At 37.5% G+C, this 143,348-nt stretch overlaps 14 protein-coding genes and 1 pseudogene across 14 annotated transcripts in view; 4 read left to right on the top strand and 11 right to left on the bottom strand.

Annotated features, from left to right (window-relative positions):
• Window positions 1–27,227: 27,227 nt before the first annotated feature.
• On the bottom strand, window positions 27,228–31,382 carry LOC140945540 (uncharacterized). The gene is made up of 6 exons (XM_073394553.1): window positions 31,289–31,382; window positions 30,758–30,842; window positions 29,771–30,139; window positions 29,048–29,234; window positions 28,398–28,489; window positions 27,228–27,542 (listed from the first exon to the last, which is right to left on the bottom strand). The coding sequence occupies exons 1-6, from the start codon at window positions 31,378–31,380 to the stop codon at window positions 27,228–27,230; spliced, it is 1,140 nt and encodes a 379-aa protein (XP_073250654.1). The 5' UTR covers window positions 31,381–31,382.
• A 288-nt stretch (window positions 31,383–31,670) lies between these two features.
• On the top strand, window positions 31,671–34,021 carry LOC140946943 (uncharacterized). Its single transcript, XM_073396031.1, has 4 exons — window positions 31,671–32,031; window positions 32,532–32,722; window positions 33,233–33,326; window positions 33,605–34,021. The coding sequence occupies exons 1-4, from the start codon at window positions 31,955–31,957 to the stop codon at window positions 33,930–33,932; spliced, it is 690 nt and encodes a 229-aa protein (XP_073252132.1). The 5' UTR covers window positions 31,671–31,954; the 3' UTR covers window positions 33,933–34,021.
• Window positions 34,022–40,787: 6,766 nt separating this feature from the next.
• LOC140946321 (adhesion G-protein coupled receptor D1-like) lies at window positions 40,788–52,474 on the bottom strand. The gene is made up of 12 exons (XM_073395422.1): window positions 52,348–52,474; window positions 51,315–51,390; window positions 50,705–50,816; window positions 49,778–49,830; window positions 48,146–48,294; window positions 47,360–47,453; window positions 46,840–46,942; window positions 46,259–46,409; window positions 44,552–44,636; window positions 43,216–43,282; window positions 42,586–42,795; window positions 40,788–41,788 (listed from the first exon to the last, which is right to left on the bottom strand). The coding sequence occupies exons 1-12, from the start codon at window positions 52,472–52,474 to the stop codon at window positions 41,501–41,503; spliced, it is 1,515 nt and encodes a 504-aa protein (XP_073251523.1). The 3' UTR covers window positions 40,788–41,500.
• Window positions 52,475–52,877: 403 nt separating this feature from the next.
• On the bottom strand, window positions 52,878–55,037 carry LOC140945539 (uncharacterized). The gene is made up of 4 exons (XM_073394552.1): window positions 55,010–55,037; window positions 53,662–54,116; window positions 53,460–53,519; window positions 52,878–53,122 (listed from the first exon to the last, which is right to left on the bottom strand). The coding sequence occupies exons 1-4, from the start codon at window positions 55,035–55,037 to the stop codon at window positions 52,943–52,945; spliced, it is 723 nt and encodes a 240-aa protein (XP_073250653.1). The 3' UTR covers window positions 52,878–52,942.
• A 488-nt stretch (window positions 55,038–55,525) lies between these two features.
• Window positions 55,526–57,642, bottom strand: LOC140945538 (uncharacterized). Its single transcript, XM_073394551.1, has 3 exons — window positions 57,555–57,642; window positions 56,617–56,824; window positions 55,526–55,745 (listed from the first exon to the last, which is right to left on the bottom strand). The coding sequence occupies exons 1-3, from the start codon at window positions 57,640–57,642 to the stop codon at window positions 55,526–55,528; spliced, it is 516 nt and encodes a 171-aa protein (XP_073250652.1).
• A 2,666-nt stretch (window positions 57,643–60,308) lies between these two features.
• On the bottom strand, window positions 60,309–80,135 carry LOC140946848 (adhesion G-protein coupled receptor D1-like). The gene is made up of 20 exons (XM_073395954.1): window positions 80,000–80,135; window positions 79,822–79,901; window positions 77,106–77,298; window positions 76,183–76,367; window positions 73,397–73,593; window positions 73,074–73,133; window positions 70,219–70,402; window positions 69,759–69,869; window positions 68,360–68,435; window positions 67,938–68,046; window positions 66,980–67,032; window positions 66,289–66,424; window positions 65,476–65,579; window positions 64,750–64,852; window positions 64,210–64,360; window positions 63,185–63,269; window positions 63,019–63,085; window positions 62,071–62,147; window positions 61,595–61,721; window positions 60,309–61,041 (listed from the first exon to the last, which is right to left on the bottom strand). The coding sequence occupies exons 1-20, from the start codon at window positions 80,014–80,016 to the stop codon at window positions 60,763–60,765; spliced, it is 2,394 nt and encodes a 797-aa protein (XP_073252055.1). The 5' UTR covers window positions 80,017–80,135; the 3' UTR covers window positions 60,309–60,762.
• A 1,650-nt stretch (window positions 80,136–81,785) lies between these two features.
• LOC140945537 (melatonin receptor type 1A-like) lies at window positions 81,786–82,727 on the bottom strand. Its single transcript, XM_073394550.1, has one exon. It carries the CDS (start codon window positions 82,725–82,727, stop codon window positions 81,786–81,788), a length of 942 nt encoding a protein of 313 aa, XP_073250651.1.
• Window positions 82,728–85,575: 2,848 nt separating this feature from the next.
• On the bottom strand, window positions 85,576–87,151 carry LOC140946802 (melatonin receptor type 1B-B-like). The gene has a single exon (XM_073395912.1). It carries the CDS (start codon window positions 86,938–86,940, stop codon window positions 85,783–85,785), a length of 1,158 nt encoding a protein of 385 aa, XP_073252013.1. The 5' UTR covers window positions 86,941–87,151; the 3' UTR covers window positions 85,576–85,782.
• Window positions 87,152–93,458: 6,307 nt separating this feature from the next.
• On the top strand, window positions 93,459–94,706 carry LOC140945536 (melatonin receptor type 1A-like). The gene has a single exon (XM_073394549.1). The coding sequence runs from the start codon at window positions 93,459–93,461 to the stop codon at window positions 94,704–94,706; it is 1,248 nt and encodes a 415-aa protein (XP_073250650.1).
• A 2,354-nt stretch (window positions 94,707–97,060) lies between these two features.
• LOC140946509 (melatonin receptor type 1A-like) lies at window positions 97,061–98,682 on the bottom strand. Its single transcript, XM_073395637.1, has one exon. It carries the CDS (start codon window positions 98,392–98,394, stop codon window positions 97,432–97,434), a length of 963 nt encoding a protein of 320 aa, XP_073251738.1. The 5' UTR covers window positions 98,395–98,682; the 3' UTR covers window positions 97,061–97,431.
• Window positions 98,683–107,190: 8,508 nt separating this feature from the next.
• On the top strand, window positions 107,191–108,319 carry LOC140945535 (adenosine receptor A2b-like; annotated as a pseudogene).
• A 1,409-nt stretch (window positions 108,320–109,728) lies between these two features.
• LOC140945534 (D(5)-like dopamine receptor) lies at window positions 109,729–110,919 on the bottom strand. The gene has a single exon (XM_073394547.1). The coding sequence runs from the start codon at window positions 110,761–110,763 to the stop codon at window positions 109,729–109,731; it is 1,035 nt and encodes a 344-aa protein (XP_073250648.1). The 5' UTR covers window positions 110,764–110,919.
• Window positions 110,920–120,706: 9,787 nt separating this feature from the next.
• LOC140946156 (melatonin receptor type 1B-B-like) lies at window positions 120,707–122,744 on the bottom strand. Its single transcript, XM_073395239.1, has one exon. The coding sequence runs from the start codon at window positions 122,669–122,671 to the stop codon at window positions 121,634–121,636; it is 1,038 nt and encodes a 345-aa protein (XP_073251340.1). The 5' UTR covers window positions 122,672–122,744; the 3' UTR covers window positions 120,707–121,633.
• A 9,573-nt stretch (window positions 122,745–132,317) lies between these two features.
• LOC140945533 (uncharacterized) lies at window positions 132,318–138,965 on the bottom strand. Its single transcript, XM_073394546.1, has 7 exons — window positions 138,623–138,965; window positions 138,317–138,364; window positions 136,511–136,722; window positions 136,302–136,391; window positions 135,125–135,458; window positions 133,219–133,515; window positions 132,318–132,664 (listed from the first exon to the last, which is right to left on the bottom strand). The coding sequence occupies exons 1-7, from the start codon at window positions 138,963–138,965 to the stop codon at window positions 132,318–132,320; spliced, it is 1,671 nt and encodes a 556-aa protein (XP_073250647.1).
• Window positions 138,966–142,816: 3,851 nt separating this feature from the next.
• The window catches only part of LOC140945531 (uncharacterized), a 4,660-nt gene continuing 4,128 nt past the window's right edge, over window positions 142,817–143,348 (top strand). Inside the window, exon 1 of the mRNA XM_073394545.1 lies at window positions 142,817–143,189. Coding sequence (XP_073250646.1) covers window positions 142,817–143,189 — 373 coding nt within the window. The remainder of the gene's footprint in view (window positions 143,190–143,348) is intronic.

The raw sequence follows: 143,348 nt of genomic DNA, 5'->3' as shown, positions 1-143,348 counted from the left end.
CCCATATACTGGGTCTTTCAGTTTAAGAACCGATGTCAGTAAGTATCGACCGGAGGCGCACAAAAATGAAAAATTGAAAAATCCCCCCAAAATTCACCTAGTACCCCTAGTTGAACTGTTATCGGAATCCGATTCGATGATTATTATTGACCTAGGAAAATAATATTGGTTTCGGGGCCTCCTGGCCGAGTTTTCCGCGTCAGAACAGTGAGGTACAAAAAACCGTTTTCAAAATTAAAACAACTTAAGAAGACAAGTTATGATGGATGGCTCTAATAAAGTACAATATTGTACACTTTATAAGTGGTAATTTCTTTAGTTAGAAAGGAGAACAGAATTTTTTAGAGATTTTCTTTATTTTAATTTTTTTCAACGTTTCCTTCAACTGAAAAAATGGCAAAATTTAGTGTCAAAAATTACCGACTTGTACCTGGATTTCAGCACAAAGTTTTATATCAAGTTAAAAAGCATCATTTCTTATTTCAAAATCGGTTTTCAAAACCATGGACAAGTGAAAAAATAAATAAATAAATAAAATAAAATAAAAATAAAAATAAAATACAAGTTGTACTTTAGTCTAATTTGAGCTTCCCCGTTACGGGCAATTGATGCTGAAGATTCAAGTACATACAATACAGCTCCAAAACATTTGTGAGCAAAGGTAGTTTAATAATACTTGCTATCAGTAACCTTTATATGTTAAAATCAACAGAACCATTTTTAAAGGTTTGCTATCTTTCTTTGCGAAAAATAAGCGATTTTTTGGTGCCACTGTTAAAATCAAACTTGTTCGATCAAAGGTCAACCTAAAACCTTATCCTTGTAGAACTTACTTCTCGTATAATAGCCAAAACAATAGGCTTTTGTACATTATGCTAGCATTTTTTCGAGCATTTTAGTGAGGCAAAACCATTGAGCATTATTCGAGCATTTTAGTGGCATTTTCCCCGGAAAATTAATTTTTCCGAGAAAATAAAATAGAAATTAACTTTATGCCGAGAGCGGCTCAGTTATACCAACTATATAGACAATAGACTGAAATATTTATAATTGCGTTCGTGCACGCAGCCAGGATTCACTGAATGAAGGAGACACGTATTTGGAATAATTTGGCCACTCAAGTGGCGTTTATTACAAACCGATTACAAGTGCTTAAGTGTCACGTTAACCGAGAATCATCGCTTAGTGTAACATGACAGTTATTTGATTCAGTGAATTAAGTTGGGGCGAAAATTAGCCCCTGTGAAAAAGAACCGAGACCAAGAGCAGAGGAGGAGCCAAGGGGGTGGAGGAGGGTCGGAGAAAGAAATAAGTTCACTATTGAAAAGCTAAACAGCTCACGATCGGCGTTGGCAGAAAAAGGGGCGAGCGATAGCGAAGCTCACGAATTTATAGCCCGCTCTGTGTGTGGTGCCTAGCCAACTATCGTTATCTTGACTATCCACCTCTGCAGCTTGCACTTAAAGATAAGATAATGCCCCGCCTCATCATAAAACCCATTATCGCGCCGAGTCAATAATGGGTCATTTATGCCGAGAGCGGCTCAGTTATACCAACTATATAGACAATAGACTGAAATATTTATAATTGCGTTCGTGCACGCAGCCAGGATTCACTGAATGAAGGAGACACGTATTTGGAATAATTTGGCCACTCAAGTGGCGTTTATTACAAACCGATTACAAGTGCTTAAGTGTCACGTTAACCGAGAATCATCGCTTAGTGTAACATGACAGTTATTTGATTCAGTGAATTAAGTTGGGGCGAAAATTAGCCACAAGCCACATTCTGTGGCGAGCCCCAACCAAAGCCGCGGGCACGCACGCAAGACAAGATCCCAACACGAAAAGGCAAAAAAGGAGAACACCAGGCCGATTTCTGACATGTTCCTGGAGACCTTACGAGTTAAAATAAGAGGTACCTGAACAACTGCTCTGTTTGAAATGGGAGAATTGCCGCCCCAGCCCAAGTCTGACAGGCGAGCTTCGAAGCCCCCAAGCTAGTTATAATAATATGTCAAAGTTGGAATGTAACAGAAAAAACCGGAAATAAACATAAGTCATTGCTGCCCCAGCCCCTGACTGTAAGGCGAGCTTACGTGCAGTAAGACACAACCAGCCCATGTCTGAGCTGTGTCAGAGTCACCAAGACAAACTAAAAATTAAAATAAAATAAAAAATAAATAAATAAAAAATAGGCAAAATCTAGAAATATGCGTTGCCTCAGCCCATGACTGAAAGGCGAGCTTAATCCTTAGATACTCCTGTAGGTTGACGAATGTATAGTTTAAATGCGTCGGATTTCCAACGGCCAAGGTGACGAATTTGAGCATCCGATAAGCCTTTTTCAGCTGCTAGAGAGGCGGCGCCGATCCGGAAAGAGTGAGATTTGTATTTAGTTGAATCAAGGCCACAAAAATTCAAGGCTTGTTGCAGCTGCTGCGTAAACTGGCTAGTTTTAACTGGAGATCCGTCAGCAAAGCAAAACAAGGGACCCGGGGTTGCACCCCTTGTAGAGAAATAGCGTTGTAAATAAGCCACTGGGCAAAGCGTAGATCCCTCAGCGCGTTCCAAAAACACTGAAAAGGGGCGCCTGGTGTTGTTGTGTTTAAAGTCTTTTATGACAATGGTCGCCGAGGTCACGACATGGTTCGAAAATTGAAAATGGAGGTCTTGCACGTGTACTAGGGATTTCAAATTCGCGCCCTTGACCGTGAGTTCACCCACACGAAAAAAGCCGTAGAAGGCTACTAAAAACATGGTTTGATATAACAATCTTTGAAATGCCGATGAATTGGTGTGATTTAAGGCGAGCACTAAGTGCTGCAACACGCTGCGTGTGATGGGAAGCCGAACATCCGGTGAGGAGTGAAGCTTACTGTGAGCCGTTAAAAGCTTCTGCACTAAAAAATTTTTGGTGGGATCCGGGAAATTACCAAGTTTGTGGACGTAACTTAACGCGGAGACGTATGTCGAGATTGTGGAGGATGCAAACTTCTTCGCTGAAAGATAAGATATAAACAACGCTAAATTGTTGACGGAGACTGGAAGCAACGAGCGGCGAGAATCGCAAAATTCAGAGGAAAACTCGACATATGTCTTCCACGCTCGTTCGTAAGTCCTACGCGATCCCTTCGTAATGGCTGAGTGCAGAAGCTCGGTCAAGTGATGTGCCAGTTGTTAGGTAGTAGGCCCCCCGGAACCGGCGTCGGTTGTGGGTCTGCGGAAGGTGCTAGTAATCTGAATTTCTCTACCTGTAGGCGAGATAAAGCATCGCTTTCGCGGTTAATGCAACCAGCGATATGCTTAGCATGAAACAAAATATTGTATTTGAGTGTGGAAAGAACAAAGTGCCTGAGAAGAACCATGACTGAACGGTCCTTAGAAGTTTGCTTATTGATTATTTCAACCACTGCTTGGTTATCCGAAAAGAAAACAATACATTTGTTGCGCATAAGCGGTCCCCAAATTCCGATTGCCAGGACAATAGGAAAGAACTCTAAGATAGTGATGTTAAATGTTTTCCAAACGGTAGGTCATTCCCCGAAAAACCAGTGCTTTCCAAATATCGCGGCATAACCAAGGGAACCCGCCGCGTCCGTAAATAATTTGAGGGTTTTGGAAGTGTACCAGCGTGAGCCGAGGAAAAAGGATTTGCCGTTATACGATCGCAAAAAATTGAGCCAAACTTGTAGATCATATTTACTTTCCCTTGTTAATCTAACGTGATGGGTAGGTTTCCGGACGCCTCTTGTCAAGTCAATTAAACGGCGGAGAAAAGCGCGTCCGGGCACCACAACACAGCAGGCAAAATTGAGAAGCCCTATTAATGACTGCAGCTCTTTTAAAGTAACGCTTTTACGCGAACAAAAGTAGCTCAACTGGGATAGGCATTTGTCAAGTTTTTCCTCAGGAAGGCGAGCCTCCATCAATTCGGTATCTAAAGTGATGCCTGCAAATTGTAAAGCTCTGTCAGGCCCCATAGTCTTTTCGTTGGCGATCGGAATGCCTATACGTTGGCAAACAGTAAGAAAATTATTGAGGTCTCCTTGACATTTTTCGTTAGAGGGCGCAATAAATAAAAAGTCGTCTAAAATGTGTATGACCGCCGACGCGTTTAGTTTGTTCATAGCGATCCATTCTAACGCAGTGCTGAAGGTTTTAAATATATTACACGACGAGGAGCACCCCATGGGAAGGCATTTGTCAAAATAGAACTTTCCCTGCCATTCCATGCCGAGCAACGGAAAATCGTGGGGGGATACGGGAATAATTCGGAAAGCTGATTTAATGTCTGTTTTCGCCAGAAAACAGCCCTTCCCTAACGATTTAATAAGACGAATGGCATCATCAATGGTTGCATATCTCACGGTGGCTAGCTCTTTAGGGATACCATCATTAACCGATGACCCAGCCGGGTAGGAGAGATGGTGAATTAACCTGAATTCGCCCGGAGACTTTTTGGGAATAATGCCCAGGGGGGATACCCTAAAGGGGTCGAAAGGTGGTACGTCGAATGGACCTACAATTCTGCCTGCTGTGAGCTCCTTAGACAACTTCTCAGTCACGCTAGTCGGATTGTCCTTGGCACTTTTAAGATTTTGGGATCGCATTGCAATTAAAGAACCTAAATATCGTATGGAAAAACCGTGAACAAAGCCTTGTATAAGATAGTCGGAAATGGGGTTATTATAACCCCTAAGGTAAAACGCGAGTTGGACGGGCTTTACCGGGGTTGGCCCGCGGCTCAACAGAAGCTCGTCCCTGACTGTCACTCCCGGAGGGCAGGTTTGGTGCTGGACGGTTGTTTGTGTTCGATCTGGTAGCGGTACATTGGGACGCTGGGTGGACAGATCCGCATTTGAAGCAGGAGTGTTTGAAATTGCATCCCCTGCAGAATTGACCGGCATGAAACCGCCAACACACTCCCTTGGGAAAAGACTGAAAGGGACGCTGGTTGGGCCGACGGGTTCGAAAATCATTGTTAGAGTTTGGCCGAGAGGTGGTAAGGGAGCTATGTAAGGCCTGATGCCACAATTCCCAAGCTACGTTGTCCCAAGGGTATCTGTCCGGTTTTGATTGACGAAGAAAGCGGAATTGTTCGTCATAATAACGCCAATTACCTTGCTTTGCTGCGATGTCCCGAACCACCTCACAATACTTCATTAGGGAGCTTATCGCACTAGGAGTCTTAATTGTATAAACAGCTACGAATACATTAAACGCGGTCAGCCATTGGTCGATAGTTAAGCTACGCCGCTTTGTTTTAACGTGCTCAAGGCAAAGACTAGGGTGATCGTGATCATCCGTGACAGATATACGATACTTTGACTCGTCAGGGGACACTGTGAGGAGTGACCCAAAATCTACATATTCGTTCGCCCAAATCTTTGCCTTGACACGATCTGAGACCCGAGATTCGAGGTCGAAAGTGACGCTCGAAAACGTTTCTTCTGGTTTCTCAGTCGGAAAGGTTAGCCTACCAGCAGCCACGGTGTTCGTCAATGCCTCGATTTCCTTTGATGTGGCGTCCTCAACCACGGTGGGCTGGGGCGTGGGCTGGGTGTTCGTTCTTGAATTCCTTTCCGCGGGAGCAAGGTTTGTTTGGACGATGCCGACTGACTGCAACGCGCCCGAGATAGCTTGGGAAATTATTGCCCCAAGCTCGGTGGGGTTTAATTGCGAGGAGGACTCCGGTGGCTGTGCTGAGCTCTCCGGCAGGGCCGTGGAATTAGGGCGACTTTCTGCCCGGTGTTGTTTTGGTGCGACTGCAGGGGCTGGTCTTTTTGCTGCCTGGCGCTTTGATGCTCGTTTAGGAGGCATTCTTATGAAAAATGTACACTATATTACTCCAACAAAAATTAAAAATCTTGTGATACCCTCAAACTTAGTGGGTGTGTTCCTTGGTTTTTGGCGGGCTTTCATTGAGCCCATGGCGATTGTAAATTGAAACGGAAACGCGTCTAAGTGACGAAAAAAGACATCCGAGACATTCCACAATGGCGTACGAGAGTTGGGCTAAACACGCTCCAACGAGGCTCCAAGTAAAAAACGGAAGCCAAAGAATGTCAAGTGCAAATCAAGAGCAGGCAACATAATGACAAAAAATAATCCGAGACATTGTAAAAAGGACATTTGTCCTATAATGGCTTTAGTGAGTTGGGCACACTAATGTAGTAAACAATAGCCGCCAGGAGAGTAACACACCAAAATAGCCATAAATGTCAAGTACAAAACATGCCACAAGAATGCATTTAAAATGCCTGATGACATATGATATAGCCTGCAAAGTTGTAAATGTACATGTGACACAGCATCTCATAAATGTATTATAACATCGCCATTTAAATATCGAACTGGCCACTACAGGGCACAGCATTGACTAAACTATGGACGCACCCACTAACTTTAAGGCCTGCAAAACCGCCCCTCGAATGCTGCGCATAAATTTATAGTTACCTAAATTGTTAAGATGGACTCCATCGGGTAAGAAGAGTTCGCTTTTGGATTTCCAGAAACCTCTATGCCGCCAGTAATAACAAAAAGGCAACGGCTCTAGGACAACCTTAAGATATTGGTGAAGCTTGCCTACCTTACAATTATACTCGACCGAGTTCGGTGTATGCCTACGGAGAACTTGCCCCACGACAACAAATTGAACAGAGTCAATCTCGTACAGTCCCCGAACTAAACTTTCCAGTTCTGAACCCACTGTCTGCGGCGAGAGCTCCACCAAATCGTTGGAGCCGAGCTCCAAAATAATCACATCTGGGACCAGTTGGCGCACCACATTAAAGTCGAATTTACGAAATTTTGCTATCGTGCGGCCGCCAACTCCATGAAAATAAATATCTGCCATACCCCTAAGGCTGCTAAAAGCCTGCATGTGCCTCTTTTTCTGCACAAACGCCTTAAGACGATGAACAAAGGAGTGCCATATTATTAATACGCGCTGTTTAGCCATTAGGTTAAAGAAAATATTTGGAAAATTAGCGGGCGCTAAGGAAAAACAAACAGAGTCCTCAGCTAGGGCACCCCAACAAGAAAAAGGAAAAAAAAATAAATAAATAAAATAAAATGAAAAGCTACCTGAATACAAAAAACCAACAGGGGTGGGGGAAAAATTGCACTTGCCTGATTGTTTGTTGGCTTGTTCCTTCGGAGAAAGAAATAAGTTCACTATTGAAAAGCTAAACAGCTCACGATCGGCGTTGGCAGAAAAAGGGGCGAGCGATAGCGAAGCTCACGAATTTATAGCCCGCTCTGTGTGTGGTGCCTAGCCAACTATCGTTATCTTGACTATCCACCTCTGCAGCTTGCACTTAAAGATAAGATAATGTCCCGCCTCATCATAAAACCCATTATCGCGCCGAGTCAATAATGGGTCATTTTTTCAGGAGCCCATGCCTCATGATCGCCTGCTTTTTTAAACAACATGAAGACTAAAATTCAAAATTCACAAAAAACCTAATACAGCTGGTTTTTTTTGGCTGTTTTTAAAAACTTGTACACGTTGTCGTTGTTACTTGCAACACTTGCACGTTTAAGAAAGCGTAAACTTTGAAATTAATTAAAAAAACCGTTTGTGTAATGAGCATTATCCGAGCATTTTAGTGACTTTTTTGGCGAGACCGAGCATTTTAGTGGGAAAAATGGAGCATTAAGGTGGAGCATTTTAGTAGGGAAGCAAAAGCATAATGTACGAAAGCCTACAAAACAATAGCTGACATTGAATGTCAATCGTACCTCAACGTCACGGACCCTCTAATTTTCCAGAAGAATCTGCTGTCTTTTACGGTTCAGTCGAGATTCTACCTGACAGACTGCATGGTTGAAGAGATTTTGCAATAATAAAAGATTACGTTACAATACTTTAAACTTGGCAACCGGTGACAAGTTGTTCGAACAAACACCGCAATGACGTTTTCTGACTTCACTGTTTTTTATAGTTCAACGTAATTAAAGGAACTGAACAAGAGAGAGAATTCTTAATTACTTAATAAGTAACGAAAACACTCAAAGTCAATTTGCAAAAATATGTTTTCAAAAGCACCGCGAGCATCAAACTAAAACTTTGGTCAACTTTCTTCAATGTTCACGGGAGCCATGGGAGGGGAGCCCCTTGTGGAAAATTCAAATACACTGCTTGTAAACAGAACTGTAAAGCAGCACGCTAATGAAGGTACAATTTGATATTAACCAGTCCAATTTTTGTTTAGAAAAACTGCCGAATCAAACGCCAACCGACAAACATGAAGAAGTCTGACTTCTAGTCTCCTTTTATATATATACATTGTGTAAAAAAACGGTACCGTAAGAAAGCTGATTTTTAAAACTGATATTCTCGGCTTGCACTGTCACGCAATGAAAAATAAAAATGCAAACCATTCAATAATGAAGGACTAAAATTCTGGGAAATGAAAAAAGATAAATATACAAAAACCCTTGCCAAGAATCAGGTCTGTGAAATATTTCAAATGCGAGATATTGGGGAAAACGGTTTACCTAAATTTATAAAGCTTTGTATGGAAACGCCATGTTGGTGTCCTTTTCAGGAACACCAATATGGCCGCCGTATACCAACAGAAACATCTGTTTTCGAGTTTTCCTACTAATGCGTGAATTCTTCGCTTGAGGAACTCATAAAGATTACAGTAATATTTATTCTGAGACAAGGAATGTTTAGATTGCAAAATCTCCAAAAATCGGTAATGTTTTTAACCCACATAAGAGCTTTCCCGGCCGCCAGCTAAATGCCGCGTCACGCAAATGCCTGGAAATTCAAGCGTCCTCTCTCGCAAAACGAAGAACCCTTTCGAACCAAAAATTTGTTTATGTAAAGGTGTTTAGGTATTGTAATACCTTGTGAAAGTAGAAACTCAGAAGAATCGATAGTTTCTTAGTTTGATTTTTGGTGACGTCACGTGCAACCCAAGAATATATTTGTAAAAGGACAGCTTTTTTGCAAAAATATATTTTGTAAAAAAAACGGTCATACACTAAATGTTGCTGGCGAATTCAGCTTGTATTCATATTAAAGTTTTTCAACCTTTACAAGTGTTTTCTTGCTTTTTTCTCGATCTCTAAAATAAAACACGCATTGGCGTAGGTTACAGACCGCCTTTATAGTCCCTAATTATTATAAACAAATCGGCTGCTATTTTATGGCCTTACAAGTTGCTCTGTGTATTGCAAAAATTAGACTAACAAGCGAGTGTATGTACGCTTGTAGCTATAGGCTAGCGTTTTATATGTGTAAAATAGCAGGATTTTTACATAAAAAGGGAGCTTTCTTACAAAAATATCTTTTGTAAAAAAAAAAACAGATTATTTCCATAAAAAAACAGCTTTTTTTACACAAAATATATTTTGTAAAAAAGCAGCTTTTTTACAAAAATATATTTTTGTAAAAAAGCAGGGGAGGGAGGGGCGGTCATCCAGACCCCAAGATAAAGGGGATGCCCGGTCTCAATTTTTTTTTTTCGCCCAGTTTGGTCTAAAAATAAGGGGGGGGGGGGGCGGATCCCCCGGGCCCCTCCACTAGATCCGCCACTGAAATTATTAACCCAATTTGGTATAAAAAGATACATAACACTCTTTTTCTTACCTGTTCTTGATAAGAGAAGTTCTGCCTCATTTTTTACAGACGAGTCAGCAAAGCCTGCACCAAACGACCTTAAGCGACCCTTAATGTTTTTATCGCAATGTGCTATCGTCACACATTGCAAATCTGCAGGATTACATCCACAATATCTCCGACTAACGCAGCATAACCGCACGATGCCATATAAAGTATGATTGTCTTAAACGATCACATTGTTACCGATTACGAGCTACTAATGCCGCTGTTCAAGCGCAGCAACAAGACGATTTTCCCCGCGTGTCAACAATAAAAATGTCTTCCCAGCTGGAGGTGCATACCCACGTGGAGCGCGCTCTTCGTAAGCGATCTCTCTTCGAAATGTACGCAATCGCTACCTTGTTTGACTGTCTAGTTGTTCTGAATATCTGTTGTGTAGATAGCGGAAAAGCAACTTAACCACAATAACATCATGCAAGATGGTCTTCTAAACATAGAATGGTGTCTGGAAGCCAATATCATCAAAGTCATTATTCCATTTTTTTCCAAAATGTGGTATTCTTCTGACTTTCGCATCGGGAGTGTCGAGTCCGGTTAAGCTCAAATTTCACGAAAGTACAACTTGTATTTTATGACCTAAAAACTTTCTAGTTCTCTTGTCCATGGTTTTGAAAACGGATTTTGAAAGAAGAAATGATACTTTTTAACGTGATATAAAACTTTGTGCTGGAATCCATGTACCAGTCGGTGTTTTTCTGGCACCTAATTTTGTCAATTTTTCAGTTGAAGAAAACGTTGAAAAAATGTAAATAAAGAAAAATCCCTAAAATATTATGTTCTGCGTTCTGACTAAAGAAATTACCACTTATAAAGTGTACAATATTGTACTTTATTAGAGCCATCATTACTTGTCTTCTTTAAGTTGTTTTAATTTTGTAAACGATTTTTTTTAACTCACTGTTCTGACGCAGAAAACGCGGCCAGGAGGCCCCCAAACCAATGTTATTTTCCTGGGTCAATAATAATGATCATCGAATCGAGAAAAAAAAAATAGTTCCGATAACAGTTCAACTATGGCTACTCGGTGAATTTTTGGGGGATTTTTCAATTTTTCACTTTTGTACGCCTCCGGTCGATATTTACTGACATCCGCTCTTAAGCTATTTTTAATATCAGAAGGAGGGGTTTGCTGAATCTTCACTGGAATATCGCTGGAGTGATAATCAATAAATTTACAACAGCAATAAGCTTACCGTATTTAGTAATTTTACAAGGGAGTTTAAATATGGTGAGGCATGGAAGGCAGTTAATGAGATTACTGGAAGGAAAAGAGCTAAAGAAGGTCAAGTAGAGGGATCAAGCCCTGAGGAACGAGTGATCACATGGTTCACCCACTTTAAGAAACTCCTGGGTAATCCCCCAGAGGTAGAAGATCTGGACGAAGAAATACCAAACATCTTTGAGGACCTTGATATCAATGACAGCCTGTTCACTATAGAAGAGCTCAAGAAAGTGAAATCTTTATTAAAAATCGGGAAAGCAGCTGGCCCGGATGCAATACCACCTGAAGTATTCAAGTTATGTGACTTTGACAACATATGTCTAGACTTCTGCAATCAAGCTCTGATAAAAAATGACAAACCTGATCTGTGGTCCTATATGAACATCATCCCTGTACCTAAATCTGGGGACTTGTCAAAGACCGATAATTACAGGGGTATCAGCCTGATTTGCATCATAGCCAAGATGTATAATCGCCTGATTTTAAACCGAATCAGGAGTGTAATTGACATCCGACTCAGAGTGAACCAGAACGGTTTCCGGCCCAAAAGATCTACAGTGGCCCAAATATTAACACTCAGAAGAATAATCGAGGGAGGTAAAGCAAATAACATTGAAGCTGTCATGACTTTTATTGACTTCAAGAAGGCATTCGACTCAATTCATCGGGGTAAAATGATGCGTATTCTTAAAGCCTATGGGATTCCACCTAACCTATTGCAAGCTATTGAGATGATGTATACGAATACAAAGGCCAAAGTGTTTTCTCCAGATGGAGAAACAGAGTTGTTCGACATCACAACTGGTGTACTGCAGGGCGACACATTAGCTCCTTTCCTGTTTATAATCGTGCTTGACTATGCTATGAGTAAAGCTATGGCTGGGAAAGAAGAAGAGTTGGGATTTACCCTCACCCCTCGAAGATCAAGAAGACACCCCAAAGTAGTTCTTGCTGACTTAGACTTCGCAAACGACATAGCACTACTGTCGGATGAAATAGCTCAAGCTCAGGAATTACTGCTAACAGTTGAAAAAGAGTGCAAGAAAGTTGGCCTTGTACTGAATGCTAAGAAAACAAAATCAGTTGCTTATAACATTGATGATCCAACACCATAACATACATTTAATGGTACTTATCTGGAATGGAAGGATGACTTCAAATATTTAGGGGCATGGGTTGATAACTCAGAAAAAGACATCAGCATAAGGAAAGCGCAGGCTTGGAGAGCTTTGAATGGTATAACGAAAATATGGAAGTCCAATATGAGTAAAGATTTGAAAATCAGATTCTTCATAGCCACCATCGAATCAATCTTACTTTATGGGTGCGAGAGCTGGGCTCTGTCAAAAGCACAAGAAAAGTCGTTGGATGGAACATACACTAGGATGCTGCGAAAAGCTTTAAACATCCACTGGAGCAGCCACATACCAAACCAGCAACTGTACGGAGATCTACCAGCAGTCAGCAACAAAATCGCCTCTCGTAGGCTACAACTTGCGGGACACTGTTATCGCCATCCAGAGCTAAGTACCCAGAAATTAGTCCTATGGGAGCCCACACATGGCCATCGCGGGAGAGGAAGACCGAATACTACCTACCTAGTAGTAGTAGTTTAAGCAAATCGCTACGGCGACCTCTACAGCGCCGGAATTAAAAAAACCCCGAAATGACGCAGTGCGCATGCTTGGAAATGACCTTTCGCCGTAGCGCCAAATCCTGTGACATGAAGAGCTGTCTTCTGGCGTAGTCGCTACTACGTGAGTATAAAAGTCGACTCCTCTCCTATTTTTAACGATCACTGGTTTTAAGAGCTATCATAGATTGTTTTTCACTTCATCAAGAAAGTATTCGAGGCTTCTGGTTTTCCAGTAGGTAGTGACTTCGGTTTCAATTATTTCCTTGAAACTGTTGGAAAAAAATTACCCTACAGTTTTTAAATTATACTTGAAATGATTATAATGCGTTAATGTGGGAACAAGAGGCTAATCCAGTTGCTAATAAGAATGAGTACATCACAGAGGGCCACACGTATACGTTCAGAAAATCCCTCAAAGGACTAAAGTACAAGAAACAGAACGAATAAAGTGTTTAATGTGTTGCAAAATTTCTAAAGAGAATCAGAAAGAGCTTGAAAAATGTGCAACTTCAATTGTTTCGTAGTTATGAATCTGATGCAACTCCCTTGAGCCCAATCTCCTCAGCAGTTCTTTCTACAGTACTATCCTTGGCTAATTTGGCCTAGATGGGTATGTGCGGCTGATTTAGGGTGGTCAGGGACCATTCCAAGCTATTCCACCCTTTAGAGTTTTGAACAGGATGTCTGTTTGGGTTGTGAAGGTTGGGGGTTAGAGTTAGGGTTAGGTCAAGGTCTATAGTGGGAAGGTCTACAGTGACATTTTTAAGGTACCAACATTTTTTGCCAAATTCTTTCCATGTTTCTAAGTTTAAAAGCTAACTTAAGCCTATATGCTAAGTGAAATGAACCAGGATTATAAAATAAGGTCTCTGACTTAAAAGAGTAGGGAAATGAACAATGTGTCCTGCTGTACTACCCATACTTAATTTTCTTTCAGTGCAAGCCCAGGGAGATGATCTCACATTTTAAGTCCTTTTTACCACTTGTTGTAACAGCAAAGTCAGAAAAATGTTTTCGCCTGCCTCAACACAAGTTTCTAACTGTTATTTTTGGCTTGAAATAATATTATCTATTATAATTTTACACTTTTTTTTTCCTATGGTGTTTTTCATATCCGGCTACGACAAGGTATTTAAGTTGAGAGGGTTTGATTCTTTAACTACATTTTTATTCAGGGGCGAACTAACTTGTTGTTCAGTTGTTCAATCATGTGGCAGGTTGAAGTTTGAAGTTTGAAGTTTTGTTATTTTATATTAAATACATGGCAGTTTGAAAACTGAATTGCGTATTTACGTCATAAAAATTAAATTATAGGTCAAAAACATTAACTAATCTATCTTAATTGGAAGGAATAAAAAAACAGACAAGAGATGAGATGCTAAAAAGGTTATCGAAATACGAAATTCAAGAACTCTAACCTATAAGTTACTTGCTTTAAGACATGAAAAGAAAATAAAGCTATTCTTAAAACGGTCGGTTTTAAAACGTGGCATGTTAAAAGGTCGCGCGCGCCTGAATGAATAAATTGATATGTGCGTGTAGGTAATACCTTATAAAGGCGGTGATTGTTGTCATTTACAATTGTGTGAAAAAGTGACTCACATATTTCGTCATGGTGGGTTGCTAATTCCTAAAAGTTCATGATAACAAGAGCCTTTATGATAGCTAACACCGGGGCAGATGATGGACATTGCTCTCATCTGTATCCGTTACAATTCTTGCATTAAATATTTAGGCAAACTGAATTGAAAGGCCGGTACTGTATAGTTTATAATTGATCTAATACAACCAGAGTAGAAGAGCCCTAAATCACTGCGAGTAACCTTAGCTCTCTTAAGTTGCACCGAAAAAATATAATCTCTTAGAGGCTTTAAGAATTTCATTAATATGAATATCCCAGTTCAAATCACTGGAAATAGTGAGACCCAATAACTTTACAATGTCTACAACTTCTAAAGCATCGCCGTTAATGAGAATGAGCTCAAATTTTTCCTGGGATTTTGTAAAGGATATTTGCATTTCTTTACACTTATCAGTGTTCAGCTGGACTCTGTTTTCTAGTGACCATTGTACCACTCTATCTGTAGTACGTTGGGCGTTTCTAAGTTCCTCTTTCGCGACTGTTTCGGAGATAGTGTTATCATCTACATATGTCCATAAACGTGCATTTTCGACAACAAGGTCGTTAATCATAGTGAAAAAAAAGCCAAGGCCCTAATTTGGTTCCCTGGGGGACGCCTGAGGGGACAGATTCCCACTCAGATACATATCCTTCACCAAGTTTCATTCGCTGAGATCTGTTTGACAAAAATTCAATTATCCAATTAACTATAATACTATTTGGCACGTCTAACACGCATAATTTCCTTGTAAGAATGCTGTGGTCAATTAAATCAAAAGCTTTACGGTAATCGAACAAGATGGTTCTTATAGTAGCACTGTTCTCGTCGGTGCCCTTAATTAGACCAGTCATAAAGCATGTTCAATAAACGGAAGCGTCGTTGACGACTTTGGTACGGCGCCATACTGGTTCGTATCGAGATCTTTAAGTACAGCAGGTTTGATGTAATCAGCTACAATGAACTCTTCAGCTACTTTGGAGAGACATGGCGTGAATGAGATGGGTCTAAGATCTTTCTTTAAGATCCCGACAGGTCTTTTCTTTGCAAAGGGTGTTTACGTCAGCAAATTTGCATGATCGAGGTAATTGTTGCCCCCTAAACGATGCATTAAGAATTCTGCATACCAGAAATGCAATAACGTCAGCGAATTCTCGCAGAAGCCAATTAGGAATCCTGTCTGGGCCAACCGATTTAGAGGGATTGAGATTTGATAGGTCTTTCCATACACGTTACACGTCCGATTCTTCCAGAAACTCGGGGGAGTCTTTTTCCAGGGCAAGGTAAGTGATGGGGCAAGACAAACGATACTCTTCAAGAGGTTCAAGGAATGCTTTATTTTTAAGGTTCGCCAGATCTTGTGTAGATAAATTCTCAACTTCTTTGACGTTAATGTGATTAAGGAGATCACCTGGGCAAGCTTTCTCACCACATAATCGTTTCATCTCTCTCTACCAGGCTTTAGGGTCTTCCTTCTTTATATGAGCTACTTGTGATTCATCAAACTTTGCTCTGCAAAGCTTTCTTTCTCGGTTAACCTGAATTCTATAAAATTTGTATTGAACTGAGTGCGCGCCATTATTGTGGAAAGCCTGTTGCCTTTTCCGGATTTGATCCTTCAAGTGTTGCGTCATCCAAGGAGCATCGCGTGTGTTCATACGGACGTTTCTAACTGGCATTAAAACATCAAGGCCTGTGTGTATAATTTGCTCGAAAATACAGAGTAACTCGTCGCAGGTTTCAAGGGAGCTGAGTAACAAAGGCCAATCCGATGAGCATAGGTATCTACCCATCTCTGCTTTGCGGCTGGATTGTAGATCGCGTTTAGGAATGAACTTGTCAGAGGCGGTACCCTGTTTTCACGCCAGAGGTGAGACAGATATAGTATTGTGACCAGATAGGCCAAAGGGTGGTAAGGTCTGCAGTTTGTCGTAGTGATCGTGCAAGTTAGTTAACACTAGGTCCAAAATAGCGTCCTTCTGGGTTGGCTCTTTCACGATTTGCTTAAGATGAAAATGCAAATGAACATGGTGATGCAAATGTCCAAATCATAGTCGCCAAAGAAAAGGCAAAAATAGAAATGTCACCATTTTCCTGATTTTATAAATTCCCTTTGAAGCCTATTTAGCCAGATGTGGTCCTTGTCAAAAAATGCAAACTTGAACATTTATTTTCTGAACTTAGCTAATCTTTTTAAAACCATAATCTTGTTCCAAGGTTAAGTGTAGTTTTTGGAATTTATAATTTTCCATCTTTCGTTATTGCAACAATACACACTTGAATGAGAACTCAAACTGAAGGCAGTTTCTTGGGGGAAATTAATATCAGAGGAATAACTGCTGTCATGAAAAGAGAATTCCAAACTCAAAAAATAATTACCCTTTCATTTACCTAAGCTTCATTTGTTAGAAACTACGGGAAAGTATACATTAAATCACACAAACTATAAGCTTATCAACATGTGCAAATTAAGAGATTATGATCTCTTGGCAAAATTTATTTAGCTCCTGGCCTAGAACTATATAAAAGAAATACAGGAACTAGGACATTTGACTGTACCATTCGATCATCCAACGCAACTCTGCCACAGTAATTTCACAATCAAGGATGAAGAGTTTAAGAAACTCAATCATCATTTCTTGCTGTCTTAGAGGTGTAGTAAAACTGTAAACACTGACAACTCTTCTACTCGACTCACAGCCACCATACTTTAATATCACGAAGAAAATATTTTGGCCCTTTCACTTGAAATGTAAACTCTTCTACATATACGCCGATTGGAGGATTGGCCCTTCTTTTACTTTTGATTTTTACAGCCGGGGCCAGTGACATTCCACAGCTTGAATGCCTGCGTTAAGAGAGTCAGAGGTGAAGTAGGTCAAAAAGTCGAGCATCGAAGAACAATCAATGTCTACGATCAATGTTCACTGGTCCCGTTCTTAGCGCTGTAACCGCATGTAGTGACAAACGCAAGACTAGAAGAAAGGGAAACTTGAGCTCCACATTACCGCGGAAACAAGTTGGTCTTTTAATTACAGCAAAGAAAGCAACGACCGACAGGACCAAAAGCGAATTCATTTCACACTGTCGTAAAAACTACTTCTTGTTCCCAGCCCGTTTCGCGCATGCTCGCTACAGTCCCCGAATGATTGACAGATTTCTTAACTGGGGCGATGATGGAAAACCGAAAAGCTGCAAGATCAAAGGCCGTTGCCAGCTCCCCGACCCCCCCCCCCCCCCCCCGCCCCCTTGATTTTCACTAAAATTATGGCTAAATAAAGTCACACATGAATACCTTTTGAAATGAATTATAATGATGCAATCGTCTCCTGGTAACTTTTATATCCTGCGAGCAGACTGTCTATTTGGGGGCTATGCTGGACGAAAAAACGGATTTGCCTCTAAATTTGGAGCAAACCATCGGCAAATGCTACATTTGCTCAATTTTGCCAAGAGACGTACTTAGCGTCAAATTTACCACAATTTTGCATTGATGGCAAAGATGGTAACCGAGAGAATTCATTTCGCAAAAGAAGACTAAACAACGAGGGGAAAAAGAAAGGCACAACTCTCTCCTTTTCCTCGCCCCTCGCTCATTCGTTCTTTCGCTGCTTGCCCAGCTCGCTTCGCCAATCAAAATGAAGAACTTGTTTGCAGGCTATAACATTTCTTAGTATTCGTCCGTTAATTCTAAGTTTATGTTAGGAATTCCGAGAAAAAAGTGCGAGTCGTCCCTTCGCTATAACTTTGGCTGATTTAATATTCATTCTAGGTGGCCCAAGCTCGAATTATGATCGTCGGCACTGTTGCGTAAACCTCGAAATTTAAGGATTTTGTGGAAACAGCGATTGCTTCTGTGATTTACGTATATGACTTGACGAGATTTAATCAAAAACGGCTTCTGTTACGTCAGTTATGTGCTTTTTCTTGTTTGTTTGGTCTCCGAGCCGATTTATCCCATCCAGTGTTTTCTTATTTTAATATGGAAGTCTACCCAATAATCCCGCTTAGACGCATATATTTTCTTTGCCAGAGCTGCCTGTGACGTAATTTGCGTGTCTTAAGTAACCTTCAGGTAAAGCAAAGAGAAGTGAATCAGTAGTGTATTTTTACGAGGATGGAATCATTTGTGCCCCCAATTATACTCTTCCTCAGCGTCTTGTCAGTCTTATTGTATGGAGGGAGAATTTGAGTATATTATTACAACGGAACTTTGCGTGGGCATTAAGGGCAACAAAAACTAACTGCCAAGTAGTTAGACAAGTACTAAGTATTAGTATTTTCTAACAATTTTGGGATCGTAACCCATACAGACACCCTTAGCTAATTTTAAAGGATTTTCACTGTGGTACTATCACAGAGCCTGGGGTACCTGTGGGAGCACACGGCATCCCCCTCTTCCCTCGTTCTCTTTGTTGAATAATACAAACAGAAACAGAAAGAAAAAGGACATCACAATCTTGTGGGGAATGCCGACACAGATGGATCGCAGGGTCAGGGCAAAAAGATCAGACATCGTCGCTAAGCGAAAAACAGAAAATAGTAGCCTACTTATAGACACATATATCTCAACTGAAACTATAAAAATATATACAACGACCTTGAAATAAAATGGAATGAAAGGACTTTGGGGAAATTAAAACAGAAACAATACCAGGGGTAACTGGAGCTCTAGGACCATAAACAAAGAGATTAAGAAATACGAGCTCCGTTAATATCGCAAGTAATTGCATCAAAATTCAAGAAATTTAGAAGACCACGCTGCTTGGGATCTCATATCCTAAGAAAGGCACAAACTATCAAAATGGTAGATTTCTACATTATTGCCATTATTTCTAACCCTAGTCCCAAGGAAATTTGAGTTCGGTTGTTTTGTTGTATTATGGAACAAATTTAAAGAAATAAAAAATAATAACAACAATGATAATATAACGTATTACTATGTATACTCACATTTTTCGCAGAAGTAATATTTGTGACAAGAGCAGCGGTCTGCTTTTAATCGATTCTTTTGCAGCAAAATACAACACCATTCCCATGCCCATAGATTATTGCAGAAACTTAATAACCCATCGTTCAAAAAGCTTGTATTTATTTTTACGACGCGTCCTTCATAGTCCTTATTCTGATCTGATGATTTCTGCCTGTAAAAAAGAAAAAAAACAAAACCAAACCAAACCAAACATAAACGAAACAAAACAAAAACAAAAAAAAAACAACGACAACAACAAAAAAGGATAGTGAGGCTCAAGAAAAAAGGGGAACCAAGCAAATTCGGTATTTTATTATGCTGTTTTTACATAGCATTAAATACTTTAAAGTACTATTTATACTACAAGTACTAATACTTCAAGTAAATACTACAAGTACTAATTGTATTTTTAATTGACCAAGCGTGAAGTCAAGATGGCTGGGTATTGGCCAAGTTCTTTTTTGCGTTTTTATTCAACGAGACGCCAAGTAAAAAACAAGACGACCCAGAAACAGCGACAACCCACAAGAACAAAAATCGCATCGGGTAGATTAATAGTAAACTGAAAAAAAAAAAAAAAAAAAAATCAATGTGATATTAAGTATATTCATCTAAATATTTCGCCGCCTACCATATTTGGAATATGCGAGCAATATACGTTTATCGATTCGATGTTATATTTGATTGGAAAGCAGGTTAATCGATGGTATATTTGCCAGGAAACGAGGCTGCTTGGACAAAGGTAAACCAAAAAATGGGGTTCTCGGCTATCCGAAGACGAAACAGCTAAATTTTCAACTTTGACTGAAAGGAAGAATAAATAAAAGAATACGCCAATCATATTGCTTGAAAGAATCTACTTTTAATTTAAGTCTACGAGTGGGTAAGCTTTGTTAAGAACTATAGAAATATTTTGAATCAATAATAAACGAATCATTGAATCCGGCTTTGGTATGATGTGAAGAATTATGCAGATCCTGGAGGCTTTTATCCACCTCGGTCTTCGGCCTTGGCCCAAGGCTTTGATAGATTTTGCTAGCATAATTTTTGTTATAATTCGTCGTACAATCATAATTTGTGTGACCCAGGTCTCTTTCCACTGGACTCAATGCGTGTCCATAACTACCTCGGTTACCCATAATAGCGTCCGCGTGCTGTTTCATTTCAGTGGTTTACCATTCCACATTCATCTATCCCCCCGGGGGGGGGGGGGGAGGGGGTACTTAACAAAGTCTTATACAGGGCCGAGCTCCATCCCCAGGTCCAACGTCTTACCAGCCTTTAATATACTGTATACTATTTTTAACAGAAACGGTACCCCTTTCGTACACCTTCTATTGACAAATGCTCAGTACCCCTTTTCAGTCACATATACGGTTTTATTAGTAGTTTAGAACTTTGCTTCCCCTTTAGATGCTGTCAATTCACTGCCTGTTAAATAAGAATTAATCACAAGAGCGGAACGTTTCCTCGACCTGTTCACGGTCAGAAAATGCATACGTTAACCCTTTTGGGCCTTTTTACCGACCGAAATGACAGATCGATTCCCCTACTATTTCATACACCTCGATTAATTAAACCCTACCCTTCATATTTAGCTGAAGTCAGTAAGAGGTACCCCTTTTGGGCGTGGGAGCCTTCTCGTAAAGGCCCGATAGATAATGAAGGGTAGGGTTTCACCATTACCGCCTGGTCAGGGTCTTTATTTGCGTAGTAAAACTGATAGTCGTCTGCATATGCTGATAAATGGCTGTCACTGATAGATAAAACAGATCATTCTGGTAGATATTCCATAGGCCCAAGTGAGGATCCCTGAGGACAACCCCTCTTTATTTCCCTCCAACTACTAGTCGCCATTCCTACTAATAATCTGTTCTCTCTTTTGCCGAAATAGGATTTCATTAAATTTAATGCGCTTTCGGAAAAGCTATAAGCTTTCAGTTTCGGGTGAATGGAGTTGAAGACTTTACTCATGTTAGTTGACAGAATGGCTACAGTCTCGTCTATATCCCTCTCACATTTCCAGCCCTCAACCGTATCAAAATTTTTTCGCAACTGTAATGCTTCCGATATGCTGACAACGAATTGTTGAAGATATTTTCGAACTTATCCCTCAGTTGGTTGCAAAGCAATTGCTCAAAGATCATGTCTATTGCCGGTAGTAAAGTTACTGGTCTGTGATTGGCTACATTTTGCGAATCCTCCTTTTCTTGTACACTAATACTGTAATAACCAATCCCCCGCCTAGTCCCAGTCCGCGTGTTTACGTATAAGTAATTCGACTTTCGCGCGGGTTATGCAAGTCGTAAAATATCTTGCTCGAGTTCGCTAGCTGTTACAACTACGTTACGTTCTTTATCTTACTTCGTTCGCCGTATTCCCAAATCGTCAGGTAATGTCCTCTGTCTTCGTTTATCTCCTGTTTCCTATGTTACCTATATTTCCTACGTTATTTCCATTGTTGTAATTAGTCGTTCCGCTCTTAATGTATTATGTTTGTTACTTTATCCTAGAAACCACTGACAACATCATGTAAATAAGGTTAAGAGTTCGAGTTGTTCCAGTTGAATTAAAACTCTTTACGACTTTTATTATTGCTGGTGCGTTGGCTACAGGTACCCATACCGATTTTTTTCCACTCCTTATAGGAAATTCTCCCTCCGGAATCACTTAGTTAAATATCATCGTTAGAGATGCTACTATAACATCTGCTACTAGTTTATTTTAAGCATTCTAGGGGACAACCCGTCAAACCCTGTTGCTTTATAAGGTTTAATACGACGAAGGGCGTCCATGACGTTTTCTCTACTAATGCTCCTGAAGTTAAACGTATTTAGCATTTGTCTGGTTCTGATCGTACTCATCCCAGGGTGTGTAACAGTTTTCTTCAGTCAAACAAGCCACCTCCATTCGCCCAATATTGTGTGCGACTGTTGAAAAGTAGCAAGTGAAGTCCTATGCAACAATCTGTTTGTTCTGTTGAAGCTGTCCTTAGAGGTTTAAGGAAATATGAGCCGAATCCCTTTCTTTAGCACACTTTGAGTTGCTAAAGGGCATAAAAGTTCAAAAGAATTTGTTGCTTCGGATTCACACCATTCCAGTGACCTTTGATCGCCTTCCTTCTCAGTCGTTTGGCCCGGTTTCTCCATGTTTTTATAAGTTTCCATGACTCTGTAGTTCGATCGTTGCTGAATCTCTTCCCTAACTTTCTTTTCTTTCTTATCGCTGCTTTCCATTCTCATTCATATTAGAGGATATCATTCTTTCTTACTCTTATCTTTTTCACAGGGAGGTATTTGTCTATTACGGCAGGTTTGACAAGGTGTCTCTAGTCTGTTTTGAGAGTGTTAATTTCAGAAAAAAAAGAGATGATTGAGATCCGAATAGACGAGACTCTCCGTAATACACGGGTGTCCATATTAATTATATATGCGGGTATCAGAGCGGGTTCCGCTGTACTTCAATTGCTGGACAGCCCAAAAGTAAGCATCGGCAAGTAGCCGCTTATTGCCGCTAAAGAGATCATTATTTAGTATTTATCTGACGCAAAAACATCAATTCATTTTGAAACACTCGCGCGCCGGTTGCGGCGTTACTGGTCCACAATTAGCCTTCACGTTCTATCTCGGACTGTTTTTTCATTCATCGTACTTTTTAGAAATTACTGACCCAAAATAAATACATGAAGGGCCTCATGGCAGCTTATTAGAGGTGACAATAAATTACGGGTCAGAGAACTCTCGTCGGGATGACCAAAGGTAGCCACGCCGGGCTGCTTGATGGAGTTGGCTGTTACAATTATTAATTGGGGACTTTGATTACTTCCTGGACACATAATAGAGGTTGGCCGCTTATGGGGGTAATCAACTTAGTTCATTCGGATTGGAATCTTTAATAAATTATGAAAACATATTTGTTCAATTAGGCATGATATATTTTACTTACCTCATGACTCCAATCCAAAAAGCTTCATTACTCAAAGTGGATAGGCTATTAATTTTGCTTTTTACCAAGCCCAGTTTCTCTGTATCGTTGATTATGGCCATTTGACCATCGGTACAGCTGCAACCGTCTAAGTTAGTTTCTAAACGCCGTCCTCTGCATTTACGACAGCTTGGAGTGTAGATCAAAGACGTGCACAGCGAAACCTCTAAAGGGTGGGTTAAAACATATGAAGGTAATTAATAAATAATTGTAAGAATCGAACTCAAAATATTTGTTAAAATCTTTAATACATACATTCAAATAGGATACTAGGTTGTGGCGAGAAGATATGGATTTTATGTTCGAAATGTAAATTATAAAACTACCCTGATCTCACAAGGGTGAGCAGTAGTCTACTATGCTGAAACTTAACCCCGTTGGTGCCTCCCTCTGCCTTCCGTATGCCTTCCCTTCACTAGTACATATAACGGTCGAGTCCGTGACGTCACCCATTGTTATAACCTAGGGAAAAAGTGCCTTCCTCCATACTAATGAGGGTCTTCCTGCATACTAATTCGGTATAGGTTTACTAATGAGCGTCTCTCTACTTCAATAGAAACAATAGCCTTGCCTGGGCTCGCCCGGTAAGTAACTTGAGCTCGGTTTTCAGACCGTCTATTAAAAGAGAAATAGGAATAAGAGAAGCGATCATCTAGCAACGCGAGAAACGGCTTCCTATATCTTATTTAGCGCTAAAACTCAGACGTATAAACAAAACACATACACAAAGTAGAGTTGAAAAGTCTTTATTTCAATTTAGTTTATTTAGCTCTAAAACTCGGATATATATAAACAAAACACATTTACACAAAGCGGAACCAGGAGCCGTAATCGGCTCCTGGTGGAGCTGAGAACTCTATTTTCTGAGGGACAAATCGAGACAAACGGGCCATTTCTAGTCATCCGCCTGTCTTTATTTTTTCTCAGACACACGCGTGGGTGGCGCGGGTCGCTAATCACGCAAAAGCTTAGAAATTCAAGCGTACTCTAACACAGAAAACCAAGAATAGTAATTGGTATTTCAAATTTCAGATTTTTCTATTTATTGTACAAGTTTACTATTATCGTTATTATTTTCAAGTCAGCAATAAAACACTCTTAAAGTTTGGTTGTTTACAGCTTTTATTGAAACGCAATAATACAAAGGTCCTAGCCCCAGTTGTTCAAAGGTTGGATAGCGCTATCCACCGGATAAATCGCTATCCACAGGATAAGTATTACGAAAACCAATAGCGCTATCCGTTGGATAGTAATTTATCCAGTGGATAGCGCTATCCACCCTTTGAACAATTGGGGCTAGGAAAAAAAAAAAAAATTCTATAACATTCATAGTTGGACTAGTCTTCATCTTGTGGAATGGGCTGCTTTTGATACAGTCGATTGAGTAAGAATTTTCGCTTATCGATCGCTAGTTCTGTCGATTTCAACCAATCGAATCCTTCTGTGTCTATTAGTTCTTTTTGGGTTTCAGTCACTTTTTATTAAGGTGGGGTCTTTTTTCATTGCACGCATCCACTGTAGATTCTCTAAGAGTACTTTTCTTAGCTCTTTTCTGTAAACAGGAAGAAGAGCGTTCTCGGCTTTCACGCGGGCCACACTTTCTGAATCTCCGTCCCCTTCGTACTCATTAATCAATGCGTTGAGCTGGATTTCATGGCGTTTCTCGGCTTCATCAAGAATGCGTAACCAAGGCGCTAAGTTTTCTGTTTCTTCTTGGGAAGACTCTGTTTCTTGGCTAGAGACTTCGCTTTCTAGGAAAAAAATCGCTTTCTTCGCTGTCTTCACATTTTCCAGCACCTTGTTGAAGGTATAAGGTATAGCCTGTGCTCGTCATCTTTTGTTTGAACCGCAGGCGTTCTGATAGGAGACAAAACTTCAAAGAGCAACGCGCCTCTTTTATAGAAAATTGGTGAGGGCGGGTTTATTAAGCGTTCTCCTTCGTTTATAATTATCGATTTTACATCGACCCCTTATCGACCCCACATCGACCCTACATCGATCTCACATCGACCCCACATCTACCCCACATCGACCCCACATCGACGCTACATCGACCCCACATTGACCCCACATGGACCTTCAAAAAAGTGATTGAAACCTGAAGGATTCGAATTGGAATCGACGGAACTAGCGATCGATAAGCAAAAATTCTTACTCAATCGACTGTATCAAGAGCAGCCCATTCCACAAGATGAAGACTAGTCCAACTATGAATGTTGTGGTGGTGGTGGTAGTGGTGGAGGGAAAACAATAGAAATGTGGTGGCGGTGGTGGTGGTGGAGGGAAAAAAATTGAACTGTGGTGGTAATGGTCTTGGGGGAGGAAAACAATTGAATTTTATGGCCTGAAAAGCTATATAAATGCGAGACATTCTACCTCTTTCTCAGTCTACATTTTGCTCCTGAGGAGTTGACATGAGTTGGTTCTGTTCTGTCTGCTAAAAATCCTTTAGTAGAAAAGATAGTATGCAAAGGCACGTGATGTCTAAACACCGCAATGCTGGTCTCACCCTATTTCAAACAGCTCCGATGTTTTCACAGCAATGTTAGCGGTTTCGCTTCGAGCATCCTTTCACCTCCATGATTGCCGGAATGACCGGGTCCGGAAAAACGGCCTGGGTTCGATCTCTATTGCAACAAGCTTCAGAGACCATTTACCCTCCCCCGGAGAGGATCGTTTGGTGTTATTCACAATGGCAGCCTGGGTATACACAAATGTTAATCGCCATGCCACACATTGAATTCGTCAAGGGAATTCCTACGGCTTTGGAGCAGGATTCCTATTTTGATGTGAACAAACGGAATTTGATCGTGTTTGATGATCAGATGATTGACGCCGGTAAAGACAAGCGAATTGTGAACCTTTTTACTGGCGTGGCTCTCATCATCGCAATCTGATATCGTGCAGAATCTATTTCATCAGGGGAAAGGCAAGGCAAGCCTATTGTTTCTATTGAAGTAGAGAGACGCTCATTAGTAAACCTATACCGAATTAGTATACAGGAAGACCCTCATTAGTATGGAGGAAAGCACTTTTTCCCTAAGTTATAACAATGGGCACGTCACAGCAAAATCGAGGTGTCATGGTAACACTAAAAAAGTGTAAATTCTTGCAGCTGTGTGGACACCAAATAGGTGTTCAGTTAACATTACCGTCGTGTATATTTACACCAAAATGGTGTAAATATGACCTACATACGATCCTGAATGCGTTTAAAAACACCTTTCCAGTGTTACAGCAACACTGATTTGGTGTATATTTTCTCTATATTGGTGTTGAATAACACCAAAATTGGGTTAACGTAACCTAATTTTGGTGTTAAAATACACCAAAAATATGTCTCTTTTACACTGTTCTGGTGTTTTTGTTACACTAAAAAAGGGTAATGATGACACTGAATATGTGTAAAACCCATTGCAGCTGTGTGCACACCAAAGTCACGTAAATTTACACTACTGGGAATTTTACACTGTATTAGTGTAGATCAACACTTCTAGTTGTGTTATAACACACTGTTTGAGTGCTGAGCCAACACTATTTGTAACTCATGGAGAAGTCCCAAAAGTAGACAAAGTAACAACTACGACAACAACCTGTAAATTTACTCCCATTTAATAGCTTATATTACCCTGACAGTAAAAACTTTGTCGTCTTCAGAATTCAGTAAAACAGAATTAAAAGGAGTGTTTAACTAATAGGGCTGTACACGGTGTGTCTTTCTTTTCCAAGACTTTTTTATAGGGAGCTCAATACTCACGACGACGACGGCGACGAAAATGTTACGAAAAAAACACAATAGATTTAGATTAGCAAAACAACATCTTTGCACGTGCATAACGCATTTTTGCTTATTTTCTTGCCGTTGGTGCACGACTACGACATTTTAACTACCTAATTTCACCAGTTTTGGGGTGGACGAGAACAAACTGCATGAGACAACGATTTTCTCAACCTTGTTAAAAAATTCAAATAGTCCTTTATAGAACTGATTTGAACTCTGAGCAGGAGTGATGAAATTTGAAACAACGTGGATTTACTTTTTAAGAGACATTTTTTCTACCGTCGCTGTCGTCGTTCGGCTTAGCTATATTGATGTGAGAGGCAGATTACACAACAAGTCGCGCAGTTTAATATATTTTAGTTTGCTTTAAGAGCTTAGAACTGAGTCAGTTCATTCATGAGTTGTAAAACTTTCGTCGGTAGTTTAACACTGTCGTAAACATTCAAAACCTCTCTCTGGAGAAATAAATATGTGTTTCTACATTCTTTTGGATATTCTATGTTGCAAACAAAATATATCAGCAGAAGTGTGACCAAAGCGCTGGTATGTCCTCCATTAACCTTCAGGAGGAGATTCCTTTCCCCACTAAGGTATATGTCATCTGAGGCTTGCAGTTGCCCCTCAAAGATGATAAAGGGCGTCATTCCCTCCTTGGCGTTATGGGCAATTTGCTTTGCATCATCACCATTCTAAGAGGAAAAATAAGCCAAAAGAACACTTTCACTAAATGTGTTTTATCAACTACTGCAGCATGATAAATGGCAATAAATATCGAAATGGAAAGTTCTGTATGTTCATGCAATTCTTCAGGTAGCCCAAACCCTATTTGTGTTTTTTACGATTGCTACGATTTAACCGATTTCTATGAATTTTGCCATCTTAACAAAGAATAGTCAAAATTTAAGAAACAGTTATTTATTTTCGTGTAGGTAAAAAACTTTTTGAGATATCAGATTATGTCTAAAACCGAATTTTCACAAAAACTGTAAAAAAAAATCATAGAAATCGTTTGAATCGTTCCTGCCACAAAACGCGATTAAAAAATATAACCAAAGCGCTTAAAAAAATAATAGTTCCGTGCCACCTTAAACGACCCCTCCACTGGTCACAGTAGAAACCGCTGACACTTTTGCCTGAGTAAAGTGTCGAGTAAAGCACGCTGGCAAATTCTACGTTGATCTTCATACTTTATTGCAAGCTGATTTTGAACCCTCTAATATTCTTTATAATGCGGTAAGTGACGAAAAGTATGTCTCTGATACTAGGCATGTTGTAGTGGTAAGCAAACAACCTTTACCTATATTGACTGATGCATTATTATACGTAATCTGAAGGTAAGCTTATTTATTTTAATTTTTGGCAAGTGTCACTCAACTGGAACATTCATGGTTGTTAACATGAAGGTAAAAACTATGAAAAATTCAAACATCAGAGAGATGCAGAGATCGAGCTTTATGTAATATCTTACAACTATGATTTGTAATGGCATTTATATGAACAAGAAAGATAGGGTATTGACTCTAACTGTATTGTTGTTTTCTTACCTGGTAAAGAAAGTCACATTGGCTCTGGCCATTTTTCGGTGCCCTTTCAAGTATCATCGGCAAAAGACACAGAGCAATGAGTGCTTGGTCCTCTATATAAATTGGACATAAAAGTAACTGATCGGCTTTTGTTTCACAAGAGACAGAAATGTGTTAACTTAATGGGGAACACCCATTCACTGTTTTGTTTTCCTCTGCCCCAACCATAGTAATGGGTCAGAGTAAGAAAGAAAGGAGAAGGGGTTATTAAAAGTGATATAAAAATTTATTATATAAACACCAGTGAAATACCAGGTGAGCTTTTGTGCGAAAAACATGATATCTTCACACATGAAAATGCATATTATTTTCACCTAATTATGAAAAGATCACTAGTGCTATCGCTACATAACAAATCCTGCCTTTTGCAGCCAAAAAATATTTAATTGAAATGGTTTGGCATTTCATTGGTGTTTATTTTAATCATAATGGTGTTTGAAAATATTTCACTCGTTCGCTGCGCTTACTTGTGAAACATTTTTCAACACTCAAAGAGAAATTTGGTATATCTCCGCGCGGCCAGGTAATATCCTATATTTGTAAACACTAACAAAAAGAAAGGATGTTGTGGCAAATTAATGTACAGTAGTGTCCTTTAAAAAGTTATTTACCTGACGTGGGCGGAGTATCCTCTTCATCATCAGAGTCACACTTTAGTAGATCGAGAAGTGGCTCCGATCCTTTTAGATTTTTTTTTTTGCTGTATTCAATAATTTTGGAACCCAGTTTTAAGAATTTTTCTTCAATGCCAGTCGCTGCATCTTCATCAGCCATTAGCCTGCAGTATTCATTTCGTACCTGAAATTTTGTAATCAAAACAATTATCCATAAGAATTTAACATATTTATATCACCATTACATATTTTTTTATTTTTAGTTCTTTCCAACCTAACGAAAACAGTAAAATCCTGGGGTGGGTAATAACCAACATGTATACCGAAATGCGCCTCTAGACAGGATATGGTTTTCGCCACTCTCTCCTAAACAGGGTACTCTGTGCATCACTTAACAGTTTTGCGCAATTCTGCATGTCCTAAACAGTGTATGTGTCCTTTTTCCTAAACAGGGTAATAAAATTAAGAGTTTTGCATTTTTCTAGGGATTTTTTTGTTCTAAATAGGGACTGGGTCTCAAACTCTCAACAACCCTGCACCCCTTCCCAATTGGTCAAGTACCCCCCTGGGTTTCAATCCATGTCCATCCTTGTGATCCTTGTGATCAAAGCAAAACTGGACCAGTGTTTTTAGAATTCAATTGATAAGAATTAACACACATTTTAGCTTTTAAAAAATGTAGCGTGACGAACGTGTGACTAAACTGTAGTCTAAGCTTACCTCTTTTTCATCAAATAGAAATGGATATTTTTCTTTGATGTCCAGTAGAGGTACCATCTCCTTTGTTAAGTACTCCCTTCGGAAGGAATATGTGAGGTCCATTTTTCTTGTTACAAGGCTGTGTCTTTTTTCTTTCTTCTTCCATTCTGAGTGCATCCACGTGACATGCCTGGCATGGGATGCTTCGTCCTCTCCTTCAATATGTGGGGGAGCCCATTTTACAATCCCCCTTCGTAGTCCTTTTGCGGGATTTGGCTGTTTTATGCTACCATCTGGGTTTTTCCTTTTTCGTGCCATCACCATTGGGTCTGGCACATAACCACGACATTCATTCTTGCATTTATCAGTGAGGATTCTATACCAGCTTTCCTGTTAAGTGTTCAAATCATAAAAGTGTCAAGTACAGTTCATCTATAATTTTGTTTTATATAAATAATATTGTTGCTCTTAAAATTTATGTGCAACAATATTATTCATTTGTAATAATAGTATTGATTGTCATGTTGGATACTGCACCTTAAGTTCATAAACAGTATAGTAAATACAATTGAACTACAACACAACCACCTGTCATATAGAAGCTGCCACCTATCCAAAACACCAAACTTTTTCCAGTCAAGTCACTACAGTTTAATCCTCTCACGAGACCACTTTTTTCAATTAAGATGTTTGAATTTTCATTGTTCTTACCATCATGTTAACAACCATTTGGCACATGGTTTGATCACCATGTGCACTGAATGTTCCAGTTTAGTGACACTTCAATACCAAACCTCTAATCTTTGCACCGTGGGTAGTCACTTATGGGAGGCCCCGTTGCATAGTTAAACAGAACATACACATAGCCTGTTATTGATCAGTGTAAAGCTCTGGTTAAATTTTATTTTCTTTCATCCAGATACCAAATTTGCAGTTTTTGTTGTGTTAAGTCTTTTGCCCTTTCATTCAAATTCAATTAATAGTCATATTAATAATATATCTACTTACACAACCACCATCTACATCAGCTTGAAAAGGATAATCTGTTATGATTTGTCTGCAAACTTGTCTTCTTTGATCTGCTGTAGGAGACCTGTCATTTTCAAAGTTAAATAGAATGATATAAGTGATTTCTGACAAAATGGTTTTAATGCATACATTCATTTTCAGCAGTGTTTTTCTCTCTCTGCATAATACCAGAACCGGTTTTCCCAAAAAATGCAGGGATAAAATTATTAGAAATACTTTTGTGCAGGCACCCTACAGCATTACTAAGTCTGTTCTTTCTGTCTTTTTTGTTTTAAATTTGTAAATAACCAAGCCTAAGACAGGCTAGAGCATATTGTGTCCACTTATAATACATATTAGACACAAATGTTAGCTACATTTGTGTCTAATATGTATTATAAGTGGACACAATATGCTCCCATTGACTTTAGAGAAGCTTGTCCCAAGCCACCTGCATATGCAATTATTTAAACCTTCTGGTAAATTGCAGGCATTGAAATCTACATGAATCAATATTTACTGTTTACTCACATTGTGTATTGACAAATTGCATCATATATGGCTTGTATAAACTTGCTTCGTGCCTTTTTCTCCATGTAAGATCGTTTCCCCAATGCCTCCATTACAACTGGTCAGGTCAGTGAACACCAGTCTACTGTATGGTTAAATAATATGATTATTTGATAAACATTGAAGACAACAGGAATTGAATAGTAAATAATGCATTGAGGCTTCCAGTACCTGGTAGTCTTTCACTGTGAAGTCTAGCTCTTCAATAGCTATAGGCATTCTTCGACTGGTTTATTAAATCTGTTGTTGGAAAAGTTGGTAATTTTTGATATTATTTTATTATCAGTTTTGATTTACATTGACAGTGGTTAACCTCAGTATAACAAACCTCTAATGAAATAATGAAATGTCATATTTATAGCAGACATATTTTGCCAGTCCCTTGACCCTTAACATTTCCTTAAATGCTGAAGACTCTTTTATTTTGCTTGGTTTTATATAGCTGCTCAAATGTGGTGCTTAGCACGCTACTTTCCTCTGATGATAACTGAATGGAATCCTCCAGATAATGACCATTTAATCCTTTTTTGCGATTTGCTTCGAATTGTGGATCTATGCTGTGCCCCTGTAACAAGTGCCACCGCTGCAGCCTATTTAAGAATTCTTATCAAAGATTATTTGTAAGAAATGCTGTTGCTATATCCAAGCAAAAATATATCACCTAAGCAGCACTTTTTGATCCACTATCCTAGACAGCTTGTTCAGTGAGTACCACATAATGATTTACATTATTGCAATTTTCTTTTTTCCTTTACTATATTAAAATTGTTGACTCAATATAGGTGTTGTGATAAACAGTTTAATCTTGTCTGCAAGGTCGTCAGGTCTGGAAGCCACTGGATTTTTCACAGCTGCCATGAACATAATCCCTAGCTTCTTTTGTAGGAAAGGAAAAGAAACAGAAATGAATTAACTTCTTAGCTGTTAAATTCCCCACCATAACTAAATCATAAGGATTCCATGTGTCCCTGTTAGTGAATCCCTGTTGTTTGTGTGCATATTAGCATAATTTGTGAAAAAAAAGGTGAATTCCCTTAAGCACAACTTACAACTCAATATTAAAAAAAGTCTTTTACAAAATACCTGGATTGGGCTTTTACATGTAGTATAGATATCGTCAACTTCAAAGTTTTGTATTGGTTGGATTGGTAATAACTATTCTCTCATATAATATAAAATGTTCATTTTACAACTTTTATTACAGAGTTGGTCCTCTTATCAGACTGTGGTGTATGCGATTTGAGGCTAAAAACCACTATTTCAAGAAGCTGGCAAGGAGCTCAAAGGGTTTCCAGAATTTATGTAAAACACTGGCCATCCACCATCAAAGGCTACAGTCTTATTGGCTTTCTGTTGAAGGAGGATATCTACGTTCAGCTCAGGAAAATGGACCAGGTTTGTTCCCCTAGCACCTGAGACATGAATTCACTCACTGCATATTTTGAATGTTTTTTTTTTCTGTTAAACCTGATTGGCAAATTTTTGTATAATTTATTGCTGGTTATAGTACTTAAACTTTAGAAGAACGAAAATTAAATATCCTTTTAAATGTTTTATGTCTGACAACGAATTTGAGTATGAACACTTCTTCAAAAAAGTGATGTTGGTAGCTTAATAATGGTGTTTGTATGTGTATGAGTGTATGTGTGGAGGGTTGTGGGGTGGTAAGGGGTGTACAAGCCTTCTCATCCAGAATAACCTGTAAAAACGGTGGGGTAGGGTACCTTTTTTTCTCTTTTCTACATTTTGCAGTTCTTTTCACCCACTCAATGCCATGTATAAGCTAAATGTAGGTCCCCACTCAGCTGGATTTGTCATACAAAAAAAAAGGGTCAGTGGAATGGAGGCTTGCTTTAACTTATTTACTCAGTTTATGTTCCCCATTTTATATTGCATCATTTTAAGGGAGAAGCATTGCTGTTAATGAAATGACAAGAGTGCGTCAGAATGCTCTATATGGCCACTTTCCTTATATCTTACCAGATACTATACTCTACAGGTACATGAATGGGTAAAGGTATTATTATTCTGATGAATAAATGAAAAATAAGAAAGTGTCTCATTCATATTATTATTTTATACATTCCTGACTGTTTCATTTGTATCCCATGCATTTAAGCTTTTTTAAAATATGAGACGTCTGCACGTAGGTAATTTTATAATGGGAAACTTAATAATGTTGACTATTATTTAATTGCCTCCTTAATTCATAATATTGCATTTACATTCAACCAGGTAATATCTGTAAACTAAAATACTCTTCTTTACATTTTGCAGGCCAAATTGGGTTCAGTGCTTTGGGACAAAGTACCAGGCAAGGCAAATTCTTGTGATTGGCCATGATGGCCTCTTGCCCCAGTTTCTTCAAATTGCTGAAATTCTAATTTTACCAAATGGAAGTATAGTTTTTGTTGGAAACAAGTTAGGCACAGTCAGGCACATTGAACATCTTTGTTCGTATGAGATTTTAGTACGTAACGAAGAGCTGATAAGTAGCTATGAAGCCCTTATCGATCACCACCCTTTATTACTCCACAGAGTTAAGGTTGGAGGTATTGAGACACTTGTTGTGAGGATGAGATATGACCTGGCAGATGCTGTATAAATGAATCAACCGCAGTTATTTAAAACATATGTCTAGACAGTGCTTAACTAAAATGCTATGTATTAAAATTTATGATATTTTGATACAAATGAAGTGAGAGTTCATTCTTTTAACAATGGGTAATGGCTTTCTTTAAGGTTCTTGCCCCCCTCAAGATGACACACACTGTATTGGGGCAGGGGGGTGGGGGCAGGGGTGGGGTCCCGGTAGTAGATGCCCATGTGTGTTTGTGTATGAGTGTTTTTTTAGGGCTATCTGCCCTTAATAAAGTATGTGAGGTTAATTGTCCTTATTAGATCCGTCAATTTTTCAAGAAGAGGAAATAACATCATCTGTAATAAAAGATTCATATATTAAGAAAGTTCTTGTGATCAGAGTAAGGGCTTTTAACCTGTAGCACCAAGTAGTATAACTACATTCATGCTGGGGCACTGCCACACATCTCATATTTTTTGAAAAGCAATAGACCTATTCAGCTAACTCATTGTTGTACAATCTTGTACCCAATTCAAATCTCAGTGGGTTAGAATTCTTTGTGTATTGTATTTACGTTATAATGTGGCATTCACATTTTAACGATATGAAAATTCCTCAAACAAAGCGTTTTATTCCCAAAGGGTTTGAATCGGGTTCAACATTGAGTTAGCCGAATTCACGTGAGCAGGGTGTTTAGGGCTTTTAGGGCTTTTCCTTAGATTCTCAAGGTATTTTTCCAGTGATCATACCAAAACGACCTATATAAGTTTCAACATTTTTGACCAGGAATCTGCAATTGATAATTTCAGATTAACTCCTTGTTAGTGTTTTGATACACGATTTAGTGTAAAATTACACATCAGTTGTGTTAAGTACTTGCAAGAGTTTTGAAACACAGATGTAGTGTAACTTTACACCGCCAAAGTGTGGCACATTTCTTGATTACACCATTTTAGTGTTTTCATACACTGAATTGGTGTATCTTTTAAGAAACACTCGGCAGGTGTTATGATAACACTAATTCATTCAATGTTAATGTATATCACCCTTGGTGTTAATTTATAACCTCGAATTTGCTGTGTGACGTCATGGACTCGACCGCTATACGTACTAATGAAGGGAAGGCATACGGAAGGCAAGGGAAGGCACCAACGGGGTTAAGTTTCAACATAGTAATGGACTACTGTGAGCGCAGGCCAAACGGCGAGTAGGACCTAAAATTCAAATCTTCGAGCTTACTTGTAATCATTTCTTTATCATATGGACAATATAGATGGTAGAAATTTGAAAATCTGTGTTTATTACTGGCTTACCGCCATCGTAGCAAATGCTTATAAATAAGAAATAATTACAAACTACCTTTAGTTGAGTTCTATTTTGATTCGTGGAATCAGTCAAGGACACTAGTATTGCGGGTCCATACCTTTCTTTTTAGGAAAATAGCGCCTTCAATACTTTGAACCAAATCCCTGACAGACAAGAGCTCATAAATTCTTTCTCACGTTGGTTTTGTTACTAAAGTAATAGCGGCTACTTTTTTGCCTTTCACGCAACTCTCAAAAGAAAAAATATTTCGAAACTTTCTTGGGTCGTATAAATTACCCAAAGCAATAAACAAACGAAGTTCAATTTTAGCTAAGTTTGAAAAGGCGGGAATAGTGACATCTTAGACTAGCCATAAGTCAACCTCACGAGTTTATAAGCGAGCGGAGCGAGCTAAATCGGACGAAGGACATTTATGGGTGACATCGCTTCTCGCGATATTGTGACTACATAAAAAATACCCTTTTCCAGTTCCCGAATGTATAGTGGTCATTTCAATTCTACAAGTGGATGTTTCAGTTTTCAGTAAAACTCTCCTGTCTGTACAGTGGCTGGAGTTAAAGGCGGAATGTAAATTTGTCAGTTTGTGGCTAATGATCATGAACTAGTGTGTTTCACTATGGCTAGTGAAACTGTTTTATTTATAAACACTTTCAATTCTCATGGTTAAATAAACGGGTCCAAACGACAGGTGAAAATAAACCCATCTCAGTTTTGTTTATAAACTAAAAATCTGTTTACAAATTTTAAATGGACAGAAATTCGCCTAACTGGAAAAGTTAGAATATTACAACGAACTATAGAACAAATACTAGCTCAAAATTGGAGGAGTCAGGTATAAGAGAAAAAAAGTGGAAAGGAAGATGCTTTTGAGTACAATGTCGCACCTGAATGTGCCGTTTGTCACCTAGCCTATAGCCCATTGAGTTAAAGCATGATTAACTTAGAACTACCATTGAGAAGCTATTTGTCAGTGTATTAGTAAAAGATGAATAAAAGCGAAACATCACACAATTGAGACATGGGCTTGATACTTTGACTTGAGCTCTGACTCGTTTTTTTATGGCTCACGTTTTGCAACATTTAAAGATTTGACTTTTTTCCAGTATGGGTGAATTTGGTACCAACAGCTTATCTCTTATACGTGAAGGTGTCACGAGTCCTGCTTCATAAATTCAGGATATTTCTCACCGAAAGCGTTAAAAATTTACGAGGAATGCGTTATGGTGAAGGAAACTCTTTTTTAGTTTAATTAAACTGTATAAATAAATATTGTTTTACAAGTCAGTTCACAAGTTAAAAGATGTTCATTAGACTTAGAACGACGGAACTGAAGATTTTTAACGAAAATTATTTTATTAACAATGTGTATATATAGTGTGTAGTAGCTCAGTTGCCAATTTGCTTAATTCTAAATGTCTCGTTTTACTGAGGAAAAAAACTGCGAAGGCGCCATGTATTATTGCTCTAAAAATCAGTTTAAAACGTTTAAGTTCTAACCTATACAAATGTCAAATACCATTTACAAAAAAAACATACCCTCACAATGCATTCGATGTGTCTTGGTATCGAAAGAACGACGGATATTCAAATACATTATAGTTCAATATGTCACTGCTAACTCACCACTAAGGAGGATCAAGAATATACACGTCAAAAGGAAGTTACCGCCAGCCATTCGACTTCTTTAAAGCGAGTTAGCTCCTTTATAAAAAGGCGTTAAGCAATTCCTCAAATAACAACAAAGTATAACAGAGATCTGCAGCTGGAGCCTGAAGAGTAGTTAAGCTATTCCTCGTTTATTTACAATGTGTTAATATTGCTGACGCAAATGAGTTAATTTTCTACGCATCATACAATAATTTTTTTTTTTTATTTTAAATTTTCCGTTTTGGGTTCTAAAAGTTGAAAAAGAGTGAGGTAGTAATAGAACTGTTTATAAAGTCTGAATTTAAAAATTTGCCGGCGAAAAAAGTGTTTATTGCAATTTGCCGCGATAATGAGAGACTACCACACCAACATTTTGGTTGTCACGGACGCTGACGAAGTGTATAAAATATTTATGAATCATTAACGAGTTAAACTTAGCGAATTCGCAATAGAGAAAGTTTCGTAGAACTTTTCCGAAACTGAAAAGTTTTCTGAATTATGTCAAGAAAACATAGTCCTGTAATTTCGGTTATATGCATCAATCTTTTTTAGCACCTTAGCCAAATTAGATTGAAGTTTTCCATGCACCATTAGGCACAAAAATTCAAGTTATTAATGTTGTTAATTAAAGGCGGTCTCTCGTCGCCAACAGGCGATTATAGAAAGAAAATTACAGCCAACCATTACTCTAAGCAGCGGTTTTCGAAGTGTCCACATGGAAATAAGGATGAATTTGTTTAACTATGCTATGATTGAACAAATTTAGTGAATATGAGGGGACGTAAATAAACAATATCTTTAAAAATACGTTCAATTAGTAATCTTCAATAATAGTAATAATAATAATAATAATAATAATAATAATAATAATAATAATGCTTATATTAAATGTGAACGAATATGACGATTAGGTAAATAAACGTTGACTTTACAAAAAAAAAAAAACAAATAAAGAAAACGACAAAGAGATAAAAAAAAAAAAAAAACGCGGACAACAAGGAAGCCTTTACCTTTGCAAACTGACCCGTGAAGCTTATAATTTGCAACTAACCAGCAGGTGCTTAAAATCGAGGCTGGAGCAACTTAAAATTCATTTTCAAGGGAAACCTTCCTCTAATTAAATATTCTATAAAACGTAAAATGTAGGTATGTTTTTAAACCGAGAACAACAACAACAACAACAACAACAAAAAACAAATTCGAAATCGAAAAACATGAATCCACTTTTTTAGCGTACGTTTGGGCTAATAACTTGACAGTACAGTTGATTTCCATAGTGCCTGAGTGTCATCGACAAAGAAACTACTAAAAAAGTAATGAAGCGGATTTTCATTCTTAGCCGTTACCTAAAAAAGGCAATTATACTCAATTCCGTTATATAGGTGGCAGTTTTATTATTAATTGTATGTACTGAATTTTTCGCACTTTCTTCCTTTCCTCGTTATCATCTACGTTTAAAAATGCAGATGGAAAGTTTGACATGTTTTTTAAAACCAATGTTTTATCCAAGATATATGCAGGTGTTCTTGAAATAAATATTAATCGTGATAATAATATTTAAACCGATAGAAGGAGACAGAAAATTTGTTGTGATGCATGGGAATACTTCTATGTCCAAATCACTTACGAGTAACAAACAAAATTAGAAACAAAACAGGAAAATGAAATGGAACTCAAGAAAGTATCTTTTTTGGCTTTGTCATCCAGTATTAAAAAGGAGCATAATTAATAGGCTTATTCAAATGCATTTAGCACATGGATTAAGGTTGTACCTCTTGTCGCGCCAGTTTCTGACTTTCTATTTTGAATCCGGCTATTCTTTTTTCACTCATTTATTGAAAAATTCCTATTTATGTCAAGTGTTCTACAGCTACGTACTTCACAACTTAACTAACGGAGGAAATGACATGAAATGACTTCAGCAGGTTGGCGTATTGTCCTTTAAATTGCGCACATCTGCGCCTGTGGATATGGTAGAGACAGTTAAGACAAATATTTTAAATTAAGTAGTTGGTGCTTATAAAGACTCTTTGTCACTTCCGGTGAGGCATTGCGCACTTATTGTTTACGTTGATTTCAACGAACGAGCGGCGATCTCTCGTCAGGATAAATTATTGCATCTCATCTCGAGGAAGAACTTAAATGAACGCTGTGTTTGAGATTTCGGCAATAGTAGTTCTTATTTAAACCCTAAAAGCGGTCCTTTTGGAAAATTCAAAGATTTTAAAATCCAGTGGCTTAGTCCAGGCCGCTCAGACTGCATTTTGCGTTGATTATGCAGTCTCAGTTTTCGAAAGCAGTATAATTTTCGCGTGACAAGCATACAGCCTTTTACAATGCTTTTTGCAGCTGTTTCAATGGATACAGCCGACACGGATACTAGGAGAATTATGGTTTAAGGTTTTCTTTGAACAGTAGGGTCCTTTTAAGCGCTAATTTCTCAAGAAATATTTACCATCAATGAAATCGGAAAATTTCGTATTATTGCCGAATGATACCTGTTGTTCTTTGCAAAGTTTCGCAGCCATCGCTTTAAAATCGAAAAAGTTATGACGGAAAATTTGTCACAGCTAAATGCTCTTGTATTAATTACAGAGCCACCTTAATAATGAAGCTTTAGTTGCTAAAAGAAATGGCACACTGGCGATGTATGTGAATGGAATCATTTCATTATTCATTGACGGGTAAACACTAGCAAGCTCTCTCTCAGTGATCTTGTTGTTTTAAACAATCTAATTGGTTCTCTATCTAGGACTATAGCGTTTCAATTCACCACATTTAAAGCGCTAAATATGGATTTGTATGTTGGTTTTTTGATAAAGTTTTGATAATAAAAAGTTGATGAATAAAAAGCTGGAATTGATATTATTGAAGCGTTGGAGGTAAGAAAAGACAAAGATAGTGTTTGAAACAGTGTTTGGTGTTTCATCATTTATTGTTGTTGCATCATTTAACCGATCGAAGCAGTGTTTACAACTCTACATGTACAGTTTATTTGAGAAAAACGACGGAGGCTAGGCGCTTTGTGGACTCGGGGTTTCCTCACAGGACAAAATCGAACTTATTGGAACACCAACATGGCCACCGACGTTGACGTCATATGAAAACGCTTTAAATTGAAACTATGATTTGCCATGTTTAACTTCTGCACAAGATACAAACATGAACTGACCAGACGAAATAAATACACATATATCTTTTGATGTAATGGTTTGCTTTCTGATTCTGTTAAAATCACTTCATGAGTATACTAGAATACTAAAACAATAATTAACAATTATTAACAATTAACAGTTATTCTTTGAAATCGAGGTGAATAATGGCTGAATGTTCGTAAAGCCACCATTCACCAAAGTTAAAAGAACAATTGTTTTATTATATAAGAAACTATTAAAAAGTACGATTTGATTGACGGATCAAATCACGCGAAAGTTTAAAAATAGATCTCTTCAGAATTCACCCCCCTGGGGCGGACTCCCATATGAAAGGGGCGGAGATACTCGTCGAAAATATTGAATTAAACCCCTAAAAGGAGAACAATCTGGGCGTGGCCCAACCTGTTCTTGCCCCCTAAAAGCGATCATTATAAACTTTGATTACATGAATAGGGTAAATAAAACGAATTGAATATATATATATATATATATGTATTTTAATATTTCTTCGAGTGCAACCATAAAAGAGACCTTTACGGCTAAATATAATGGCGTTTTTCCCAGAACACCCTAAGCGAGACCAAAATCTGAAATTTACACACCTAAGCGAGACGACGAGCATTTCCGCCCCTTTCATGTGGGAGTCCCCCCCCCCCCCCCCGTTTTTTTTTAAACATGGCAATTTACAAGTTTATCAAGTTTATCACTTCGCAAACAACAGCGTGATGGCTTACTGAAATGGAACCGTTAAAAGTTTGAATTGTTTCCTTACCTGGGAAGAAAAGTAGAGCTTTGTTGTTTTCTGTTGACTGGCCAAGTTTGTAGCCAGAAAAAGTTTGTTGTGTCGTTCTTCGCATGAAGTGCTTACAAAAATGGCGGCTGGTTGCTCGAGGTAAGAAGTCGTATTCCTGTAGCATTCTTTTTCCTATTTACTTGAAACGAATGATTTCTGCATACATTTGTTTTCAAATTTGTTTGTCATAAATAAACTTCGATTTTTGGGCCAAAAGTTTCTTGTTAGGAAACGCTGAGTTCACGAAACGGCCTCTTCTACGCGAATAAACGGGAGTTTGTAAACAATCCACCGAGCACAAAACTCAGCTATAATAGTAAATTGTAAAACGCCGATCTGTATCCTTCGAGGTCTTTGCTTGCTTTAAAAAATGTCAACCCTAGGATTTTGTCGATTTTTAATGGATCATATGCATTCTCTACAGAAACGGGATAAAAACCGAGCTCACACATTATCCACTCGCTAGGAGGTGAATACTGTTGAATAGTCCGAGATAGCGAACCAATTAGATTGCTTAAATCACTAAAATCACTGAGCGTGTATATACTAAAATATTTTATTCTTTTGAATCTCTGTGAAGGGTGGCGTCAGGAATATTAACGTCGAGTTCGAATTAATAGTTAAATGTCATTAATCTCTCAGTGTATTAAGAGGTGTTCCTGCCATGATATTTATGTGTCTATAGGGGTCATTGTCCTTTGTTCATGCACGGCAAATGTACTTCCACCAACACTACTCAGTGATCTAGGTGTAGGATTGCTGCGTTTCCTGGTTTCCTGCTTTTCTTGTGCATCTGTTTCACCTATTACTTTGGTTGACAACATATCGATTGAACCCTGCGGCTGAGCTGTGTAGGAAGTTCCGACGCTTCTTAATTCTTTCCACTTCTGCTTCTTTCTTAAATATGCTGACCGTACATCACCATTCCTCAGGACGTGAAGAATAAAAATGAACAAACCCTGAAATTATACAACAAGACAGTAAATATGCGTTATTGACCAAGTGCGAAGTCAAGATGGCTAGATTAAATTCATGGTCAAGTTCTTTTTTGCGTTTCTTTATGGACCAAGACGTCGTCGAGTAAATATATGAATAAATAAATACAAGAAAAAAATAAGATAGTTGTTACTGTTGTGTTGCCAATAAACAAGGAGCAGGAGGTTCCGTAAAAGATTATTCAATCCCAATATCCCAAAGACTCGGGACAAAATTTTCCATGAAAGTGCTGGTGAAACGCAGCTTTTCTGGCAGATTCATCGCTTAAAATATCTCAGTATAATAACCGCATAAACTGTTCCAGTCAAGAAACGAAGATGTCACATTTTTTTCTTAGTCAATTTTAGCAAGACTAAAAACGCAATCTTGGCCAACGTTTCTGGACTCTACCACTGGTTTCCCCGCGAAATAACGTCTGGGGACTACAGAATTCCCATGCTGATGACGTGTCACTACCCAGATCTTGGTAGTGCTTCTGATTGGTCGTGTTGAAATGGAAATTTGTTTCAACCAACAATAAGCACGACCAGTGTCGGTAATGACACGTCATCAGTATGGGACCTCAGAGCTCCGTTTGCTGGAAAAAAGGGGTGATGTCTCAAAGTGTCAGCTATTTTCTCAGGCTACTAAAAATTATCATCTAAATTGACAGTGACAGGAAGCTTGACAAGTGTTTATGTACGGTTGGAAAGTAAATCATCGAGGATGCAAAGTTATCACCGCCGCAGTTTTCCTTGATGACAAACCCAATGATGAATACCTGTAATGAATTGACGATGGTAAAGATGTACTGAAATACGAGTCCAGCATCTGTGACGCTTAAAACACCAAACACCCAGGTCATTCCCAAGAGTGGAAACAAAACTACGCATGCTTTGACTCCTTGACGAATTCTTTCCAGCTCAGACGTTCGGTCAGCCTGCATTCTCAGTATTTCATGAACCACTCGACCAAGTATAATTGAATTTATCTAAGAAAAGAAAAAGTCATAATACTGAACAAAAATATTAAATATTAATTAATCATTTATTATTATTATTAGCATTATTATTATTAATGGTAGTAGTAGTAGTAGTAGTACGAGCAAAACCGTACGCGTGTAAAAAAGCTGACGACCTGTGATTGGCTCTTATTTAACGCGTTTTTTTCCAGAGACTTGCAACACCTCTTACTTACATCTTTTAAAGACATATCCATGGGTAATAAACAACAGTATTAGTTTCGTTTTCTTATCTATAATTTCTTGTAAGAGATGATTTCAGATTGTGAGTTTTCTTCACTTCATACAGCCTTTGAGGAACGTGACAACCAATCTAAATGTCGTTCTCTGTTTGTAGGCAGATTATATTGTGCGGTATATAATCTTTAAGTTTTACTTAAGTTAACGTACCAAACATACGACTAAAACGGGTGCAGCGAAGGTCCAGATAAGATTATTGGTGAAGGAAATCCAGCAGCTAGGCAAAAGGGGGAGAAAAAAAAAACGTTAATTGTGAAATTGATTGAACGGGTTATTCGTTGCTTAAATGGGCAATAAAGTCATTAGGATTTGATATAAAGATGCATGAAACGATACCAAATAAGGTGGAACTAAAAGTAAACACAACTGACAAAAAGTAGGTGGAGTATGATCTAGCTTGTTTCAGACGTTCAGATCATTGGAGCGGGCGGAAAATTACTTGAGCGCGGTCTCCTCTCTTGGACTCGACGCCTACGATTAATCTCACTCCCCACCATCTGAACGCCTGGAACAGGCTAAGTATGATTGTCCGGGAGAACGTAGTCCTGAATAGGACTGTTGTTGACAGTGACTGACGTTTGGACAACCTGCCATCTTCAGAGACAAAGTGAGTTGTATAACGTCAGTTGATGGTATTAAACTCAGGTTAATGATCTCATTGGTCAATTGAAGTCGTGATATTATTGGTCGTCTGCATGTCAGTTAAGCCGTAATGTTATTGGCTACGAAGACTCGTAATGTCATCGTTGCCTTTCAATCCGTCGATTGCCACAATTAAGCAGTCGTTTATTGTTATCAAATTGTCGTTTGTCCACTTTCATTCTCTTGTAGTTAGCTTTGCTTGAGTCCGTCAATAAGTCGTTTGTACGATGCCGATAACTGTTGACTACGATTTAGTGGCGTTTATTCTGAGTAAGTAAGTCTGTAGAATACGTAATACATGTCGCAGAGTCCGAGTCGATTTGATGTTTCTTCTGTAAATAGTGTGCAAGGGACACTTGAACGAACAAACTTTCCACTGGTCCAAAATTCCTCCACCAGTTCCGTATGAAACAAAAACAAAATAAAATATAATAATAGTAAAAATAATAATGAGGACAGAGACTGTGCCGGTTGTTGTTGGTGTGCTGGGACTTATTAGAGAGCGAATGGACCAGAATTGAGGAAAGATCCGTGGAACCAGTAACATAGATGAGCTTCAACAGATCACCCTCCCAGGAACGGCGCACATACTGAGAAGGTTTCTGTCCAGCGAATAAAAAACTCCCGTGGTACCTCATCAGGACCAAGGATTGGCCCCGGTTCTAGGAGAGTGTAGGAGGCAATTAATAGCACTGAAAACGATGATGATGATAATAATAATAATAATAATAATAATAATAATAATAATAATAATAATAATAATAATAATAATCTCTCGGTGCTTAAGCTATTTTACAATTGTCATTGCTCTTGAAGGTTAATAAAACGAGCCTTTTGCACTTACAAGTCACCGTGAACATAGCTGTGCACTCCGCTATCTTGAGTGGAGGCAATCACTATGGATAGCACCACAACCAAAAGAGCTAAACCTGCAAAAAAAGAAAAAACACACACACACTCTGTTACAGTGAATTCCGTCTTAAACGAGTAATAAATGTTCTAATAATAACTTACGTGGTTGTGATGTGGTTATCAGTCATACTTTATGTCTCTCGGTTATTTTTATTTATATATTTCTACCAGGATTTATGAAAACCGGGTAAGCCAACTTCTCCTGTCTTAGCATGTTTACTGTGTTGTTTGCTTATGTCGCATCGTTTATTAGTTGTTGCCTGGTTAGGGATTTGTGTAGTATTTCGCGCCGATTTTGCGTTCTTTCAAACCCCCCTCTCCCTCCCTCCCTAGCTAGAGGGTGTTTTATCGTTCCTGTCTGGAACCTTCTGTCCTGAACAAAAGTGACAGTTATTTGAAATCAGAAACCTAAAGCTGGTTTCGGTGCAGTTCCGCAGTTTAAACTTCGTTATTGGTCACCTTGAGAAAATTTTCCCGGGGAGCACCATGTAAAGCTCTGAGATGGAACAAAGTTAATATCCTATTCTCGTTTCATTTGGCTAAGCGGATCAATCACCCTTATCCGGGCTGACACAAAAAGGCTTCTAAAAATCAAATCTATTAGGCAAGAGCTATCTCTGTTGACTATTAAAAAGTCAAACTTTGTAAATTTTCGTCCATACCAAAAAACTCAACTATGGCATGATCCCCAGATTAATTTTTTTTGACAGTGAAAGCTAAATATCTTGGACTGTTAATTGACGAATATCTATCATATTCACTACGTTGCAGATAAGATAAGTAAAACAATCGGACTAATTGCGAGGTTAAGACATATTGTTCCCACTTGTACCCTCCTAAATATTTATCAGACACTAATCGCATCGTATCTTCTCTAACTTATGGTCCTGTCTCTTGGGGTAACGAGTGTAAATCCTTCTTTGACCAAATTCTTGCCCTTCAAAAACGAGCACTGCGTTTAATATATTTTGCTGAAACAAACGACCACGCGATACCTTTTTTGTTAGTGCAAAAAAATTCTACCTTTACAAGCTCAGTATATTGTGAATCCGCTCAATTGTAATATTATGTATGATGTGAAAAAAACACTGTTCGTGATATATTTTAAAACTTTTCTCTAGAATTTCTAGTGTTCCTGACTTACAATGCACGTGCCTCAGCCTCTGAACATATATAGTTTATATAACGTTTAATTGTGTTTTTGTATTTATTCAGTTTATTGTACCGCAATCAATGTAGCCTGGCCTGCCTCGAATAGCCTCGCTGACTGCAGGCCAGTCTCAATATATTTTGTAATTTATTTACGAATTTAAACGAAAGTTGGAAGTTAGAAAGTTGGAAGTTGGAAGTTGTGAAAGCTGAATCGAAGTTTACGCTGATCTTAGGTTAAGTACTGTTAAATCTGCCTAGGTATATAAATAGAGTAAGGTACCATGATGTTGAGGTATCAGTTTAAAGGACTACATACTGATGGCTGAAGAAATTATTACTTCCCATCGCTAGGATAACATACTGGCAATGGGCTAGCTGTGAATTTTGTACACTTTTGACAATTACATTCTAGGAATTTTTTTTCTGCAAAGTACGTGCTAGATATCGATGAGAGTTATGTCTACCAGAGATAAAATCAAGCACCCACCCCATGATATTATGTAGAAAAGGCGCATCCTGACGACTGTATTAAACACCTTGACCACCATCATATACAGGTAAACACCTTCAAACAACATCCAAGCAAATGCCACCGTATAGAAATAATGAATCATGGCTGCTACAAACACACACACTCCCTGAGGAAGATGGAAAATCAGGTAATTAATATCCTATTGAATTGTGGCAATAGTCCAGTTTCTAATTTGCAATTGTCGCTACTGCTGAAATAGAGGCAATTTTAATGAAGTACTTTTTTAGCGTTTTTTTTACAGGTTTAGCCTTGACCTAAAGAAAAATATTCACAAATATTGCCTCGAAGGTGCCTGAATTTGAGTTTAAAATTGAACAATAGTAACAGTTGTACACAGGTGTTGTTATGACTGGAATTTGTAAATATATTTACCTTAGGTCGAGGCTAACTCTGTATAAATGACTCTTCAGTGCTTTAATTCAGTGGCCGCAACGAATTCGAAACTGGACTATTCAAAATTAGTGAAATTTTGCGTGTCCATGAAACTTGACGTAAGGCACGATGAGTAAATGATAACCTGTTATTATTTGACCCACCTTCGGTTTTGTTGCATTAATCCCAGCAAGGAATGTTATTTGCGCGATTGCTATAGCAACCACGAGGTTAAGACGTATTTGAATTTGTTCTTGTTTTAAACTCCTGTAAGGGAAAAATAGAAAAGCTTAATAAACAAATAAGCACTGAACAACACCACGTAATAACGCATAAAATCCAACTACTGGTCTATTATCAATGCTGCGTTCTGATTGGTTGAGTTACTACTAGGCTGTATGCTATAGCCCACCAGCAGTAGCGAAAAGGGCCGGCTTTGAAAACCAAAACAATGGCGGCTGAATCGCGTTTTGCTAGTTTAAGTTGTTTTTCTCGATATTTTTTACTAACTAGTTGAATTTTACCAAAACAATTATTCCTCTCCCTCTCACGGCCTCTGAGGCAGTAACCCATTCGGCCTTCTCATGGGCTATTGCCTCAAAGCCCATTCTGGCTCGAGGAATAATTGTTAAATAACACTCGGATGAAGAAGAAGGGGGAGGAACTGTTCTCGATGCAACTTACATGAGTAGGCAATATGCAGCAACGGTGAGTGCTTCTCCAACAAGTGACAGGGCACACCCAACGTAAGTTATGACTTCCAAGGCTACTTTATGGTCTCTTGAAATTTGCTGGGAAAGAAAAAAAAAATGTTTGTTGTTATTTTCTTACTGAAGTATTTTTGTTTTAATATTGTTCGTATTCAGCCGGAAGAAGAATACGCGAAAGTTTTTTGACAACTCTCCACTACCATGATTTTTGGATCAATTGAATGCTACACTCATCGAAATATTTTATTTTAAGCAGATTTCTAGATGTTGTCATTTGTTTCTATTTCGAAATACAATTAATCGAACACACCCCGAGTGTAGAAAGAGGTAAAATCTTGTTGGGCTGTTAATAGGGAAAACCGGCTCATAAATTCTTATAAAATTTTTGGGCATTAAAAGATAAAAATATTGTTCAATTGAGGCCTTAAATAAACTGCTGTTTTAAACAATAAACTTGGCATCCAAGCTTTCGCCGATCAACGGCATCGTCAGGGAATCATCCCTGATGATGCCATTGATCGGCGAAAGCTTGGGTGCAAGTTTCAGCACTTCTACTCAAAATAACGCGAGATAAATAAAAATCATCAGTCATCACCGTCCTATTGGTCGTCGTGTTCGTGACCATCCGCAGCAGCGAAAACAAGCTGAAACATCGGCATAAGAAGCATTCCCACCATCTAACGCTTTCCGGATTTATTTTGTCCACAAACCGTCCTTTCTAATTTTTAAAGTAACATTTTGAACTGTCAAAGGTCAAAACAGCCGGATACCTTCTCACTGGCTTTGTTTTCTCCTACTTGCATGAGAACAGCAAAGTTTGTGAGATGATTGCAAGTGCAGGTGACTTGCCTATTGAATTTTTTGACCAATCTACATCCTACAGTGGACCAAGAACCGTTGTTCTTCGATCTGAGATAAAAACAAAGGAAAAGTTGTTATAGTTTAAAAAACGACATCGTCAAAAAAGGGAAAGAAAGATGCAGTGCTTGGTGTACTGACTGGTGACAATAAGCAAAAATGGGAACTTGTTACACCAAAAAAACTAAGATTCAAAGCAGAAGGATACAAGAAAATATATCATTAAAAGAAAACGGCGTTTTGACATCGCCAGCTTTGTTGAATAAAGCATGGCCCAAAGGTATCACAGCTGTTAACCATGCCGTTATAAATCTACTTGAGGCCGCGTTTTATAAACTGCTTGTCCAAAGTACTAGTGCAGTGTTGAAGCAATAGAAAATGTTTTCCGTATTTGCATAGCGTGATATAAACACGAGAGGGAATGGGAGAATTCTTGACAGTTATGCAAACCCGAGACGAAGTCTATATCAGACTAAGCAAATACAGGGAAAAAGTTTTCTATTGCTTTTATAAATTAACTTCCCGGAGAAAAAACGCTTTGTTATGGCACTGATTATAAAATAAATTATTATCAGTCGCGAAGTCCTGTACACGAAGTCTTGCACGCGTAATCAGTACTTGTTTTGCAAAACAGATGCCCTCCAAAATACGGATTTTTCTCCCTTAAAATGTCAGCTTAAGTGAAAAAAAAATTGCGAGGGAATCATGGGTAAATAAAGTAAACTTGTCGAGTTTTCAACTCAAAAACTAAGAAAGAAAGAAAGTAAGAAAATTTGGTTATCCACGCATCAGAGAAATTTTGGTAGCCACGTGTCTGTACGCCCGTCCGTCCGCACCACAGGGTAAACAATTTAAAATGTGGATCGTCACCTTTTTTACTTTGTGTGGAGGCGACACCTGCGTTTAACTCGATGATAAACGTGCATACTGTGGTCATCTTGGCCACCCGGACTTTTAGGGAGAAAAAACAACAACAAAGCCAAGTCTTCTTTCGACTACGTTTTAATGTCTACGCGGACGTGGATAATAGAGAAAGAACTAGCATAGAGCGAGAGATAAAACAGAGAAATAGCTAAAGCCAGAGATAAAAATAAATCAGACGAGCTTCGTCATGAACACAACATGAAAATTTGAAAGCGTTGGTGAGAAAATGAAAAAATTTAGCGGGAAGTAAGGTGAAAATGAGCGGCAGTGAAATAAAAAGCGAAAAGGGACACAAGCAACATTTTTTTTCTATGAGAACATGCGACATCAGTTTCCTCGGTCATAAAACGTAACTAGAGCGTTTCACGGTGTAGCCGTTCAAAACAACGACAAAGAAATGAACAAAACAAGTGTGCTGCACGTGCAAAGGTGTTGTTGCTTTTGCCGAAGTAGACCTTTTTTGTTTTACCGTTTTCGTTGCTTTGGCCGTTTAGCGTTACACAATGCATTGTACGATGCTACTTTGGTTTGAGTAAACTATAAGTATTTATTTAATAGTAATGAATGAGAGCTTCACTTTTAACCCTGGCTAAATCTAGATATTACTTACTTGAGTGTGAAGTCCCAAAATACACAGTAAGGATTGTGCTCATCTTGCAGTTTCTGAGGGGAATAAAGAGACGTCTGAAATTAATAATAATAAAAACAAATCGGATTATTTGATACTATAGACCTATTCGGCTAACTTAATGTTGTACCCAATTCAAACCCTTTGGGAATAAAACGTTTTGTTTCAGGAATTTCCACATCATTTAAATGTGAATGCCACATTATAATGCAAATACAATACACAAAGAATCTTAACCCCGGGAGATTTGAATTAGGTGCAACATTGAGTTAAGGGCCTGTTTACATGGAGTGGGGCACCCCGTTCTAGTGGGGTAAGTTTCTTTTGTTTTGTGTCCCCCAGAGCGTGAAAACAAAAGAAACCAACCCCACTTGACCGGGGTCCCCCACTCCATGTAACCAGGCCCTTAGCCGAATAGGTCTATTATTTATACTATTTAAAACCAAGATGGTCACCCGTAATGATAAGCGCTCGTCCAACTTGGTACTCATGATTAATTTGAAACCGTAAGCTCTCGATGTCGACGATTTAACGGAAAAATATAAGGCTGTAAACATTAGGGCCATTTATACGAGGAAAAATAAGACGCGTTTTACATAAGACGCGAACTGTACCATTTATACGAGTATGTCTTATCTAATAAGACGCGTCTTAGCTAAGCTGCGTCTTATTTTAGACGAAATGTGCCGTTTATACGGAAAGTTCGCGTTTTATTTAAGACGCGTCTTATGTAAGACGCGTCTTATTTTTCCTCGTATAAATGGCCCTATTATCTGTTTGTTGCATTTCTGTCCAATCATTAACTTTCACTAATTTTCATATAAACCTGCTTCCCACTTTTAATCATTTTCTAACCCTCTTTTAATTTGTTTGCAAGAACGCATTCACCCATTGTAACCACTCATGTACCTTTTCGTAACTGAATGAAATGGTGACGTTTTCCTCGAGAATACCAGAAGGCGTTGGATTTACAGTGCTGGATATGATTCGTCTTCCAAGCCGGAGGTTTGTTAAAGTTTCGCTGAAATGAATAAAAATAAAGAAAGAAAGAAATAAATGACTTAAAAAAATAAACACACACAAAAAAATAAATAAATAAAACAATAAAGGTAAACTGTTTTCACTTGAAGTTTCCAGATGGTCCCAGATCAGTGGACGTGAACTATACAGACTGACTATACTGTATAAACTCGTTTATTATAATCATCATCGCCATCGTCTTAACTCGAACTACTTATATTATCTAAATGATCTGGGTTAAAATATACACTATTCATCAATTACCCCAATATATATTGAATAGGAAAAATGCTCCTATACATAATATATGGTCGAAAAAAAAAAAAAAGATTAAGCTATATAATTATGCTTGTTGGGATTGGTGTTAACCTAGAATTTTAAATTTAGAATATTACCTTATGAGAGGAAAACAATTAATAAGTACTAAATATTAGTCGACAAAAAGGGAATAACTGATAAATAAATTACTAAGAAACAAACCAAAAATAAAGAAACTAACTCTTCTTTCTCCAGCTTTTCTTTATCGGAGAACCATTGCTCAATACCATCATAAAGAATGCTCACAACAACAGCATCTAAGTAATGATTATATTATTAGCATATTGTTCATTTACTTCATGAACATATATTATATTTTTTATTAAAATGATAAACTGACCAATTAAAAAAGAATTAAAAAACCTTCAGGATCACAAGACGCCTTCTTTATCAAAGATGGAGCTTTTGTCTAGAGTTAAGGGATATAAAAGTTATTAAAAAAGCAAATGGTTTTCGTATGTACATCCGCGCATGGTAATTCAGTGGTCAGAGGTGATGCAATATGCGCGAACGTGTCCGTAGATTTATCGGAATCTTCTGAATTTGCTTCAAAAATTCGTTGAATTTTCTGTTTTAATTTATTTGTTTTTGCGCCGTAACGCAATATAAAACCTGTCTGCGTAGAAGCTCGAAAAGGTCCTTGAAGATAAACTGAACCTACAGAGACTCCGTGCATTAGACAGGACTGAGTGGAGTCCAATTCGGTCTGTAATCATACGAGTGATTAACAAAATCGGATGACCCCCTAAAGCCTAGCGGGAGTCCAATTAATCACGTAAGTATGATTACAGACTGAATTGGACGACACGAAGTTACCAATTAATCGTAACTTTAACAAAATTTGTGATATATAGGAGCTTTTTTTTTTTTTTTAAATCAAAACACAAGAAATTCCGAGACCTTTTTTTTGACAGCAGTAAGAAAAAGCCATTTAAGCGCGCTTGATGGCGCGTACTTTCCAGTTACTTAGGCATGACGTGTACTGTCCTATTAAGGCTGAAATCAGGGCAGTTGATAGCCAATCAGATTCGAGAATTTTGTTGTAGTCATGATTAATCACTTAATCACCTGCAAATCGTAATTGATACAAATAAAGTTGTTGTTGTTGTTGTTCCTTTTGTTGTTATCATCATGTGGCATTTGGGTCGTTTTACCTATTAACCAACTCAACAAAGAGGGTATCAGCAATACACCAAAAGCACGAAATCTTATACCTTTTCCTAGGAAAATTGCTGAGGGTATTGAAATGTTTGCGTTATCTTCTCCTCCAGAGAAATTTGTTTCGCTTGAAGAGAAACTGATAACTCCTCGGGTGTTCGTTGACACTCGTTGGATCTTCATTGCTAAGAGAGAACAGTATAATTGACTAAATGACTAATGCACACACACACACACAACATTTTATTACAAACGTAATAAAAATAAACTAAAGAATTAACTAATGGAATATCCATGCCCTAAACAAATGAAATAAAAGTATTTTTCACCGTGGCGGCGAGCGACTCTCCTTTAGTTAGTAATTTTCTTGCTTTCGACATCAGTATATAAGATATATACAACATAAGACTTAATATGTTTATTACCGCAGTTTGCTTTTTTTTCTTCTTCTAAAGCTGAGTATTATAATGATCATTTAGCAGAAAGAATCTCGATTTTTATGTTTGATGGTATATATTTGCTCCCATCTTCCAATTTAAGACTTAGTCGGGCCAAAAAGCCAATCAGAAACGGCGAAATATTTTAAATGAATAATAAAATAAGATGCACTTAGAAGGCTTAATTCAACCTCTTCTCTTCTCGTTTAATTCATTACCCACCAAAATATTTTTGGGAAATGATCGCACTGCCATTTGCTTTGTAATGAATCTTGCCGTAGTCAACTGCAAATGACTCCAGTTCTTGAGTAGCTGTCAATATGTTAATGCCCTTCTTTTCTGATTGGTTGCTTATTATATGTTTGAAAAGTTCACTGGTAGTGTTTGCTGCATCCTATAATTAAGGAGAAGTGATAAATATTGTTACGTATTTGTGATACAAAGTGGTCGTAGATATTGTTTATGTGTTTATGATATAAAGCTCGTGATTTTTCTGTAATGACTTTAACTATGCTGTGATAGACTGTGACATACCCTCGGTTCGGTTGAAAGTGAACAATTCATTATCGAAGATGGCATTTGTTAAAGTACAGCTAAGTACAGCAGGCATTAAAAGCTCGTGGTCCTTATCGATTGATTTCTGACGGTTTTCACCCCGTGGTCTCCATCTTCATCCCCTTCCAAATTACGACTGGTCCTACTCGTATAAACCATTATTTCAGTTATCTTACCCATATTGAATCCTTCATTGTGACATTCAGAGCTCTCATTTCTGAAAAGTATTGCTGCAACTAAAACGAGGTAAATATAATTTGAATATCAGACAGTAGGTTTGTTTAGCTTCTAATGTCAACACTTATTATTACGTACATTTTTTCCGAATGTTATAACATATGACAATGTACTTCGGTTAGTGAGTGGATGCGTCCATACCATGTCTTCAGGAGTTTCCTTCCCCGGTTGAGATGAGTTTGTTCCAGAAGCTTCTATGGTAACAGATGGGGTTGTGACTGCTAACGTTTGTGTTATACCAAAGCGTCCCGTTATCATTAGACTCCTTGAAAGGAATGGGTTATCAGCGATTAGCGTTCTTTTTAGTGATCCTGTGTCATTCGTTGTGTTCGTTCTTATTGCTGCTGTCGTTGTCGATGTTGTTGTTTTCATTGCTGCTTTCATTGTTGTTTTTGTTGTTGCTGTCGCCACTGTGTTCGTTGTGGCTGTTGTAGTTGTTGGAGTTACAGTTGAGGTTTGATGCTTTTCTAAATTATCTGGCACTGTCTTTGTGGTTACGACCAATGTAGTAGCTGGTATTTGGGCTGTTACTGTTACTAGCGAATCTTTAAATGAAGAACTTTCCTTTAATGCAGTTTCTGATGATACAGGAGAATCTACAAGTAAATGATCATAAAACTGGTAGTTTGAACTACACAAATTCTTACCAATGCATGATGATCAGCCTGACGTTGATATTCTGCTGCTTTATCACTGGAAGTTGGTCTTAATACTTTTAATTATTATAAGACAGAAATAAAAATATCGGTAACCGGCTAATCAGAACCACTCGTACATACAGGAGCTGAAGGAGGTTCAGTGTTGGTTTACTCCCGCCCCTACCCCAAACCCCCACTCAAAAGCATATCGCGTTACCACTTTAAAGATGCAGCTTTATCGTCTGATGGATATATACAAGATTAGTATAACCCATAAAACATTTTCCCGCTACGATAAGTATTAATAACTATCGCTACTTGAAGAAATTAGTGTCCCCACGTAACCATCATGATTTTCATCAAACATGATCCCTAGGTCCCCTGTCACTCCAGCTGACGTGAATGAATAAATAAATTGAATTTAGTAGATAAATATTAATGGCCCGTCTAGCTAAGAAGTCAAACAGTATAAAGTTATTACTAAACAAACTTGGTATCGTTATATGTTTCCTAGCCCTCCTCCCCGAACCTCTTAAGCCAACATTTTGCCCTAAATGACAAGTAAGTGTTGATGTTGGCTTAGGGGAGGGGTAGGTGGGCAGTTTCCCAGACACGTATGATGATCCCAAATTTGTATCATGTCGCGCCTCATATAAGGTAATCCGGCGCGGATTCCGAAATCCTGAAACTTTTGCTCGTGGAATTCGGAATGCTGGGCTTTGAAAACGCGGAATTCAGCACAGAAATCCGGAATCCCAATAACGACTAGAACCTGTAACTCAAAGTTTCAAAGCATGGAATCCAGAATCCGTGGCCAAGACTGTCTTGGTTCGTCTTGGATTCATCCTTACATGGGGTGACATGCCACATCTCACTCATCGTTTCAATCCTCTGTAACACCCCAGGGTGGTAAGTTCGTTCCGTTTTGATCCCTTCCGAATTAGGCCTTTCCCGATTGTGCGCGTAAAATGCTGGAAAGTTGCTCACTGGAATGCCAAAAATTTGCAAAAAAATTGCCAAAACTCCAAAAAGTTGTTACCTAACTGCAAAAGTTGCCACCTTAATTTTTTGGATATTTTTATGTAAACGTTAATTAAAAGCTTTGTTTTTCATTCTTCACAATAATTACTAACATTGGTCAAGAAAAAAAAAAGAAACAAAATAAAAAAAATGAAATAAAAAAAAAATAAAAAAATTGAAGTTTTCTATGAAATCGTTGACTTTTTCGTGTTTGATATGTGCGGCTAAACCTATAACCCAAAGGTTGCTCAAAAAGGCAAAAATTTGTTCGAGGTTGCTATAACCGCAAAATTTTGCTCCAAACGCCCAAAGTCGCTCAAAAGTTGCCGAGCACAATCGGCAAAGGCCTATTCCGAATGCCGTTTGCCACATGCAATACCTTGTTCGCAAATGTATTTTAACGTCTTCTCCGAACACTTTCTTGCTTCCAATTGTGTGCTAGACTTTTTAACCACAAAGCAGTACCAGCCCTGGTTGCCATGATTGTCGTCGTTAACAATGCTGGGTTTTTGAGGGAAACAATCTAAATCAGTCTGAAACCAGCAGTAACCATGGTTTTTGTGCCAGCTAAAACGAAATAAAATGAAAAACATATATATAAATAAAACATAATAATCAGCAATTAATGAATGAGGCTGAGTATCTTATACAGAATTATGGAGATCGACGGATAACACCCTCGGAGATCTCCATAATTCTTCACATCCTGATACGAAACCGAATTCAATAATTGTTTTATTATTCATTCAACACAATTTATTTCCTAGTTTAAAAACATGGCTAAAACATGCTTACCTCCATCGATCCATCGATGTTAAATTCATCTTTGATAGTGCACGTTTAGCGTTGTTCAGGTCCGCAAATATTCTCCAAATAGCAGATGTCGCCCTTCGAGTTATCTTCTTGCTGTTCTTGCCATGTTTTTAGCTATTATTTCGCCTAGTTCTTACTCTTGAAACGACTGAAATGTCCGCCATTTTTGTTTGCACAACCAAAAGAACTCAACGGTGCATTAACCTGCAAGAAGGCTGCACTTTTGACGTCATCGGTTCATTAAACACAAAATTCTTCCAAATTTGGTCATCAGTATATGTAGCTGGTTATGGTAAATTGTGCGTGGGCTTTGGTGAATTGTGTTAATTGTGAATGGCGATGTATAGGTGTTCGATACGCAAAATTGCAGAACTGTAATGGTTTCTTTACAACGCATCGCTATCGCCCTTCTCTAAAATTCCGACGAAGAGTAGGAATTTTCGTTCAATTTCCGACAGCGACGTGAGCGAGACGTTTTAAAATTCGGACGAGCGACATGAAATCCCCTCCGCCCTCCCGGGCAGGGCCACCTGAACGTTGCCCGCCGCTAGGTTATAGTAATTAATAACAGTTGCAAGATTAGTTGACTTTTAATTTGCACCGGCAAATACTCGGTCATTCTCACCTTAGTCTAGTCCAGTACGCTTCGCTGTCAGAAATGATGTTTTTCACCCTCTCAAGACTTGCTGAGTCAGTAATCCGTGCCACCCCGTTTTCTCCCACATCCTTACACTTACTGTTCAGCTGGTTTCCTTTACATCTGTCACTACTTGGCTGGTAGGTCGGCACAGAGTAACAGCTCCAAGACTCTAATAGGTCAATAGGAATTGTTCCTAGTTACTCAACAGAAATTTTATTCACGAAAAAAACAAAGAAAAAGAAATAATGACAAGTAATTTCTACGTTAAGGCTAGATACCGCAAGAGTTTATTGTTAAGTTTTTTGTATTGGTCCCTGGGTTGTAAAGTCCATCAAAAGCCACTATCTTCCAGATTCTGTCTACGTCATTGATTTATTATTACATGATTTGGTACTGACTTTTTATGTATCTAAAGACGTTCATTTAGGTGAAAGCTTGTGTAAAAGATTTGTTCCGATCTATGCTAAATGTTTTGAACTGATAAGTTCCGCCGCTCAAAATGACAACAAATTGTAATAAGCCATAGCTATAAATCACCTGAGTTAGTTCTGTAGACAGTAGCGTTATTGGTTTGACAGGTTTTTCTCTTTGATTAATTTACACTTTAATAACCTGGCTAGGTCGGCCTGACTTTAGCTAGAGATTAAAATTGATAAGAGAAAATTTACAATAAGAAATTATGTGCATTGAGAGCAACATCTAGAATCATGCCACTAACTTTTGACGATACTATACTCATTCCGTGCGAATGATCAAAACGGAGTATATCATTAATATAGCATCGATAATTCTTTATTTCTTTCCTTTTTGTTTTTGAACAGGACTGAAGTTCATTTGCAAGTCTAATACAACATGCACACAATTCAATTCTTAACAATCTCATCACTGCTCGAGCGAATATAATCTCTCCTTCCTTCCTTAACCTTCCTTTATTTCGTTGTTCTTAGCATCGCAGTTATCTATCCAAAAAGATAAAGCATCGAAGATTGGATTGCGCAATTCTCCGACCATTTCTTTAACAAAAAAAGGTTTGCTGTGCCTTGGGAAAAGACTTAATTCCAACTGGTATTTGTTCGTTTTCTGAGTAACCAGAACCATTTGATTAATTTTTTTTTTCTAGTGATGACAAAAATCTTTTCAGTGTAATATTGCGGTAAGGGAGTTTTGGATTATATACTTTAAAAAGGTACCGAACGAGATTTGGCCTTGCACCCTAACTGATTTGGTTATCAGTTATAAAACAAAAGTCATCAAAGCATTACCAACATCGGAGGTGAGACCTATGAATTGGCTTTTATTTTAATACCAAAAGGTCAGCAGACACTTAAAATCGGACCCATCGTTTTTGTTGTTCCATTGCTGAACGCAGATATACTACGCTCCATTCTGGCCATAATCATGTCACACTACGCATACTGGCAACATGTAGAGCGCCATAACTGTTATCGCTGGATCTATTTCAGTATAACATAATTATTTAATATGTGGCTCGAGAGAAACAAGAACTGTGCGAATCCTTATTTTCATTAACTTACGCTACCTGAAAATACGTTAATTGTTTACTCCTTTTTGACAAATGCAAACACTAGCTGTTGGTATCAAAAATCAAACTCGATCACCGCAGGGAATTACGGCTGACTCAAGTTGAACACGAAACAGAGTTTCAGGTAGCAGTTTTGTAACACTACTTACCAAAGAAGAAAATACAAAATTGAAACAGAGAATGACAGCCAAGCAGGTAATGAAGTTGCAGACACTTCATGATACTATTGGATGTACAGTTCCCTTCAGCAGTTTAAGTTTTAAGTTTCTGGCCGGGTTTCATGTCATGTTAAAGCTGGACTAGAGGCAAAAGCATCAACGCGTCACTAGTTTCTGTTTAGATCGCCAATGATATCGCCAAATTTCTATTCAGAATCATCTCAAGTGTCTCCTTTGCGTGCCGTCTTACCCGTGCCTTTTTTCCTCCTTGTTGTAATGGAAACGTGTTATTTTTTCCAAGACATGTAAATGATCTTCTAGGGCAATTAAAGTACCATATTTATTCAACCGTGTAGGGCTGACACTTTTTTGTTTAACAAGTGAATTCAAATTCAAATCCCAAATTAACATACAAGGAATGATTGCTTTGCGATGGTACTAGATGATTTGTGTCAGTAGTAGTTTCAGCTAAACACAACATGTTTTAGTATTTGCCACGCGCTAAAAGGTGGTAGCATTTATTAAATCTGAAACTCGTATTTGATTTTATTTTGGTACACACGACTGATTAGATCTCTAACTGTAGCTTTAAACTAGCTAAAATTTGACCTCAAAAGACTAAGGCTGCCATAGAAACGCAGCCAACCATTCGCTGAAATACTAATTGCACTGTATTTATTAACGGCGTGTTCCTTTCCGGGTAAACAGCATGTGAAATAATAATTACAGTGGGAAAGGTTACTTAGGCTTTCTTAGTTTAATTTTGCTATACTGTGCCCTGGTAATAACAAAACATCTGCATTGTAGAGCTAAACTAAGGTGAATTTGATACTTGCTAGTGAGTGTTGAGTTTTAGAGTTTTACGCTACTTTGCCCAGGTAAACAAAACAAACGCATTGTAAATCCTGAGTTGATCTATGCTCTCGATCAATACAGAGTCTGAGTGAGGTTCGTCAGTATTGATTTTTTTACGCTTGATTGCGCTTCTGTGCCCATTGTAAACAAAATAAATATATTGTTGCGGGTGATGTTACTGTAACGCATGCGTGGCACATATTATGTAGCTAGCATTCGTCTCAGGCTGTTTTCACGCTATTTGTTATCTTTTTTTAAGGCTAAAACGTTTTTCATATCAGTTGAATTCCAAAATTGATGCATGACCCAGTATTATTATTTAAGACTTAACTTAGGCATTGAAACTATCTGTTGTCTGTTGCAAAGGATGGCAGAAATGGCAGAACATTAATTGAAACTTGAAAACTTTACTCAGTTAAAAAAAAAAAAAAAAAAAAAAAAAGAAGAATTTAATTTTTTTTTTAGTGCTCGTTGATGAAACTTGTTTGATATCTTCATAACTCTTCAGGGGCTTTCTGTGCATGGATAAAGGTGCCAAGTAATGATCTGACTTAAACAGAATTGGGAGGACAAATTACTACATTTCTGGTGTGCCATGCAAATGGAGAATAAAACGGTAGTCTATTTTTTATGTGTTAAAATTTTTGAAATTGTAAAGCATATTATCAAGAGTACAGTCGAACATCCATATTAGAGAAGATTTAGTGTTTATGCAATTACGAGGGTTGGTTGCTTACGAGAATCGAACAACAAGGGAACTCTTCCGACGCATCTACTTATTTTGGTAGAGAATTTACAACTGTAGCTCAATGTCAGCGAAAGTTCTTCGTAAACTATGAGTAGTGTAGTACATACAGCGAGCAAAGAGAGCCTACCATCCGTCAAGTGGTTGCTCAGTTTCAGGAGGTTAAAAACAATGGGAAATAAACTTCAGGCATAACAAGCTGTCGCGGCCGCTTATTAGAGGTGGTCGTTTACTACAGACTGCAGCTGTAAGACTCTTACAGGGAAAGTTTGGGGTTTTAGACGGGTGATCGCACATGGAGGTTCCGACAAAACCTCCTTTCTTACGTGCTCAGCTTATCTAAAACCCAAAAAACAATGCACACTGCACTCAGCGCCTTTTTCTTATTTATTCAAGTTCTTATTTTTTTCTGTCTAAATTCATCAAATTTTTACATGCAAACACACTACAGACGGGAAAAATAAAGCTCAGTTGAGCTACCATGGTCGATGCAGTTATCGATGATTTTAAAAAAAGCCTTGCAAAATTATATGCTCTAATATTCTTAGTTGTATAAGTTACGATTTAATGTAGCAGTACATACAGGGTTTAACACTTTTGGGAAGGGTTAGTTAATTCGTAGTAGTGTTACTGTTATAGTTTTATTGTTTTGTTGTTTGTAAACATCAACAGTTTTTAGGCACATACATGTTTCAACAAGTTTCTGTACGCTCCTTAGTGTTAAGTGGGTAAATAAACTATAATTCTTCTTCTCATTGTTATTGTTAACATTATCGGATTATTTTGTTACGGGCTATTTTATCTTGATTGGCCCGATGTAACGTTCTCTGTTAATCAATTGCAACTGGCGTGAGGCAGCTTTCTCTAGTCTTTGTAATATCCGAGCTCATTGGTGACACCTGATGACGTCTAAACAGTGGGTCGGGACTCCCTGTTGTGCCTTGGACTGTGCTCATGCCATGTCCTTCTGAAAAGACGGATGAGGCGTCTCCAGCTGAGCGAGAATTTGGAAAGCTGCTGTTCCTTGTTTGCCATTTTTGCTTTTTTCGAAGATATGCTGCACGGAATTCACTACTTCGTAGAACATGAATGACAAAAATGAAGAATCCCTACAGCAAATCAATAAAGACAATAACAGTTGTGCAAAAATAATGTGCAAAACGATAGACAACTGGTGAATTTTGTGTAAAAACTATTATTAATGTAGATGTTGATTCTCAATCAGGTAAATATGGGCGATGGTACACAAGAAAAACAACAAACAAACAATAAACTATCAAAAACAAAATTAAAGATCACTGCAAGAAAACGCTCAAGCATATCTTTTTGTTGGTTTGTAGTTGACTCTTGAAAATTATGCGTGGTATTTTATCCTTTTATATCAATTTTAAATCTAGCTTTCTCCTGCTGGAGTCCGTTGGCCGGTCACAAAAACAGAGTTAAGCTGCTAATGCTGGTCAACAAACCGCATTCTATAAGTCAAACCCAAATAACTAAACGTCGTCTGTTTGTTTGAAGTGAAGAAATCAAACGCGAACTTACCGTGCAACTTGGTCTTAAAAGTCTCTTTCACTATGTACAATGTATTTAGGCAAGCGTAAATTAGAGCTCCTATTTGCGCCTTATCCTTGAACACGTTCGACCGAGAAACGTCCGTTTTACCTGTAATGAGTTAAAGATTGTGAAGATGTACTGAAATGCGAGTCCAGCATCCGTGACGCTTAGAATACCAAACACCCAAGTCAGTCCCAGAAGAGGAAGCAAAACTACGCATGCTCTCAAGCCCTGCCTAAAAGAAGGAAAGTCACGTGTTAGACATTATAAGATAGAACTACGTCGAGAAACTTATGACGTCATGGATGGACAGACATGGTTAGAATTAAAAGCGTGAAACAACAAGGATAAGAAATTCGAATATTTTTAGGAATTTTTGTAACTTTTAAAGTACGCAGAAGAAAAAAAGAAACATGCAAAAACATTGCTTTTAAACAAAAAATAAACAAACAAACAAATGAAAGAAAACAGAAATGTAATGAAACGAGCAACGGGTTATTTCAAATTAAGTCTGAAAGTCATAACATAGTATTGAGATATTAAAATATTATAACGTGTCAAATGAATTTAATTGGGCCTCTTACCTCATGTTGGATACATCCTTTACAGACTGCATTTTCGTCATCTCGCACACAACGCGACATAGTATAACCGAGTTCACCTTTGAGTACGAGCCAGTTATAATAAGAAAAAATGTGCATGAATTCAACATCATCACTAACCTGTGTTTTTCATTCGTTGACAGACTTTGGCACAGGAAACAAACAAACAAATGTAGGTACCATTTTACATAGACCTTTGGATCTTAACTCTCGGATGTACACGCAAATTCATACCCCCACCGTGGTACAAGGGAGGAGGGGGGTGGGGAGGGGTGGATGAAATTTATTCCAAAACGAAACGCTCCATTTACTTATCTTAGAGCCTGTCTTATATGAGGTGAGTCAGCTCGGTAAGCCAGGCTGACCCGCTTTACCAGGCTGGCTCGGCTCGGCCTCGTTTCCTCTTAAAAATGTCTCGTTGTGGTTTATATGAAAGGGTGGGGTGACACGCTTGCCCTAGTTCTCAGGCAACCGGGACCTCCGCAAGCGCGCCACCCCACCTTCTCATACAAACACAACCTACTACAATTCTAAGAGTGAACAAGGCAAAAATGAGCCGAGCCAGCCCGGCAAAGCATCAGCCAGCTCAGCTAACCGGGATGGCTCACCTCATATAAAAAGGCCCTCGAGATGAAAGGTTGCGCACGCCTAAGGTTTTTGGAGCCCTCGCTAGCATGGCCAATATTTGGGCTCTGAATGAAAGATTTCTCAAAAAGCGATATTTGCCATTACACCTATTACACCTAGACGACGTTTTAAATCATACCATTCCCTGGACATCGGTAACCTCGTATTAGTGTACAGATGATTGAACAAACAAAACGGAAAATAATATTTCTAAATCTATTCAGATTAGGTATAGACTGCAGGCATAGGCTGCAGCCCCAGAAAATTAAAGGGGGACGAAATAACTATATTAAACACATTTACCAAACAAACCAAGAGGACTGGCGCCACAAAGGTCCAGACCAAACTATTAGAGAAGGAAACCCAACAGCTGTGAATAAAATAGAAGACAAAGAAGAATTTTTGGAATTGATTACTTTAAAAAAAAATGTTCATGAAAAGAAAGATGCACGTTTCACCAAATACTTACAAATCACTGTGAACGTAGCTCGTTATGCCTTCATTTGTGATGTGCGCTAAAACAAGCGACAACAGTACCACAACACACGGGAATCCTAAAGAAAGGAGGTGTGTGCTTTTACTAGCTGACACATTAAAACATTAATGTTGAGGCCCCAAATGTAATAAATGACCCTGAATGTAAAAAAAAGGTCGATCCTAAGTGTAATATATTTTGACCCTAAATGTAATGAAAGTCCCAACAGTAATACCTATGAAATGACTCCTGCGTTCAAACCTATCACAATATAATGTTCACTGACCCTAAACTTGATTAAGTCACAGAGACTGGAACATGCAACGGGCTGATGGGATAATTTCATAGCTACGCGATTCACTTTGCACGCCATATTGAAATCTTTATAGACAGGGTGTATAATGGGCAATGTGAAAAAGGTAAATTTACAATTTTCACATTGCCCATTATACACCTTATTTATCTTCGAAAATTTTGCATAAAAATTGTTTCCAGTTTCTCCTGGGTATTACAGGTTTTCCAAGGGAAACTGAAAACAAGGCTTAGGCATCAGTAAACTTAGCATTGGGCAGTAAACAACGGGTAATATTTAATTTGGGCAACGTGAAAAGAAGTTAGACTGGGGATGGTATGGGCGGCTGTGTTACCATTTTTATGTCTTGAGTAGTCATTGTGCTCTACGTTCGTGCTCTATTTTTTAAGACGGGATATTTTAACAAATGGGGAAGAAAGGTCTTATTTGGGCGAAAACAGTAGCTGAATACCAGAGGATTTTAAAGGATGATCACGAAGAAGTACTAAAGTACAGATCTCCTTTTTATAGTTACGTTATTTTACACACTCAAGCTTCGTTATCATAGTAACAAAGCTTTTATACATCCAGGACCTTTATTACATTAAGGTCGAAAAGGTATTAATTACACTTAATTTCTTCATTTAGGGTCATTTATTACATTTGAGGCCTCAACTGCGCCTGGGAGAAATCAGTCGAATACTGTAAGGTAGATGATTTTACGTACCCCAAGAAAATGCGTAGAATACCCTCATCTTGACAAGTGTGTTGAACACTTTTACAACCATTAGATATAGATAGATCCCTTCCATTAACATCCACGCAAAGCCAGCCAAATAAAAGTAGTGGATTGATGCCGCAACAAAGATGCAGACTTTCTATTGTAGCAAAATCATTAACAACAGTGAGGAGTCGATAACGGTGCATAAACAACGTTTCACAATAAGTACAAATATCTCAGAAAGTAATAACAGGTGTTTGCAGGTCTACCACCACCACCACCACCACCACCACCACCACCACCACCACCACCTCCACCACCACCTCCACCACCATCATCATCGTCACCAGCGGCATTATCATAAGCATCTTCACCATCATCATTATCATCATCATAATCACCATCATCATCATCATCATCATTATCACCACCACCACCATCATCATTATTATTATCATCATCATCATCATTCGTGGCTACCTATTCTAACCAAACAATGTAAAGCAAACAACCAAAGAAAAAGCATTATTTGTTATCATGAAATACCTGCAGAGAATTAGCATCAATTCCTGCTAGAAAGAGGATTTGCGCAATAGCTATTGAAATGACAAGGTTGAGCCGTATTTGACATTGTTCTTGCTTGAAATTCCTGAAAAAAATAAGATACTTCGGTCCATAGATTCCCTGGTAGCAGAGGTCTCTCACGAAGAGGCAAAAATGATAGAAAGGAGAGAGACTTCTGAGGTCTCTCTCCTTTCTCTCATTTTTGTCTCGTCGTACGAGATCTCTGCTACCAAGGAAGTGTACACACCGCCTTTCAAAATGTGTTGCTCTGCAGTATGTCATGATTGTAACTTTGTGTACGGTTAAGTTCGAAGTAATTACAAACACTTACTCAATTCCAAATATTTTGGGACATAAATATCAAGATAACTCTTTTGGCATTTATACTTTGATAATTTACTGGCCAGTAAAGGGATCCATTTTGTTCTGTTTTGACATTTAGCCATAGTCAAAGCAAAATTGTATTGAGGAGTCAAATCAACCAATTTGGCGGGGGGAGGGGGAGGGGGGGGGGGGGAGTGGAAAAGCACGACACAGAGGAGGCATAGGTCCATTATCTTGCCCAGTACTACTGTCTTCTTGATTTAGTTTAAAGCAGTGTTTACGTTAAAACTTTATTGAACCAGTTAATCAAAGGGCTGGTTTTCAGCTGTTAGATTGTAGGAAAAGGGAGTCAGAGACGACCGCGTGTAAAAGAGCCCTACTTACAGTAAAGTCAAATATGCAATAACTGTAAGAACCTCTCCGAAAAGCGACAGACCGCAGCCAACGTAAGTAATGACCTCCAATGCTGTTTGGTGCTTAGCAGAGGTCTGTAAAAATAACGTTGAGGTATCAGTTAAACAAACGATTAAGTAATTTAGTTATCCAACCTCTTATTGTCAAAGCAAATCCATATATATATGCTCAAACTGAATCGAGCGCTTTACTTGTCAACTGAAATTTGGAGTTTTTCTGCTTCGTCCCAGCTTTGATATGTTTATTTCAGCATGATCATGTGTCCTTGAGGACAAAAACAAAGAAACCACCACCACTACTATAACCTTTAAACAGAAGGGGTTCGAATGATTTGGACGCAACGACTCCCGAGTGATTGTCTGGACAAGCGTTAATTTTGGTTGGACAACCTGCGAGTTTGACTTTCCTTATAATCCCATCGTTCTCCCACTAAATTTTGCATATATTATTCTTTGTTTTAATTTCAATTTCTCAGGGGGACAAATATCCCAAGAGTACTTGAAAACGATACTTGACTAACATTTTGTGTGGAAAACATATTGCAGTAACGTGAATGAGTCGCAAACAGTTTTCAAAGGAAACAAGTGGTCTGGTTGACAATAATGTCTACTCAAATTGTTCAGAAATCATTGCGCTGAAAGCTTTTAATTACTATTTTTTGTTTTTGTTTTCTGCACTTCTTTGAGTGGTCAATAGACTCTAAATTATTAACCATCACTAGGAAAGTTTGGAATAAACAAAATGTCAAAACTTCCGCCTCATACGTAGTAATGAATACGTTACCTTTAAGTTAGTATCATCTCCAATTTGCATAAGAACAGCAAAGTGTGTGAGATGATTACAGGTACAAATAACCTGAGATTCACTTCTGTTTACTAAAGAGCATCCTCTACTTGACCATGAGCCATTAAACGTACTCCTTAAAGGAAATTGACAAAGTGTTTTTTAGATTAGGAAACATTTTCTAACGGTTAATTAACCTACTGATTAATATATATAGCAGTATAGTTAGTAGCCTCCCACGCAGGCGCTTTTAGGGGAGCTCAATTTCATCCCTCCCCAAAAACGCCTGCTTGGGAGGCTATATAGTTAGGGGTATCAACAATTCACAGTGTATGATCCATAGGAGTAACATGCAATTGTCCAAAGCTTATCTGAACCTAACTTTATAAGGTTATCTATACTCAACCAAAGACAATCCTACTTAAGTAGTAAACATACTTAGTACCTTAGTAAACGTTTGCAAAAGACAACTGTGACTTTTTTTTCTGGAGCATGGTTAGTTTTTGATGACAGACATACAAACATAACGTTTTACACCCTTTAGGGTAACATATTGGGTAATGTGAATAACTTACTAGCAAAGACATTACAGTTCCAGCATAAAATGATTAACTAACAGTTGATGAAAAATAACAGTTTTAGAAAGATTTTTTTTGAAAGATTCACAACTTAAACACGCAAAAATACAAACTTTATATCAAAATCCCAGAAGACACAATTGGGCGTATCCTCGGCTTTTGTATTCTGCAATATAAAAATGGATTTCAAATAAATAAATAAATAAATTTGTAAATCTTCACATAATTCTGATTAAATTGTTTTTTGAAATCCAAACTCAATTCACCATGACGTAACCTCCGGGTTTCGACAAACCAAGCCAAAGTGGTGGAGGGCAACTGCTCTTACCACTGCACTACCGAGGTATAACCGAAAAACAAAACTGGAAACAGTAATTCTTCCATCATCTGGATAGTAATGAGCAAGGGCAGCAAGTATGGCGCAGTGGTGAGAGCACTCGCCTCCCACCAATGCGGCCCGGGTTCAAATACTGGCGTCGACGCCATATGTGGGTTGCGTTTGTTGTTGGTTCTCTCCTTTGCTCCGCGAGGTATTTCTCCGGGTACTCCGGTTTCCCCCCCCCCCCCCCCCCCTTAAAAACCAACACTTTAAAATTCAAATTCGATCTGGAACGCACGGACACGTTTCATCGGGTTCTTATGAACTGCTTAGTGCTCCGTGGGTAAACAAATTCCAATTTACAATTTAAATTTAGAAGAGTACTTAATTGTGTATAAAATGTCAGTTGTCAATGCAATTACGACAGAAAACCTCGCATGGCTTGGGCGAGGATATCCCGTTCAATAATAGGCATGCAAGAAACGGAGAGAAATAGAGTAAATTGTGAAACTTCCGTGGGTATATTTTTCAACACAGGCTCTGAAGTTGAAAGCAGAGATATAGGTTTCGGGCTATACTTACTCTCCTTTTTGTTTGAGTAAATTGGGACCCAGTCCCGTGAGTAAAAAATGGAAGAGATAAGATATTGTACCAGAAAATATTAATTGGACTGCTGAAATTGTTTTGGATGGGTAGTCAGAGATGCTTGGGTCTCGTGTTTATAGGATAACCAGGAAAAGAAATGAACTTACCTCATCAGTGAAAAGAATAGTAACATTTCCTGGCAACACGTCAGGTGGTTTGGGGAAAACGGAGCACGCCATTACAGACGACCAGAGCTTTGCGTTCTCCAATCTCTCTCTAAAACATCAAAAACCAAACTATCAGCCAAAAAGGAACACTGCAGGTCATATTCAACTAGCGAAGTTACATTTTGTACACGAAATAACCCTTGTTCGATCTCGTCTAGCAAACATACATAGTTTTTGAGCACTTTAACAATAATAATCATAGTAACAATGATAATGATGATGATGATGGTGATATTTACAACTTAATATTGGTTGTGGGAGAAAGCGGAATGAACAGATCAACAACATGCTTCGCCGGAGTGTAAATGAGGATCGATTTAAAAACATTGACCTTTAAAGTGTGATGCTATGTATGTACATACCCATCAAGAAAGGAGTGACTTTCACCCGGTAGTAAGCCAGGAATATCTTTGTATGTTATTCCAACAAGTACTGTTTCTGTTGAAGAGATTTGCTTATCATTACAGGAAATAATTCAATAATATATCAAATGAAAGTTTAAAAACCATTAACTTCATGACTGGAAATAAGAACTAATGAAGAGAGGGAGGTACTGGGCCTCCTAAAACAGCTACAATTATGGATAAAAGTCCCTAGGACAGTAATGCAATATTCAGATTTTCCTGTCATTCTGGGTTCTCTCATAAAACAGTGCATCCTTTTTGAAATTTTCTTGCAGTTCTCCCCCCACCTTATGCAAAATTCTGGATACACGCGTCCAACACTGGTTATGGGGTAAGGGGGAGGGGTGGGCCTGTGTGAATTGGAAAACGCCCCAGAAATGCAGAAGTGTCCCAAGACATTTGTCCATGATCGTAGGTGTCAAACGTTTAAGTCCCAAGAGTGACCAATTCAAAATTTCGCCTTAGGATATGGTTGTGACTGGATGCCCCAAAATTAGGTTGTCTTCTTCATTCAAAATACATGATAGGAGTCATAAACCATCAGGGACTAATGATAACAGGCGACACTGGTTTATTTCAACATACTTTACATGGCAGTGATTATTACATTGTTATTTATCTACTGAAAGCTAACCGTTTTTAAAAGAGTACTTAACCCTAATCACGGTACTTCGGTGCTAAACCCTGTATTCGGTGCTAAACCCTCTTTTCCTTGCACAACTGTCTGTTACTATAATTTCCCCACTTTTCTCAAAAATGTGCCCAATAAATTGGCATAAATTGTTCTCTTCGACGAGTATACAGTTGTGCAATAAACATAAGGTGTCCGACCTGATTTTAAGGTATCCATATAGTCACAACCCTTAGTATATCCATACATCATAAAGAGAAATGGTCATGGGGATTAATAAACTGATCGCTACACAAAGGGAATGGATCAAAACGCTTATACCTTTTATGAAATTTTCCCAACTAACTGTCTAGGAAAATATAAGGAAATTGCACTCTAGGGAATTTACATGTGGATATTGGGGGAGGGGGGAGGGTTGAGCAAACTTTAATACGCTGGATAGGGACGGTATACATATCGTACGTATATATCGCCCCATGTAAGGGAGTCAGTCTTAGATTCTGGATTCCCATGCCGTAGATTCCGGATTCCAGGTAATGGATTCCTGCTCTTGTCAGTGGAACTTGGTTAGTGGGATTCCGTTTTCCTTTGAGTTCTATTCCGTATTCCAAAGCCCAGAATTTTTGTTTCGACAAGGCAATGTTTTCCGGATTCCGAATCCGGAAACCCTTACATGGAGCAAAATATTATAATAAGGAAATTTAATGTCCAACTCTTTCCCCCTACCTCGTGTTTTAAAGAGTTCAGCTGGTATGATTATCTTCACTTTCATATTGTCTTCAAAAGGATATGTTACATCGCTTTTGTGACCAGCTCCAATCTTTTCTACCATTATCACTATGAGGGTGAAACAAATTCCCTTATTAATGCATTTTATTTATTTGTCAATGCAGCAAGATCAAAATAAGCAAATAAGTCGAAAATCAAGACTGATAATAAAAAGAAATACCATTCCTATAATTATAACCGACAATGAAAAACTGAACTTCAAGGAGAGCAGTAAAAGGAATAACTATAGCGGATTGAAAGAATGTAATATATGTTGGCCTTAATATCTGTCATGGTGTTCTACATCTGCCTCTGCTAATGCATACGTTGAATAGTAATTGGAGTATATCTACTGCTATTTTGATAACTGAATAATTAATGCGTGGTATAGCAACTTCTACTTTAAGTCAAAGCTTACCAAAGTACTTTCCATTGATAATTCTCGTAGAATTTACTATGGATTTGGTGTCTAGATGAGTACTCGCGTACTTTTCTATGAAGTTTTCAAGCTGCTCTAGCCCTGGCAACACATTTGCGTTAATCTTGTGATCTGAAATACCATGAAACTTTGACAACAAAACGGATGTCTCATTCGCTGCAATCTAAAAGCATAGGAAAAGTGCTTATAATTACTGTTGTAAGAGAAAAACCGCGCTGAGTAAGATCTGAAAAATTGTGGAGATCGACAGGATCGAGGAGGGTCGGCCGAGGTGGATTTAAACACCCTCCAAGATCTTGCGGCATAACTGATTCTGATTCTTTATATCATACAAAAGCTGAAACCAATAATGGTTTTATTTTTCAGTCAGAATAATTTATCACTCCCCCGCAGCCAGAAAAGGGAAATAAATAAATATTATTATTCATTCAAAACACTTCCCCGATTCTGATTGGTTAAAAGGACACGTTTAATTCACCATAACCAGTTACTGATGACAAAATTTGGAAGAATTTTGCGATTAATGAACCGATGACGTCAAAAGTGCAGCTTTCTTGCAGGTTAATGCACTGTTAACCGAGAAGACCTGGGGACAAGGTTTTGTTTTGGTTGTGAACTTGAAAAATGGCGGACATTTTACTCGTTTCAAGAGTAAGAAATAGGCGAAAAAATAACTAAAAACATGGCAAGAACAGCAAGAAGACAACTCGAAGGGCGACATCTCCTGTTTGGAGAATATTTGCGGAGCTGAACAAACCCTAAACGTGCACTATCGAAGATGAACTTAACATGGATGGATCGATGGAGGTAAGCATGTTTTAGCTATGTTTTTAAACTAGGAATTATTTTGAATGAATAATAAAACAATTATTGAATTCGGCTTTCGTATCATATGAAGAATTATGGAGATCTCTGAGGGTGTTATCCGTCGAGGCCGTATAACACCCTCCTCGATCTCCATAATTCTTCATAAGATACTCAGCCTCATTCATTAATTGTTAAACAATCATAATAATAATAATAATAATAATAATAATAATAAAAGGTCAACGTTTTAATTCTTCGGAGCAAACACCAACTATATAGCTAGCGATATAAACGACAACTTCGAAATGTCTTACCATGGTCACTTATAGCCAATTGAAACCAATTTATTTAATATATATATATATATATATATATATATACACCCGTTTTCAAAAAGGTTTTCATACAGAGAGATATATAGATAGATATATACTTTTGTTCTCTTGCACGTGCGCCCGTGTGTATTTTCACTTGTTATTGTCCAACTTGTGAAAAACTCGGTTCAACGATAAATTTTTTCGTCGTCGGAGTTTTTGTTCCAATTTGAAATGTCGTTTTGAATTTTTTTTTTTTTAGAAAAATACATGCCCCCCTGCGATACAAACTTGCAATGGCCAATTATATAGCTGATTTTGGGAATGAGGAAAACATCCCGCGAAGCAGCCGATCCGCGAGTTATACGGCGTCACCAAATTGGTAGGCCAAATGCCATGGCATCTGTAGCAAGTGACGAAGCATTTTTATTGATGGAGTGTATTAAAAAATGCGCTGTCCAGGGGCGTGCTTAAGAGAAACTGTAAACTAACTTAAAAGCATTTGTGGCCGAGAGTTTATTCTGTCTTCAATGAGACGTAGCCTTACAGGCCGCGATTTTACACGAAAAAAGGTGATACATTAATATGTATGACCCGCTCATTTTGGTTATGATAAAATCTACTTCTATGAACCTAGTCAACGTCTTGGTCCGTTTTAATCAACTGCTATAATATTGTTGCTCCTTCCCACATATCCAATATGGATATCCACCGTCACATCTTCCTTCTCAGCGGTTTCGAAAACACTTCTTTTTTTCATTTCATCTGCGTTTTTCCCCTTATCCTGTAACGACAATAATGATATGACCTGCAAGTGACCGAATTCCTCATTCTTTAATTTTCAACAGAATGCAAATCAAGAGAATTGCAGACAATATTCGTGCATTATTTTTTTTAATTGACAAATTGCAACAAAGAACCTGAGGAAAAGAAAAAATTATTGTTGAACCAAGTTTTTTCACAAGTTAGATAATAACAAGTGTAAATGCACACGGGCGCACGTGCAAGAAAACAAAAATATCTATCTATCTATATATCTCTCTATATGAAAACCTTTTTGAAAACGGGTGTATATATATATATATATATATATATATATATATATATGTATATATCGGTTATGTTTTCCACTGGTATTTAACCACTGAGCACTGCATTTTGTTGAAAGACCGTAAATGTCTATTAATAATAATAATAATAATAATAATAATAATAATAATATTTAGTATTTAGTATTGCGCAAATTAACGTAAATCAAATGATCAAATGCGCAGTACAAACTATTAAAGCTAACTAAAAAATTATATTAATTATTGAATTAAAACATGAATATATCTGTAGATGACACCTAACCTAATTATTTAGTACTTAACCTATTACTTACAATAATTATAACTAAAAGAAATGTGATATGTTTCATTAAAATTGATAAAAAAAGAGAGTAAAATTAATATACACCTATGTTTATTTAGCAATTGTATGCAAGTTTAAAATAATAAGTCTTTAGCTGTTTCTTAAAAATATAATAGTTGTCCTGTTTCCTAATGTCCTTCGGTAAATGTTCCAGATTCTAGGGGCGGCTACTTTGAAAGTCCTGTCTCCAAGTGTCTTCTTAGATCGTGCACTATAATCCTCGAGTAACATCTCCCCGTCCGATCTAAGATTATATCTATTTCACTAAAAGGAAACAACAATCAGTCCATAATACCTTACCTGCAGAGAATTTCCATCGAAAATGGGAAGCTGTTTTATCTTCGTGATGTATTCCTGGATCTTTTTAAAGAAAGATTATGAATAGCTTAGCATTCAAAAAAAAATAAAAGAAATGAAGTAAATGCATTTTTTAGACACTGGAGAGGGTGTTTACATCATTTAAGAGCAGGTTATCGAAAATTAAGCATCCGTACAGGAAAAGTTTGAAACTTTCGTTTCCTTTCTTTCTTCCTTCTTCCTTTCTGTTCAGTTTTCCTTTTTATTTCCTTTTTTAAAGCAAATTTCATTACAAAAACCTTGAGGAGTAGTCAATATGACAGTACCTGTCTTTCTTGGCTCACAAGTGTTTTAGGTAAAACACTGGAGACGAGAGAGGGAGTGCTGTAAGCCTTTGTAGGCACTATACGTTCGGTGTAATGTGGTGAAAGTTTCACAGTGGGTGTTACTGTAATAGAGAATGTTGCTGTGCTTTCCACGCCTGATGCCGTTGACCTTGTGAGCATTTGTGATGTTGGCAGACCTTCCAAGAAAATTGTAACAATGTTCAGATATAGCGCGCACTGTGATTGGTTGAAAAAGCACGCTTTATAAGAGTATAAAACACGGAGCTTAAGCTGTAAAGAATCAGCCCAGTTTTCGTTTTGTGGACAAGGAGGGCTTCTGCATGGTTACAAAAACGTCCTTAGAAGAATTCAACGATGTTTTCTTAACGGCGGAGGGCAAAATGTTCTGTTTTAAAATTCATTCAAGGCAGGGAAATTTTTTAACACTTATCAGGTACATTTTTAGCCAGGGTGCCAGAGGCTTTTCATGCGCGATTTCTGGTTTCAGTCAAGTCTTAAAAAGTGACCGGTTTCGCCGCTGTCTTAGTTCGGCCGAACACGTGTCGGTCTGCGGCCGACGAAGACAAAGCTCTCCGTCGCACGCGAGGAGAAACCTCTGGTACCCATGGTCCAAAAAATTGCGTTTTAAAGGGGAATTTTTTTATGACATATAGAAATATTTTATAAATTTTGTTATGGGCGCTAAAGAAAAATTATTCCCCCAAGAGGGCGTTGATTAAACTAGGAACACGGAACATCCCACAAAATGAAAAAAGGAACAATCTTAAAATAATTAACAAATAAGTATACTGCTACTGCTACTACTACTGCTTCTACTGCTACAACTAGCTACAACTAGCTACTGCTACTACTACTACTACTACTACTACTACTACTACTACTACTACTACTACTACTACTACTACTACTACTACTACTACTACTACTACTACTACTACTACTACTACTACTACTACTACTACTACTACTACTGCTGCTGCTGCTGCTGCTGCTGCTGCTGCTACTACTACTATTACTACTTTCCAATTTCATAAACATGCTTGGACAATACAATCTAACCAGTTTAGATGCTGAATCTCTAGATAATGATAAAATTAGACGATATACCACAGAAATGAGAGAGAAATATCTATCTTTTTGGCGCCACAGCGTTGAAAATTCAAAAAAACTAGAATTTTATAAAACTTTTAAAGATGAATATTCTACATCTGATTATCTCTACCAGCTAAGACATTATGACGAACGACAGAATTTTGTTAAATTTAAAATAAGTAATCACAAACTTGTGATTGAACATGGGCGATACCAAATCGATCATTTGCCAAGAGAAAATAGATTATGGCCCTTATGTAACTCAAATCAGGTAGAAGATGAGATTCATTTCCTCGTTCAATGTAACAAATACTCAGTACAGAGACAGGCATTTATTAATCAAATCAATCGAATAATACCTGACTTTGACAAGAAATCATCTCCAGAAAGCATAAAACTGATAATGAATTCGAAGGAACATCATGTAAATAAGTTATTTATGAAAGTTGGTTTCCTCCTGTATGAACATACGTGATTCATTGTTAGTAACGTAACTGAATTTTTCTAGATTATTATTAGCGCTGTTTGTTCTATACTTTGATTGTCATATGAATGCTTTTGCAATTCCGTAAAATGATGCGGTCATGCAAATAAAGCAATCTATTACTATTACTATTACTACTACTACTTCTACTACTACTACCACTACCACTACCACTACCACTACCACTCCCCACTACCACTACCACTACCACTGCCACTGCCACTGCCACTGCCACTACCACCACTACTACCACTCTGTCTATTGTTTTGCTTTAATTCATTCATACCCTTTTTTTTGCTCAAAATACAACCTCGAGAATAAGACCTGAGCATCACTTCTGCGAAGACGTAACGGAATTTTAAAGAATTTTTACTTACAGGTTCAGTTTTTTAAAAACACTTTTAGATACAGTTTGTTTCACAGAACGTTTCGCTTTGTTATACCTTTGATGTTTTGACAGACTTGACAGCTTTGATAGCTTTCGTATTATTGAACCAATCAAATCGTTTGCCCATTCTAAAAAGGATCGTGATTGGTTAATTAACCGTGTTTTGTGAGAGGGTATAACATGCTCGGACGACAACCTGGTTCGCTTTAAAATTAAAGTTTGTTTAGATTTGAAAATTAAAAAGCTATGCGTGAGCAATTTACCAGATTCTTTATCATAAAAGACATTTGGAAGCCTTGACTGTGTTCAGTTGTGTTGTAAAGTACTTAGGAGGCGGCTAAAGCACTAAAGGAAGTAGGGACAAACACTCGACTACGTCGTGTTTCCCCCTACATTTCTTTCGTGCTCTAAACCCTTCCTAAGTGCTTTACAACAGAACAGAGCACAGTCAAGGCTTCCAAATTTGTTAAATAAACACTGTTCTATTCCAAAAACAATCTTTTGAAGATACCATTATCTGCAATCTAATGGCTGATTTTCAGAACAGGACTAAAAGAGCTGTTCTAGTGCCGCTCACTTGCTTAAACAGAAGTTTGGGAGGATAGCAAATAGTACGATGGAAGTACTTTAACGATACAAAAACTTTAAGTACTGCTTTTGGGGGATAACTTGTTAATTGAAAAGTCTTTTGTAATTGTAATAAACACTCTAAAAGTCGTACACGTACAGACATTCACACAAATTACAAACCATTATTAATACTTTTACCCTCACTTTAATATCCATCTTTTTTTGACCTACCTCCACAAATGTAATAATGCTTTGCTTCACATTCATGCATTTCCAGTTTTGATCTATTGGTAACCATATAGCAGAAAGCTCTCGTTCCTGAAAAGTTTTGAGCTTTATTTTGATCCAGCAACTCACTAAAATCAGGTCTGATCGTTTTTATTTCTTCACTAGTGCTCCAGTACCATTTACTGCGGCTACGGAAAAAGTTGTGGAATAGTATATTAAACGACTTACTAAGATGAATGCTAATAATAATCGTAATTAAAAAGTAAAATAAAATGAAATCGAATTGCACTAACCCTATAAAGACCGGGCATTTTTGTGCTTCCTGCGACCGGGAGAAGGGGGGCTTCGCGGTCCTTCCCCCCGCTCCCCATGTAACTTTGAAACCTCTCATGGTAACGTCACCAAAATTACACAGAATGTTATATTCATCATTTTAAAGCTATTGGCACAATGACATAATTTGACGTTATTATGACGTCATATTGTTGAATTTATTGGCAGAATCAAAATTTCGTCAATCTTCTCAAAGCGAAAAATGCTTAAACATTAAAGTGTCTGACAAAATCAAGAAAATGACCAACGCACACACGCAATTCGTTAGCAATAGCAAAGATGTCACAATGACGTCATTTTTATTAAAGAATGATCTGCAATGATCTGGAACAAATTCTGCTGTATAAGATCTTACCCTATTTTACTTAAAACCCGTACAAAATTTTAAGTTGTACGATTTTTAGAGAAATTTACACTCATGTTAAAAAATTGAATCCCCCTGTCATTTGGTCATTTTAAATTCAACACATGTTCGTCTTTTTCTCAAATCAAATAATAAATGTAGGGGATATGTTGCTTGCATTTTATTTGCGTCGCTTTTTTCTTTCATATTGCTCTTCAGTATTCATAGACAAGTAAACTGGCTCACTTACTTCACGCTGAGACCCATCCAATACTTCCTGCTTGAATTAAATTTCGACAAATTTTGAGCTGCCTCAAGGTTATCTCTATTTTTGATGTTTGCAAGGTGAGCGAAACCATGCTGCTTGCATGCACTCTGTGCTTCTTGGTAATTGCGCTCATCTTCAAAGACTTGGTAATCGACAATAATGGCACTTCCTCTACCTGTGAAAAGTAGTACCTAATAGATGTTTTTTCAGACAGGTGGGTGTAAGAATATCACAGACTTATACAGAAACTAATACGGGCTAAGACAAATTGAAAAAAGTGTTTTAAAAAGGTTTAAGTAAAGTTCAAAAAAGTTTTAAACTTTCAACTCAAGAAATTAAGGTGTTATTTTTATGCATAAAACTGAAAAAGCCAAATAGTAAAACAAGGTAACAATTAAACAATGATAAGGAATTGCAGGTGTTTAGCCCAGTTTATTACAAAATGGAGATAAAGTTGATGGCTATGCAGCCATCAGCTTGCAAAAAAATTATAAAAAAACCTAAAGTTAAAAAGACAATTAATAAACTAAAGCGACAAGTAAAAGGCCATCTGAAATGTGAATCCCAGTTGATGTATACTACAGACATTTTATTTGTATTAATGTCATGGATCGGCAAAAGATGGAAGTCGTATTCTTGATCGATTCCCTTAGCACAGATAAAATTTTTTATCAACGAAAGAGACCAGTCTCTTACTCAACTGAGTATACGGCGGGGTTGACTGCCCTTATCTCCGCGGGCGATACTTGCTTCATTATTGGCAGTTTGTGTTGATATTTATTTTGGATATCCAAGTCTGAAAACAACCGCTTTGAGCTATATTTCACCTAACAAATTATTGTTCTCCAGTGATTTAAAAGTAAAAGATGGCGGCCGCACAGCTAGTTTCCAGCACTAGAATCCCACGATTCTTTAAAAACGCGATGTCCATGAATATAAAAGGAGCGGGGCGGGTGGGCTGGGGGGAGGAGGGTTGAGGTAACCGGTCGTCCGTCGATCAAAACCCCATTTCCATTCGATACTTGAGCTGGAACTTTTAGTGTGTATGTGGTCGTCCAGGGACAAATTTGTAGTACTTATAAATTGATTTCACGTCTCAACATTAGTTGAAAAAAAAAAAAAAAAAGAAAAGAAAAACAAATAAATGTGTTGCCCAGTATGACGGATATGGCACCATGCCGGTATTGTTGCGGTGAAGTACTTAGCAGGTATTAATTGTTATGCTCTTTAGTACAGTTGACTCCCGATAACTCGAACCCTCGCTAACTCGAACTAAAATCGATTTCCCCAGGATTTCCGCCATACATTTACTGTAATTTTAGCCTCAGTAACTCGAACCCTCGATAACTCGAACTCCCGCTCACTCGAACCAATTTTCGTTTCCCCTCAGGTAATTTTCTATACAATTTTACCCTCGATAACTCGAACCATGTTTTGAGCGCTTAAAAAGTCGGGAAAAACAGTGTACTGGCGTCCAAAACATTGGATTTTGAAGTCCCATTGACGTGTTGCAGATGTAGTTCACTAGTGGACGCTGACGTTGTTTCTCACAAATCTAACGTGAAACAGCTTTACTTCTCAAAACAGTAAAACGCAGGCTCTATTTAGACTATCTTTTGTTACGTTATACCTTGTGATTTATGATCTAAAAGTATCTTTTAATTTTCACTTAACATTTCTGCAATAAAAAGTGATTAAAATGTTCACCGTACAGTAAAAACTGTTTTTCACCTTGCTTCCGGCTATTTTCTTTGAGCTCCCGATAACTCGAACTCCCGATAACTCGAACTTTTTTCGATTTCCCTTGAAGGTTCGAGTTATCGGGAGTCGGTTGAACTGAAATAAACGTCTGTGCGAGAGGCGTAAGTTTCAAACACACACAAACGACTTTTTTTTTCTTTAACTCATCGACTTATCGCTGGACATTTCGGTTGTGTAAAATCTGATTTAAAGGACAGCAAGTTAGTTTTATCGACTGCGTTGATAAAATAGGTTGGCCACCGACCGTAGGGTCCTTTTGTATTTTGTATTCGGACGAAGAGTTAGGGCTAGAAAAGTCATGCGAGCTTCTTAATTCGTCTGCGATGGCCATGATGCTTTATCAGCTCAGAATTTGTGAAAACCAAATATCGGTTTTTAAAATTCAGTCCATCCCTCAACTATCAGTTAATTACCTGGCTGTAAGATCTCGGCTATCAGTCAACTGCCATAACCGGCTTTTAGCCTTTTAATACAGAGAATGGGGGAAAATGTTTCACGAGATCGCATCGTTCCAAAAGTAAACGTCAATATAAATTTCATTTAATTTAGGCCTGCGTAGCATGCAGTTCGAATAGATGATCATCATCTTGCAGTGACCATGGTAAACATTATAGAGCAAAGTTTTTGCCTTATCGACAAAGTAATGATAGCGCACTTATTAATTTTGTTTATTTGATAAATGTTTCATTTGAAAAGATGATATTCAACGAAAGCTTCCAATTTTCCCAAATAAGTAACATGGCACGTACATGAATCATGAACTATACACAAAAACTGGCTTGCTTTAGACCGGTAAACGTCTAGGTGAAACAAAAAGGGCTGAATATTTAATATTAAGGTAGACATCAAAGCTGTGTCAACATAAGGAGTTTCTGTGCTTTATCCAGTTTTTGAATCATTTGAAATAGAAGGAAACGAGAAATTTCAAGATACAAACCCAGAAATAACCCTGCAAGTGTTACCATGAACAGAACCTCCAAGAGAATGCAAGATAGCTCCTTTTTGAACTGCAGTTTCCTTAAAGATAACGAAAATTAAAAGATGGAAGTTTTCTTTACTATGACAGGGAAGTCATGAATTACAGAAATAGTTCATTTGCATTCGTCCTTAATTACCTCTTTTTTCCTGCCATCACGTACTCTTTCGTGGAAAATGTATTGAAATGTTTCTCAACTTGGTAAAAGCTGTTCTTTCAAATGAGTATGCATTTCGGCAGCATTATTTCAAGTTTTACAGTTTTTCCTCATGTACGTTAGCAATTAGAGGAAATTCTTGACAGTCACCTGTAGGTTTGTTCCTATCTTCTTGTCTTTTTGACATTAGCTGATGCTAATTTCTTGGTTCTCTGTTTGTATTGTGTCGGCTGATTATTAGTCAAGTTTATCCATATGCTTTTTCCCAATTCAGAAATAGAAGCAACAATAAGAACATTTTCTGTTTCGTCCAAACAACAAGTATTTATTTAAATAACGCAAATTTCCTTTGGTCATGACAGAGAGGGTTTTTTTGGATTTAAATAAATGTTTAAAAGGGCTAATAAAGGTTCGTTATAATAGCTAATAATCTGGAAAAAATATAAAAAAAAACCCTGTCTGGATTCCATTAGGAAACTTCTCTTGGATTTTCGCAACGTTTGCATTTTAATTTCAATTTATCGTTTCTGTCATTGAATTCTGATATAGCCCTGCAATCGTTCCTTTTTGAAGAATACCTATAAACTTTCCCTAATTTCAAAACAAGATGCCTTACGTCTGTTGGCGTAATTAGAGAAAGTTGTTTATTTACACCTTTTTACCTCTAAACAACCGAGACAAGAAAATGTCAGTAAAATGATTAAAAGCGGCTTCTTTTAAATTATCCACTACTATCACTGGTTTTATGAGCTACAGACAAAGCAACCCTATCTCACATAGTTGTAGTACCTTAATAATTTTGTTTCGCTTTGTCCCACACCACTTAGAACTTAAAATGTGTGCGACATTAACGTAGCGTTTAACTGCGAAAGCCAAAGGCTTTCTCTAAATTTCCGTCATCCTATCTCATAGTCTTTAAATGGACATTTCGTGAAAGTTCGTTGCCATCAGTTTAAAAGATATGACGTCGCAAGTAGCTCGAAATCAGGTAAGGTGCATTAGTGTTAGGAATTTTTTCGTAAAACTAACTGCAAAATACATCAGTATTTAATTAATAATAACAAATAATAAACCTTAGAAGGTAACCTTCAGAAAACTATATATATATAATAAAAAATAAAAAAGTAAAAACATTTGAAAAAAAATAACTTTTTGTATATTTTTTTTGAGTGATATTCCTCGGCAACGACATATCTCATAATACTTCACGATCTTTGGGAAAACAGATTTTTCTTTTTGCAATTTTTTTATTTTTTTTATTTTTTTATCGAGAGCTATGCTTTTAGCCCTGGCTAAATCTATATATTAAAGAACTGTCAAAGTTTACTTTCTTAGCAATTTACGCCGACTGGCGTTAAGTCAACTTAACATAATTTGTAAACGCGTTCATGTACTGGGCCCACTTGAGGTTTTCCTCTTGCCTAGTCCCTAGACCTTTTTCATTTCGCACGGTCCATACGTTTCGGATACGTAACCGAAACATGCATTGACCGATAAGACCTGGAAGGACGCCGTACAGGATTTGGCATGCTTTTCTCAACATTCCAGGGCAGATTTTTAAAAGTTTCTTAGCAGCTGCATTTGATCATTCAAGGGCAATTTTATGTGTTACAGTTAAGCCTTTGGTCGGTTAATCGACTCCACACTTCAACACCTTGGTGCTTCAATCATGCAGTATTGTAACAACGTAGTGTTTAGAAAGAACGGCAGTATGAATATTGAAGGCTCCTTTAACACAATAAACATGAATTTCAAAATTATTTAAAGGTCAGGCTGGTGTGACAACACTTCTGCACTTCAAAATCTTCTTAAATTCCTGTCTGAAGGAACGATTCATACCAGAGTATATAAAGGGGTTAACCGCACTAGAGGTGTAGATGGAGAGAGAGCAGAACAGTTGTACACCCCGAGGAATAGCTTCTAAAAGACGAAATCGGATAACCATAGCAACGGCCCATGCGGGTATCCAACACAATATAAACGCGAGTACTACGACAAACAGAGATTTACTGATTTTTATCTCATGTATTGTAATGTGATACCGCGACCTTCTCAATTGGAGGCCTGGAGCAATATCTAGGTTGTGTTGGCGAATCGCTTTGGAGACCTTGAAGTAGCATACGATTGCAACAGTAAATGGCGTTATCAAAAACAAAGTAATTACTGCAATATAGTGTACGACAGAGCCACTGTCACTCAGATGAAACAGGTGACATAGGGCATAGCCAGGAACGAAGCCATAATCTTGTAAACCTGAAAGCTTTGGAATGGCAACGTAGAACGCGACAAAGGCCCATGCGCTCCCTAACATCATTACAGATCGTCGCTTGGAGAAGACGGTCATGTACTTTCCTGGTTTCACAATTCTTATGTATCTGTTAAACGCCGTGAGAGCCATGGTAGTCGGGGACACGAAAAGAACAAAATTCATCACAAAAGCGTGTAGATCGCAGAGAAAAGGCCCAAGAATCCAATCACCAGAGATGAGAACAATAGTCGTAAAGGGCATGACAATAATTGCAGACAGGAGATCGGCAATAGCAAGTCCTATGATGTACAGGTTAGTGCTAGTCCGAAGGCGGCTGTTTCTGTATACCGACAAACACACCAAGATGTTTCCCACAAGTGATGTGATGTTTATGACCAGACAAATGACGACTTCAATGAATACAATTGCAGATGCTCTGGAATCAAGAGACTCTACCTGCATACTGATGAGAAAACTTATTATTAGGCCTAAGGCGAAACTAATATAGAGATTTTTTTGTGGGTATCTTTTTCTAGACTAGTTCAATACCAGGGTCACCTGTGGGAAAAAAAGGAAAAACAAACAAAAAACAAACAAACAGAAAAACATCTTTTTTTTAGCACCCTCTGAGCTGAGCCTTGCTGATTGAGAAAGAGAAAAAGAGGCTCTGCCTGAATCACGTTAAACCTTTGAGGTCTCCGCAGCACAAACTTCTGGACTAGTCAATCTTGTTTTTTACCCTCAAACTGTTTTATTTTTTTCCGAGTGCGAGCATCTTGTTTATTGATAAACTGATGGTCATAACCGAGCCCGCTGTAGAAAAAACACGGGTATAAGGACTGGGTTCTATCACTAGCAACATGCCGCGCATGCTCAACAAGCATCTTACTCGATTCATGCAGAGTGTTGTTTCTCGATGACGCCAAAACCGAGCAAGCGAAAGAAAGACTCTGCTGACAGGGCGATATTCTAGCCATTCTCGTTTGGAAAGGCTGTCCATTTGAATTTGATCCTCAGTGTAAATTATTCAAGTAATCATAAAAAAGAATATCATAATCAACTGACCACTTTCTCTTCATCTGCAATCAGTTTGTTATCACGCGACATGTCACCTGACTCTAATTATACGTTAACTCATAAGAAGACCTCAAGATTTGCCTTTCGGGGAAACATTTATTCGGCAATATATATATTATTATTAAAATGAATAGAAACCAGTCTCAACTGGAGAATTTGTAATTTAATGTAAAAAAATTGTATCCTGTAGTTAAAAAATAGATGTGCAAAGATTCGACTTAATTCTTTACCAGGATGGTACTTTAATTACATTCTGTGCGGACTAGCAAACCTGTGTGGCCTCCATAACATTTGTTTTGGTACAAAATCGTAACTCACAATTCAGTTTGCGAGGAAAGAGTCAAGTGAATCACGCATCAAACCTGTTTCGTCGGATTCAATGGCAAATAGGTTTAGGACATTCTATTAATAGCTACATCTTAATGCGTTGATAACTGTAGTCTGCTCTCCAAAACTTTTCTAGTGCGGCTCTTTCACCTCTCCAAAGGCAAATTAGACGTTATATTTTCTTATTATGCCAGAGATTAAAAGTTACAAAATATAAGAAGAAAACATCAGAAAAATTAATCAGAAAAAAAAAAAAAAAAACTTTCAATCCATTAATTTTGTAAAAAAGTAAAATTTAATGACTCGCCTAAAGCTAGCTGGATAAATCAAATGAAAATTAAAAGCACTTTAAAAACATATTGTGGAATGTCTGCCGTGTGATTATCACTGCTGCCCTGGCTATTTCAGAAATTAAAATAAAACAAAAGTAAGATAAAGAAAGGAAGGAAGAATTAAGAGAGCAGTTTTAGAACTCACCTTGCTGCTGTGTTTTCTTCGTAAAAATGCAAACTGATGGTCTGTATATTTATATATTTGCTGCCATGATGCATCGATGTTTAATATAGTCATTTTTTAGACTATGAAACCGCATTTGTCAAAAGGGTCATGGCATGAGTTTTATTGCACAGTCTTTAAGCCATATCATACTTATATGTAGTGTCGTGTCGGCAAGTACTAAGGCGATCGCCCTTGAATTTTTGATTTCTCAAGGGACCATTGTATTCTTTCTTTCTTTTTTGTGTGTTTTCTTTCGTGATTTTGTAGTGGTTGTTTGTTTGTTTTTTTTTTCTTCTGTAAAGAAACAAAAATAAGGATGGGATTAATAGTACAAAGTGTTTAAGGGTGGAACGAATCAGAAAACGCGTCCTAAATAATTACATATTTTCAGTAGAATTTACAGATGTCAACCACTTCCTTGGTAAAAAGCTTTCATCTGAACATGTAATCGTTATCTCGGAATTCTGACAGCCGCACCTGAAAACGTGAACAGACTTACTAAAAAGGCCCATCGTTAATGATTCCGACTTATATAAGGGGCATTTGCAACATTAACTGAATTAAGTTTTTTTTTTCAAAGAAGTTATTAAATTATTTGTAATAAACGGTTTTGTCGACAATTTTAATAAGAAGTTAGACTTAGCTAGACTTAATAAATATAACGTTTAACAACTTAAGAGCATTTCTGTGATAATATTCTTGGAATTCAGGCTACTATCAAAAGCGGAAAATACTTACTTGGATCTTTATAAAGCTGGTTACAAGGACAAATAGTTCGAGAAACAATCCTGTTATCAAGCACAATGTAAACTGCGGATGACGTCCTCTACAGCAAAGAACAGGCACCAACTTTCTTTTCTTTTTTTTCTTTTTTTTTTTTTAATTTGCACTTTTTGTGAGCATGCAATCGTTATATGCAGTCTCTCCCCTCACTCAGGCTTTACATTACAATCCAGAAAACAAAACCGTGTCACCTATATTTTCTTCCGAGAACTAGAAAATTAAAAAGACTAGCTATATATTGTTATCTACCTCTTGCATGCTTTTCTGTATTTTTTTTTATTTATTACATTAACATTACAAAGGTTCCGAAGAAATTAAAACCCTGTGAACATTCTATCAATTAATGTGGTGTTTCCCGACTGCAATCACTGACATGATTAAATAAGGGCTTTTTACTCTAAGTGCTTTCGCATTTTAAAACGATAGGCATTCCCTTAAGACATAATATATGTAGCGTACAGATCATAAGGGTTTTAAATTTAGAGGGAAAAAGCTAATAAATTAAAAAAAAAAAAAAGATGGAGCAGTCGGTAGAAAATGAGTTTCACTTTGCTTTACTCCATTAAATCTTAGTAGAGTTTTGTGGCTGAACTCAGTCAAATTGTCTTATGAATTTGATTGCCGTTAATTTATCCCGATCAAAGAGGTGAAAGCGAGGAACTTGGAGTTAAGATGTTCACTAGCTACGAGCCTTTTGAATTTTCTAGCTGGAGAAATTATGCCATTTTTGCGGAATACAACCTGATGAATAAAATAAATATTGTGATATTAAAGCAAACGGATAAAGTCAGATTTCTAACATATTTTTTAGTAAGCGAGACGTTCATATTTCTTATCTAGTCGGAATATGCAAAAAGTGTAGGTTCTTGCTTCCTCCTTGAAGATTACAAGTGTCAATCTCAGGCGTCTCAAAATCCAAGGAAGCAATGCGATCCACATTTTCAGATCTTTCAAGGGATTCGTTTCTGGAATATTGTCTCACGTTTGAAGGGATCCGACTGAGCTCGAACATTCCTTCTGCGTTTCTTTTCACTGACGTCAAAGATATTACAACACGTCTTGATCGACAGGTGATGATCCTACGAAACTCGTTTCGGAAGGATGAATTCATGCCAGCATATATGACAGGGTTAACCGTATTGGAAATGTAAAGAAAAAACATACATAACAACTCCAAATTTCTTGGCATGTGAATGATAAAGAAACGCCTTAAAATAACAATTACCCATAAAGGAATCCAACACAACATAAACGCAAAAACAACAATGAATAATGACCAGCTTAGATTGATTTCTTGAACAGATATGCTTGTTTCGTTACCTTGCCTTCTATTTTGACGAATCGAGGGAAAAATTTCTATCTTATGTTGTCGAATAGTTTTAAGGACTTTGCTGTAACAGAATGTTGTAGCTAACAATGGCAGGGCAAGGAACAGGGTTATAACGATTGTGTAATGAATGATTTTCGCTGTTTCACTGAGGTGCTTGATCGAGCATTGTGCGTAACCTGGTACAAACTCAAATTCCTGAAGTTCTGCAGCGCGGGGAATTCCAATATAAAATGCCACAAAAATCCACACAAAAGCCAGACAGAAACGAGATTTTTTGGGCGAAAATATACAATTGTAGTTCGCAGAAGATCGGCATATACGAAAGTATCTGTTGATGGCAGTCAAACTCATAGTCGCTGGAGAAACATAAATGACAAAGAGGCTAATGAAAGCGTGAAACTGGCATATGCTTTCACCAAATGGCAACCTTCCTTGAAAAAGGATGACTTCCGCGAGTGGCATAACAAACAATGCCGAAAGAAGATCGCTTACAGCCAAAGCTATGATGTAGAGATTAGTGGATGTACGCAGGCGAGGATTTCTGTAAACAGACAGACACACAAGGATATTTCCAGTAAGTGAAAGGATATTTAAAATGACCAATGTTGATCCCTCCAGGATCACCAGGGTAGCGCTTCTTGTTTTAAGATCGTTGGCCATCTAAAAGTGTTTTCTTAGACGATATCAAAAGTTTTAGCATATAAATGACCAAAGCGCTCTCTTTATCTTTCAAAATCATTCGATTTTGTGAAAAGTCTCACATTAACGGCCTCAATATGCTGTCGTAGCCCTTCTGTACATTTTTTCTAGCAAAACTTGGATTTTTATGTCATTCTCCTATAATTTTGCCGAAAGAGACTCGTCAATTTGTTTGCAAGACACCTAAGATTATGCTCGAATTCATTTCCGTCTTTCACTTTTAATGAATCCCACACGAACTTTATCTTCGCCCAGAGGACCAATAAAAGTGATAGCTTAAAAAATATGTTACCTCAGTCTACAATTTTTTTTTTTAATTATTATCATCAAATTTCATTGTTATCGATAGAACGCTATTTTATGTGTTTTAGAGATGTTGGACGACGTCAGGGACTGAGCAGCAATTCATAGATTTATAGTTGAGAATCTCTAAATCAACGACGGAAAGGGTAGAAAGATGCAAGTATTATGTAAATAAATGTATCGAAGAGCCTCCGGATTACGCGGGGGCACAACCTTTCAATTTAACAGCTGACACTCGGAAAACAAATATTTCTTGAACCTTATCACTTAGTTATCAAGAAAAGTACATGTAAGTCATAGAAAAGGAGCCTTTTGAATTAACATGACGTGAACACTTTGATGATGCAAGAAGCTAGTATCCACTGAGGGAACAGGCGCAAACAAAATCGAAAATAAACCTTTTTAATTGCAAACCTTTCTCAGTCTGTAATAATCAAACTTCTTTTTAAGTCGCACATCACTGAATAGCACGACTGCCACCATCATGGTAAAGAGGTCAGCCAGTAAGGTCGGTAATGTTTAAGTCGTATGGCTCTTAATCTATTTCCTTCTTTAACTCTTTCTTTCTTTTAATTATTTATTTATTACTGATCTGCATGCCAAAATTAGTTGACAAATATGAATTTGAACTCACAAAAGTACTTGACGTCCACGCTCCAGTGAGAAAGCGAAAAATCACCGTGAGACCCTCTGCTGCCTGGTACAGGGATGACATAGACAGAAAAAAGCGGAAAAGACGGAAATTAGAAAGGCGCTGGGCAAATCAAATCTAGTTATAAACAGAGAGCTTTAAAACAATCAATGACGAGTCGTCAGTTCTCTTAAAGAAATAGACAGAAATAGTAATAGCTCATTTATTAGATTGAGAAGATGGACTTCTCCGACTACTGATCTGATGTAGTTTGAAGTATTGAAATGCCGAGTTTCGATTGTCTCGAAGATGTTTACATCATTTTCATTCAGCAAATGCGACTACAAAAACTCGCATAAACAAAGGTCACACAAGTAGAAAGACACATTAATCAGTTCGAACAAACATTGAAACTTTTCAAGTGCGAAGAGAAAGTAAATTACCTGCATTATTTCTCTTCTCCTCGGCCATCAATCTGAATTCTACGTATAAACAGCTAAGCTAGATACAAATGTAGTCACAACGGTGGATTAAAAGCGTAAATCTGAGCAGAAATAAGGCACAGCTTACATAATTCGCTTCCCCCTCACTTAAAGCAGGTGAATTGAAAACTTTCTTACGAAAAGACGAGATTCTTGAATTACCGAGATGGCAAAATACGAGCAAAATGTTCTCCGTAGTCCCGACTACGCGGAACAGCTCAACAAGTCACCGTAGCCACAGGACTACGCGGGAAAAATAAACAGTCACGTGGTTTTGATCATGCGCAGTAGCATGTTTAACCGTAGTCGTAGTCCGTAGTCGCGGTATCTTAAACTCCCTAATGCCGTCCAGTGACGTCACTACTCCTTGACCTTTGCTTTAATTCATGCAAAAAGTAAAACACAATTTTCAAGTGGCAAAGCGAGAAATATCGTTTGGAAATGTCTGCACGATACATAACTGCTTTATTTTTTTCGATCGTAATTCATGTTTAACGTTCAAACTATCAACTGCATGCAGTACAACTCTGAACCGGTTGTACTAAATTCTATAATCTAACTCGGTCGCAATCACGCGATAAAATAAACACACACACGGAACACTTATTTTAGTTCAAAAACACAACGATTTGCTTTAATTCTCTGAAAAGAAGCTATTTGGTCCTTAACAAAGAAAAAAAAACAGGGAGACAAGAAAGAAAAGCTAACAGAATCATTACACTTGACGGTAAAAATAGCAAGAAAGTCGAATTATAACATTCATCTCAGAAAACTTCGCGTAAACAAAATCACCGGCCGCCACCACAAAGCGGCTCTAAATGAAAAACCTACCGACTCTCCGCAATGATTCTTCATTCGCAGTTCAATTTAGCATTTCAGTTTCGAAGACAAGGGCAATTTTGCTGTTTAAGATAAAGATTAGGCTTATCGAAATGTTTGAACTAAACGACAGAAAGCCAGAGATGCGATCCGCTGAACAATAAACGACAAACCCGCTAAAATTTTTCATAATTATACATAATTATACGAATGTTTAGACAATCAACCAATCAAAATCACTACCTGGTTTTTGGGTAGTGAGTGACGTCACTGGACGGCATTAACGGCCATGTTATGAATACTTGCAAAACAGCCTTCTTCCATTTAGGGAATATATACATACAGAAAAAATACTGAACTGTCTCTCTCAAAACGAAGCTGAGATACTTGTTCCTGCTTTTATTTCATCCGAGCTGAATTTTTGCAACGCTCTTCTGTATGGGTTACCACGATCGGTTCTCGATAGATTACAGTATGTTCAAAACTGTGCTCCTCGCCACGAGGCTGAGAACATGTAACTTAGCCCAGTACTTCGTCAATTACACTGGTTACTAATCAAACGCCGAATAACGTGCAAAACACTACTCCTTACGTATAAAGAAACGAATGGCGTGGGTCCCAAATATATTGTTGATTTTCTTAAGCGCTATACCCCAACGAGGCAAATAAGATACTCTTCAAACAATCTCCTTGTCATGCAAAAGTCTAATCTGAAATCTTATGGAGACAGATCTTTCCGAGTGGCTGCCCCGAGACTTTGGAACGCATCACCTAACAGCATAAGGCTAATCCAAATCCCTAATTGTTTTTAACAACAAATTAAAAACATTTTTTTTTTAAAGAAGCTTTTTATTAGTTAGATTTTATATTTTTTAGCAATCGTTAAAAACTATTAATTATTCATTATTTTTCAAAAATAATGAATAATAAATATACTTTAACGATGCCTAAATAATATATAATAATAATAATAATAATACTAATAATAATATTTATATTAGAAATATTTATGTAGTATTTATTTATTTATTTATATATTTATTTATACAGTATTTATTTATATGCCAAGTTGATATATAAATACAATTACAATTTCTCTTACGCTTAAAATGTTTCTTGACAATATAAAAATCAAAAAAATTTTAATTTCTATATTGTCAAAAAACATTTTAATCGTAAAAGAAAATGTAATTGTATTTTTTTTAAAGCGCCATGAGCTTCTAGAAATGTTGCGTTATATAAACATTTCTTAAATTATTATTATAATTACTGTTATTATTTATTTATTTTGTTAACAGCAATCTTGTTTTACGTTTTTGTTTCATAAACATCAAAGTGCCTATAATATGTTAAACGCCTTATTGTTTAAACTGAAAGAACACATTACTACAAGAACTACAGTCTTCGAAAAAATTTTCGTTTTGAACAAAATGAGTTTTTAGATGTTTTTGAAGACTACACCTGTTCCGCTCTGAACATTAAATCGACCTGCTCATGTTTGCCATCACGACAGGATTTGAAACTGAAACAGGATTTTGTGAATCCTCATACCTTTCTTGGGGTCGCCAGTGCTGTTGGATCTGATTACACCGCTTTTAACTGGCATGATTTTCCTTTCAACAGCTGTTTCATTTTGTGGATTGGAAAAAATATTTGTAGAACTCCAGACATGTTTACTTGTACCTGTACCTAACGTCACTGTTTCTTAATCTGCGTTATTACTGCTTCTTTGTTTTCCAGGGGCTTCTGAGACGGCAAATGGGGTGCCAATTGAAAATGGCCGCAAATTTGAAAGTTTCCAAAATTCTAAAAAAATCACATTGCGTTCAAAACTATCTTTTTTCTCAGAGGTTATTGTAGTAATGTGTATTTTGAATTAGGAAAAGAAATTTAATTTTTGAATTCGAGACAGTTATGCAAACCCGCGACGAAGTCGAGGGTTTGCCTAACTGTCGAGAATTCTCCCAACCCCTCTCGTGTTTATATCAGGCAAAAATAACTTACCCGAGAAAAATCGCAAAACTCTTTAAATGGCACTGATTAAAACAGAAATTCTTACCAGTCGCAAAGTCTTGTCCACAAAGTCTTGCACGGGCAATCAGTTCTTATTTCGCAAAAAGATGCTTTCCAAAATAGGGATTTTTCTCGCTTAAAATGTCAGGTTATTGAAGAAAAATTGACGCACCTTCTTTTTTTGTAACGTTTAAGTTTCAGCCGACGAAGGAATGGGTAAATAAAGCTTGTACGCGTAATCAGTCTCATAATAGGGACCTTAAGCAAAGACGTTTTTGAGCGACGCACGTCAACCGGAAGTGAGGCCTTCTCCCTTTTTATATGCCTTGACGCTAACAAACTTGTTTTGCTGAGTTTCTTTTCTCTTTTAAAGACGATTTACCCGAGAGTTTCAACCAAACCGCTCCCCAATGATGCAAAAAGTCCACTTCCGGTTGACGTCCGTCGCTCAAAAACGTCGCTGCTTAAGCTCATTACAGACTCTCATGCAAGCACGCCTCTCGGCCAATCAGAGCGCGCGTACTATCTTAGTTAGTTATTTTATAATATGACCTAGAGCGTCAGTCACTCAAGTCAATCATTCTGTTCATACACTGAGCACCTTTCTAAGGATTCGTGCAGATCCCAGCATGCAGATCTTTTGAATCTCTGTCATACTAGCTCTCTCTGATACTTTCTTGATGTTTTCTACCATACCCTTCTTCACTGTACCAAGCGCACCAACAACCACAGGGATCACTACGGTTTTCATATGCCACATTCTCTGTATTTCTAGTTCTAGGTCTTTGTACTTGCATTTTTTTTCAGTTTCCTTTCGTGCGATGTTTCTATCTGATGGAACAGTCATATCATTATTATTATTATTATTATTATTATTATTATTATTATTATATTTCAATAATAATATTATCCGTCTTTTCATCGTACACGAGAAACGAAGAAAGTTCCGCAAGACAAATGTAATTAAGAGATGAGGTTGAAGATAATTTCAGATTTATAATGCAGCAAGTCTGGTAAACTTTACAGTTTGTTTTTTATGGTAGTGACATAAATCAATCGAGTATATATATATATATATATATATATATATATATATATATTTTTTGTATTATGAGATGCATTTCTCATTTATATCTCAAATTTACGTTTAATTAACACGGGCTTAAAACATTGCATGGTAAAATCTAGATCAAATCGGAGGGTGATAAGTAGCACTAAAAATGGTCAACTTAAAACGTGGACCAAAGTACACAGTCAGATTAAAAAGTTAATTTGATGTTTCGACAGCTTTTAAGCACTTAGCCTTTTCCTTTATTTGTTTAAGGTTTCTGAGGTGTATTTCCCCGTATCGTGGAGGGACAGAATTTGATGTATTGCGTCGGAATTGTTTAAAACTGATCACTCAGAGGTTGGCAATACTATTGATGTTCACCTTGTTAACTCTTGCTGTTATAATTCTCAGAAACTATTCCATCGAAAGCTTTGTTTTTCTCAGACTGGCGGAAGATTACCCGTTGCGTTTGTTTTCTCCGGAATTGCATACTAAGTAATGTGTGTATGTTAGAAAAATTGAAGGTGGTACCACTTGATTATATTAAAACAAACAAAAAAATGTCACGATAATTTTGGCAGCCTTTGATGAGATGGTTACCTCAGTAAAAGAAACAATAAGAATTTCAATAATTGTAGGATATCTTCTTATGCTATTTGTCTGTTGATAAAATGAAAAGAAAGTTTTTATCATCCATTATCTACAGACTGCGGGATGCACTTTCCTAGAAATATATGTTTCCTTTCTTATTTGTTAGCAGCAAGAACCGGAAAATAGATTGAATGGGATATTACAACGATTCACCTGCTTCTCCATGTGTCATCAAAGGTATTACTTGCAAATAATCTTGCAGTGATAACATATTCCTCTTTTCCTACAAAAAGAAAACAGCGTAAACAAATACTGCGCGAAACAAAAACTTTGAGGTACAACAAGTAAAGCCATTTGGCATGCAGGGATAAGGAGGAAGCCAGCCTCTGTACAAATGGAACTGCTTCAATATTTACACGTCTGGTGAAGCAAGGGGAAAAAACTTGGCTACATTGAGATAGCGCCGATTGGATAAAGAAACTAAAAATAATTTACCAACTTTTAAAAGGTATTGCTCGTTTTCAAAGTGGTTTCACGCGATACCAGAATACTTTAGCCAAAAAGTCTTGTTGAAACCTTCTTCTCAAGAATGGCGGACGAACTGAGCTCACGGAGCATGTATTTAACCGTTGTCGAAGTTACCTCGCTTATAATCCTGAATGTTTTGAGCTTGACAGGAAACACGTTAGTTTGTATTTCTGTCTACAAGAACGCGCGGCTTCGCACAACAACAAATCTTTATATCATTGCCCTGGCTGTCAGCGATTTATTATCTGCTGTTTTTGTCATGCCTTTTGGAACTGGTGTACTGTTAACCAGCAAGTGGATTTTCGGCGGAGTGTTCTGCCAATTTCACGCCTTCTTCAGCCTGTTTGTCATCTATGTTTCACCTGTGACCATGGGTTTAACGGCTGTTAACCGTTATGTGCGAATGTGCAAGTCAGACAGACAATATAAGAAACTGTTTTCAGCCCACAAGTCGCGCGCTTTACTCGGGACTGTCTGGTTATTTGTTGCTTGTTACACCGTTGTTCCACGTCTAGCTGGTCTACAAGCATACGAGTTCGTTCAGGGCTACGCTCAATGCTCCATTGCTCATCTCAGCGAAAGTGGTAAATTAATCCATTATGGCATTGTTCTCACTTTGTTCTTTTTAACACCATTAATGGCGACGATAATAAGCTACATAAAAGTTGCCAGGATGATAAAACAACACAACGCAGATGCACTATACGTAATACAGCGAAGCGAGAGAAACACCTACATCACAGCACACGAGATTAAAGTCAGTAAATCTCTATTTGCTGTTGTCTTTGCATTTATGATTTGCTGGATCCCTTTTTGGGTTATCGTCGTTTTGCGACGGTTCCGTCTTGTCGCCAGCATGCCTCGAAACGTTGAACTGCTATGCATGTTTCTACTGTATTTTTCCAACACAATTAATCCGTTTATATATGCTGGAATGAATCCTGTCTTTAAAAGAGAATTCCGCAAAATTATATTTTGCAATCGTTATCGAGGAAGTAAAGTTGGCTTTTTGTCGGCGGGTGCAGAGGTTAAAACAGAAGAGGTAGAAACTCTTAGCACTATTTTGGCTAAAAATCGAGTGAGGCGGCAAAACAAGCATCTTTCTAAATCAGAATCTGGTCATCGACCGGAAGTGAGTCAAATTTATCAAACTGTAGAGGGAGAAACGAGCTATATACTAAGCCAACAAAACAATTCTAGTACGGCCCAATACATCCTAGACAGAAAAGAATTGTATCAGATGGTCGAAGAAAATCCAGTACCTCCATCGCAGCAGGAAAGCAAATGCGAAACAACACATCAAGTCTAAGCAAAGACGGAAAATTAGCCAGAGCTAGAACTGTTCACAGTCTCCTATTTTTTGTTGAGATCGTCTAGATACACCGCGTCTTACCGTCACGGGTATCTTGATTTTCAAATGTACCGAGGGGGCGGGCGTCGGGAATTATAGCTCGGGGGGGGGGGGGGGGATGGACGGTCCTCCCAAACCGCCCCCGCCCCCTAAGTAGTTTTGACACTCACGTCTCATGCCAGATGGCAGCCCGTAACACAAAGCGCTCGATCTAGATGATCTTACGGAAAAATAGAGGACTGTGAACAGTCTAAGCCAGAGCAGGTATACTTCATTCTGCATCAAAAAATCAGTTGTCAAAACAAGCCCACAAGTAATAATTCAGTAATCTTTAAGGCATGTCAAGGTTTGCCCAGACCATTGCCTGTACTGTGTTCCCTGTTCCGACCATCTAGAATAGAAAAACAAAAACAGCCATGTTGTGAGGTTCTGGACCGTTTGTAAAAGTCTAAAATATCGGTAAAATCAATGCCGTCGAAGCGATCAACAAACCTAGAGAGTTTCGTGCCCACTTCCTCACAGGTGAAACACTGCAGCTCCTTTTTCAATTGTGGCCCTTTTTGAACTTTCATAATGACAAGAGAGGCACACTTAATCCCAAGTTCTTTTGCGATGAGCCGTGAACAAACTTTTGGCTAACTTTCAGTATGTTAATTAACCATAGACATCTCTGATGATGTAGCTATAAACAGTTATGAACGTAAGTAACTAGAAGCCGTCCGCATCTGCCAACATTGGAAACTTGACCTAAAATATTCTCGTCCTAGTTATCAGAGAGATCGGCTTTTAAGTCTGTCTCATACTCGTCTAATTGCGGTAAACGATCATCTACAAAGGTGGCCTAGACTGAAACAGTGCTGAGACAGTTGAAGTTGTGCGAACTTGTGCTTAAAGAACGTTGACATCAATGCAGCCCTTAGTTTTCCCTGCACATACAGAACTATTCCTTTCATCTGTTTCCCCATGATTAAGCAATCAAAAGGTTCAGTTTTCAAAAGAAAGTCGGCTTAACTGAACTGATATTCCGTACTGGAATGTCGAAAAAGGGGGAACCAGGTGTGGAAGTAGTGGTTGCCGGTAGCCATGAATTAATATTCGGATGGATTATAGTGTTTGGGCCTCTTCAAGTATTACCTCGTTTGGACACCTGTTCAATTTAATAGGCAGTGACCCATGTGATCCTTGTTGATGCTCTCAGAATACAGAAATAAATAGAGAAGAAACTGGACCAGCGGGTGAACACCTTTTGGGAAACACTTGGAACAATCGGGAAGAAAACATGATCTGTTCTGGAGACATTCTATGTGATCATAACAGAGACAAGAAGTAGGAATCTCTTGGAAAAAGCATCACGATCCTTTGCAAAACAAATGTAATCTACACCTATCAAGATAACGGTCCTCAGAATCGGACTCAATCCAGAGAAACTCAAGGAGTATGATCATATTATTAAGTATCAGCTTGGTAAAAGAATCGAATTATTGAGAAAGTTGACCTTTTAGAAAAAGCTGAACAGAGAAATAATTATTACCTTCCTCTTCGTTATGAAGTACGGACTGAAAAGAAACTTTGCGTTGTTTATGAATTGGCTTACCCCGTCTTCAAGGACACACTGATCAGATTTCGAGTCCATCCTGTTGTAGTATTTGGAGACATCGCAAAAGTCTGAGATTTTCTGCGATTTTTGTGAAGAGATTGATGTTAACTCAGCTAAATCTAAGGTTGTGGTGTACCAGGTTTACAGGCCAGATGTTTGGTGTTACATCAAGCCCATTTTTGTTATTTCTACACTCCTCAAACACTTGACAGGTAATATATAGAATTTATGGCAGTGAGACTCTTCCTTCGCTCAAGTTATGATGATAATCTCTGACTGAGCCTCAGATGGCTCGACACGATCGCATTTCCACATCATCATCCCAAATTTCCAACAGTTATTTATTGCTTTTGTTGGTCAAATATAACTACCCCAACAGTGTAAACCTTTCTCATCGCTTAGGCCATACCAGTGGTATCTTCCACTGATATTTGCAGATAGTTTTGGCAGTCCAGACGTTAAAGCAAACCACAACTGTTTAACAAAATGGGGTTAGTTAGTTAAAAGTGAATTCGATATGAATCTGTGGAAAAAAATCTGTGTAGTTTAACAATAACTATAAGCCGCATAACATACTATAATGATGAATTTTATTGCTTGTCATTAATATTTTCTTTTTAATGTTATTTGTTGTATCCAATAAGAAAATATTTGCGAAAAACCTGCTATTACTCATGCAACTGATATTTGTGTCTTATTTTCCTTTACATAATAATCACTAAGTCAATTAATGATGTTGGCGGAGTCTTGCTTTGGGTGAACTCTGTTTGCTGGGATGCAAATAATGACGATGTCATTTGCCATCTGGATGAATTTGCCCAGTACAGTGAGCCGCAGTTTCAAAGTGTTCACAGGGGAAGATATTCGCATTAACTAGCTTTCCCCCGATCATATTTTTCCAAGAAAAAAATGTGTCATCAAGAAATATTTTTGGGGGGATTCCAACCAGTCTTCTAACCTCTCTTTTCTACAAGTTTATCTCCCTTTAATAATTTAAAGTTTGAAAGTTTCCAAAAAGTGTAGAACGAGGAAACGTAAGGCGCTAGACTGCACCATTTATTTATTTCACTTTCACGCGAGTGTTCTTTACCCACCACGCTGATCTGGCTGTTTTACATTTATCTTCCATGCAAACATAATCTTCAAGAATTCTCTTTTGAAAGCGCGGTTTGTACAAGTGTATATAAAAGGATTTACAGTAGAGCTTAGAAACAAGAGGAGAACAGCGAGTAATTGAACTTCTCTAGAAATGACTACAAGAGAAAAACGCTCCGTGACGAGAATCGCCCAAAATGGTACCCAGCATATAAAGATACTTGCAACGACAAAAAACAGAGTTTTGCTCATCTTGATTTCATTAAGTGTAATCCTCGCTCGACTTATTGAATTCTGAAGATAAGGGGTGATCATCAAGTGGTGTTCATGGACTTTTTGAAATAACTTAAAATAACTATAAGATGATATAACAAGTGGAACAAAGAAGTAGAAGACTCCCAATGCAATGTAGTGAAGAAGTTTTCTGATTTCAGATAGGTGTCCTATTATGCACGTTGCATATCCGGGAGTAAAGACAAATTTTTGCCAGCCTGTCAGTCTCGCCAGGACGATGTAGGAAAACAGCAGCAGCCATACCAAAGACAAATAAAGTTTAGAACGTCTAGGGGAAAAGAGCCGGTTATATTGGTTTGTCTTCACAATCCTAACGTAGCGGTTGAGAGCTGTAAGACTAATGGTTGCCGGCGAAACATAAGTGACAAAAATATCCACAAAAGCCTCAATTTGACAAAGCACGTAACCAAAGATCCATTCACCAACAACGAGTGTTACTGAAGTGAGCGGCATTTCTACAGCGGCGCAAGATAAATCACTGACTGCCAAGGCAATGATATAGAGGTTTGTTGTTGTTCGAAGCCGTCTGTTTCTATAGACTGCAATTATGACCATAGTGTTGCCAACAAAACTCACTACAGTTAGCAAAATACAAAGAGATGACTCCAATATAACTTGTGATAAGCTTCGATACTCAAGAGCGAGCGAGGAAATGTTCATGGTCTTTCCAATAAAGAAGAGAGGGTTGAAATGTTAAATGTAAGGATTACACGGAATCAGAAAATTGCTTGTGAGAAAAATTAATTGTTTCCGATTCCTATTCTTAAACAACTGCTTACTCCAATAAATAGGATGAAAAGAAATAATTTCCTCCCTTTTTATCGTGACCGCACCAATAATAATTGCGGAAGACAGACAGCCGGGCGCCACAAAACATGACTTTGTATTGTTCCAAATAATTGAGCATCCTTCCTCGAGCCTCTCAAGATACATTAGCAATGAACTTTTTGCACCAAAACTAAATAGTATGTGCAAAGAAATATCAATTTCACCCCCAGCTCTGTCGTTTATCACTGACGTATTGGTTGAAAAAAAAAAAAAAATGTGATAATATCGGTCTGGTTGCAAATAAGGTCTGCTGCACTTAGGTAGAATATAAATATTGCCTCTTTAATAAATGAGTTAGAACTTTTTGTTTCCTTTATTTCAAGTTTCCTATAAGCCTTCCAAACTTTCTCTAGCGTTAATCATCAAACCGTTCGCATGAAAAATGAATATTGTGTCTAGACGTCTCGATTTCTAGTTCAACTTAATCGACTGCTTATCGCGAGAATTGTTGTTCCCCACTGAAAAGCATTTTGTAGCTTGTTTGCTACAGCGTCAGAATCGCAATATTTTCATGTGGTCTTTAATATGAACCAATTATCAGTATTCGTCTTTTCTTACAAAACTACAAACCACAGACCAATTTTCAATAAACACAGTAAAATCGGTACAAATTTTAAATGAGCGGAATGAGTTGGAAATGCAATCATAAGAAAACTAAAGGTAATTTAAAAAGTACATGGTCGTGTTTCGCTATACACAGCGAATGACGAACTGTTTAAAGCTGAACAATAAAAGTAATTAGAAGCAAAATATATACAACAACAATCAAGCGAAAGAAAGAAAAAACCAATGAAAAACAAAACCAAAGAAACAAGCTAACTGATATTTTTTTTCGATGCAGCGAAATACATTGTTAAAATGGTACAAACAAAGAAGAAGAACAATACCTAAAGATAAGTCAGAAAAAGTCTGTCTCTGTAAATTATATTGTTGATGAACAAAAGCCCAGACACTTTTCGAGGCTTTCGAAATTTAGAAAATGATCTGTCAGGAAGTAAAATAATGCAAATAATAAAGACGAACGAAATTTACATATTGCACTTTATCTGTTTGTTTCCAACGGCCGTTTGTCAAAGAAACTAACGAAAGTCTGTGAGTGAATTGATAACAGCAAGTGGAAACAATTTTACACACTTGTCGAAATTTCTCTTCTTTAATTAAGTTATAAGCTTCTGTCGTTTTCAGTGTGTGTTAGAGTATTGCACAAGAAACATCTGTCACAGAAAAAAAAAATTACAACAGACAAGTTTTTCAGATGGCGCTAGCCTAGTCCCTAATTTCCCTTTCTACCGAAATGAAGCGCAGAAAAGTCCTGAAAATCCACTTGAAATTATTATCGTTGTCATGCAGAATCTAGGATGAAGCACTACAGAAAAGAAACAAAAACTCGACGAGAAAAAAATCATTATTCATTCGTTCATCTGAAGGGATGATTTTATGTCAATGGCTTCCCACCTGGGATCAATTGGCGTATAAATTTGACTTGGACAAACTATGTTGGGACAAACAAACTGAATTGAAAGCTGACATTTAGCATCCTTGATAACAGCTAGAACAATGCAAACGCCGTCCAACTCCCCCCCCCCCCCGCCCCTCCCCCTTCCACCCCCACTCTTTTCATTGGTTAACAAACTCTTACTTGGCCATACCCACCCACCCACTCAACCACCTTTGTGCGGAGGTGGTATCACTCACCCACATACATGTATACACGTTGCTCTTGTGACTTCTGAAGTGGCCGTTCAGGCAAACACGTCCACCACCCACTTGGTCTAAAGGGCCGTGAACGAAACACTCACGCACAAGTTCCTTTAGCCCCAAAATTTCCGTGCGATGGCCGTACCACGCTTTCTCGCATGTACGTTCATATGAACGCAAAAATCTGATAAAACGACAACACCAGTATTCTCTATAGGGGAAACATAAATATCGGTTGATTTTTAAATAAGTTTAAGACATCACAAATGAGAGCGGTGGATGATGAACTATTAAGCAAAAAAAATAACACCAGGCCAACCTTGAAGTGAGCTGCGAAAAGAATACTTAACACAGGTATATTAAAGTGCAACTTCCTGCTCAAGATTTCTGAGGTTCGAAAATATGCAATCGCGGAAAAGGCGGATGTGTTTTGGATATGACCCGATACACCGCTAAGAAGGATGCCACGCTGGTGATACTCTCGAGATATCTATTTTTTTTTTTTCATGGAACTATCACAGTTTAGTCAGCGTGTATGACAGGCAAAGACTATAAGACCACCATCGACGGTGATAATGACAATAACAGTCAGTTACAAACAATAGTAACGGCGATAACTTTCTGAGGGGAGTCGCCGGGGTTACTTCGCGCATAAGCAATAATTTGTTGTGCTTTTAAGTGATAATCACGACCTTCACCAGCAGCACCACCGCCACCTCCACCACCACCACCCCCACTACCATCACCATCATCATAATGATCATCATCGTTATTATTATTATTATTATTATTATTATTATTACTATTATCATTATTATTATTATTATTATTATTATTATTATTATTATTATTATTAAGGGCGAGGAACATCTTAGGGAATAGAAAATAAGTGTGCGTCATTTTCATCAAAATTGAGCCACACTAAAGGCGCAATAATCTAATATCAAACAAAATATAATGAAAACACGATCACGATAATTTTGCGACGCATTGTCAATGTATTAAATCAGATACACTGTATCTTGAAGCTTCCAATATACATAACAATCCGTTAAGTAGAGAAAATGGCCAACACCTAAGATGTTGTGTGTTTTAATTTGCTGTTGTTTTCGTTTTCTTTTTATCCTTACGTATTTACACTATGTGACACTCCTCCGTATCAAAATTAGTTACAATTTGCGCTATTTTAAGTCACAATATCACAAATACTAGGATCAATCAATATGAAAATATACCTCTAAATGCTATTAAAACCGAAAGTTGCTAACTTTATTTTTGCGTCAAGTAAATATTTTTTCCCAGTGTTGTTCTCCTCTTTCACTGTCAAATTTTCTCTAGTTGCTAAAGTTCTGCGGGATCAAGCGTACTAATAAAAATAAAGGACGACCGTTAAGTCTATAGATAGCTTGCTTGCCACTTCTTTGGTTTCCGTAATAACTGTTTGAAGATACTTTTAAAACAATTTGTGATCAGACGGTGTGTTCAGCGTGAACCTTATTTTCACCATGTTTTACTCTCGGCATAGCCCTTAGAATCTCCCTTGAGAAAGGTCTTTGCAAAGCTCCGTATATTATAGGATGAAGTACAGGGACGGAAATCCAGAAAAAAGTAGAGGCAAGATGTATCTGACGTGGAAGCGTTATGGAAAATGACAAAATCCTGATGACTACAGTCGGAAACCAGAAGAGAAGAACTGCAGTCGTAAGGTAAAGTAAAACTCGATTTGTTTTTCTTTTCTCTGCAAAAATTCTCAGCAAAATTTCTCTTCCTTCTTGGACGTGTCCAGAAGCGTGTACGGACACGTTAATACGCCTTTTGATTTTGCACCATGTCAGCAGTGACAAAACAGTCAAAGCTTTACATAATGCCAGTGTGATTACCGCGAAAGACGTGCCTAGGCTATAGTCTCCTTTGTTGAGGGCCAAGGAACATAGCGCCGCGTCAGGATAAAATCGATAAGTGGAGGCCCCAGCCGCTTCGAAACATATCGGTATTATTATCACTATGACCCAGATCACCATGATCATGCCATACGCACGGTCGACCGAAAACCATTTGTTGTAAAGGGGCAACCGGGTTATCTGAAATAAATGACTACTAACCGCAAGTATTAGTGTCAATAAATATATCCATGTTAACGCGAGGAATGTGAATCCTTGGATGTCACACAAAGTCTTTCCAAACTGCCACTTGCCTGTTATCAAGGAAGCAGATGTGAACGGCATGATGAAGGAGGCAATGAATCCGTTTGCGGCGGACAAGGCGAGGATAAAAGTGTTTGTAGTCGTGTGGAATCTTGGCTTGATGTAGATAACACAACAAATGAGTAAATTACCAAACAGTGCAACGAAATTGATTAACAATATTAGTCCTCCTTCAACGGCCGTGGTAAATTTGCTTCTTGAACCTAACGCCAAGGCTCCATCCGATAGGTCTGCCATCTTAATCAGAAAACTTGTTTCCCTGCTGAAGGTAAATAAAAAATGATGCTTTTGTGAACTGAGAAGATATTTATAGCGGTGCATATATTGGTCCACTCTTAAACACATGACAAAAAACTCCCTTTTTGTCTGATGAATATCCGTGTACTCGACACGCCCGTCCAGTATGTCAGAATCCACATTTGCCCTTTCCGTTTCCCTTTCTAAAAAGTTACAAAGTTTGCACGTAGCAAATATCTATTTTCCCTAAAGGATAATTGCGTCGGTGACTCCAGATATTAACCTTATAACCTTCTCGTGCATTAAAGTGAGTTTGAAGGGCATTATAATAATTAAAGGCATCTTTAATAATGATCTCTTGGATACTCTTGCGTAACACGGAATTGACGCAGAAGGAAGGCAATTGACCAACCCAGAAAACAGCAGAACTCTGCTCCTATAATATCGCTTTTTGAATGCTAATAACTCCAAGCTACCCGGTATTTTGACGTCTCCTATTTTTTATTCTTTCTAATCAATACAAAGAAAATATTAAAGAAACCTGTGTACTCATTGGAAGAATTTCTTCAACGTATTCCAACATTAAACAATTACAGAGCAGTGAGGCGCGCCTTGTGGTAAGTGAGATGGATTCATTAAAACCACTGGATAACTAAGAATTTTGATATAAAACTTAAGTATTCGACCAAATTGTTTCCGTGTGGTGAATATGGATTGAAATCATGAAAGTGTATGGAGACAAGGGAAAAACTCGAACCTCATTCATGCCCTATAGGGTTAATGTGTTCGGTATATCTTCAAGCATTCATCAGCCATCTGTGTATAGCGTAAACCATAATTATGCTAATTTCTTGAACGACTCCAACAAGATACAATATCAAGAGTAAATTATTTATCAAAGAACCTTTTTGTTCAAATCATCAGTCAATTGAAAGCAAAAGTGAGATACTTGACATGTATTGTGTGCCCGATCCAGTCCGATAACTGACTGAGAGAGTTGACGTAATTAAGTCTGTTTTGTGCAATTTTATGATAGTCGGCAGAAAATAAGTATTTTGAAATTTTGGTAAGTGAAAAACGTTCATGGATTTTTTTTGCTGAACTTTATGAGTTCTGCGGAAGATCCGTTTGCAAACTGTTTCTTTTGTTTTTTTCAGGGACTGGGAAAATCGTTGGAAAAAATGAAAATCAAGCCAAGTCATTTAAATTTATTATCATTTTTATTCCTTTGTCGCTGATGATGCAGTAAGGGTATATTTACTTTGTAAAACAGTGTCGTTTCGTGCACAGCTCTCTCGACCGTCTTTCCTTGACTGGTTCTGTAGGGTAATGAGCGCATACTATTTTTATGCGCGTACACTGTTTAGCATCGATCTTGCATGCTTTTACCTCAGTCCTAAAGAATCTTCGCGGTCCTTTCGTATTAATTCCTGCCTGCCAGTCTTAAATAAATATACTGTAGCAGTCTATTTACCTTTTAAAGCTTTCTTATCCCGCATAGTGCTTATACGTTGATTTTTCTCAATTGACAGGCTAAGCCAACCGGCTTTATAATCTGTTCGCCTTATGATTGTCTAATGTGCCACACTAATATCACGCCCAATTCCTAGGAAATAATTAAAGTAAAGCAATTCCTTTGTCGGTAAATATCACTGAGCTGGCGAGTATTGAAGAAAACCAATTCTCCCGCCATCCCGTATTTTAATGATTTTTTTAAAGATTATTTCGAAAAAACCTATTTAGTAATTGATCTGAAGGAAATACTGCTACTAAAATCTTCTGCCATCTTAAAACTGCTGGCGTCACTGGAACTATTAATAGTTTGAGTGCATCGAAATTATAAAAGCTATTTGAAGAGCTTAACGTGCAGGTAACACCTTGAAGGTCGGGCATTAATCATAACCGACAACTCAACAGACCTGAGACTAGCTTTCCATAATTTATACAAGTTAATTTTCTATCTGCCGAAGATCAGACCATGTAACTCATTTCAACCCGTCAAAGAGTATTTACGTTTTTTCAATTTTCTCTTCTTAAACTTCTTGATGTTTTTTAAAGCCCCCTTCTCACCCATCCGCTCTTCAATCTTAGACATGCGTTGCATGAGACAAAAATAGTCATCATGAAGATCACAATGTCGATTTATATTAATTTAGTCCGTTTATTTAGGAAAAGAAAAATACACCTTGAAAGACGATTGGATTAAGGACAGAACAGGAACCTCTTTAATTTCGCACTGTAAAATGTGTATAACCCCCTAAGCTCACAGACAATAGGCGTTTCGGTGTAGTTCAATGCAATCCAATTAGTTCCAGGTTGACAATTTTTCGGTAAACATAATTATTTCCTAAATGCTTTAAATTTCATTGCATGTTCGACGCTCCTTTATTTAATCAAGCTGAAAAGGTGGATAGCGCCATAAGTTTCAAAAAGATCACTTCATGAAACAGGACGACACTGTGAAGGAGACGTTTTCCTTACAAAGGATAATGACTACACCCTATCGTATCAGTGTAAAAGATAATGACTGCAACATATCGTATCAATTAAGTGTGAGACCAAACACAAACTAGAGTAGAAACTACAATTATATGGATACCAGCTATGCCATTAAGAGTTTATAGGGAGGTGCGGGTATTTTTTAATACAGGACATATCACATATTTCACTGTTCATTTCTTTTGTCTAATTCTCTATGTCTTGTTTCCACTCTATTTCATTTATTTTCTGTTCATTTTCTTTTTATTATTTCCTTATTGTTACTGCAAGGCAAAATGGATTTTCTCAGATTATTTTTTGTCCCTTTGCCTTCCAACTGTTTGAACACGCTGGATTAGCAAATTAAACAAATTTGACATCGTTTCATGAAAGATATTAAGGGACAGACCATTAGAAAAGTTATGGGGTGGGGGGAGGGGACCTTTTGAGCCGCAGGAATTTTTTTCCGCTATCAGATTCCATGTATTAATTGTTTTTAAGCCATGGCATGAATATTTTTCAGGATTAATTGGCGTGCATGAATTTTTTTTCATTTAATTTTCCCTTGCGCGAGTTTTTTTTTTTACTTCACCTCCCCCCCCCCCCCCCCCCCCCCCACCGGACACGCGACATAATTCCGTTTACTTTACCCACTGGTTTTTGCTTTACTGTAGGTTCTAGTCACTCTCTTGAGCCAAAATAGCCCCTTTACTGCTGAATTCGCTTTTTAGCTTTTCAGTGTGTGTCTTTTGAATAATAAGCCTTGTGACAAATATGCTGTTATCATTTGCTGCCATTGGTCGCGGCTTTGACCAATCGCTGATAAGGACTGCTCATACATACACTACGAAGCAGCTTCACGGGATAAAGGGTAGGATGGCCCGAAAGAACCCCACATCCTCACTGACACTGCGGGTATTCTCCTTCCCACGCAGAGCTTGTCGCTTCGATTGGTCGCTCGTCCGTTAGAAATTGAGCAAGTGGCTCTGGGAACGATAATGCATTACGGGCAAGTGAAGGCTGAGGCTGTTAGCCTGTGCACTTACAGATTCTTTCATTTTCCATAAACTAAGCTAAGCCTTGCTTTCTTAATTAGCAAGCCCTATTCGCCCCTCTCAAAAGCTGCCATTATTTATGTGGTATGCAGCCATGGCAGTAGACTATTATGTTGGCCCTTGAAGCACCCCCTTGGGGTACCCCAGTTGTGATTACCAACTCTGAACTTACCAAAGACAACTGCCTTTAATATTAATGTGTATTATTTGGACAGGCTAAACACGGTCTATAAACGAGGACCTTATTCCTTTGAGCTAATTTGTAAATTCCCTATTACATTTTCTTTACTATATTGTGTTGTCCTTTGAACTTCATGTCAAAGTCGAAAATATATCCATCTATTTTGTTCGTTTTGTAATGTTTTCAGACACACAAAAGGAGTAATTCACGTGGATTTGTAATTTTAAGCGGGTACAGTAAGGTTTTGTTAAAAAGGATACGGTGTTACACAACCGGTTATCAAAAATCATTAGTGCGGCGGGAAAATTGACATTAGCTGTCAAACTCAGCCAATGGAGTTGTTTCTTAATGATAGCAAGCGCCGATTTGCTTAAATGGTTTAAGCAGCCGGCATTGTTCTTTCCCAATCAAATGACATATTTATCAGCAGCTGTACGTACATGTTTCCTTGTTTTCCTGAAGACCGATCTTTGAAGAATCTATGCGCATGCTATGGTGCTTAGTTTTCCTACAATTGCCATCTAGGCTCTAGCACATGTGCCAAAAGAGCATCACAATTTAAATCGTAAAACAATACGATTTTTGTTGCCTATGCTTCGATCTGAAAATAACTGCGATTTTTAATTAATCAAAACCATTTTATTTCTTTCAAATTAGACAAACTGTGCAGCAATACTGCAATTAACACATCGAGTACTGATTGCGTCACACGTCTTCAGTTATTTATCGTCAACTGTCTTGAGATTATTTCCTTTTCCTATAACTGGAATTCGAAATGGATGAAGAAAACTTGAAAAGGCTTCAATACGAACTAGAAAATAGAGGCATGGTGACCATAGTACTTGAATCAAGTTTGATGTTGCTTATTATTATGATATCGTTTATTGGAAACTCTCTAATCATTTGCGTGGTCTTCCAAAACCCAAGGCTCCATACCGTCACAAACATTTTCTTGGTTAGTCTAGCAATTGCGGATATACTAACTTCCTTGCTAGTTATGCCTATTTCAGCGTCTATTTTCATCCAGGGAAAATGGATTTTCAGTGAAGGTGTATGCATTTTTTTAAGGTGTGTTAGTCCTTTGCCTTGTGTGGATCTCACTGCATTTGGTAACCTTAATGGCTATCAATCGATACTATTGTGTTCGTAGACCTAGGATATACCGAAAATGGTTTACCAAAAGATTCACATTAGGAATGACTGCAGCTGTAAGCACTCTTCCTTTCGTTCTTGCCCTTTCACCTTATTTGGGTGGGTTGGTAACCTACATCTTCAGACCGGGAAAGGCTGCCTGCTTTATGACATTTGATCCGAACCGAAAATTGGGTAAAATAGCTTATACTATTTTCTTGTTGCTTATTTACACAGTTTTACCCATGACACTCATCGCGTTGTGTTATTATAAAGTTTTTCGTACGGTAAAGCAACATGTCATTGCAACGAAAAACACGATTCGTTCACGTTCCCGCCATCAGAATGGCGATCTAAGTTCTGAAGAACTACGAACGACTAAACTTCTACTGGGACTTGTTTTTGCTTTTGTTATCAGCTGGACTCCAGTAATTGCGGTGGATTTCCTGAATGCAATCATGGGAACAGGAAGCCTGCCTCGCGGGGCGTACGTTACGTACTCTGTGTTTGCGTTTGGAAGCAGTTGCATAAATCCAATTGTTTGCCTAACTCTCAACAGCAAAATTCGCCGTAAAGCTATAAATGTTGTTTTCTTTAAGAGACTTCGGAGACTGGGAACTAATGAGGAACCAACAAAAGAAACAATGCCCGAGCTTACTATTATAAGGATAAAGAGGAGGGAAAAAGACGATCATGAACTTGGAATGGGAGATGGGAATCTCGGACAATATGTACATTTACCACAGCATTTAAACCATGGCAACACCTTTTGACAAAAAAGATATTAAATTAAAAACAACGATTTCTTTGTTACACAAATATTGCTTCGTGAAAGGTCATTGAAACTAACTTTCAGATTTACAATGAACGACTAGTTGATGATTGGTCACGTGTTGGTCTTTGCAGCGGAAATATTACATGATAATGATGATAATGGTGACGTTGTCGATGATAATGATGACTAAGGACAGACAGAATTTGTTAATTTTAGGGATAATTTCAGAATTCCCAGAAATGATGAGCCAGGCTAGATTTTAGTATTTCAGGACTGAAGTCAAAGTACAGAAGTGTATCTATCTGATTTAAAAAAACTGAACTAAGGCTGACTGAAATTTGATGAAGAAGAAGAACTGGTTAAATACTGATGGTGTTGCCGAATATGATAGACCCCTCTTAATGAAGAAGAATTGGAAAGTTGTGGGATTTGATGCTCCAGAATATAATTTTAACTGATCTGGAACCGAATTTGAAACGGTGGTACCGAATTTGATTCCACAAAATTAATTTATTACTACGTCGTTCTCACCGAATTTGATGCAACAGTACTAAACATAGAACGATTGCAATAAACTTATATTTCACAATTTAGCACAACATAACAAAATCATTTTTGGCGGGGATTACACGCCATATGTAGACGAATATTTCACTGTTTTTTTGAACAACCACAGCGTAAAATCATCAAAGAATGGTCGAAGTTTACATACTTATAACTCGGCATTCCGTCCAAGTGTTGCATGCCGTTAAACGAGGAAACGAAACGAAACAAAACGCTTCATTAACTTGAAATGTCATCAATGTCATCCCATTTCTCCATTTTCGTAAGAATTTTTATTGGTTTCTCGTATCTCTCTGTTAAGACCTTGTCAAGTGCTTATGACAGAGACTTAGTCAGCTCCTTAATTTAAGTTAAAAGCCGTGTAAATTCAACAACACATGCAATTAAACAGTTCATTGTCCCATGTTCAAAAATTAATAAAGATATCAATACAACAATTATTTTTTGAAAATTAATCATTTCCATTCATCTTCACTTAAAGTGTTTACAGCTAACAAATTATCGGCAAAATTCATAAAGAAACGCATTCCAAAATGATCGCATTGAAGTCAGAGATTAATTATGTTTTGGGGGTTCATTCAGTTATAAATGAAAACATATGTCGCACTAATGTACCCAGTGCTATTATAGTTTGTGCCTAAATGAAAGTTCTTTGTTAAGACTGAAATTTAAACTTTCTTTTTATTGCGGGCTTGTAACAATAATTACGCAAATAAACTGTTTCACCTGCAACTAAAAGCACGCATTCTCCTTGTCGATTTTGTATTTATGTATTTATTTTTATTGATGTATTTTTTTTTTCGGGAGGAAGGAAGTCCTTTAATGAATATTAGTTTGGGTGATTTATTGTAAGTTAGCTAAATTGACGGATTTAGATGTCTGAATTAGGTTTTCATCTACTCTGCTGCTGCGAATTTCTTCCGTGCAGATAGAGTCATTAGTCATTGAGGATGGGTAACGGAGTCGTGATTTAGAGCAACCGAAATGTTTCATAAAGGCGCGTCTGTAATCTGCCTTATAGAATGAGTAAATCAACGGATCCGCCAATGCATTTCCAACCAAAGAATAGAGCGATATTTGAAGGAAGGTACCGGGAATCAGTTCTGGAAAACCCAGCGCCCCAAATACGTTGATAATGATTAAAGGGAGCCAGCAGACTCCAAATGTGCCCCCAACAAGCGCGAAGACTTTAGCAACCTTCACCTCTTTGGAGATGTTTGCTGAGAGTCGTTTTGATCCCCTTAATTGCTTCTTTGCACTGTTTTCGACCCTCGAGTTTGTCTCGGACATTTCAATCATCTTTTTCATTTGACGTCTTGTTGCACGAAATATTCGACCGTAGGCCCAGCATATCAACAGGCTACATATTGTCACTATTGTTACCAAGATTCCTTGGTAAATACGCTCGGCTGATGACTTGATATCCTCCTGGTACTCCCAGAATATCGGTATTATAGCTAAAAGCAATGGCATAATCCACACAAGAGCCAGTATCTTGTAGACAATCGTTCGCGTCACCTTAGATCTGTAAGTAAGTGGATTAAGAACAGCCTGGTAACGATCCCAGGTAACCCCACAGAAATTAAAAAGGTAAGCAAATAGAATGTAGGCGATTATATAGGGGCTTGCAGCCAGACGTGCCAGATATGTCGGCAAGAACACCGCTGCAACCATCAGATCACTTATCGCCAAACTTACAATAAAAGTGTTTGTTATTGTGCGAAGTGTACGGTATCGACAGAAAAGTGTACAAACAAGACCGTTTGATATCAGTACAGCGACTCCTATAACGGCGAGTACGATTTGTTCATCATCCGAACCAGAATCACTTTGCACCTCCTGATTGGAAGTTTGATTGTCTTCTTGTGTATCCTTCATTACTACTGCCTTCTCTCCAAGTCGTTTTTATCTATTTTTTTCTCTTGAACGAAGATTCTACATTATGCCTCGTTGACAGCTCGAGACACCGCTTCGATGTACGCAGCGTACATGATTGTATAATTTTCTACGACTGACTGTGAAAGTTTGCCTCTAGTATCCGGCACTGAGTCTTGAGTGTGGAAAACTGAGATTAAAACCGTACAAAAGCCTTGTTGCAACTGGACATGTATATCCCTCTCCCGATCTTATTAAGCAAACACGTTTTGTTCCGTAAGCAAATATATTTAAAAGATATGTTAATTTGTGCCCGAAGCCATTCCATAAAATAAAAGCTTATTTTGTTTTTATCCAATGGAGATGTTCATTTGCAGTACCTATTTTAACGGAGTGTTTTCTCTATTGTCTCGTTTTCCTTTTAAATACGGGACAGGTGATATTGATTTCTTTGCGACTTTTTTAGTCACAGAAAATAGTGCTGCGATGAAAATTAAAGAAAAATAATGTAAAGGAAAAGCTTTTAATCTTAATCGCAGGCATCAAGGAAAAACCTTAACTATAGGTACCTCGCTGGGTTACTTATTTCCTGACCTGTTAAGGCTTTTTTCTTTTCGTATTTTTCCCGTTTTTCCTAATTTGAAAAGCAAAATAAATACGTCTAAATTTTTGGTGTTGATGGCAGCTCGAGACCCTTATCAACGATGTTTCTTTTGTGTTTAAAAAAATTTCAATGATAGAAAGCAATCAACGGCTTAATAGTGTTCAAAATTCTTATTTCTCTTAGGGGTGATAAAATGTGTAATAAGTGCCCTATTTTCATGGCGTTTCTATTCCAATTTAATTTTTGAAAAAAAAACTGATTCCCGGAAATAGCGAAAGGACAGGTTTATATTGATTTTCACATTAATATAAACTTGTAGGTTCTTTAAAAACACCGTAAGCACTGTATTGCGCCATGCCCAAAAGCGCTGATCTGCACACAGATCGTCGGAAAAAAAGTTAAATTAGTTGAAGGTAACTTTCAGATAATGCCTAAGGGATAAATTGTAGCATAGACTTTTATTTTGCGTCTGGACTCAAGTTCAGTCTATATGGGTCAAATGAAAACAAAACGGTGCAAGCTTAAGGTTTACAAGAAACGACGCAATTAAAACTTAAAACATTCATTCAATATACATTCATAAGGGTTCAAATTTAGATTAAATCTCTAGTTTAAGACGTTATTTACCGCGACAAAAGTAAAATCTTATTTAGAACAAGGAATTTAGAAATTCACAAAGAAGCCGGCTTCTAGGTAAATATTGAATTTAATCAAAATGTACCTTCCAAAGATAATGAACGGAAAAATATAATTATAATAACGCATTAAAATCTTGGTTAGACTGACTTGATTGAAGTTTTAAAATTGGCAGAAATAATTCCTAATGTAATCATAAAGCATAGTCATTCAGCTATCGTTAAGTTTAGATACGACTTAAATTGTTGTATTGTGCAACCGATTTCATATAAATGTGTAGATATTGCAAACTAATGATGTTGATTTTTTTTTTCTCAGAAGCTAAGTTCAAGTATTATCAAAAAAAATTCCCCAAACCTTTTTTTTTTTTCCTGTGCAGTATAAGAAATAACGGGATCGCATTAGAAGTATGAAATAGCCACTGTAAAAAAATTATGCGGACACCTTGAACACATTGTTTTCAGCAAAATAACTGGCACAACTATTATCTGGTGACTAACACCCTTCACCACTTTAGCTCTGGCTAATCTTTCCGCTCTAAGGTCATTGTTACAAATGCTGAGGAAATTGCAGTATAACATGACATGGTCGAAATATGGTCCATGATACAGATGATTTTAGCCAACAAATTAAACTGAGAAATCTAGTTTACCTAATACCTTGTCATTATTAGTCAATGAAAACTATTGCTGACTCGTAAAGGTAAAAATGTAAAGCAACCATATTTTACGTTGATAACTCGTGGCAGTAATAACTGATAAACTTGAGGGGTCGACGTTGCCCCGCCCCGTTTCTCCGTCATACTCTGTTTTAAGGGTATTTAAAGCTAGAAAAAGCTACACAGAAAGTTGAAGAGAGAAGTTTGAACCAGAAAGTATAAATGTCGCCGGGGATCGAACTCGGGACCTCGCGCACTCACACTAACCAGTAGACTCTACTGGTTAGTGTGCGGCCTTCAGCAACCTCCTTGCAAATCATTCTACGTCGAACTTGTAAATATTTGGCGGCGCTATACCACAGACATTTTTCCTTGTGTTTTGAACGCGAGAAATAGATTTTCAAGTTTTATGACGAGTTTAAAATTCGGATACATATTCTACATATATTTAAGAATTAAAAACACACACCAAAAAAACCTGTCATATACACTTTATGTATCGGTCAAATCGAAGCTTCAACATGCCCCCCCCCCCCCCGGGCAACCCCCCGGCCATTTGACTTTTTTGAAAATTATTGTTCAAATTCCCCCCTACCCGGGTCAAAATGCCGTTCAAATGCCCCACACTAGGGTCCATTCAGGTGATCAAATGCGCCCACCCCGGGGACATTTCACAGGCACAAAAATGACAGAAGGATGGTGGAAACGCCTTCAGTTGTCGAACAAAATTTTTATAAATATAACAAAAACTGAGAAACACTGTTAGCGTATTTACTACGAACAAACGTCTCGTGCAAAGCGGCGGAAATCGCTGCTACAAGGTCACTGAATGCTCAGCTTTTCTTCATTATGCAACATACAAAGCGTTCTATAAAAAAAGATCCCACCTATTGAGATTACTACATCATGACCATTTCACTGACATGCATCATTGCTCACCTTATTAATGAACATACTTGCAATCGGTCAAAGTAGTTGAACTGAGCTTTTTATTTTATTTTATCGCCGGTATAGGTATTGTATTTCATTGTAAACACAACAATAAAATACATTCATACATTCAAAGCCTGCATCCAATTAAAAATTTTAAAATTTAAATACTTCAAATACGGCACAAAGCTTGTTTAAGCCCTCTCCTTGTAACCAATTGGCCACAAAGGCACAATCTTTTCCACGAAAATCCTCTAACACCGCGTCCCCCGTGATAGCTCACCACGCAAAAGATTTTACATGAAATCGAGGGTGCAGTTCAAATTCCCCACCCCTAAAGCATGGGGATCAAATTCCCCACCCCCTGGAAGACTCTGATAATCAAATTCCCTCCTCCCCGGGACGGCAAAGGTGTCAAATGCCCGGGGTATGCCCGGGGGGGGGGGGGCATGTTGAAGCTTCGATTTGACCGATGCATTAAGCCGGGAAGCGTGATTCAGTGACTGGAGAAGCCCAGGACTATTGATATTCCCGCCAATGCATGGATGCGCGCACGAAGTAATATTAATTATCAGGATGGCTATCTAGTAAACATGTAGTTCTAGATGCAATACTTGTTTCTCACCCTCATTCCCTGGTCTTACTGATGAAAATGACTCACTGTTGGACATCGACAGGAGGAACGGAGAGCCGACGGGAAGATAAACAGCATCGGTCGCGTATTCCTCCTAGGAGAAGGATTTCCCTGTCATATTGGCCAACGAGGGATGAATTGTTTAGCAGACATTCTTCAAATAGGATTTGTCGCCTGTTGAGTGATATTTTTGCCTTTCTTGATTTTCAATTTCTTGCTTTTATTTCTTCTTTAGGCAGAAGTTCGGGTATTTCTTCTTCATATGACGAAACCATCAACACGAAATAGGAAACATTTAAATATGATTCAATTTGGAACCCGAAGCTTGATTTCTAAAACTTATGTGAGACGTGATAGGCGACGTGACAACTTCACCGGCGTTACTGCGTGACCAACGCGGATTGACGTCTATTAAATATGTTGTTATATTGTTAGTACTCTTCGAAATAGCGTAAAGCCAAATTTCATTCACGTAGGGCGAATGCTTCAACATCCCTTACCATTTTATAGTATACTTGATGTATACATATTATGTAATCAAAGTATACTGCAAAAAGTATACAAAAAGTATATTTTTGGTAGGAATTAAGTTAGTGTTGAGTATACTTGAAGTATCATTAGAGGCTTAATTTACATAGTTACTTACTGCATGTCGCAGTCCCATTTTTTAGCTTCTTTTTATATGATCCCCTGTTCCCATCAAATATATTAATTTTCATCACAAGTAAAACCTTGCATGAACCTCACATGCGAGAAACATGTCCCTTTTTTTAATAACCAATTATTGACAAAATATGCTTTATTCTTGTTAAAAATTGTAACAATGACTTGAAATAAATATTGAAGTATTCTCCAAGATACAGTATAACTTTGACAACAAAGAAATTTTGTATGTTTGAGTCTTATTAAAATGCAGGGAACATTGCTTCAGGATTGTGCTGCTAAATTTTACCAGAAATACAGCCAGACAAATATTGAACTTAAGTGCAGTTTAATGCATTTGAAAATATATTTTTATTAATCAATTTAACCGCTGCCATAGTAAAGTTTAACAAATCCTGTGTCATCTGCCAATGTCAAATGTAATGTTACTTACAGTAGTTTGACAAACAACTCATCTGTTGCTGAAGCCACTGTCAGTACGTACACTAAGCTGCTCTGCTCTACAGACTGTCAGCTGCTCATCTCTGCCAGTCCATTTATTTGCTTTGGAAGTCCCGTATCTTCCATGCCTAAAAGCCAGGGCACCAAAAACGTTAAAATTCTGTGCTCAGTTCCAACAATTAATTCTGATTAAATTTTAATCCAAGGTTATTTCAGTCCAAGTTTTGTGATTATTAAATATTATGCCTTACTCGCTCTGAGATCGAGCTATGAAAACACTAAACAACATGTAGGACAGTAAATATGAAAAAGGAATTTTCTGTCAGTCCTGTATTATGGAACTTAAACACAAGCACTGTGCTGCTTTATTGTTGTTTAAAACAATTAAGCCTAATAGCTCAACTTCAATTGAACGCACGACCGTTTTAGTAAAGAAAAATGAGAAGAAGCAGATCGGGAGAAGAAACTAAAATGTAGTTCCTTTGTAAACCTCACAAGCATCGACATCTTTTTACAAAAGAGTGAAAAAATACCCATTTATCGAAAGGAAAGGACAGCACTTACCTTTTCAGCCAGTCTCCCATTATTAAAATGAAATCATCGAAGAAAAGGATTACAAATCGATGTACGAAAGCTTAGGAAAAAATAAAAGTCATGTTCTTGTTCTCTGCAACTGCACTTCAATGGATACACGTCATCTCTATCTTTGTTGTGATTGAACGAATGAAGAGAGTTTGGCAGCCGCGTTCAGAAATTCGCGCCAAAACCGTCAAAACACGGGTGCTAGGATCCAGTCTTTCATCGTCCCGTCCGAGTGCGGCCATCTTGGTTTTGAACGTTCGGATCGATCTAGATCTTTGAGATTTTTTTTTTTTTTTCACCGGTCAAGTTAATTAACAATATGTGAGGGACAAGCTTGAGATCTGAACTGAGGTCAGAGTAAAGGAAACTGCTTGAGCTTTGTACATAGCTTGAGTTCGCAAGTGAAGATCGAAGTCACTCTCCGTTCATCGATATTTACCTGTCGTTATTACGGAAGCAGAAGCTCAATGCATGCCGAATGGAAGAAAAAAAGTACGTTAAAGTGAGAACGCACGGCTGTATTTTGGTCATTTTAATTACACTTCACAACTTTTCTTGCTCTTTTTGATTTAAACTTAAGCTTCGATGCATGCAGGAATGCATGCAAGTAATCTAGGGGCCGATAGTTTCTTATGTGTGTTTCTATCAAATTTTGAGATGGTCCAAATAATTTCATTTGCAGACTTGCTAATAGAATCGAGAAGGACTAAACTGAATTTGCTTTTTAATTGACATTGAAGGGAACTGATACTTTTAACTTACATCCGTTTTGAGGCGTTTTGCACAATTTATTTTAAATTACAGTTACATGTTATAAATGTTTCCATTAAGAAAGAGCAGTAGCTAGTACAATATAATGCCTTTTAATGGTCATTTATACTGCTGCAGTACATTTGAAGTATACTTATTTCCCACTGCAAAAGAAGGAAGAATAGTACTTTAAATAAAGCAGTGTCAGTTATATTGTTGTAGTAGATTTGAAGTATACTTATTTCATACTGCAAAAGAAAGAAAAGCACTCCTACATCAAAAGTATACTCTAACTATTCCCTTCAAATTATACTTAGAGTGTACTGCAATTCATGCAGTACATTAGGGGTATACTGGAAGTATACTTATCATCAGTAATTCCTGATACCATATACTCTGAGAATACTGGAAGTATACTTCTCTATCAAAATTTTTTGCAAGGGATTTCACTTACAGCTTACAAGAAAAGGCGACGGAAAAATCAGTGCCCTAACTTACATTTGACCTAGTCGTAAGCCTCGCATCTGATGGTCGCTGTAACTGCCTGACTTCGATTTGCAGATCTGTCCCTCTTCAAATGACGGTCCATAGACATTCTGTTTCGCGAGAAAAACAAACTCTACGTGTCCAGGCAGTGTGCAGAAGTAATTGTACCTTTGTAACGATTTTAAAAAGGCAGCGTAACTTACCAAACTCTTTCGAGACGCTCTCAGGCAGTACTCAGTGCTTAAACCACAATCTAGGTTTCACCACGGGATCGCTGCGCGCACTGAAAGATTTAATTAACTCGGGGAATTATAAGTTATATCCCCTTTGAAGAAAACGAGAGAGTTGTTTAAGCGTTGTTTTCAACACAACGAAAATAGGTAAGACCCTTGTTGACAACTTTTATTCATTATTTAATTCCAGGCTCTTTTTTAGATGTAGATCTACATGAAAGCAGTGGCCGGTTCTGGAGATTCTACACGGTTAGCTGTTGTTTACTGTGTTGTTTGCTTATGTCATGAGGGCCCCACTGAAAACCGCCTTGGCGAGTTGCGCTCCCTCTATAAATATTATTATTATTATTATTATTATTATTATTATTATTATTATTATTATTATTATTATTATTATTATCATTATTATTATCTCTATTATCACAGTCTTTGCTGGTGTTCTTTTTGCGCATCAGCCGGGCGCAAACCATGCACCTAGAGCGTCAGTCACTCAAGTCAATCATTCTGTTCATACATTGAGCACCTTTCTAAGGATTCGTGCAGATCCCAGCATGCAGATCTTTTGAATCTCTGTCATACTAGCTCTCTCTGATACTTTCTTGATGTTTTCTACCATACCCTTCTTCACTGTACCAAGCGCACCAACAACCACAGGGATCACTACGGTTTTCATATGCCACATTCTCTGTATTTCTAGTTCTAGCTCTTTGTACTTACATTTTATTATTATTATTATTATTATTATTATTATTATTATTATTATTATTATTATTATTATGTCGTTTTTTTTTTTTTTTTTTTTTGGCTTGTTTTGTGGTTAGGTATATGATTTGTGTAGAAGTGGGTGTAGACAGAATTATTATCTTACCCCCCTTCCCGTTTGTACTTTTTTTTTCCCCTACCCACAATTCTTTCTTTAACACAAGTGACCGGTTATCAGTTTGACTGATCAGCGGGTGCCTAAAGCTGGTTTCGGTGCCGTTTAGCAGTTTAGTTTTATATTTTGGTCACTTTGCATTGAGTAAAGTTTACCGGAGAGCATCATGTAAACCTCTGAGATGGGACAAAGTTATTACGATTCGCAGAGTCTACATCGTCCAATATCGTATTATATTCTCGTTTGATTTGGCTAAATGGATCAATCACCCGGCTGATCCGGGCTGAGACAGAAAGGTACGATATTGTTCACTTTTTTAAGGTGACCACTAAGTCTTTGGCCTCGGGAACAGGCTCTTAGGTGTCAAATGAATTAGGTGAGAGCAAAATTGCAGGTGAACTTTGACCCGGGCCGAGACGTCGTTATTTTTATTATTTTTATTTTTATTTTATTTTTTTCTGGTGTGAAAACAAGGCTAAGGAGATCCGCCGACCGTGTGACTCTACATCCGGGAATTTGAATACGACGAGTGTAAGGGAAAAGTCCAGAGGTATTTTTCTGGCAATAAGCTGAGTTTTTCCGAGGTATTCGATGATATTTCGCTTATGTTAAACGTGAGAAGATTATGCGGGGTTGTAGATAGTCTTATCAGTGCTGCGAGAGTGTGTGATTGTGTAATTTCTGCATGGTGTTGACAGGTATGTGATCACGTGTTTGAACTGCGGTTTCGCCAAAATATTCTGCGCCAGCCATTAATAATGTTTCGTCGGTGTTTAGCTTAGCTGATTGTATCTTGGAAAAGCAACTCTCGACTCAGGAAAACTGAATCTAGGTCTAGTTTCAGCGGGCTCACACTTGGGGTGGGAGACAGTCTGTTGCTCCCGTTGACATCAATAACCGAGAAAGAAAACAACGGGAGCAAGAGACTGTCCCCCAACCCGAGGGTGAGTAATTTGAGTATCAGGCCGTCACGTCTAGAGGGCTCGGAACAGATATTTCCCCGAAAACGGTCGTTGCTGGGCCGTGTCGCTATCTTTCAACGGTAACGCGCAGTTCAAGCCGAGGTTTAGTCGATAACTTCAGACGGGAAACGTTGAAGAGATCTGCGACCTTTGATTCGCTCTCTGTGCAAAGGCATCTTGAAGCAAGATAACGAATGGAAAGGAGAACTATCGTGTGTTACCTAGGGAGAATTTGGAGGCGATTGGAGCAGTTGGAGCGAATTTACGGCCGCTTTCCTTCGGTGGGTCAGTCTGGTCGCTTCGCTGGAGTGCCCAACCTTAGTAAACCTTTATATAAAGAGAAAACCGTCTACAAAAAAACCCCATAAAACGGCCATAAATCGTCCCCGTGGACCACACAGGAGAGACGTAACACACATTTCAAGTAAGGTAAGCTGTTTTTTTTTTTTTTTTTTTTAATGAAATCCTTTCATTTTCGTAGGTTACAAAAACGACATGTTTTTTTTCCCGTATAAATCCTAATATTTCGAATGCCGACGGTCGCCGATGCTCATATTTCGAGCTTGGGCTACCTGTGGTGTGAACTAGGCCTATCCTCGAAAATTCTGCTTTAAGAGGCAACTTGGAAAAAAAAAAATTTCGAGAATTTCCGGGAATTTCCAAGAATCCCGGCAAGCTTTCTCAGATCCTAAGCGGACTTCTTGAGATTTACTCGCCTTATGATGAGTAGCCTGCGTAGCAAGCGTTTCCGCGAGTTCGTCGAGAAAGCTGGGAAGAGAGCAAAAACAAGAATAACGGGGGAGGGGGAGGGTAGAGAAGGAAACGCTTGCCGCAGCAAACCCCACAAAAAAAAAAAGCTGCATTCGCCCACGAACGCAGCTTCTCATTGGTGCGGTGCTGGTAGTGTTGATTAAATAGCAATCGATACATCAATCAAACCAGGTATGTTTTGTTTATGTGCGTCGCAGATCTGGTCTTATCTGATCTGTGGTCGCAGATTAAAAATGCTTTGGATTGATGTTTATTTGAATCGTGTTTGTGCGAAAGTTTATCAGATCTGAGCCCTTTAACGTATAGTTGGAGATCGAGCAGGCCAATATTTTGGGAATGACGGCGTTCGGATCTGACTGGAAAAAATAGACTGTTTGTTGGAGATAACATCAACGTAAATCAGAACATCGGTACTCGACACTAGTTGAAGCCGCCATGGACAAGCGAATTGTCAACTTTTTGGAACTGAACAGATTATTTTCGTTTGTTGGAAATTTAGCGGCATGTATTGAACACTGTTGAACAGAACTTTTCGACACGGGCTAAAGAGCACCAGCTCTCTGCAAAACCCATAGCTGGTGGAGTGAATTGTTCCCGACCAATCATTTCTTTGCGACGTTTTGACAAGGTTTTTGGATAAGATAAAGGCACATAACCGGCTCCAAATTTAACTTAACAATAGATTTCTTCTTTTATTTGTCCATTATTATTACTGTCTATATGTCTATAAGCTGGCCCATAGAGAATCACTTGACATGGTGAACTCATCATAGTGAAGACTTGAAAAACGCAGTATTTCAGGACTTTCTGAACTTTACCTTGACCAGAAAGTTTCCTTACCTCCGTTCCTGATAGTCAGGGGCGAAGCGCGACAGCGAGGACCACCCATACAAGAAAAGATTGATATGTTATTTTGAGAGCGGATCCCCTCTGGCTATGGAAAGACGAGCAAGATTAATGTTCCGAACTTATTCTCGTATACATAAATTTCGCTTGAATCTGTCCATCGCCCCATGTAACTAAGGGAGTCCAGGACGGTCTTAGTTTCTGGATTCCACGCTACTAATTCCGGATTCCAGGTTCCAGGCATTCGATTCCAAGTGTTGTCTGTAGAACTTTGATTCTGGATTCCAATCGTTAGATAAGTGGAATTTCGGATTCCTTATGCTGTATTCTGGATTTCAAGACCCTGCCTGTTCCGGATTCCATAAGCAAAATTTTTTTCCGGATTCCGGACTCCACAAGCAAAAATTCCGGATTCTGAAAATTCGGATTCCCTTACAAGGGGCGATGTCCATAATTGTGCAGAAATATGAGGATGTTTAGCACATTTCCCCGTAAGGTTAATTGAATTATACAAGTTTTGCTTTTAAAAAATTGGAAATTTCTAGCTGAAACTCCCTCGCTTATTCATGAAACAATATCAACCTTATTGAAAGTGACATGGGAAAACAAACAATAATTGCAACAACAAAAAAAATCAAAAACAAAAGCAGGAAATAATGTATTATATACTATATATAGTTCTCTGTTACTCAATGTCATCATACATGTACATCTAAGTTCGAAACTGGACTATTGTTGTATTTACAAACGTCTTTGCTTTTGAGTTCAAAATGCCTGAGGCCTGTTGGGCAAGGCCTTCGTTACACTGCATTTAGTTCCTCTGAGCATACTGATTTATTTCGCTGTTCCTCGTCAGTGGTTTTCTTCAGCTGCCCCAGTTGAAACGAGCTTGATTCCTGTTCAGATGGTGGTGAGCAAAAATTGGCAATCCGACCAAATTCTCTCCGGAATGATGTGTTCATGCCTGCATAAATAAACGGGTTAACGGTTGACGAGATAAACACCAAAAACATAATAAACAAGGTAACATGCCTCGAAAGACTGTCAACCAGCTGAAATCGGAACAGTAGAGCCAGGATCCAGAGGGGTATCCAACAGAATGCGAAGACAATAACCACCACGAATAGGGAAATACTGACTCTTAACTCACGGCGCGATATGCTCAGTGCAGCACTACTTCCGGTTCTGAGGGATGTGGCGAGGTCCTTGTTGTGGCGTCTTATGCAACGGAAAACTTTGTAATAACAAAGGGTGGTTAGAATGATTGGACCGACCACGAATGCAGGCACAATAATGCTATAATGAATTAGTTTAGCGGTTTCTCCAAGATGCGTTGTGGAGCAGACAGCATAACCTGAGACGAATTGAATTTTCTGGTTACCGACCAAAACTTGGGTCACAATATACGCGGTCACCGTAGCGTACACTGCAAATATCCATAACATGCTCTTACGTTTCGAGAAGAGCTTGTGATAAATGCCTGTTCTGCAAATTCTTACATAGCGATTGATGGCTGTGAGTGTCATTAGACATGGGGATGCATAAATGTTCATAACCACGAAGAAACCTTGTAAGTTGCAGAAGACATCCCCAAAGATCCATTCTCCCTTGACCAGCACTACTGAGGAAGACGGCATCACAATTACAGCAGATGTGAGGTCACAAATGGCTAAGGCTATAATGTAAAGATTGGTTATGGTCCTGAGTTGCTTGTTGCGATACACCGCCAGGCATATCGCTGTATTCCCCAATAAAGACACCACATTCAGGATAATCAAACTGGTAGATTCAAGGGCGACAATTCCAGCATCTCTATGCCCCAATGATAATGACGACATCACTTCACCACCGTTGCAGTAAACGCTCAGTTACCTACATAAAAAGAAAAAGCAAGCAAGCAGGATTGTGAGTACGCTGGCAATAGCAGTGCAGATATTATAAAGTGCGTGCGTGCGTCATTATGTAATAATTTGTATTTGCGCCCGTCAACAAGTTTTTCTTTTTTTGCCAATGTTGACTTGCAGCTAACAGATTCTAATTATTGTCCTGTTCTAATTACACAAATCTTGCAATTTGGCAGTTTTTTAAATTGATAAAGAAGCAAATCTTGACAGAAATTTAAGATTTAAGGAGGCAGATGTCAGACATGATGTGCCATAAAATCTGTATTGTAGAATACAAGGTTTAGAGCTGCTGTATGATAAATAAGCGGTTTATTTCTTTTGTTTTTGAATATTGTAAACAAAATACAATAAATTATGTATCGGAACTATCGAAAGGGGAAAAAAAAAAAAATGGCGCGCTGAAATTGAAAGCACTATTGTAATATACTGCACCCACCATTTTATTACAAATGCTGTTTTACAACTTTTTATGATTTATCTTGCGTCAAAGCACCTTCATTTAACATTTATTTTAGTTTGCATAAATGTGTATGGTATGAATTACAATGGGACTAAGGAGAAAAATAGGCATTATATTACCAAGACACTATTTTCGCAGGCGGATAATATTGGAACCGGCACTAAGTGTCCGTCTAAAAAAGTGATGTCTGTCTTACAGACAGTAAAAGAGAGGGAGCAAAGAAAGGTACGGGCCAACGCGTAAGGTGTCCCTTTCACCGAGATGTGCGTTTTATAGTGGTTTCTGTTAAGAAAGAGTTCACTGTATCTAAATTTGTGTTGAATGTGCATTGTGTCAGTAGCTTCTTTCTTCTGTAAATGATTGTTCGTTTTAGTTTTTTTTCTTTTTTTGAGTTGTTTTATGATAGTGAAAATTACATATCATATTACCAACTGTTTCTCCTTTTACAATGTTCTTCTTTTCTTTTCCTGCATGATCCTAAAACTAATGAACCTGTCGCTTTTCGAGGAAATTGCCAGCACTAAACGTGACATGAGCGAACTAGTTCCGGAAGAAGACAAAATGGCGACCATTCCAAGTTTACTCTCCTTGCGATTTTGTAAATAATGCATTGAATCTCTTACTTCTTTCGTTCACAATTTACTGTGCGAAATATTTCTAAATGACGTATTTGTTCATAATTTTGATAGCGGATGGCGAAATTTGCATTGTGTGTCCTTGCAAAAATAAATGTTATGTCTGGTGCATGATGTGTCGTACTCTACAAAATCTCTAATGGGAATAAAGAAATAAATTGAACACAGCTTTTGGAAACTCTATTCCTACATCATAGCTGTATTTAATAATTTTCTCTTAAGGGAGAACTTTGCTTTTCCTGAGATGTCAGGATGTTTGAATAGAACACGGGCTCAGGGGTAATTATTTATCTACCTCAAAATTCATCTACAGCAATATCACGTACAAACAATTCAGCTCGGCTAAAAAGTAGAAATCGAAGTCCTTTGAGTAGTTGTTGTCCTTGGACTACTGAGCTGTTTTTACGGACGAATCTTATCAAGACGTCCATCTGATCAGAAAAGGAATTTAAGAGGTGATTTTCGTATCAGTACTCCGCAGCTATCTTTCTCGAGTTTTTAGGTGGAGGCCAAATTTCAAATTTGAAAGCCGTCTATCGACACCCCCCAGCAGGAGTATTTTGCCGAACGCCGAATGGCTGTGAAGTTTGGTGATTAGGGTCAGAAAACTGAGTGAATACAATTTAAGTTGAGTTTTCCCAGTATAATGACCCTATAAGTGGAACCTGATTCATTCAGTTTCCTAACCCTAATCAGTAAACTCAGAGTCATTCGGCATTCCACATTGGACATTCAGCGTTCTGCAAAATACCCCTGCCGGACACTGTCTAAATTTGTAGTTTTGTTCTCGTTTGAGAAAGCTAAGCCAAAGATTAAGTATTCATTATTTTCAAGGAAAATACTAGATAATTGGTATGCCACCAAAGGAAAATTTCGTTGAAATATCTCGTTAATTCCTTTATTTTCATAAATACATTGATTTATATTTATTCTTTGAATTATTTTCGTGTGAGAAAATACAATGTATTTCCATAAACTGCATGTAGTTTACTTTTTAGCTAGTGGAGGCCTTTAACCATAGTTATAAGAGGAAACGAAATGTGTTATTGTTATGTCAGTATTTATCTAGATCTGAATAAAAACTACTGCGTAATTCCCTGCTGGTGGTTTGAGGTAATGCTAGTTTTTCGGACATGCCTTGCTAATAATCTAAAGTCCCGTCGCATTTTTAATAGAAATTCACTTGTAGATGTCTTCTTTTCATATTCCTATGAGAAGAGCGAATTTTTCTACCACCAATCTAGGTCAACCCCTTAATTTAACCAGCAAAAGTTGAATGTGTACATACCGTTTTTAATAGCTGTAAATGGTCTCCTGCTACTGAATAGCAATAGTGATTTATTATCCAAAGGACTGCAAGTGTGCTGTTGTTGATAACTGTTTATGTTTTAATCTGAAGAATTGTAAAATCAGGTTTACACTACTTATACAGACTTGCGCAACTGACACGAAAATTATTGAAAAGAGGACTGATCGATCGGTTGTTAAATGAGCACGAATATTTACTTGCGGGGGATCATTTCAAATTATCATATGATATTTTAACAATAATGAAAACGATGATGGTTAAAAGATAATGAATCACGTACGGAAAATATATATGTATTTAACAAAAAGCGTTCTTCATCGTTGTCATGCATGATAGATTTCTAATTCATCTTCAAGACTTAGAGTGTTTGGACGTGAGTAGATTCGAGTACAGCTAAAAGTTTCTTAACGCTTTGTGCGATTGCGTGTTATGTTAATTGGTCGCGTGTTTGTTCGTTATTCAAGCCTGCTGAGCTGTGTTGAATAGAATTTCAAGCTACATGTCGAAAAGAATATTGATAATTCTTGACAAGTTCCGTGTTAAGAGCAACTTGTCTTATCCGACCATTTGTCTTGCTGATATTGCTACAACTGTGCATCGTTAATTAACGATAATATAGACTTAGGGAGAATGCTGAATCTGGAACATTTAAAGTTATCCGATGAGACCGTAATTACGCTAGTCTCTAACGGTCTTTTGAAGCAAGCTTTTTTGTTTAATTTTAATATTATGCATGAAAACACAGGAAGCTATGTGTTTGAACCTGGTTAAACAAAATCTGCCTGGCCACCGTCAAAGCCGAACCGTTGCCGTAGAAAGTTTTGTTCCTAGTGGAACCTTTTCACAATTTTTTCCATCGTTGATGGGAACATTTTGATTAACACAGAGTGTCACATGAATGATCAATGAAGATGATTGGGGGGAGGGGGGGGGGGGTTGGATGGAACCCCACTCCCGAGTTTTTGATATGTTGCAGTATTTTGAAACGATTTTACCTTCAGTGGAAAGCCTTTGATCTTCTTAACAAGGTCAGGTATATTTTAGGGGTGGTGTTGCTGCAGGATCCCTGTAGCGTCACCAATAATGGCCGCCATCTTGGCCACCATCTTAGATTTTACCAAAAATTGCAAGTTAGGTTAAAACTGAGCGAAATGTAATTTTTTTGTCCTTTACATGAAAAACACCACATAAATAAGCACTCAGCATGATTTTAGCCACAAGACTTATATTTATTGTTGAAAGAACTTGAAAAAACATATTTCAACCCCAAATTCGCATTCTCCCCCCCCCCCCCCCCCCCCCTGTACGTCCGATGGTTAATTCAGGAAATAATTACAAGTAAAAAGTAGCAGCTTAAAGAAGCTATGTCACGAAGATATAACTGTTTTAGGTCAATTCTGCGCCAAACACATTGTCGCCGAAGCTGAAATTTACAGTCATTTCATAAACATTCAAGAAATAAAGGTATAAAAAGACTGTATATTAAAATGTCTGTAAAAATGAATTTACAGATATGTGGGGCTTAAAGTACGGACGATTTGCTCTCTTATAAGAAGTCTGTGAATTCACGATTAGACACTTCAATGTAAATGTCCACAATTGCCAGTGAAAGTAATGTATTATTTCCTCTTGAGGCAGTTGATCAGCTTTTTCATAGCTAAAGTGACAGTCAATGAGTGCGAGGTGAGAGTCTTATAGAAAAAAACACTGGAAGAACACTGCGTTGCCAAAGTTTCTTTTTTGTTTTATTTGTTTGGTTGTTTTTTTTTTTTTTGGAATGCTCATAGCGTCCAAAGACTTTAGAGTTTAAGAGCCGCATTTAATATACCATAGTCCATCATTCACTCTGAAGGCAGTAAAATGGTTAGGTAGAGAGAAATTAAGAGAATCCTTATTTATATCTAAAATCCGACAAAAAAAATTGCTCTGCCTTACTGACCTTTCTGTTTAAGCCGATAACCGCCAGGATTTAAGTTAGCTAAAAGGCTAAGTTTACTTTAGCGGACACCGGCTATGTTTGGGTTTAGCGGTAATTTGTCTCTTAGGCAGCTCTTAGTTAAAGTGGTCATTCATCTGTTTTAAGCAACTTGACAATTTGTTTTGGCAAGATATATAATAACAGGTTCATGTCAGAAGCTGAAGATGTCAAGACCATATTGGACCGCGATCGCCTTTTTAGTTATATTGTTATATAACCGACTGTACTAAAACGAAAAGTATTGTGTTTTACGGTTTTATGCGTGTAATCAATACTTGTAGTTCTAGTTAACAAGTAAGCCCCTCCTTTTGTTAGCATCTCTTGTCAGATATTGACAAGATCACTTGTCAGATATCACATGAAGAATAAGATGCAAGATCCTTTACTTTTTTTAGTGTCATACTTAATGAAGCTTGTAAAACAAAGTTGCACGTACATTATATAGCGTAAGGTAAAACCCTACGTAAGCTCGACAATAATGGCTGTTACATAATGAAACATAGGTCATCTTTAAATTATAAATTAACATTGCGAAGCTTCAAGTCGTTATCCTCCCGTCTTTTAGCGCGAAGAGTATACCCTTTATGGCTTAATGCACTTTGAAACTGTCTCCACCTTTTTAAAACGAACATAAAAAATATATAATGTCATTAAACTGAGGTTTTGACATTGTAGCCAATTAATGCAAAAGCCTTTTGTAATATAGAAACGTTTGCGTGATACCACCCCCACCCATTGCAGATGAAAAATAATGCCAGGGTCAGAATGCACTTTAGTAAGGGACCAAAGGGTTGAATTTTGATGAACAGGAACTTTTGAGGGCGTATATATCAGCTGAGAAAATAAAAGGACATTTACTAATGATATACTGTGGATTTAAGACATAAGACAAACAAACCAAAAATAATAGATATAAATATAGGAAGATCTAGAAGTTTTGGATAGCCTCCTTTCTAGTATGCTTCGTCATTTAGGTCTTATTGCAACCGCTATTAATAGAAGTTGGTCTCTCAAAAATAATTTCGGCTTTTTAAATGTTGTTAGTGTCATTATTATTATTATCATTTTTTGTTCACTTTTTAACTCTCTTTTTTTTTGTCTTTGCATACATTTGCAGGTTCGGCAACATAAGCAGCTGTTTCTACTCACAAAATGACTACGTTTTCTTCTAAACCTCGAAAACATAACCCCTTTAAAAGAGGCTATTTTCAAAAGTGATATATACTTTTCATCCAGTTTTGAAGATATTTTCCTTATTACATTCAAAAACATTTTTGATGCTTTAAGAGGCCATTTTAAGGGTGGTCATCTTTGCTCAATAGTGATGAGTGAACAGTAATTTTACGACATGTGTAATTTCTCATTCACCCATTTGACTTTCATTTACATTTGAAAATATTCTCGAGTTCAATGGTATACATACTTACTATATTTGTCAGTACCTACCGATAAAAAATGTGATCCTTACTGTTGAAATCTTTTGTCTCTATCCTTTCTGTGAACTGTGTCGAGTTTATTTCAAATTGACTGCGGTGACTCGGTAATGGTGATCGCTTCCCATAATCAGTAAACATTATCTAGCAGACAATTAACTTTCTTCGCCAATCATAACGCAGCATCTTTGACTAGCTGATATTTTGTCTAGGTGTTTAATGCCAAATGCATACAAAATGAGAAATGATAATGAACAGTTGTAAAATAACCTGGTAACCGATGGTTAACAATTAATTTGAAGTCTATACATCAGCACCGAATTATGTTTATAACTTTTTTTTGGCGTAGCGATCCTGTATTGTTGGCATCATTAACATTTTAGTAGCATGGAATATTCATTATAGTTCAAGTAAAAATGAAATGAACTAAATAAATGAAATGACAGACGCGAGTGTGAGTTTCATTTCCATGGTCCCACTCGACTCAGTCTAAAGTTTAGAAAGTAATCTAGGCAAGAGCACAAACAAAACATTTTTTTTTCCCCAGGCGCCCTGAGTTTTAAAGGGAAAAAACTTGATCATTTCATACAGCGGAAAGCACAAAATGATTGTCTTTTGCCGTATGTGAGCTTCCTAATTACTTTTGTTGTTATTTATAGGCTTTGATAGTTTGTGCTAGCTCAAGTTAACTCGACATAATTCATGATTACAGGCATAATTCTGATATATTTTCAGGAAAAAAAGTACCGCCAGCAGAAGTTGCACTCTTGCCACAAAAATGGCATTTATTAAAGGAGTTGTGTCAAGAAATTCAGCCAAGTTAGGTGATTACAAATTATGCCAGTTAAATTAAGAGAAACGTAAAAATTACCGCTTAAAACATTAAAGGAACGTTAAAATAACACAACAGAAACAACAGATATCACAGATGGGCAAAACTGAAGAAGATTGAAACGGATTAAAATTAGGGTATTTAAACACTGTTCAGCCTAACAGTTTTTCAAAGTTGATCCCTGCTGCTTGCAACTTCAAAATTAATGCTCAGGAGACATATTTGTTTGTCTCGGATCCATGATTTTGTCATTTACCTGTAATTTTCTTTGCTTACTTTAAGTTCCATAGCGATTGAGGGCGAGTAATTGGCAAAATTAAAGAAAATGAACTGGACTGCCGTGACACAGCCCCTTTAATCTTAGCATGCAACCGATCTAATTTGGCCCGAGAGAAGTGTTCACAACCTCACCCCGATTTAAGTGTGTACCCCAAATTTTGGGGTCATCAAGTATTCATATATTTAGGCTATTGTTCTTGTCATTGTCGATTACCCTCCGAAGAATTCACGAGCGGAATTCCTTTGATTTAGGTGCGATATCTTTCTTTTGTTTCAAATTTTGTTGCTTGATTGATTTTTTACTCGCCATTGTTACTTGATGAGTATCAAATTTCGCCATTAAATACTTGGACTTGCCTGTTTGGTTTTTGCGGCATTGCGGGATTGCTTACAAGTCTTCTAAGCGTAGCGGCGAACTCTGGTTGCGGTAACATATTTTCGGTCACGCACCTTATTACAAAGTAGACAAGCCAGATAAATGTGAAGTTGATTAAAGCTTATACATACCTGATCTCCAGTAGTATTAATTTATTCGATACTCCTTTGGCTTGAAAATAATTTCGCGTTTAAACCTTTTCTGTGGAAGGTATTTATTAGTACTTTTTATTCATTCGATAATCAAAAACTGCGCTCTGCAATCTCGAGCGAAAAACTCGCTTCAAAATGTAATCAACGGAAGCGGTGAACGTATTTAAAGAATGACAAAGATTTATTGGAGTGTAATTTCACTTTTTTACGTTTTCGCTCAACTTTCAGTTTTTTTGTGTGTTAAACGAAACATTGCATTTTAGTTACGTGACTGCAGGGCCCGAAATAACCGCGTGTGGTCTAACCTGAGATCAGGCTCTATTTTCGTTTCGCTTGGAAAATTACATTCCGGCGGGCATGGCGAAACGAAAAGAGAGCCTGAAACAAACCTTCTATGAAACGTCTGCCGCCCACTTTTTTGATTGATTGACATTTGCCGAATCAGCCAATCAGAATTACTTCCGTTGCTTGTTTTACTAGTATGCAAATTTTTCACGCGTGGGAAAATTGCAGTCTGGCTGACTTAAAAAATAGCTTTTATCTGTTAATCAAAAGGCACCTTGTTAGCGGTCAAAAACTTGCAGAGGGATTCAACTCCGCGATACACTCACATTAGTTTCGTAAATAAAGCAAATCCAGAGAATATATGTACAACCATATGAATTTTCTGAATTTCCATGGCACATATTAAGGCATATTTTCCTACCATAAGACCATAAAACAATAGAAAAGACAGCAAAATCGATCCTTCTCTCTGCCGACGACGGATCATTCACGAAAACAACCACGCGAGGAATAAACGCTTTCAACTTCCGGCGTTTCCGACAGCCAATCAGATCTTGTGGCATTGTTCTAACAGCCAATCAGCGTTACGGCCAAAATCTGGCCGTAACGAGCACAAACGTGAATGAGTTTGGATCAGGCCCAATTTTAGGGCTGGCCGTTAGAGAGAATGTATGAGAACCGCTAAAACTGCTACGTATGGTCAGTTCACATTGACACTTTAGAGCAAAAGGATACGTATATACCGTCGTGGCCCAGGACAGCATAATTAAGCCATTGTTCCATTCTTTTGAATTCGCTTCTGAGTCTTTCGCCATAAAATCTCACCTTATTTTAACCGAGTCAAAATGAGTACTCTCAAAGGGAATGTCCGAAGGAATAAATTGGGCCTTCAGGGTACACAATCCAGCGGTTATGCCCATTTCTGAAATACATACTTAAATTGGCATGAGGTTGTAATGTGTAGGCAAATTCAGGTAACCAAATTATTTTTTGCCTGCTCACGTATACACAAATTCACGGGACCTGGAATGGAATTAACCAAGAAGTCTTTTTACAACATAACTAGCATCGTTACCCGGAAAAGATGGCATCATTCTCGTTCCCAGACCTGCAATCCTTTTGGTCAGCGCCGTAGATTGGCGTCCGCATGCTGGCTGTTTTACAATAATTGTTTGAGTTTTTATAGTTGTCAGAAAGTTTTATTGTTTAAACTGGTTTTCTTTCCTAACATTCATATTGCAAATACTTTAAGACTGAAGACAGCGATAGCCAGGTAATTTATGATAAATCATGCACTATTTGTAAGTAGGGCAAATTTGTTTGCCATTTACTTGTTTGCTGCATAGTTATTGTGGTGTTTTTATTATTATTATTATTATTATTATTATTATTATTATTATTATTGTTATTATCAAATTTAAAGAAAAACGTAGATTTCTTTCTTCTGCATTTTTTTTTTTTTGCTTAATTCAGCATAATTTACAGAAATTAGCATAATTATTGCCTTGATTTTAAAAATATAAGAGCGCTGCTTGTAGCATATATATTATGCACCTTTAACGAGCACAATCTATCAAAGCATAGTTGTTTATATTTTTGCTGTTGTTGTTGCTATTTATTTTTTCGTTAAATTATAAGTTACGGTCTCACTCAGTCACGATTCGTATGTCACGACTCACGTTGGATGGATTAATTCATAGATGCAACAGAGCAACAGTTCCACCTGAATAAAGATTTTATTTATTTTTCTTCTGAGAGCTACTTTACAGCAACTGCCCTAAGAGATATCATGCCATTTACATATTAGATGGCACGTTTAAATCCAGAAAATCGCTGTTTAATCAACGATAATAATAACAATAATCAACTGCGACATTTTTGCCCACGTGGGAGCGTGGTCTGAACCCACCACCTCCATTTGAAGGTCTTGAATCTTCACAGTCCCATTGGAACCACTCACTTCTAACCTTCATTCCTCGCACATGCTGGCACAAGTGAGTGTTAGATTTCAGCAAGACGAATGGGGAGTCAGTGGGAAGAATTATGGGATTTGTGGCGTGCCCATCTGCTCGGCAGCAGTAGTAGAGAACGGTGTTTCTATCATAACGGCCATCTGGAACCTGACCTCCATATCTATTCTTGTTGTTAAGATCTTCGTCATCCCATTTTATGTGTCCTTCTGTAAAACCTGTATGTGACCAATAAATTATACATTAAAAGGATTTGTTTTGTTCCACCAGAAGGTTATTGAGATCCATACGGATCCATCTTAAGCCTGGCCCTTCTATTTCTTACTGCAGTCGCCATTTTAAGACGCTTTGTTTACTTCATGGTATTGTAATTATAGCATTGTTATTATTATTCATCGTCATCGTCATCGTCATCGTCATCGTCATCGTCATCGTCATCGTCATCGTCATCGTCATCGTCATCGTCATCGTCATCGTCATCATCATTATCATTTGCCAAACTGAATCTCGTAACTAGGTAGATTATGTCTAGATAAATCTATCGTGAGTCAGCTGACTGATTTTCGACAAAAAGTGCAGTAGTCATCTTCAGAGTCAAAGTTTTTTGTCAATTGATGGCATCAAAATCGATTTATTGACATGACTGGTCGATTTTTTGGTCAATTAACAAACTGACGATCGATAAAAAATAACTAGACAGTCTAGCTGACTGCCTATTCTTATTTCAAATTGGCTTGAACAAACCAAAAAAAGAGTCACAAATAACACAAACCTTCAGGACATTCTCCTTTCTTGAGAATACAGTATTGCCCTCTTGGCCAGGGAAGATTGTAATCAGAAGCTTTGTCTTTTGTCTTCATGCAAAACTTTTGGGTCATATCTCTTCTGTAGTATGGACCAGCCAAATCAAATGGAGATGACCACTTGTTGTTTCCACGAGTATCTTCAGTATCGTGACTGCGATATCCCGCGTGCCATTGGAAGTTTGATCCCTTGGGGCATCCCGACTTAGGCATGGGAAGACCGTATGTACCCTTAGGCCAGGTTAGAGGAATCCGCACCTCGGGATCTAATTATAAGATACCGTCAAACACTGAGTAAATACTTTTTGTTTTTAGTTCTGAGTGGTGATTCCTTTTCTTGAGTATGATTTCTTTTCTTGATCATTTTAAGATTTGTAAAACCTTTTAGTTTCATTAGTAGTCAATTAAGCAATATTGCATTAATAGCAGTTCATTATGTAATTTTAGTTGGTAGATTATATAGGCAGTTAATTAATTAATCGATACATTTTATTACTTTAATTGTACGAGGGCCATTATGAAAACTACTGGGTGACCAGTAATCAATGTCTTTACCCTCGTTAAATAAAGTTATTACTTACTTACTTACTTACTTACTTACTTACTTACTTACTTACTTACTTACTTACTTACTTACTTACTTACTTACTTACTTACTGGTACTTAACATGCACTTTAGGGCTTAGGAATTCACCCGTAATCTTTGTTAGTCTTCGAAAAATCTACCTATTGCTCGCCATTGCTCACGCCATTGCCATTCCACAACAGTAAGGGCCTGTTTACAAAGAGGTAAGTCAGGTAACCCACTTAGGTGTGGTAACCTTCCTCTCTATATAATCTCCCAATTCAAATTGATCGGGTTAACATGATAAACGGGGCGACCATATGGGAGATAATATGGACAGGAGGGCTACCCCACCTAAACGGGTTACCTCCCCATCTGGGGTCCCCCACCTCCATGCAAATAGGTCCCAGATCAATAATGTTTTACGCGTTTCTTCAGCTTTCCTGAAAGCATGGAGATTCCCTTTCAATTATCACTTAAGATTTTGCCAGATTTTCTGACAAAACAGTAACGTTCTTAACTTTATTCATATTATTCTGATGCTATTTATTTTTCACTTCCTTCATAATAGACCCTTTTACCGATACGGCGGCCATATTGAATTACTTCGATTTAAGGACTATTATAGGATGCCCAGGGGGCATGAGCACATTTCATTTGTATTTTCATAGTTATTAGAGGAGACTGGTTATGAAAAGCGGCAAACATCAATGATAAAAACAACATTGCTGCAGTTTATGTTGGAAGCACCCGGAAAGTGCACAATCCTTTGTTTTCTGTTGGCGAATTGTTACGGAATAAATTAATCCAACGTTTTTATTGGTCAATGCAATCAAAATGATAGGAATTCTTTTGAACGTTGTGCACTTTCAGGTCCACAAAAACATATAACAAAGGAGTCTGACGGGTTTCATAACCATTCCACTCAATTAACTATGGTATTTTCAAGCGCTTTTCGAGACGTGTTTTCTTAAAGTTTTCTTAGAATAAGATTGTAATGGGAAAAACATCCTTTTGCCGTGTTTGGATCTAATAATGATCGCCTTTTTCTAGTTTAGTATTAGAAATATGGTCTTCCACTGTATATTTCTCGGGAAAAAGGCAATCATTATTACATCCAAACACGGCACAAGGACCTTTTTTTCCCATTACAATCTTATTCTAAGAAAACTTTAAGAAAAAATGTCCCGAAAAGCGCTCGAAAATACAAACGAAGTGTCCTTATACCCCTTGGGCATCCTATGATACTCCTTAAATCAAATTAATTCAATATGGCTGCCGTATCGGTAAAAAGGCCTGTAGACTCGTACCTAGAGGTTTAACGGTTTTCTTAAGGCGAGGATATTCCTTTAATGCTCTTATGACCGCCGTCCTGCGCGCTTTGAGCAGAGAATTAGAATTAACGCATCGTGCGGACTTCTGTTGATCCAAGACGGAGTAAAAAGCGGGATCAAAAGCTTCAGCAATTGGCACCAGTTTAAGTCCAATGGGCTCAGGCATGTTTGGTCCTCCAGACTTGAATACCACCTTGTGCTCCCCAAATTTGGAGTCCTTTGACATCGACTCTTTGAACGCGTTAACATCGACTTTTAAGGAAGCGCTAAATCCCATGTAACTTCCAGACACAGATACCGAATTTTGCGACTAAAAAAAGGAATAAAATATATTGGGATCGTAAAAATATTTAACAATTTTTCCTCCAGCCTGAATGGGCTCTGAGTCAATAGCCCGTGAGGCCGAAGGCCGAATGGGCTATTGACTCAGAGGCCATGAGGGCGAGAGGAATAATTGTTTCAGTAAAATCCAACTAGTTGGTCAAAAATATCGAGAATAAAAAATTTTTAGCTACTTAAAGCTAGACTTTAATCCTTTTTTTGCGGCCAAAAAGCGCGCCCTTTTCGCTACTAGTAGGCTATAACATATAGCCTAGTAGTAGCTCAACCAATCAGAACGCAGCATTGATAATAGACCACTGGTTGGATTTTACTAATAAAGCTTATTTCCGAAGGATAGTTCATCATGTGATGTACACAAATACCTAAAGGTTTCACGAAATATTATCTACGTTTATCTACAAAGACTTTTAGTCGATGAGGTTCTCAACATGGTGTAATCCAGGATCTGAAAACGTTATATTATGTCTGTAAAAAATTCTCTGAAAAGATGAGATGTTATGCATAATGAACGTCGTCAATGATTTGTAGACGTAAAACCCGCGAAGTTTGGGAGAGGTCTTAAAGAAAATTTCAAAAGCTGAATAGGTTTCACGGTGACGACTAACTATTAACGTAACTACTGAAGAAAACGAAGTCAAAAACAAACACCAAAAAAATCCAACATACTGGCAATTGAAAAAAGCGAAACAACTCAATTCAATAAGTACTGAGGTTCAATTACCTTATCGAACTAAATCAAAAGCGACAAATCTAGAGGAAGAGAGAAAAAATGTTTTAAAGGCTCTTCGTAAGGGATATTTCTTAAACTTACATTCATCATTGCGTATTTGGTGAATTCTGCTTTTGAACTTTTAAAGCGTTCGGTTGTTTTCTCCCCCAAGTCTACTTCGACTACAATGTGCTGAAAAAACAAACACAGCATGGGAAAAAAGGAAAGACAGAAACAATTATGCCACTAACACTGCAAAATGACGTCGATTCCGACTACAAAGCGGACTAATAACATTTGAACAAATTTACCGTTCCCCAGTCTTCTAAGAAATTAAAGTATGCTTTTTCGTTGTAGCTTCCTGGTAAAGCGCATACTGTAGCAGCAAAGTCCGCTGACACGGGGAACTTCTTTACTGGAGCTAAATCCAACTGGTAGCGTGCGCGTCCCTTATTGCAGACATGTTTATCCTCATAGAACACATTGTGATATTCGGATGTCTCCTTCTTCATCTTTTCGAATCCTATATATTGAGTGCAATGCATCAGTATACAAAGAAAAACTGGATCATTGGACAGTAACTATGTCTGAGCTAATATCAAAAGGATGTAATGAAAGTGTATTTTTGCAATTTTTTGAACCTCCATTAGGCGGCTACCTAAACTATTAAGAGACCACCTTCTATTAAGCGACCAATAATCAAGAGTCCCGAAATAACTTTAGAAAAGTGGCCGCGGCCCGTGACCTTTGGCCGTCCCAACGACTGTTCTCCCATTTTCGTCACCTCTATTAAGCGGCCATCAAGCGTTTAATGCACTTATTTTGGCTTCATTTCAAAAATATGATGAAGGAAATACAGTTCGAGATGGAACTTGACGACCGATTGTGGATATATTTAGTAATGCTGCTCCCGTCGCGCGTTTGTATCAAAATACAGTGATGTTTCTGATAAAGATTAATATGATAATTTATAACAAACCTCTATTGGGCGGCCAAACTCCAGGAAGCGGCCACTTACCGGTACCTCGAGGGTGGCCGCTCAGTGGAGGTTCAACTGTATCACAGACTTTCCTATGCAGCCAAAGAGTGCAAGAAGTGAAATTTCTACCATAATCATCACTATAACAAAATTCTGTAATCCAATTGGCTATTTGCAACCCTGATTTCAGGATTAATAGCACAACACGTGATAGGACGATCTAAAGTACGGCTTGTCATGCCAAAAAGTGCAAGCACTTGGAAGCTAAGTCTCGGAGGATCTTTTGCTTTCGTTGTAAAAAAAAATAGATATATATATATATATATATATATATATATATATATATATATCACAAATTTCGTCACAGCTATGCTTAATTGATAACAGAATTTCGTGTCGTCCTTTTATTTTCTCTGTAGTCACACTCGGGACTTACGCGGTCGACGGTTTGTTTATCACTTATTTGTGATTAAAGACCGAAGTCGATTCCAACAAGTCCTATTACCATTATTTTCCAACTTCTTTCCCTTCTAGTTTATAGCCTTAAATCTTGCACTCGGACAAGTTTATGACTCACACAAAACCTTCTATATAACAACAATTCTATAGGATTTTTCTTTATGCTTAGTTAAAATGAACAACATCTGAGCAAATTATTATTATTATCATTATTATTATTTTAAATTTTTAGAATGCTAAAATAAACAATGTTCCAGATAAATGTGGCTCCGAGATCTTATAATGAATTTTATGAAGTCCGAATTCAGTCCGAACACTGGTAAGTGTCAGACTTAACGTACGTTTAGTAGTTTTAAAGGTGCAGATATTCCAATCTACAAACCAAAAGTAGTAGATAAAATAAAAATTTTTAAGTTCATAGAACACAGAAACCCATACACTGGTCAGGATTTGAACTTAAAGATTTTCATGGCTGATTTATTAAGGGGAGAAAAAATTAAATTTTAATAATATATAATTTACCCAGCAAGACTACAATTGCCAACCCCTAAATCAATAGATGTCCATTCACACCTTCATTTCTTCAGTAAGTTTATGACTCACACAAAACCTTCTATATAACAACAATCCAACTGGATTCGTAAAAGTAAATGAGAAGTTAAACACAAGTGACTCTTACTTGAACTTAGCGAAAAAGCGACACTCAGCAAACCGCCGCCGTAGTTACCTACACAGAAATTTAAGAGAATAAAACCAGTTAAAAAAATCACAGCTTTGGCAATTAATATATTAAGTAAGAATCACTTATAAAAGTAGTCACAAGAGATGTTGTAAAAGCGATATTTCCTCAAGAGAGTTTTGAGCGCAGCATCTGCCTAACTATAACTGTAAAAGGTTTTACATGTGACAGTATAGTCGTTTCTTAACATAGAATCAGCGTGTGAACGCTCAGATTGAAATCTTTACACTCTCTTTTTCCGCTTACCGCTAACTTGGACATCGGCGTTCAGTTTTTCTTGATAACTCTTAGAACCGGAAAACACTTCTTTCTTGTTGGTTGTGACACAGGATGAACGAGGTGCAAAGGTCACTTGATCTGGCACACTGAACCTATTGTCCATCGACTTCTTGTTCGTGTTCCAGGTAAGCTTAAAGATCTTTCTTGTGAAAAGAAGTCCTGGATCGACACCCCCATTTGTCACATCTCCTCCTTCAGGGTTCCCTTCCAGGAGGTTATAACCAACACCAACAAAATGAAGTCCCTTTGGAGCATCACCATCGACAACCACAGACATACCAATCATGATGAGAAAGATGGACAACTGCATGGTAGCTCTGTGACGTTTACTACACATATGTGTAGCTTCTTCCCTAAATTCAATAAACAAGTTTTTTTTTTTTTTTTTTTTTATTGCACTTGTAAAAATAAATCTAATGTCTGAATAAGATATGACTAAATATTTAACTAATTTAAAGAAATAAAGGTCCTTGAACTGTGTAAAACAGAAAAATTTTCTTGTTTTGTTTTGTTTTTCCTTATATACGCGTATTTTGACCGCAAAACAAAATGGTTTGGCCCGTTCCGTTATATTGAACAAAAATCTTGCTATAAATTAGACACGTCTTAGCTGCGAAAAGAGTTCCATTATTTCATAATGACAATTGTCAGTTTTTTTGTTTCCTTTGTAGTCATTAATGGGAGTGAATATCACAAATTCTCAATTTCCCCCGACATCATTATTCTGCCCTTCGAAATTTACAACATGTTTAAGATCCACCTTTAAGTTAACAACAGCGTTTGAAGACTAAAAGAAAGAGCGTGCTTTGATATGCGTCACTTCTCTTACCAATCTCTTCTGCTGTCCTGCCCAATGTGTTGTACATATTCAAGCTTTTTTAATTCTTTTTATCCTTTCGCACCAGCCGATGGTTTAAGGAAAGAGACCGTGGGAATCCCATCAGACTTTATTTTACTAGCCGGTTACTGCAGTTAATTGCAATTGTTGTAGATAATTAGGAAAAAAACTAAAACTGGCAAACAACAGAACGTTTATTGAATTTTTCCCATTGATACTGGCTTGCAGCTCAGGGCTATTTTCTTTCTCTATTTTATTATTGTTATTATTATTGTTATTATTATTATTATTATTTTTTTTTTTTTTTTCACCGAATGTTTCCAAATTCTTAAGAAACATTTATTATGCCTATCAGTGCCAGTGCCTATCATTATGCCTATCAGTGCCATCATCAGAATATTAACTGAAATAAAAAATATTTTACTAAATATTTTACTATCTTTAAAATATTAATTTATAGAAATAAATGGTTCAATATTGTCTCACCTTTATACTTAATTATGGCTATACATTTATTAAAAACGGTTAAAACATTGCACCTTACAAATCATAAAATCGCTTTTCAACAGATTTGACCAAACTTATTTCTTAACCCAGAAAAAAATAATAAGAGTTATAACGGACGATATAATTTGCATGACATTTTTTTCTTTGACCTTGTTTTATTCATGGGCATTTGTTGCGCAGTTGATTTTAATCTGTCATAATAATAAAATAATTTATAGTTATATTTAATAGTTTTTTTAAATACTCACCCACTCACTCATTACTATATAACAAAACAAAAAAAGATTAATAAGGCATAAAACTTGTCTACGGTAATGACGAACGACTTCATCATCACAATATGATTCTGACAAAACAGTTAATTCAAGGTAGGACAAAAGAAAGAGACTTATCATCGCGTAATTTTCTTATCATTTCTGACTTTTTAGCAATAAAATTCAGTCGTTTACAGATTCTCAACACTTGAAAGGATAATTAAGCTGTTCTGAAGGAAATTGATCGAACATTTTTTGGGAAAAAATTGCAGATTATTTTCATTCTACGATCATTTACGTGATCAGCAATGAAATAATCTGCAAATCCATAAGCTCAGCTCAAGGCCGGCAGTTTAAAGAATGCTTATTTATTGATTAAAGTTCCTCTTTGAGAGTATTAACACTTTAAACATTATGTAATTATTAGGAGGTTCCTTAAGGTCATTTAACTTCAGACAGATGTTTAATGAGAGCGCGGGGATTGGCGACTTGATAAACCATTCGGTTGCATTTATTTTTTTTCATATATGCAGAATGGTTGCCTCAAGTTTAATCAATAATCCGAATTAATTAGAAGACTTTCTAAGTGAAAACAAACTTCAAAATCAAATCTTGAAATCTCCTGAAGATCTCCTTTCTATTTGAATTTTATGTCGATCCCCTATTTGTTTTAAAATCAAAAAAGACAATGTAAAAATAGTTTGATTTTACAACCTCAAAACTCGTACACATCAATCCTATTTATTATTATTATTATTATTATTATTATTATTATTATTATTATTAATTATTATTATCATTATTCTAAGTATTGTTTCTTTTAGAGTGCTTTGCAATTGGAAACATGAAATTTTCCGTATGTTACTAACATACTAGCACGCTTATTAAATTCTATCATTACACCTTGTATTTTGAACTGTTAAGTTCATATTAATAAGAACTTATTTTCACTGCTTGTTGACAGACAGCTTCATCTAGATTCTGGATCAGAAACTTCTTTCAAGAAACAACAACCTCACGGAGCTCCAATTAAAAGAAATTTCGTAATTGTTTAACTCTTAAAGAGTCAAGACAGCTTGTTGACTTTTTATCTACTATCTAAATATGCGACTGTAAAGTGACGTTCGACGAGCTCTAATTGCTTCCAAAATGTTGATTTATTCAGCTTAACCGGTATCTTCTTTGAAACAAAGTTTCAGCTCCCTTTTTAACCAAATATAATTATAATTTAATAATGAAAACAGCAATTTTCATTTTCATGGGATTCGCATAGTTATTTATTTCACTTTTTTAAAAGAAAAGGTGGAAGGATTCTTTTAATTTCTTTTATTATTTTATTTTTTAAAGTACTTTATTTTCAGTCTTTATATGACGGTATTATTCTGCAAATTATGTTGAAGGAATTTCACTCAATGCAAGACAGACGCGAGTTCAGTTTGCATAAAACATAATGCTCTACTGATATTTTCTCCAGAAAACAATGAAAGTTGTATTAATTTTCAACTAATTCTATAGGATTTTTCCTTATGGTTAGTTAAAAAGAACAACATCTGAGCAAATTATTATTATTACCATTATTATTATTTTAAATTTTTAGAATGCTAAAACAAACAATGTTCCAGATAAATGTGGCTCCGAGATCTTATAATGAATTTTCAGAAGTCCGACTTCAGTCCGAACACTGGTAAGTGTTAGACTTAACGTACGTTTAGTAGTTTTAAAGGTGCAGATATTTCAATCTATAAACCAAAAGTAGTAGATAAAATAAAAAAAATTTAAGTTCGTAAAACACAGAAACCCATACACTGGTCAGGATTTGAACTTAAAGATTTTCATGGCTGATTTATTAAGGGGAGAAAAAATTAAATTTTAATAACATATAATTTACCCAGCAAGACTACAATTGCCAACCCCTAAATCAATAGATGTCCATTCACACCTTTATTTCTTCAGTAAAAAGGGGGATTTAACAGTATAGGGAGTTCTGCGAAATACAGTGAATAAACTTGGATTAGATCTTCAAAACGTTTTACCAATAGTGAGATACCCAGTTCAGATGGAACAGCTCATTAATATTCGTAAGGCATTATTGTTCATAGAGAATTTCAACCTTTATTGTTTCATGAAACTTTAGAAAAAGATTCATCATGCTATACTCTTACTTATTCAGCAGTGAACACAAGATTTCGCAGCAAACGTAACATCTAATGACCATGCCAAACTCTCAAGCCTAAGATTATCGAGAAAAGGGTAACGTTTATTTGGTGAATCTAGTTCAAGGCTAGGACTAATAGAAAAAAGAAAGGGAAATGTTTATGTTTATTAGTGTTTAATGATATACTCAACATCCTAAAAAATATATTCAGAATACTGAAGTTGTTTTCATTTAAAGAAGTACTGACCAATTACCTTTTCCTTAACACAATACGCTTAGCAATAAATCTATTTGGGCTTAAACTGATTGCAATATTTTTAAATCTTGTACGTCGTCCTATTTATGTAATCAAGTAAGTTACTCTTATTACGCAGGATGTTAAACAAGAACAAGACAGACATTTAGAGATGACACTACCAGCTCCAATCTGGTTGTTCATTGAAGCAAGTGTGCTCGCTTCGCTTGTAGACTTGAGCAATGCCTATGGCCAGGAACCCCCGAAAGGCCTTCAGTTTTTAGGTGTGGGCTATAACCTTTTGAAAGGAAACCCCGAAGGTGGTGATTTGTCAAATGGAGGTATCGACCCTGGACTGCTCTTCACTAGAAAGGTGTTCAAGTTGTCGTATGACACCAATAAACTTTCTGTCGGCCAGCAGTACATGATACCAGATCAGGTTAGCTTCGCTCCGAGGTCCAGTTGTGTGACTACCACAAAGAAAGAAGTTATTTCCGGATCGAAGAGTTATCAGAAAAAGCTGGCTGTTGATGTATCTGCTAACGGTAATAATTATCCATAAGTTTTAAAATCTAGATTTTGAATCTAAATAACGATTAACTAATAATTATTTTTTAATTTTTAATTGAAATGCTCAAGGCACTATAGTTAGTCTCGAACAAATTCACTAATTTTTGATAAATCAAATAATTTTTTGTTGTTGC

This window comes from Porites lutea, chromosome 8 (genome assembly GCF_958299795.1).
Source record: "Porites lutea chromosome 8, jaPorLute2.1, whole genome shotgun sequence".
NCBI classification, from domain to species: Eukaryota; Metazoa; Cnidaria; class Anthozoa; order Scleractinia; family Poritidae; genus Porites; species Porites lutea.
Note: the sequence above shows the minus strand (reverse complement) of the source record. Positions and strands in the feature narration are given on the sequence as shown.

What these genes read in the sequence shown, in the direction of transcription:
- LOC140945536 (XM_073394549.1), top strand. Translation starts at nt 93,459, where the DNA reads ATGGCGGACGAACTGAGCTCACGGAGCATGTATTTAACCGTTGTCGAA.
- LOC140945540 (XM_073394553.1), bottom strand. Translation starts at nt 31,380, where the DNA reads ATGGAGGCATTGGGGAAACGATCTTACATGGAGAAAAAGGCACGAAGC. An exon ending in GCAATTTGTCAATACACAAT is followed by an intron (nt 30,843 to 31,288) that starts GTGAGTAAACAG and finishes TGAAAATGACAG; the next exon opens with GTCTCCTACAGCAGATCAAA. An exon ending in GGATACTCCGCCCACGTCAG is followed by an intron (nt 28,490 to 29,047) that starts GTAAATAACTTT and finishes CAATTTATATAG; the next exon opens with AGGACCAAGCACTCATTGCT.
- LOC140946802 (XM_073395912.1), bottom strand. Translation starts at nt 86,940, where the DNA reads ATGGCCAACGATCTTAAAACAAGAAGCGCTACCCTGGTGATCCTGGAG.
- LOC140946156 (XM_073395239.1), bottom strand. Translation starts at nt 122,671, where the DNA reads ATGTCGTCATTATCATTGGGGCATAGAGATGCTGGAATTGTCGCCCTT.
- LOC140945538 (XM_073394551.1), bottom strand. Translation starts at nt 57,642, where the DNA reads ATGGTCGGAGAATTGCGCAATCCAATCTTCGATGCTTTATCTTTTTGG. An exon ending in GAACAACGAAATAAAGGAAG is followed by an intron (nt 56,825 to 57,554) that starts GTTAAGGAAGGA and finishes TTGAGTAACTAG; the next exon opens with GAACAATTCCTATTGACCTA. An exon ending in GCGTACTGGACTAGACTAAG is followed by an intron (nt 55,746 to 56,616) that starts GTGAGAATGACC and finishes ATTTCGTTTTAG; the next exon opens with CTGGCACAAAAACCATGGTT.
- LOC140946509 (XM_073395637.1), bottom strand. Translation starts at nt 98,394, where the DNA reads ATGAACATTTCCTCGCTCGCTCTTGAGTATCGAAGCTTATCACAAGTT.
- LOC140945537 (XM_073394550.1), bottom strand. Translation starts at nt 82,727, where the DNA reads ATGCAGGTAGAGTCTCTTGATTCCAGAGCATCTGCAATTGTATTCATT.
- LOC140946321 (XM_073395422.1), bottom strand. Translation starts at nt 52,474, where the DNA reads ATGAAGATCCAACGAGTGTCAACGAACACCCGAGGAGTTATCAGTTTC. An exon ending in TTAATGCAACAAAACCGAAG is followed by an intron (nt 46,410 to 46,839) that starts GTGGGTCAAATA and finishes CATCTTCCTCAG; the next exon opens with GGAGTGTGTGTGTTTGTAGC. An exon ending in AGCTATGTTCACGGTGACTT is followed by an intron (nt 43,283 to 44,551) that starts GTAAGTGCAAAA and finishes CCTTTTGCCTAG; the next exon opens with CTGCTGGATTTCCTTCACCA.
- LOC140945534 (XM_073394547.1), bottom strand. Translation starts at nt 110,763, where the DNA reads ATGAAGGATACACAAGAAGACAATCAAACTTCCAATCAGGAGGTGCAA.
- LOC140946848 (XM_073395954.1), bottom strand. An exon ending in TTGTGAGCCAAGAAAGACAG is followed by an intron (nt 73,134 to 73,396) that starts GTACTGTCATAT and finishes TTCTTTAAAAAG; the next exon opens with ATCCAGGAATACATCACGAA. An exon ending in TATCAATGGAAAGTACTTTG is followed by an intron (nt 69,870 to 70,218) that starts GTAAGCTTTGAC and finishes TCACCCTCATAG; the next exon opens with TGATAATGGTAGAAAAGATT.
- LOC140945533 (XM_073394546.1), bottom strand. Translation starts at nt 138,965, where the DNA reads ATGCAGTTGTCCATCTTTCTCATCATGATTGGTATGTCTGTGGTTGTC. An exon ending in GAAAACCGTTAAACCTCTAG is followed by an intron (nt 133,516 to 135,124) that starts GTACGAGTCTAC and finishes TCTTATAATTAG; the next exon opens with ATCCCGAGGTGCGGATTCCT. An exon ending in GAAAGGAGAATGTCCTGAAG is followed by an intron (nt 132,665 to 133,218) that starts GTTTGTGTTATT and finishes GGTCACATACAG; the next exon opens with GTTTTACAGAAGGACACATA.
- LOC140945539 (XM_073394552.1), bottom strand. Translation starts at nt 55,037, where the DNA reads ATGAGTGAGATGTGGCATGTCACCCCAT. An exon ending in GATGTGGCATGTCACCCCAT is followed by an intron (nt 54,117 to 55,009) that starts GTAAGGATGAAT and finishes ATTTACTTGTAG; the next exon opens with ATTCTCCTGTATCATCAGAA. An exon ending in CAATGAAGGATTCAATATGG is followed by an intron (nt 53,123 to 53,459) that starts GTAAGATAACTG and finishes CCTTAATTATAG; the next exon opens with GATGCAGCAAACACTACCAG.
- LOC140946943 (XM_073396031.1), top strand. Translation starts at nt 31,955, where the DNA reads ATGCTGTTGCTATATCCAAGCAAAAATATATCACCTAAGCAGCACTTT. An exon ending in AGCTCAGGAAAATGGACCAG is followed by an intron (nt 32,723 to 33,232) that starts GTTTGTTCCCCT and finishes CATCATTTTAAG; the next exon opens with GGAGAAGCATTGCTGTTAAT. An exon ending in CCAGATACTATACTCTACAG is followed by an intron (nt 33,327 to 33,604) that starts GTACATGAATGG and finishes TACATTTTGCAG; the next exon opens with GCCAAATTGGGTTCAGTGCT.